The 144,179-nt window shown below is 41.1% G+C and overlaps 4 protein-coding genes across 12 annotated transcripts; 2 read left to right on the top strand and 2 right to left on the bottom strand.

The window, feature by feature from the left end:
* Positions 1–3,533: 3,533 nt before the first annotated feature.
* On the bottom strand, positions 3,534–20,426 carry SSRP1 (structure specific recognition protein 1). 2 transcript variants are annotated; one of them, XM_070957501.1, is made up of 17 exons: positions 20,339–20,426; positions 19,378–19,636; positions 16,473–16,658; positions 15,597–15,702; positions 14,374–14,564; positions 14,064–14,294; positions 13,441–13,544; positions 12,947–13,075; positions 11,667–11,888; positions 11,220–11,292; positions 10,476–10,617; positions 10,272–10,317; positions 8,879–8,999; positions 7,225–7,395; positions 5,955–6,046; positions 5,678–5,852; positions 3,534–4,075 (listed from the first exon to the last, which is right to left on the bottom strand). In XM_070957501.1, exons 2-17 carry the CDS (start codon positions 19,429–19,431, stop codon positions 4,007–4,009), a joined length of 2,112 nt encoding a protein of 703 aa, XP_070813602.1. In that variant the 5' UTR covers positions 19,432–19,636; positions 20,339–20,426; the 3' UTR covers positions 3,534–4,006. The 2 variants fall into 2 exon arrangements, with proteins under 2 accessions (XP_070813602.1, XP_070813595.1); XM_070957494.1 differs by having other exon boundaries at positions 20,263–20,339.
* Positions 20,427–33,401: 12,975 nt separating this feature from the next.
* On the top strand, positions 33,402–72,312 carry P2RX3 (purinergic receptor P2X 3). The gene is made up of 12 exons (XM_070934767.1): positions 33,402–33,520; positions 53,521–53,656; positions 57,846–57,917; positions 58,425–58,491; positions 61,776–61,869; positions 62,795–62,872; positions 63,798–63,939; positions 64,558–64,694; positions 65,932–66,025; positions 68,742–68,807; positions 69,326–69,403; positions 72,187–72,312. The coding sequence occupies exons 1-12, from the start codon at positions 33,402–33,404 to the stop codon at positions 72,310–72,312; spliced, it is 1,209 nt and encodes a 402-aa protein (XP_070790868.1).
* Positions 72,313–77,579: 5,267 nt separating this feature from the next.
* SLC43A3 (solute carrier family 43 member 3) lies at positions 77,580–116,691 on the bottom strand. 8 transcript variants are annotated; one of them, XM_070957245.1, is made up of 13 exons: positions 116,351–116,691; positions 98,986–99,207; positions 98,042–98,171; positions 90,153–90,199; positions 88,392–88,468; positions 87,381–87,473; positions 84,862–85,001; positions 83,178–83,326; positions 81,372–81,554; positions 80,140–80,259; positions 79,849–80,035; positions 78,905–79,028; positions 77,580–78,704 (listed from the first exon to the last, which is right to left on the bottom strand). In XM_070957245.1, the coding sequence occupies exons 2-13, from the start codon at positions 99,167–99,169 to the stop codon at positions 78,579–78,581; spliced, it is 1,560 nt and encodes a 519-aa protein (XP_070813346.1). In that variant the 5' UTR covers positions 99,170–99,207; positions 116,351–116,691; the 3' UTR covers positions 77,580–78,578. The 8 variants fall into 8 exon arrangements, with proteins under 8 accessions (XP_070813346.1, XP_070813339.1, XP_070813344.1 ...); XM_070957238.1 differs by having other exon boundaries at positions 98,986–99,212; XM_070957243.1 differs by lacking the exon at positions 116,351–116,691 and adding an exon at positions 113,939–113,945 and having other exon boundaries at positions 98,986–99,212.
* Positions 116,692–130,215: 13,524 nt separating this feature from the next.
* On the top strand, positions 130,216–137,772 carry RTN4RL2 (reticulon 4 receptor like 2). Its single transcript, XM_070957246.1, has 3 exons — positions 130,216–130,246; positions 135,459–135,934; positions 136,945–137,772. Exons 1-3 carry the CDS (start codon positions 130,216–130,218, stop codon positions 137,770–137,772), a joined length of 1,335 nt encoding a protein of 444 aa, XP_070813347.1.
* The last annotated feature ends 6,407 nt before the right edge of the window (positions 137,773–144,179 follow it).

The following is a 144,179-nucleotide window of genomic DNA, read 5'->3' on the forward strand; positions in this document are numbered from 1 at the left end:
TTTCAATCGACAAACTCAGCATCTTAGCCACTGAGCCACCGCATCCCATTAAGCAACCTTACGTATGTTGAAATCAAGAATATTTAAGGTTGTCCTCCAATAGAATCATGGCTAGCTCAGGAAAGCAGACAGCCAACAGGAAGTTGATACACCAACAGAATATTCTAAAAGCTGTGAAATTGTGATAGACTTGGTAAACCACTGTCATTCCACTTCCCCATTCTTTTAAGATCTTCCTGCTGACAATGCCACATCAAAAAAGTTGGAAGCGAAGTCACCACGATACAAAGCAGATCTTTCCAAAGGTGCTGTTTTCAAGAGGCAACTGGACTTTCTTGTTTTTCTTTGAAGATGTTTCGCTTCCACATCCAAGAAGCTTCTTCAGCTCTGACTGGATGGTGGGGGAATTGGAAGGATTTATATTCCTTGCAGACAGCTGGTCAAATCCTTCCATTCCCCACCATCCAGTCAGAGCTGAAGAAGCTTCTTGGATGTGGAAGCGAAACATCTTCAAAGAAAAACAAGAAAGTCCAGTTGCCTCCTGAAAAAAGCACCTTTGGGACAACTATGACCTGGATGACTGAGAATCTCCATAGATATAAAGCAGACCTTCATGTTTATTTCAATATATTGGCTGTTCAACTCCAGTGGACTTTTTTTCTGTTGAAGACATGATCCCAGGCAGCTGTTTATACACATATGGGCTTAGTATTTGGTAGTAGCATGACTTCTGCCTGTTGGAAAATAAGTTTAGAGAGCCATGAAGATGGCATGACGGGTATATTCAGAAGTCACAAAAAGGGGCAGCAGCATTCCTTGAGCTCTGGGGGAGGAGATGGATTTAGGAAGAGATTCAGTTGGATACTCCCTGACCCAGATAGTATAGGAGGAAGATATAACACAAGCAGCGTTGCAAGATTATCTTCCTAGATAAATAAATAAATAGGTATAGATTTATTTATCTACTTATAAATTCCCAGATAAATAAAATATAGGTATAGCTTTCCTGTGGAGTTGGTTTCTTGATGTGACTGCATCCTAGAGCTGATAGTATAGTATATTATTTTTTAACTGGGAGACATTGCTAAGGATAAAGAATTATTAGAAAAGTCATGCAGTTATTCATGGGGCAGGAGAAGAAAAAATCCAGGTAGGAGAATCCATTAAACCTCTCAGAATGTTGAAAGGTAATGAGGCATAAGGCTTTTTTTTAGCTTTGATAAATTGAAACCCTTTCAGCAGAAAAATTAGAATAACACAAAGGCTGTATCCTACTTAATTCCTCTCATCCTGCTCCTAAATGTTTTTTATCCTTTTGGAATTAGAGGAAAACCGACACTACATCTGTGTACAAACTCATAGAAGACATCTGTTATGCTGTATCTCCTTTATTTGATCATTGGAGAGAAAAATCTAAAAAATCCTGATGTGCCAAGAAATTATATCACACCTTCACTTTTGACATGTTGTTTAAATGTCTTGTAATCCTATGACAATCATGTTTCTCTTTTATGTTTTATCTGCAGAATAATTAAGAATCAAGAGAAGCGTGACACATTTTATGCAGAACATTCTCTTATGTGTACATAAATACAGCTTTGATCATAATCACTGAAGGAAGATAGCTATGAACCAGAGAACTACAACTTATTTGACATTATTAGTAAAAAAATAAAACCTTCACAGCATCTAACTGCAGGGGCAAACTATCTTTTTTAGCCAGTGGGTATATATATATATATTTAAAGATGAAAAGGTACTTTCAGAAAACAGCTACCAAAACCAGTTAAAACATTCCAATTTTCCAGAAGCCAATCAAAGAGCATCAAAGAGTGTTCTCTTGTTTTGTCTTTTTTCCTGGGTAGATGAGGATTCTTACAAATGGAGCGTGTGGACTATGGCTATGCTACAGGGCCAAGGTGGGAAATAATTTGTAAATAATGAAACTCGATTCTGGCTCTTCACAGTACATAGCCTCTCATTTATTCATTAAAAGAGCAAAGAATGTAAAATAAAACCCCATGAATTCAGGTTGTGCAAGAAGGGAAGAATTAACCAAGGGGTCTGTCTAGGATTCTACATAATCCATCTCTGCAGAATACCATAGATAGCCAATGTATGAATGCAGAAATGTATTTTTGTCAGTTCAAACATCCCCCCACCCACCCAAAGGGGGTCAACTGCAGATAACCTGACCATAACAACCAATAAGGGCACCTCCTGCTCCCATCACAAATGTGCACACATCCTGTTCCAGAGGGATTATAGAAAAGAGTCAGGAATACAAGAGGGAACATCTTGTTTTGCCCAAGCAGATAGGATTCAAAGCATGTTTGTGTTATTAATTACAACTCTTTCTGGTCTTTTCACAAAGAAATTAGTAAAAGAAAATGGTCAGCATTAATTGTGAGTGTTATTTTATGACAATGAAAAAACACAATAAGCAGTTGACTGGTACGTGCAACTATAGTAATATGGGGAAATGAAATCTGGAAAACCAGCCATTCATTTCTAATGTCTAAACAACCAGGTTGGAACATATAAATTATTCAAAGCAGTGCCTAATATGTATGACCCAACTCTCTAATGATGTTGTGACGGCCGGTAGCATGCACTGGTTTTCCTTTTTCAGATTTTAGCCAAGAGAAAATCCTGTAACAATGCAATATGCCGATTGGGATAAATGATTTCATTGCCATATTCTGCTTCCATATCTCCCTAATGATCTTTCTTTCATATCCAGGGGACAGAATACTGATTAAGCTGGAACCTGTTTTATGCCAGGAGAATCCTTAATGTAGAGGCTAGTGAACTCCGTGGCCTGAATCGGGAATTTCAACTGCTTTTATGTCTATTCATGAATCTTTAGCCAGATTTGAGGAATAACCTCCTTATCAAATGAAGAGCCACTATCATGCAACCAGAGACCAGTCTCAATCCACCATTAACCCTTCCAGAGTTGATGAGTGCCTTCATATCGGTTGTTATGGACAGTTAAGTCTGAGAGAGAGAGAGAGAGAAAAAATCACCATTCACTGTGTTCCCTTCTGGCCTCTGCTAGAAGGCAAGAGCACAACAGCATCTCTCTCCCCACCCTGCCTTACGCAGCACTTGTAGGAGAAACCAGGAATGTCCCAAGTGTTAATGCCAAAGATGCTCAAAGCTATTACCGCTGATGGGGGCCTCCTGTACTGCCAGACCCCCACACTATTGACTATTCCTTGCATTAGCCAAGTCCCAGCAGCACACAATGGCTCTTTAAATACAATTAGTGCTGTTGCTAATGGAAGGCAGTAGAGTTAAGACCCTTGGCCCAAGGCAGAGGAAGATACAGCTGCTACACAACTGCCTCCAGGGAAATCACTGGCTCAGGTCAAGAGAGGTGGCGGTAGGGGAAGTCTTTCCCCACATTTGCTGCTGCAGAAACCTATGGCTACTTTTTTTTTTCTTTCCCCTCCTTGCAGTTCTCCAGATTGAAAGATACTTGCTCTGGTCTGGCTGTTACCTTGGATTATATTACAACAAACCCCATCTATAGTCACTTTATTTTTTATTAATTCAGTTAGCCATGTTAAAACAGAAATGCAAAGCGAACTTTTAAAAAAACAGAAAGGGAAAGATGAAATACCAACTGAACTTGACTCTGGAGACCGTACAGTGTCCCAGCTTCCAGCTGTATGCCATTCAGCTTGCCATCTGAAAGGATACAGTGCGCCTACAACAACATGGAGGCAGAACACAAGGGATTGCTGGCTTTCTCGATTCTCTTTAGGTGGCATCCTTTCTCCCCAAAAGCAGTAATTGGCTCTGACTAATTACTGTGGTATTGGAAAGGGAACAAGCTGAGGAGGCCAGTGAAACAAGAAAAGTATCCCTATGCCTTGCCAGGTCTTCAGCCTATTGGCCTGGATGAAAATGTCCAATCGGTCTCCCCTCGACAGTATAGCTACCATGCCATCTGCAGGAGGGCTAGGGGAAACCAGTGTGATGGCTTGAATATTCCTGGCTAATCAGAGCCAGAGGCAGATTCTGCTGAACTAGGTGGCGTGCTGGCGATCTCCTCCTCATCAGAGTCCTGGAAGAGAACAAGCGTTGTTAGGAATATGGAAGACAAATAGGATTAGATGCATGTTTTACAGGTTCTAAATTAGAAGAATCGTATCCGGAAAGAAAAGCTAGCATTTCCTGCTCTCATCCTGTTTTAATGCTCTTGCATTGGGGTTGGCAAATGGTGACAGATGGTGACAACTGGGAAGATGATGTTTGAACAATCATCTCATCCAGTCCGATGGTGTGCAGGCAGGTGAAGTAGTGATGTATTCCACACATGCTTTCAGCACAGGGAAGCCCAGGCACAGGGCCACTCCACACACCAAATTGCAAGAGACTAACTTTAAAGAGTAAAATGTTCTGAAGTCAATAAACCCCAAGTAAATAAATATTCACTGCTAAATGCAAACAATGTATTGTCTCAGATCAACAAAGCAATCAGGATTAATTCTGAGCGCGACAATCTACAATTTTTAGAAGGATGGTGGTGTAGGTTTTTCTGTAGCAAGCCTAAGCATTAAAAAAGAACCTGGATAAAACTGAACAGTGCCTTTTTCCATTTTTTTTTTTTTAGTTTACAGCCAACATCAAGCAATATCATTTGCTTGATCACTCTGCTCCAACTGGCGCAGAGTGTGGCCGCGCGGGTGGTGACGGGAGCGACGTGGCGCTCCCATGTAACGCCTCTCCTGCGCGAGCTGCACTGGCTCCCGGTGGTCTTCCAGGAGGTCTTCTGAGTGCGCTTGAAGGTTTTGGTTATCACCTTTAGAGCGCTCCATGGCTTAGGACCTGGTTATTTACGGGACCGCCTGCTACCACCAATAGCCAATAGCCTCCCACCGACCAGTATGCTCCCATAGAGAGGGGTTCCTCCGGGTGCCGTCGGCCAAACAATGTCGACTGGCAGCCCCCAGGGGGAGAGCCTTCTCTGTGGGGGCACCTACTATCTGGAACGAGCTCCCCCCAGAGATACGGAGGATCCCGGATCTGCGAACCTTCTGTCGCGCGCTCAAGACTTTTTTATTTCATCAAGCTGGCCTGACCTAAGTTTTTCCCCTTTTTAAATGGAAATTTTAAATTTGGTTTTAAATTATTGGGGTTTTAAATTTGTTCAGCCAAATTATTTAATTCGTTTTATTCTATTTTAAATTTTGTATTTATATGTTTTATTCTATGGCTGTTCACAGCCCTGAGTCCTTCGGGAGTAGGGCGGTATACAAATTCAATAAATAAATACATAAATACATAAATACATAAATACATAAATACATAAATAAATAAATAAATAAATAAATAAATAAATAAATAAATAAATAAATAAATAAATAAAATAAAATAAAATAAAATAAAATAAAATAAAATAAAATAAAATAAAATCATTTAAGACCGATATACCGCTTCATAGTGCTTTTTACAGCTCTCTCTTAAGCGGTGTACAGAGTCAGTATATTGCCCCCAACAATCTGGGTCCTCATTTTACCCACCTCGGAAGGATGGAAGGCTGAGTCAACCTTGAGTTGGTGAGAATTGAATTGCCGGCAGTCAGCAGAATTAGCCTGCAATACAGCATTCCAACCACTGTGTCACCACGGCTCAGCAGCCACCTCCACTATATTTTAAAACTCACCTCCTTCTTGTCTTCGCCTGAGGAACTCTCATCGCTGGACACAAATTCCTTGCTCTTGAAGCTCTCGCCTAACTGTTTAAGAGGAGTCTTGCTAGCAGATTTTACAGGTGTCGCTACCTTCTTCTCTGTTCTTCCTTTTCCTGGTTTATCTGGCTTTTTCTTTTTGGCTTTTTCTCTGTACACGTAAAAACACAGACAAGTTTCCGCAATAGCAGAGTCCTTTTGGTTTAGGAGAGATGGGGTGGGGGGAGGGGAAACCTCTTATATAATTGCTCACCTCTTAGAACTGTCCACTTTGCCTCCCTCACTGTAGTCTTTCATAGCCTTCTCATAATCCCTCTTGGCCTCTTCTGCTTTGCGCTCCCATTCCTACAAACCAAACAGCCAGTTCTACACATCTTGTTTAAACTGCATAATCCCCATTCATATAGTACATGTTAATGTATATAATATTCCTACTAAATCCTGAATGTACCCTATCCAAATGTCATGGAAACAGAAAGTTACATTTCAAAATCCCAACTTCGTTAAATCAATAGTGTTTTCCCCTTAGGCTGATTTGCTAAGGTTTTGAAGGTCAGTTTTAGACACAAAAGCCCGTAAGAGATTTAGTACTCCTGTGGGAATGCCTAATGATCAGGATAGGATTACTCTGCCCTAGAAAGTAAAGATATGCAAAATGTTCCAAGGCAAAAGATTCCAATCTTGGGGCAGACTCTTCTTACCAGAAATGGACTATCACGAATTAAACACTCAAATGTATCTGGGGAGGTAGGCAAAGTGCATTAGGAAGTTGAAGCATTTTGTTCTTGAAATGGTTGTTTATCTCTAGTGAATAGCAGAACAGCGCAAAAGTAGCAGCCCAGTACAGACTTTCATTGGAGTTCAGGAAGCTATTTCCACAAATCCCCAGCAATACCAATGTAGATCATTCATTTATTTGATTTAAATCATGCCTTATACTCAGGAAAGTGACACAGTACTTCCCTCTCCAATTTCTCCCCAAATCAATCTTGACATAATTTGGAATGAGAGGGCAACTGGCCTAAAGTCATCCAATGAGCTTCTGGTCAGAAAGTAGATTGGAACTGGGTCTCCCCACCCAAGCCTAAGAGTTTCAGTATATAAACTCCCCAGATTTGTAGACAGAAGTCTCTGCCGCTCTTACTGGTTGCTAATGGGAATTGAGTTTAGTGTACTCTGTATGCAAGGCATATCCTCTCCCACTATGTTTAAAGTCCCCATCAGTTGTACAATTTCAGAAGTGCCTATTGTGCCTCATAACTCCCTAGTCTTTGGTTCTATTTTTAAATACTCAAGCATTCGATTTTAGGAATTATGTTTCTTTCATCTTAAGTGGTACCCAAAAGTCCGTATGAAATTTAGTATTCCTGTGGGAATACCTGATGATAAGAATAGGATTACTGTGCGCTAGAAAGTTAATAATTTGGGATTTATTATAACACACTTTTTCAGCAAAAATAAAAACTCTACTCATTGTCATCCCCCAAAAATAGGATTCCGGTCAGCACCAAATCTTGACTCACCTCTTTCTTCTCTTTTGACATTCCTTTCCACAGTTCCCCAGCTTTCTTAGACACATCAGTGACACTCATGCCAGGACTGTCTGATCTTATCTTGTCACGATTAGCATTGAGCCAGAGCATATATGCAGATAAAGGCCTCTTTGGGGCATTGGGGTCTTTCCCTTTTTTACCCTAGGAGGTGGTACAAGAGAAGAGAATCAGGGGAAAAGCACAAATACATAGGAAAAAGAAGCCTTCTCCCCGGTCTATCCTACAGATATCGTAAAAGATGTTTCCCTTCTGAACTGCAGAACCTTTTAGGCCTCTGCTTTCAAATAAATGGGATAGCCAACTTGTTTCTGATTGTACTCCAGCAGCCCTCTGCTATGTGGGTTTGTTCATGGTCAAGACTCTTCTTGAGCTCTCTCCACCGCTGAATGGAAAAAGCCTCTCTACAACCATGGGAGAGCAAACATTACTGAGACACTGAACATGCTGGGAATTTTCAGTACCTATTATGGATCGTCTCAAGAGAGGCTCCATTGGCAAAATGATTGTCAGTGAAAGTGGTCAATCCCAAAACATCCATTTAGAAATATCATTTATAAATTTATTTTATAAACGATATTTATTTTATAAATTTATAAATGTATTTCTGTTATATAAACAGCATTTGTAAGGAGCCCCAAACTATTTTTAGCAATTTAATTCATGCTCTAGGGCAGGGGTGTCAAACTGGATTTCTTCGAGGGCCGTATCAGCATTGTAGTTCTCCTCTGTGGACAGGCAGGGGGAGGGGGGGTGAGATGGGACAGATGCCTCCTGCAGCACCTTGCTGGCCAAAACAGGGTGTGGGGGTGCCCCTCTCCGCGCCCTGTTTTGGCTGACAGAGGCATTGCAGGCCGGTCCTTTGCTATTTCCAGGTGGCCCCGGAGGCCAAATTTAAGCACCCTGTGGGCTGGATCCGGCCTGCGGCCTTGAGTTTGACACCCCTGCTCTAGGGCACGAGTGTCAAACTCGATCACGTCACAGGCCAGATTGTGACATATCGCGACTTTTTTGCCTTTGCGGAGCCACGGCAGGTGTGGCCTCCATGTGATGTATCTGGCCCACGGGTCACCAATTTGACAGGCCTGCTCTAGTCTAGGGGATCCTGCCCTGAATAGGCAGTTGCACTAGGTGACCTCAAGGATCACTTCTGATTCTGTAATCCTGAAGTCTTTCTCGGACATAGAATCCACTTCTTTATGCCTTCTAAAACTTTGGTTATGATACTGAAGCCTCAAGAGAATCTATTTCAAAGGTCAATTTCCTCAATGAAAAAAAGTAAGGCCTATACTAAATTCATTTTTACATTAATTCAGATATAATTTGCGAAACTGATTTTGATTTGAGAGTTTTGCTCCATTTACTTAGTTTTGCTGATAGTGTCCATTCTCTGTAGACACAGAGGGGCGTTACTCAATTAAGTCATATGTGAAGGTTCTCTAACCACCAAAACCTCCAAATTAAGATGGAGGTCAGCTACTCTAAATAAGATTGAGTCTCCAGTGATCTCTGAGCAACAGAAGAGAGTACTCAGCAGGATACGAGATTGGTTCTAATTATACTGAATGCAATCATTATCTTGTCGGACAGACACCGTTCAGCATGTTAAGTTGAACTCAGTTTTCACCTCAGACTGTTTCTTGCGGGGCTTCCGTTCTTTAACAATTTTGGCTTTTTTGGCAGGTTTCTTCTTCTCGTCACTATCCCCTTCATTACTAGAAGAACTAGCAGAGGCATTGCTATCAAACCTGTCTCAAGAAAAAGTCAAGAGGGGTGGGTCAAAAATGATTAGCAAAATAAGTGTGCATGTCTACAGGTATTCCTTCTCCTAATAAAACCTCAATTCTAATCTACAATTCCTGATACTTCACACCACAGGATCATTATGTCAAAAACAAATCTTACAAAGAATTCTATACAATCAATCTCGAAGAAATCAGGTACTAGGAGTTTTTTAAGAGTTTACATTTCTATAAATTATTTCTTACACATACATACATAGCAAACGACACATGGCCATTTACAGAAATATTTTTTATAACGTACAAACAGGTTCCATTATATGAAAGAATCATCAGGAAAAATGATTTTTAGAGTGAGTCTTCTATTTCTGCAAGTATGTTTTTCTTTTCAGAAACCCATCAAAAAAGCTTCCTAAATAAGTAAGCAAAACCACTCATAAATATTCCATTCAGGCAGATTCTCTTTCCTGACATCATTTCCTTCAATAAATTATCCACCAGCTTCAAGGAAAGTATCCATATTTCTGATGCTTGTGATTTTCCTGAAGATATAACATTTTCTATACCATATGACTCTGTTGTAAATGCTATTTATCTTCCAGAGATTACCTCTACATTCTTGCTTCACTGCAAGATTAATTTACAATTACACAGTCAGTTGCCTTAAAATTGGAGTTGCCTAAGGGGATTCATTAAATAAATTTATTAAATAAACTCCAACTTCAGTCTTACCTTATTCCTACAATCCTTATGGTATTTTACAGTCAAACTTAACTAACCTTTATTTATATTTTTGTAGTCATTCTTAGCACATATATTTCATATTTTTGACTTGGAACTATTTTAATCTTGAGATTTTCCTGTTTCTGCATTCTTAGGTTATCTCAATCATTTTCTAAGACACAAGCAGGCAATTTAGACTTGCAAATGCCGGTACTTTGAACTACAATTTTCCAAAGGCCCAGACTTCAGGATTAACATTCAGAGGTTATGAAGATAATATCTGGAGGGCAACAGGTTGCATATTTTGGTTCTAGCCTGGTCATAGTGACCTCATGTTCACTTCTAGGAAAAGCAGCACCAGCCCTTCTAAAAGTAGTTATTTTGTAAGATTTGTAGCCTGCCTGTTATTCAAGAACTCAAAATATGACATGAATCTAACATCACTAGGTAATACTATTATTAAACAATACTAATGTGTACCACAATTTCATTCATATACCACAGACATTTAAACAAGAGCATCTAACTAAATAGGTATCTTTTTTTTTAACTTACTCTTCTGCCACATCTTCCTCTTCCTCCACTGGATTGAATGACTCGTCTGGAAAAAAAAAACAAAAAAAACTCTTATTTCTAATCCAAAGAGATTAACAGGAAATGCGAGGCATTTGCACCTCTGTAGAAGAAGAGACAAAAAGATCCCAACTGCAAGTGAAATCAATTTGGAGAAATCAGGCCAGCCACTGAAAGAAAGCTCACCCGTCTCCTCTCCGGAGTCCTCACTGCTGTCATTTGCATGTTCCTCACGAATCTTGCCCTCTTCTTTCATCCGCTCCAAGTAGGCATCATGGGAGTCTTCATCAGAACCGTCATATTCATCGTAGGTCACATTCTTCATGCCCTAGTAACACACACAATGGGCTCCATGGTTATGAGCGCAAGGGTTTCACTTGCCGCAAGCAAATAAAAATTCTTCAATCGTCTTGACGCCTAAAGCATGCAGAGATTCTACACCTGTAGCTGTCCTCCCGCGCCCCCTGCCTCCATGCTCCTAGGCACACAAACTGCAGAGAAAAAGTTTCTGGTACCACAAATTCCGCAGATGCCTCAACAACATGCTGCTTCCCAGAAACCTGCTAAAATACACTCTCCCTCCCCAGGGAAAGGAAGGAATCATGCTGGTGACTTTAACAATGGATTAGGTAGAAGCCACTCCTGGAGCAAAGCAGGCTACTGCCCCATCCCTGTGGTTCATGCAAAGTTATACTATGGTGATTAGAAATTTTCACCACAGCCATGCAGAGGAGACCTGAACCAAGAGGAGGAAGAGGAGGGGATAATCGCACAGACCTTTTTCTTCTACAAGGAGAGAACAGAAATTGAGAAGGAAGAAAGCTCTGGAGAGAGAGAGAAACCCCCATCCCACCCCAAGCAGATCAGGAACAGGACTAGACAGCAATTGCCTTTCCTTGTTCTCTCTAGCCCACCCCCTGAAACAAGTACCTCCTTAAGTCCCCGATTCTTGATGTTCAGTTTCTTCGCATTCACAAAGTCAAAGAGTTTGCCATATTCTTCTCTGCAGGGAATAGAAATCACAGGTATGTATGTAGATCTAGCATAGGACCAATATTCACCTGCTTATGGCAGAAACTGATTAAATAGGAGCAGTACAATTTTTTGTTGCTACTGCAGGGAACTGAGGGCAGGGAGAGAAGGGTGGTAGTTGTGGTGGAGGAGGAGGAAAAGGATCAAGGAAGATGAAGATCAAATGAAAAAAAAACACATTTGAAATCATGGGTCATGGTAGCAGACAAGCAATACAAACAGAATTTTTGAATCATAAAGGTTCTGCTAGCATCTTCTGAAATGGGAGACAGCCTATACATTACAAAGCAGCAACTGAGATGGGTGGCATCCCCCAACAGCTCTGCTGGATTTGCATTCACTTACCTCTCTATGCTGCTGAAAGTATACTGTGTCCCTTGCTTGGTTTCTATCTCAAAGTCAAAGGAACGTGTTGTTGTGGTCCCACGAGCAAAGTTGACAAAAGCAATCTCATCAAAGCGGATGTGAACAGGTGGCTTGTGCACATAGATGAAGCCACGTTCCAAAGGATACAAGAGGCCCGAACTAGCCTTGTAGGAACACGTGATGCACTGGGCTCCAGAATGTCTAGCAAAGGAAAAGAAACATCAATATAAATTTCATTGAGCCAGATGAAGGCATTTATTAAAAAATACCAAGACAGCTTATCAAACGGGGGAGCCCAAGCATCCATAGAATAGAATAGAATAGAATAGAATAGAATAGAATAGAATAGAATAGAATAGAATAGAATAGAATAGAATTCTTTATTGGCCAAGTGTGATTGGACACACAAGGAATTTGTCTTGGTGCATACGTTCTCGGTGTATATAAAAGAAAAGATACATTCGTCAAGAATCATAAGGTACAACACTTAACGATAGTCAAAGGGAAACAGTCAATATAAATCTTAAGGATACCAGCAACAAGGTTACAGTCATAAGCGGGAGGAAATGGGTGATAGGAACGATGAGAAGATTAATAGTAATGCAGACTTAGTAACTAGCTTGATAGTGTTGAGGGAATTATTTGTTTAGCAGAGTGATGGCGTTCCGGAAAAAACTGTTTATCACCAATTGGCTTAACCTTAGTACAGTAATTAAGAGGAAAAAGTACTTAGTACAACAGGTAGACCTTGACTTACAAAGTTCATTTAGTGACCATTTAAAGTTACAACAGCACTGAAAAAAAGTGACTCATGACCATTTTTCATGCTTACGATCATTGCAGCATCCCTACGGTCACATGATCAAAATCCAGATGCTTGGTAACCGAATCATATTTATGACGGTTGCATGTGATCCCCTTTTGTGACCTTCTGACAAGCAGTCAATGGGGAAACCAGATTCACTTAACAACCGTGTTACTAACTTAACAATTGCAGTGATTCGCTTAACAACTGTGGCAAGAAAGGTTATAAAATGGGGCAAAGTTCATTTAACAAATGCTCTGCTTAGCAACTGAAATTTTGGGCTCAATTGTGGTCGTACGGCCGAGGACTACCTGTAGAGACTCAATGTAGTTATTACTGTGTAATTCATTATACCTATCACTCAGGTCTTAATGCCTTTCTTTGTCACTCCCCTTCCGAACACTGAAAGGTTACTACTCACAGTTCATCTGTTCCTACAATCTACATTCCTTACCCCTGAAAATTGCCTGGTACAGTTATCTTGCGGTTCACAAGGGCTTTCATGACGCGGCTGACCATCTCATACAGAGACCCAGACATATTTTTGGTGAGCCGTCCTTCAAAGCGCTTCTCGACTTCATCCCTAAGCAGAGAGAATACAAATCAAGATAGAGACAGACCCCCTGTGCAATATTAGGACATCAGGTGAGCCTGGGAGTTGAGAGCAGTAACAGAACAGATAGGACACAAACCCTGTCCTAAAACAGTTGGATATGCTGCTACCATAAATGACATTATTTTATATAAATTGTCCATTTTCACAATTATCTTACACATGTGTACATCCCTTATGAACAAATGCAAGACCAAATACAAAGACTTTCAGGTTGCTTAACTATGGTTTAAACAATCTGTGAATCCAGCCATTGTGACTTACTTAACAAACCAGGGCCAAAGCAACCATGGCTTCCTGAGATGTATGAATCTTAACCATGTAAGGGAACTTACTCATTCATGTTGAGGGTCAAGGAGATATCCTCATCCTTTGAGAACAGTAGTATAAGGAAGTGATAGCGGGTTTGGCCTTGCTTTATAGGAGGGTCTAAGCTGATCTGGAAAGAACAGAGACACCAGTAACTATACATATGAGTGCCAGACCAAAAAAAGCCATTTTGTTATGGGCCAAGTGCATTAAATATGTAGCAAGGACAATTCCTTAAGGAGATTGGTCTTATCTCCCAGTATGATAAAAAGAGAATATAGAAACTGAGGAAAAAGCTGCCTCTTCCCACCCCTACTATTGTCCAAAAATACAAAACAGATGCAAGTCCCACCAGCCAAATGTTATACTGAAAATAGGTAAGTTCCTTCTGTTTTATAATAACCAAGAAGATGGACATCCACCTGGAATAATTAGAAACTGTGAAATCTAGGAGAAAGAGGCTATTTCTGGATTCTTCCTTTCACCATGAATAAGTTTACTTTTGGGTTTAAATTAGATATACAGAATTTAAGCAGCTAGTTTCGCTCACAAAACACCAAAGGTTTTTGAAGGAAACCTATTCTGAGAAGCAAACACAGCAATTACTTCTCGTAAGAAATATTTTGACAATGATTCCAAAATTCCTCACCACAAAAAACATCTGGCGCTGATCTTTATGGGGAAGCAAGAAAAGTCGCAGAACAGTAGTATATGGGATTTTGTAATCAAACGTTTTGCCATGGAGGTGCAGGAAGGTAGGATAGATACGGATATCATAGCGTCCACGAGGAGTCAAGCACTGCAGTTCTCGGAAGATACAGATAGCATCTCCAGTAGCCTGGATGACATCTGCCTTTGATAACACATTCTGGGCAAATGCCTGGAACAGCAAGGAGAGTTTCATGAACAAGTGTTTCTTCCTCTACTCTGCCACCTCTTCAACTTCAAGTTCAACCTACCTCCACAGGATCCACACCATCCTCCTGAGTGGGTGGCACATAAAAGCGGACCTCCATTAGGGACACCTCAGCATCGTCATTCTGATGGAACTCCAGAGTCACTTCATTCTTGCCAGTAGTGCACTGGGACACGTTGCTGAGCGGGATTTCAAAAACTGGTTGCTCCCCAATATCAAAAGAGAGAAGTTGCCCTTGCAAAAAAAAAAAAAAAAAAAAAAAAAGTGTTTACCCCCATCAAAGTACATTATCTTCTTTCTCACAGCCTGCTAAGCCATAATGTGCTAACTGCAAAATGCTTGGTGATCTGCATACTAAGGTTTCTATAGAAGGGTTGGGCAACCTTTTGACTACTGGGAACCACATTTAACATGCAAGAGCAAGGCTACACCAAGCAGGAAAATGATATAAAGTGTATAGGATATTATCTGGACTGAAATAGTATTCTCCTACAGCAGGGGTGTCAAACTCAAGGCCTGCAGGCCAGATCCAGCAAGCGGGGTGCTTAGATCTGGCCAGCGGGGCCGTCCTGGAAACAGCGAAGGACTGGCCCATGGTGCCTCTGCCAGTAAAAATGGAGCTCGGAAGGGCTGCTCCTGCCCCCCTGAGCTCCATTTTCGGCTGTGACGGCCTCCTGCAACCCTCTGCCAGTGAAAATGGAGCGCAGGAGGGCCACACATTTTTGCCGGCAGAACGCTCGGGCTGCCACAGGCACCCCCAACACAAGTGACGTTGAGCTGGCCATGCCCACCCGGCCCACCGAGGTCAAACACAACTCTGATGTGGCCCTCAATGAAATCAAGTTTGATACCCCTGTCCTACAGTTTTGTTGGAGGGAGAAAGGGGGAATGGTAATTTTGCTTTTTAAAAGTCTATTTTACAGCATAATTTGCCTCAAAAACAATGTTGTTAGCATTGAGGATCATAGGTTTGGGGCAGCTGTTGCAAAAAAAGACTGAAAATCAATTGTCCTGGTCTACAGGTTTTAGCGTAATACAATATGAAAACTTAGCCAATTGTTGCTTGTTTAATAAGTGATGATTACAATAGATGTTACTTAGTCCTATATGTAAGTTCAACTACCGTACTACCTCACAGCCAACAACCAATCCACCCCCACCCCCCCAAAATAACTACAACAAACCCATCTATCATTTTCAATTAGCTATGACTTTTTGAATTGTTTCCAATTACCAATTTCCATGGAGGTATAGTGTAAAACTCACCTCCAAATTTGACTGTCCCCCAGTTCCAGCCCTTTACACATAGATCTTTCTCAGCAAGATCTACATGAAAGTGTGTTTTGAAGAAATCTGAAAGTTTGTCGAACTCCTAAGAATAAAAACAGTCAATATACACACCAGCAAGCTAAAGACATGTACAACAGTAATTTGAAGCTAGTCCCTTTGTTTACACTACAGAAATTTACATTATACCCCAGATACGAAATCATACTTACAGTACAAGCCCTAAACTATAATATTAAGAAACGTTATGTGGGTGTTGAGCCATTAAAAAAAAAGAATCAAAAAATCTGTGTATTTTATCACTAACACTTCCTACAATAATGCAAACTTATTTTTAAAAACCCAACCAAAACAAAATACCCTTGCTTTGATTTAAACTGGGGTATAAAATTTCCCTGGCTTGATGGAAAAGTGGTTTGCCATTCTTTCTGTCTGGGTCTTTAAAAAAATATTTTCATTGAATGAATTCAAAAGACAGACAGACGAACAAATAAATAAATAATTTTAGAATGTCTAGGTTGTCTCCCACATACAATTACAAAATGGGGCCAACTCTATTTAGCTAGTCAAGGTGTTGTCACCAGCTGATGCAAGTATTTCCAGTTACAGTTAAATAGGAAACAAGCATTGCTGCTACAAGTGCCATTCATATTACAAACAGTATTGTAAGATCCAAGGTTGAAAAAAAAACACTGATGTAATCAGATTAGATATCCAACTGAAAAATCTCTTGCTGCAGTGAACACTCCAATAGTTTTTAAAATAACGTATCTTCAGCTGCCTATCTGATTAAAGCTCTGCAGTTCTTCTCTAATGCATCATTTCAAAAACAAACCTGCATTAAAAGCGTCTTACCGTCTCTCTGAACCCATCATACTTGTAGACATGGCCACTTTTAGTAAGCAGCTTGAGGCCGTGGCCCAATGCTACTCGCCTCCAGATACCCTCTGCCAAATCTGAGGCCTGGATGTTGTCAACTTTCCCAGTTTTGCTGTTCTTAAAAATCACACCTTGACGGTTTAGCCGCAGACGGCCATCATTCTAGTGCAAAACAGAAAATGTCAGTAAGAAAACAATAGTTGAATAGCAGCTGAAAGCAAAGGATGGTACCTAATCTTTTACACAAAGGAGAACCAAATTTCTATTTAAAGGAGGAATAGACTATTTTCTCATCTAAATTAAAAAAATAAAACTTATGCCCTAAGTAACTTCATTCTTTCAAGAGTCTCTAAGATCCTCTTTAAAATTTAGAATCATTGGCAGCAAGGATACATCCATATAGATAAGCAATTGAAGGACTATGCACACATAATACAAAAACCTAATTCTCTGGAGAAGTTCATAATGCTAAGAAAGGTGAAAAGAGAGGGAAGAGGACAACCAACAGCAAGGTGGATGGATTCAATTACAATGGTGATGAGTGCACCACTGAAAGACCTGAACTCAATTAATTCAATACCACATAATTTATCAATCAATCAAGTTATAAAAATTTCTTCTAACATTGTGCCCAAATAATGATGATGCATCAGACTACATTTTTTTATATACAGGTATTCCTTGACTTAGAACCATTCATTTAGTGACCATTCGAAATTACAACATTGAAAAAAAATGACTTAGGACTATTTTTCACAGGACTGTTGCAACATTCCCACATGATCAAAATTCGGATACTTGGCAACAGGCTCATATTTATGATGGTTGCAGTGTCCTGAGGTCATGTGATCATCTTCTGCAACCTTCTGATAAGCAAAATCAGTGGGGAAGCCAGATTCACTTAACAACCATGTTTCTAACTTAAAACTGCATTGATTCACTTAACAACTGTAGCAAGAAAGGTTGTAAAATGAGACAAAAATCATTTACAATTATCTCACTTAGCAACAGAAATTTGGTGGTTCAAATGTGGTTGTAAATTGAGACCTGTATGCTAGATCCCACCTAGATTGGCCATGAAGAATTCAATACCATTGGCACCTAGGCTACAGACAGTGGCTTTCTTGTCAGTTAAAATATGTAAATGTTTTTGCAGAACAAAAGAAATGTTCTTCCAGACCTAATACAGTGTACCATTGTTCAAAAAAGAAATGTAGCAATAAAACATGACAATTGTTCTTGTTTGGTATCCGGGGCACGTTCATTATGTGTATACTACTATTTGAAAAAAAAATTTTCATGATATTATACACGTCAATAGTATGTTTATTCAATTAGAACTATCTTCCATGCATCATACAATTTAAAGTTGTAACTATAAAGCCATGTAGATAGCCTTCCTTTCATGTACATGAAAAAATAATAGTTTTTAAACAAATGATTCAGTGAAATGGAGAACATATATTATCAATGACAAGTGACAACAACGGTCAAGCAATGTCGGCTGGCGGCCCCCAGGGGGAGAGCCTTCTCTGTGGGAGCACCCGCCCTCTGGAACGAGCTACCTCCTGGAATACGGCTGATCCCGGATCTCCGCACTTTCCGTAAGGCCCTGAAGACGTTTTTATTTCAGCAAGCTGGCCTGGCCTGAATAGGTTTTATGGGTTAGTTTTTTAATTGTATAGCTTGGGGTTTTAAATTGGGAGGCCGATTAATTTAATTTATTTTTAGTTATCTTAACTTTTATATTGTATGTTATTTTAATTTTTGGCTGTTCACCGCCCTGAGTCCCTTCGGGGAGAAGGGCGGGATATAAATTCAATAAATAATAATAATAATAATAATAATAATAATAATAATAATAATAATAATAATGCCACAAATTTATTAAAACTAAAAACCAACATTAACATACTTAGGAAGAGAGAACTATTCCTAGAAATCAAGCTAATACCAAAACAGTAGCACCGTGACTGTAGTCCTCCACTTACGACCACAATTGAGCCCAAAATGTCTGTTGCTAAGTGAGACATTTAAGTGAGTTTTGCTCCATTTTACAACCTTTCTTGCCACAGTTGTTAAGTGAATCACTGCAGTTATTAATTTAGTAACATGGTTGGTAAGTGAAACTGGCTTCCCCATTGACTTTCGTTGTCAGAAGATCGCAAAAGGTGATCACATGACCCTAGGACATTGCAACCATCATAAATATGAGTCAAGCTGCCAAGCATCTGAATTTTGATTACGTGACCATCAGGATGCTGCAACGTTCAGTTAACAACCATGTTACTAACTTAAAACTGCAGTGATTCACTTAACAACTGTGGCAAGAAAGGCCATAAAATGGGGCCATTTTATGTGTGAAAAATGGTCATAAGTCACTTTTTTCAGTACTATTGTAACTTCAAATGGTCTCTAAATGAACCGCTGTAAGTCGAGGACTACCTGTACTATAACACAAATCATTCAGGATTTTTTAGAAGTTTGGGCTATTTATTTTTAAATTAAGCTACACTAAATTAAACTGGTTCCCTGTGCATTTTTACAGTGATAATATCCAGATATACCATTACTCTACCCAGCTAGACACTAAATGGCACTAGCTACATTAAATAATTAAAAAGACGTTAAGATAAATGTGATTACCATCAGCAATTTCCAGATAAATTTTAGTAATTAAGCTACTGCAGCATCATGGATTTCACGATGCCTAAATCAGAATTCTTGAGAGGCAAGGTCTGTTCTCTTACATAAAATGATGTTACCTGCAAGCCTAATTTTTATCCAGACGTATAAATGTGCCTCTTTTAGCCCAGTTTCCATGCCCCAAATGCAAATCATCAAGATCTATCCATTCAGAAATGTTTACCAAATCACTCACCATAGATCCCTTCACTTCTTGGTATATTTCATTGAACTCCAATGTATCTGCCATTTTGACAGCTCCCTGCCCACTATGGCAGGGGCTGGTCTGAGATCCCTAAAAGTATCCCGTTTGGAAGGTGCTTTGCCAGGAACCCCGCAAAGACATCAAGCAGAAGTCTTAGTGACTGGCATATTCTACCCTGAGAGAAGCAAAGGAAGCCCTGAGAAACCAAGAACACCGGATCGCTTCTTCTTCTTCTTCTTTTTTCAGAAATCTGGAAAGTAGATAGAATACACACACGCATTTACTACTTCCAAAAGAAAAACAAGTTTGCACTCTCTTCCTGTCAAACCGGCTCTTAATGTAACAGCATCCCAGCACAGTTTCAAATAACAAATACATAAATAACAGCAACAGAGTTGGGGAGGGTCCTTTGGAGGTCATCTAGTCCAACCCCCTGTCAGGCAGGAGACCTATACTAGGGATTCGAACCGCCGTACTTTCTGATCGACGAGCTCAGCGTCTTGAGCCACCCTGGGATCTTTTATTATAAAGTTTTCCCAGTGTCAGCCCAAATTTACCGGCCTTCCGAGGCAAACCTTTACCGCCCCTGGCCAGTTCAGAAGCGAGTCAGGAAAACTTTATTTGCCCTTTTGCCCCACTTGGGAATGGCAGGCGCCACCACCACCACCACCCCGCCCCATAACAAGAGTGAACGGGCGCCAGTTAAGGGGAGGCGGATGTCAGAGACCGCTGCTCTACGTAGCCGGCGCGCTCAAGAGACGAAGATAACAAAGGCCGCCTCCACCACCACAACACCGGCCATCGGCGGCCATCGGTTCCATGCCCACCCGTGTTACAGCCTCCGCGATTCCCGGCCCAAAGCCCCGCATCGCTCACCTTCCCCCTCGCCCACTTTCCCGCCTGCGCAACACGAGACCCAAAGCAACCCCTTCGGTTGCCACCGGAAACCAACCTCACTTCCGCCTTCCGAAGCTACAGACCGACCGTCGCTGCTGCGAGGCTTCGGGCGGGCGTTTCTTCCTGCGATGCTTAAGCTTCCGATGGAAAAGGACGGCTGTTCTACGCCACGTTTCTCTATGAAGGCGGAGCGATGCCACTCTAGCCCTTCACGTCTCTATGGCCAAAGCCACCGGAGAACGGTTGCGTTTTGATTTAAAAGCGCCCGAGTGGGAGGGGGGGGTTTCGGGGGATGGGGAGTGGGGACGTTAAATCTTTGTTTTCCTACGATCTGAGGGGCTGGTGGTGAGAAGCGTGGCGATTTTCTATAGGCGCCGAGGAAAAGGTACCTTGCCTTTATTGCAAGGACCGCAGCCTCCCGTCCTAGGCTCAAAACCGTTCTTCAATGAAAGCATTTTCCAGCTTTCTCTGCCTTGGAAAGTTGGATAGGTGATTTGCCTGGAGGCTGTGGGCTACTGAAACAAAAAAATTTGCCTAAAGAAAGTTAACAGGCGAATAAGTTAATATTGCAAAAATGAATGCGTAAGCCATCGAGCCCTTTCAGGGTGTAGAGAAGGAATAAGAAATAGCTGAAGAAATTAAAAAGTTTAAGAAAATAAAGCAGAGAATAGAATAGGATAGAGTAGAGTAGAGTAGAATAGAACTTTATTGTCATTTTAAATGTACACTAATCTGCATACATTAAAATGAAATTTTGTTGCATTCAGCTCTCAAAGGATAATTCTGATAATTCAAAAAATATTTACAGACCCCTCGCATCCTGGACATAAACTGTTTCAACTCCTACCCTCAAAACGACACTATAGAGCACTGCACACCAGAACAACTAAACACAAGAACAGTTTTTTTTCTGAACGCCATCACTCGGCCAAACAAATAATTCCCTCAACACTGTCAAACTAGTTACTAAGTCTGCACTACTATTCATCTTCTCGTCATTCCCATCTCCCATCTCCTCCCACTTATGACTGTATGACTGTAACCTTGTTCCTGGTATCCTTACGATTTATATTGATATTGTTTCCTGATTGCTTATTTGTAACCTATGACTATAATTAAGTGTTATACCTTACGATTCTTGATAAGCGTATCTTTTATTTTACGTACACTGAGAGCACCAAGACAAATTCCTTGTGTGTTCAATCACACTTGGCCAATAAAAAAATCTATTCTATTCTATTCTATTCTATTCTATTCTATTCTATTCTATTCTATCCTATCCTATCCTATCCTATCCTATCCTATCCTATCCTATCCTATCCTATCCTATCCTATCCTATCCTATTACCATTATGCACATACCCACATACACATATATGGCACAGTGTAACATCACAGTCTAGTTCGAATGTATACATATACATAGCGGGGGAGGGGGGGAGAGAATCCTGTGTGTTTACAAGATGATGGCATTAGGAACAAAGCTGTTACAGAATCTAGTAATTCTGCTATAGATACTTTGAAACATCCCAGAGGAGAGCAGCAGAAACAGATCATGAAATGGGTATGTGCGGTCTCTAACAATGCTTCGAGCTCTAAGCACATAGCAGTATCCTGAATAATGAGAGATGAGCTTCCCATAATTTTCTTGGTTGTCCTTACCACTCTGTATGGACCTTCTATCTGAAACTCTGCTACACCAAACCAAACTGTGATGTTGTGACCCCAACTCCCGAGCCTGTCCTAACAGAGGAAGAGGACTCAGAAGGTGAAGGGGAGGAACTGACAAGGCCTCCCTCTCCAGGACCCTCCTTTCTGGCAATGCCTCAGGTTCCATCCAAAGGCCAGGAGGAACAGCCTGGGATGTGCCAGGAGGAAGGCATATTGGAGCACCAATTGATAGGAAGCGAGGATGATGAATCCTGGCTTGATCTCAGGCAGTGTCGGAGGGAGAAGTGTGTGCAGCAACAGAAGAGGCATGGGAGGGCCAGAGATTGAGCTGAGTCACGGAGCCACGCCCCACCAGGAATAGTGGGTGGGATTGCTCTTCAGGCTTTGTGACGTACAAAGTTAAACCCTGAAAGTCACATCGTGATCTCTGAAATTCGGCTTGGATATATTTTGGACTGAACATTGACTAAACTCTTGTCTTGTGAATAATTTGTTGCTCCTGGAACGGACTGAAGATAAGTCCTCTTCTGCTTTATGGGAGTGAAACTGGTCTTGGCAGGCATTCAGCAGTTTGCTGCCAAAACCTTGGTCTGCCAACAATTCTAATCTGTTTACCTAATAAAATATTGGCAGGCCTGCTTGGTATTATATTTACCTGTGTGAGGAAGGGGGACAGAACATGTGATGCAGTTTGTTAAAACGCTCTCAATCGTGCCTCTGTAAAAAGTGGCCAGGACAGAAGGAGAAAGATGTGCTCTCCTCATCCAATGCAAAGATAATGTATGAAGAGACCAAGTCAGATTGTTATCTGCACCCACAGATACTTAATACTCCAAAACTGCAGCCTTGATACAAAGTGGGGTATGATTATGCCGGCCCTTTCTAAAATCTTTCTAAGATCTCCTTTGTTTTATCATTCAAAACCAGGTTGTTTTTATTGCACCAGTCCACCAAAGCCTTCATCTCCTCCCTATAAGAATCTTCACTGTCATCCTGGATAAGACCCACCACTGCCATGTTATCCTCATACTTCACAATTTGATTCATAGCAGACTTGGGACAGTAGTCATGGGTCATCAAGGTGAAGAGTAGCAGACTCAAGACACAGCCCTCTGGGGAACCCTTACTCAAGGAGATGGAGTTGGAGACTTCTTCCAACTTGCACAATCTGGGACAATAAGGAATAGCAATAGCACTTAGACTTATATACCGCTTCATTGTGCTTTTAAAGCCCTCTCTATGCAGTTTACAGAGTCAGTATATTGCCCCCAACAATCTGGGTCCTCATTTTACCCACCTTGGAAGGATTGAAGGCTGAGTCAACCTTGAGCCGGTGAGATTTGAACTGCAGAACTGCAGCTAGCAGTCAGCTGAAGTAGCCTGCAGTACTGCAGTCTCACCACTACGCCACCTCGGCTCATATCAATTATCAAGTATCAGTATCCAATTATCAGAAATCAAGTATCCAGTTACATAAAGAAGTATTAAAACAAATACCGTATTTTTCGGAATATAAGACATACCTTAGTTTTTGGGGAGGAAAATAAGAAAAAAGCTGTTTGGTGGGTGGATTGGCCTCCCGGAATACCCCCAACCAGCTGTTTCCAGATCTGAATTTTAGCAACAGATTGGTTGGTTGTGAGCTCTGTGCCTTACTTTTTTCTCTGAAACTTCTAAAACTCTGTTTCAGAAAAAAAAATATTTCTGCTTCTGAAAGCCTCCAAAACAGCTTCAGAAAAAAAGCCTTTTTTTTCTGAAGCTTCTTTCAGAGGCTTTTATTCTGAAGGACTATCTGTACTCTGTTCAATCTCCTTTATTTGGTATTGGTATGTAGATTAACCTCTTCCGATCTGTTGGTTATTGTGTCATTCTCCAGATTTGTTAACATAGTTTGGTTAGAACCTTTTCTGATTCTTCTTTTGTTGCTTGCCATATTATTTTAGATAAAAACCTTTCTGAAGCTTTTTTTCTGAAGCTACTTTTAGAGGCAGCTTTCAGCCTCTGAAATCTCCGTTTGCGCGGCTGGGCGGGGCTACATTCAGAGTATAAGACGCACCCAGATTTTCCCCTTCTTTTTTGAGGGAAAAAGGTGTGTTTTATACTCCAAAAAATATGGTAGTTTGTTCACCAAATGCTGAGGAATTATTGTGTTAAAAGCCGAACTAAAATCAACAAACAGCATTTGCACATGAGTAGAATAGAGGTAGATATAGTTTGCATCAACATCTTTTGCTGTAGCTCTTTATTACAAATCGGCATGCTGACATCACACCCATACATCACTACTCACTACAATGCTTGCTTTGTCTTTCAATGTCTTGTTTCTAATTTTCAGTATTTTACTAACTCCACCCATCTATAACTTTCTTGTCAATTTTCCACTTCTTGCCCCTTTTCTCTTTCCCTTTATATATTTTTCTGTCAGTTCTGATTCAGTCTCTGTATGACTAAATTACTTTAAGATATTTCTTCCGTACTGGTTTTTCACTTTCTCATTCAGTTCATATTCATTCATCACCTATTCCTTCATTCATTCTTGACCCACTCTTCATAAGTATCCCATTGTATTTAATTCAATTTTTCTTTTTTTCCTAATGTGCTAGACTTTCATTTCTATAAAGAAAGTGGAAGAGACACATTTTTACTTTTTTAAGAAACAATTCTTCACAATAGAGCATATACAATCCATTACTTTTTACCAAGATTTGCACATTTTAGAATCTTTATATTCAGTTTTCCATTTTTAGAAAACATTCAACCAAGGTACTCAAATTCAAGCATTTGTTCAAGTCTTTTTGCCATTTATGTAACACTTGCAATCAGTCACAGATTTTCTTGTTAAATACAAATAGTAAAGGTGAGATAATGTACATGTACATATACACGTCTATATTCTAGTAATTGATCTGTCAAGTTTCAGATTCATACTCCTTGTTGCATCAGACAGTCTACTTAATGTTGGCTACTACCATACAGTTTCAGCCAACAATAGAAAATTGCCTGCATACAAAGGTACATTACAGTACAATTTATATTTTCAACCAACACACTTTTAACATCAATATAAATATATATATATATATATAAATATATATCCATCAGTACATTAAACAGGCTAAGACTCTAGGAGACATCACACAGAATAAATCCATTCACTGAAGTATTCCATTTATTCTCATACATTATATATTTCCAACATATGCTGCTCTTATCACATTCAGCTAATCTTCAACTCCATTTTGGCAAAAATTCAAGTCTTTATAATACTTTTTCTCTAAAGCAACAATCATTCATCATACCAGTGGTGGGTTGTCCCCGGTTCGAACCGGTTCTCAAGAATCGGTAGTAAAACCGGCATGAGGCTCCGCCCACTGACCCGGATGTCATCAAAGTTGATCTGCGCATGCGCAGAAGAGCGTGCGCGGCACAATGCGAACTGATAGTAAAGGTAAGTAGAACCCATCCCTGCATCATACCTATCACTATTAGTGCTATCTTTGTTTTCGTTTGCCACAGCCATCTTACATATATTTGTAGGTCTTTGTATTTGGTGACTTCCTACAATTTTTGTTGTTGTTGTTGTTTTAGTCTGTTTTCTTTACCTACTGCAACATCCACTATCCAGACTTTTTTTGCCTGTTTTATCAACAGCTGTTAAATCTTGAGTCTTAATGTGGCAGATGCTTGTCTGTTTGAATTTTAATGTCCCAGAGCACTTTAGCTTCTACATTTCCTATTAGTTTGTTTATTTTGTGGTCCCACCAGTTCTTGCTTGCAGGCAAATGGTATTTCTGCAGATATTGCTTTCTGTTGCTGTCTTTTCAGTTCTGACTTTGTATGCATTTGTTCTTAAGGCTTAGTCTCATGCAGCTAGAAGAGCTCCTCTGTCTCTTTCTTCAGCTCATCTGCTCTTAGCCATTGAGAGTTCTTGCTGTTATCTGCTATGCTTGTTATTTTTTTATGTATTGAAAATATATTAAAATATAATATATTTTATTACATTAAATATTATTGTCATAGGTTCCCATAAAGGTTCCCCTCACACATATGTGCTCGTCGTTCCTGACTTTAGGGGACGATGCTCATCTCCGTTTCAAAGCCGAAGAGCCAGCGCTGTCCGAAGACATCACTGTGGTCATGTGGCCGGCATGACTAAATGCCAAAGGCACACAAAACGCTGTTACCTTCCCACCAAAGATGGTCCCTATTTTTCTACTTGCATTTTTTATGTGCTTTTGAACTGCTAGGTTGACAGAAGCTGGGACAAGTAACGGGAGCTATTACACGGCACTAGGGATTCAAACAGCTGAACTTTGATTGAAAGTTTGATTTATTTAACGACCTTTCAATTGACAAGCTCAGCGTCTTAGCCACTGAGCCACCGCGTCCCTTATATATAATTTGTCTGACACTACTGAATAAAAGGTATTTATTACTTTCTTTTTAGCCATTTTTTCTTGGACAGTAACATATTGTATTTTAATGTTTGTAGTTTATGCTTTTACTTGGCTGTTCACCGCCCTGAGTCCTCAGGGAGAAGGGCGGTATATAAATTTAAAAATAAATAAATAAATAAATATTTCACCCCAAATTATTTCACTATTTTTGTTGTTTATTCTACAGTATTGACTTTAATACAAACGCTCTGTTATTCCTCATTTTCAAAACAGTTTTAAAATTTCCATCAAAATCACTTTATAATGTCTCTGCCTCTTTGAATTTAAATTTTCTCTTGCTCTCTGGCTACAACAACTAGTAGTGTTTTTGACAAAAATAATTTCATCTAAGGTCTAAAACAAATTGATCTCAAAGGCACCTTTCAAGAATTTATATTAGAGTCAGAATATGTTCAGCATAATTAGAAAACAATGTCTGGTTCCATTACTTTTTAAAAATCAATGGTTTATTGATGTTATTGATGGTCTGAAAAGAGCAATTACTTAAGCAGATCTATTTATTCATTTATTTAATGTATACCCACATTAAACATTTGATGTTTAAGGTTCTACCAGGTTACATCCACAGCCATTCATTCTTGGTAGGATGGTTCCTCCCTACCCAAATCCCCACAGTCTCCAGGCACAGAGACAAAACTTGAACAGCCTCACCTACCCACTCTGGAGGTCAAAAGATATAATTGGATACCATCAACATACTATGATACCAAATCACAAACCAGTAAATAGTTTTACCCAATGATCTCATATAGATATTGAATAGGACAGGAAAGTGCCAAGCCCTATGATCTCCCTCAAAGGAGGGCCTTAGGGAGCAACTTCTCCACTGTAAGAAAGAGAATAAGAAAACCACATAAAACAGTCCCCCCTCCATCTTTTGACCCTCCATGCAAAGTTTGTACAGGTTTGCTGCACTTCCTGGCAATGTTCAGAAGACAAGCTCATCCCAAAGATTCTTGCCTTCCCTGATGGGTCTTCCACTCTTTACCAAGGGTCCATCTCATACAACAATATGGTTTCTTTTTGTTAGATCGGGTGATGGAAGAGACAGGACGCGGCTTGCAATAACAGAATAGCTCTTTATTGAGTAGATCTGTGCAACTCAGCAGCCGGCTCATCTGACAGCTTTATAGGGAGCTGTCAGACGGCTCGGCCAGTGGGGTTTGAGTATTTTCCTGCTGTTCTGATGGACCTAAGTGGAGCCTATGTTCACTCCTAATTTAGTATTCAACACTTTTGTTTTCCCCTATTGTATTATTGTAAGCTTTATGCTTACAATATTGTGTGCTTTATGATTGGACAGTGTATCAAACCCAGTGTGGTTTATTTAATAATCCAAGATCAATTAAATCATCAATTGGGCCTAATTCATGGAGTTCAGAAACTGTGCTTTCCTTACATCTCCATCTCCATAGGGAAGCCTGGAAAAAAGTGGGGCTTCCTATTGAATTGGCAAGTGCTGTGCACTGTGCATCTGTGCTGGCACCAAGTCCAAATTTTTCAAACATGCATAGCCCTTTTATTCAGGGCTTCTTCAAAATACAGTTCCATATAAAGTCATTTGGGGTCTTTATTTTTCCCAGACTCAATCTTTGTCTGAACTTGCAACAAAAAAAATGCATTGTTTGTTTTCTTTCCACACATACTATTTATTTGTCCCAGGGGCAGTAATTCTCAAGCTGACAAAAGAGATCTGGAGCATAAATGTTTTACCAGCTTAAAGTAACTTTCCAGAGGGGAGATTCACTGCAGTTACTCTCCATGGAATTGCTCTCAACTTCCCTCTTTTAGATCAGGATAGAAATATATTACAGAGGAAGTACCACTGCTTAATTTTTGCTCGCTCGAACAGTAAATCTCAACTGCGATAGATAAATAATTGCTGAGCTGTGAAAACATTGGGAAATATTTCTCCTGAGTGACAATACGTGAAAAAAAATCATATACCTTTAATCATTCAGGTTGGATTTTTGTTAGTTATTAAAGAGACAAGGTTGTTCTTTGAATTTGATTTAAAATGTTTGGTTTAAAACACTTTTCCCTCATGTTTTTCCTTAGCTTTAAAAAATCATTCATATAAAAACATAAAAGAGTGGTAGTGCCACTGGTTCAGTCACTTTTTCTTCTTCAACCTTGTGGTGTCTCAATTGTTGACAGTCACAAATGTTTAATTTACATCCAATATTACTGAAAAAGAAGCTGGTCAACATAAGGCCTAAAAAGTTTCTGTATTTTTCAGAGTATAAGAATCACTCCCCCCCAAAAAAAAGTGGGTGGAAATGTCTGTGCGGCTTATACAGCAAATGTTGCTGAAGCCCCACCCACCTACTGGCCCCCACCCTTTGGCTGTTTTCAGTCTCCGCGCATCACGTTTTTGGCCTCTACATCCTCTGTTTAGACTCGTTCCAGGCTGCGGGGATCACCACAGCACATTGGCGCCGATCGTCGCCTCCATGCGTCACATTTTTGGCCAGTTCCAGGCAGCAGGGAGCAGTGGCAGCAGCAATCCCCGCCACCTCTAACGGGCCAAAAACATGATGCACAGAGGCCAAAAATGGGGTGTGCAGAGGCCGAAAATGTGATGCGCGGAGATGGTGATTGATGGCGATCGGTGGCGATGTGCTGTGGTGATCCCAGCAGTCTGAAATAGATCTAAAATGGAGCATGCGGAGGCCCAAAACACAATGTGTAGAGTCCAAAAATGCGAGACGTGGAGGCCAAATGCGTGACACACAGAGGAGGCAATTGGCTGTGGTGATCACCACAGCCTGGAACAGCTGATTGGTGATATTCCGGGAGGCCAATCCAGCTGCTAATCAGCTGCTCGTGCTGAATCAGGCTGCGATAATGTGCTGAAGCTGATCGGGCTCTTTGCTGTTTGCTGCAAGGATGCTAGCTAGGTGAATACCGATGGATGCTGGTAGGCAGAGGCAGATTTTTTTTTCTTGTTTTCCTCCCCAAAAACTAATCCGGAGCGTCTTATACTCTGAAAAATATGGTATATATGCTAATTAATATAAATATTAATTTATGTAATATTTTTAATCAATTGGTTCAACCATTTCAGCTTAAACCTTAATTTGGCTTTTCATATTTCTTGTTGTCAGTTATACGTAATTGACACTTTATTACACTCATGCAACAAATTAGGCAAACACAGCCGCTAAGTTGCCAATACTGCAGTTTTTGACAGAAATGATGTGTTAAATCACTGTACAAATGACTCAATCTCTCTTAGTCGTTTCACATCTTTCTCTGTCATTCTCTACATATTTCTCCTTAGAGTGAATCTGTTTGCTAGGATTCTTCAGCAAATATATATGGAAGTGTTTGAAAGAGCTGCCCTTAAAGTTATATTGTATGAATAAGATCCCTTTCACTTGATTCTGTTACAACTCCTCAATCTGCATTTCTTCCTAGGGAGAGTCTTTAACAACAGTTCCACATTTACACATATTTGAAATAGCCATGAAAAGCATGTCTTACATTTCCCTTACACTGCTTAGTATTTCTTAAGTTTGCTGATACCTAGAACTATCTAGCAGAGTCCTAAATCTGCTATAAAAACCATTGAGTTGATCAGATTATAGAAACTGAAGATCTAGAGACATGAAGGTGATAGAACAGCGTAGAAAAATAAATCCTGATTTGGTATATATTAATACTCTGACATTTGTTTCAGCAGTTATAGAACATTTTTAGACTGCAATATAATTGCTATAGCAAAAAACATTTTCTAAAAAAAATGGGGAGCTAGATCAAAACCCTTCACCTGGCATATGGAAATTAAAATCTTTCCAAAAAAAAAAAAACAACACTTGTTCACCTGCCATACAGTTCTACTTATTAATTAAAGATTGCTCTGTAATTCCCACGTCCTGAGGTGATGAATTATCCAAATAATATAGGTATTATTAATTCTAGAGAACCAGTTTGGCCTAGTTGTTAAGCACATGGGACTAGAAAGCAAGAAACCATGAGTTCTGATCCTCCCTTAGGCAGAGAACCAACTGAATGATCTTTGGCCAGTCACTCACTCTCAGCCCAAAGGCAAACCACTTCTGAAATCTTGCCAAGAAAACTGCAGGAACAAGCAATTGCCACAGCTAATAAAACACAACTACAGGATACAAGGCACTTTCTTTATACAAAAAAAGTCATTGGTACAATATTTCTGAAATCTTTTCTCTTGGGGAATACAACAGAATCAATATCCCAGTATTAGATTTCATCTTCGATATCATAGTAATAGAAGGAAGAGAAGTCGCTTTTCTGAAATGTGTCTCTTTCATGTGCTGATTCAGCACTGTATGTTGGGCAGTATTCAATGCTATAACCAGGAAATTTGGGCATGATTCTTGACACTATACACTTTTTTCTGTCCTTTCTGGGCTTGATGGAATAGCATCGTGTGTGTGGGGGGGGAGGGGGCATGTATTTTTGGATCATGTGAAATATGTCATTTTTTTAAGGTGCTCAACACCTCCCCTTCTTGTCACACCTGTTTAACCAGTATTCAAACTTTGTGTGGGGGAATCAAACTTGGATGTTGGTGGATGATCTCATGTAAAGCATTTCACGCACATGTTATAATTGTTGTATTGTTATGTTTCCATGCATAAGAACTCATAATTATCTTTCAAGCCCTGAATAACTGAGGTTCCTCTTGCTAAACCTATGGGAGATGAGCTCCCTTCCATGTCCCAGAGGTTTAAATGCTTTTGAAATACCTTCCAATCATTTGTTAGGAGTAATCTATAAAATTAATCCTGTAATTTCTGTATAAATTCAAAGGGAGGAAATGTACAAAAGCCACCAAATTATGAAAACAGAGCCTGCCTAATGTAATTTTAATCTTGTGTCCCACACTGCTATTGCATGTTATTCTTCAAGTACTCGTCTGCAGTGAATGCAGAAAAGTTTTCCTGCACTGAGACTTTCACAGTCCTGCTATTGCTTTTATAAGTGTCTTGATCCTTGCTTTGCAATCCTGAAAATAGAGACATTTTCCTACTTAGGGTTGAAGGTGAACATAATGCCCAGAATGTCTGCGTGTAAACTGAGTCTGTAAAACTAGGGAGCTTGATTACCCAAATGTGAGTGGAATGAAAATAGAACCTGGGCTGTTTAAAGCTGGGAACAAACTGGGTCTGTTGGCAGCAAGAGAATCCGAAGAGAGACAGAGAGATTGCCAATAGCTCTCTTGCCCATTTCTCTTGCTAACCCATAGATGGCATCAGAAGTAAGAAGACAAAAAGCAGGTCCTTCAACACCAGTTCTGTCAGCAGAAGAGAGAACCAGAGAAGCAGGCTTTCTGTTGTCAGTGATAATAATGTGGAATTAAAAACATGCAGTGAAGGGTTGGTAGGAGAAGCAGGAGAGGTTGGCTTTTTAGTACTGGTTCTCATGGAATCAAAAAGAGCCACTACCAGCAAATTGCCTTTCCAGTGGCGGTGCAAAGGGAGATGGATACAGTTCTTCAATCAGTATTCCACAGTCAAGACAGTGCCCAGAGTGTGGGTTTGTTTTATTGTAGGGGTGCTATCTGCAGAGGCATCTCCTACTAGAGTAAATCTTTCTGCTGCCCCCTTCATTTTGGTGCTACAGTGCCACAGCCTCGGGGTATTTTTTTCCCCCTCATGTCCAGTGGTCTTCACATACACAAAAAAGTGTATGGCTAGCAGAACTGGCACCTTTAAGATTTTTTTTTTTTTTTTGGCTAGCAGAACTGGCACCTCTAAGATTCACTTCTCCTTTTTCCTCACTTTTGCTACTCCTACCATAGAAAGGGTGATTAAAAGGAAGGGAGCAAAGACCCCTTGGTTGCCAATTCTCTGATTCCATGGAATGATCACTCCATTTGGATAAGAGAATTAAGAGCAGAAAACTGATGGGCCATCTGCTGTCAGTTATTTGCCGCATCCCATCCTACCTCTCTTTTCTTCCTGCTTCTCATGCAGATCTCACTCCTATTCTACTTTGGCATCAAGACAAAACAAGGACTATAAGTACAATCAGCAATCTCTGAAATCAGCATTTTTTTCACAAGATCATCCGCTGAATGTTAGCACTTTGCTGCTGCCTCTCAATTGCGAGGATGAGTTAAGTGTCCCTGTCCCAACATTTATACACTCGTGATTTATAGCATCACCAAGCCATTGTGATGGCAATACGAAACTGCTTTCATTACAGATATATCACCAAAGTGACGACCATAGAAATCGCTTTTGTGGAAATGGTGAACATTAATATTTAAAAAGCACATGTACATACACTCTCATCCCCAGTAGGATAAGTCTGAACCCACTACTGCTCTTTAGAAAGAGCTCCACATGCTGCTGCCTTCGGAAAGGAGTCTGAAAGATGTACCTGGAGACAGATATTCTCACCGGATATCCAGTTACTTAGCTCTTCTCGCTATCATTGATCTGAGACTCTTGGGAGGGTAGTGGAGACAGGATTGTGTTAGGACCCCTCCCATTTTTCAATTTGGTCTCCAAGGAAAACTGTTCTTCAGTCTTCCTCTTCTCTTTGTGATCCCTTCCCCCATTTTCCGACTGTGTGAAGTTCCCAGCACTCACAGAAGCAGCGTCTGTAGGGCTGGAACACCACTCAAGAAAATGCAGCACTTGCGGATTCATTATTTAATGCTAAGATGTCTTCCATCTACATACTTGCTAGAATCCAATTTGTAACTGATGAGCTGGGAAGCCCCACCTTTCTCTGACAGCATCATTATAGTGTTCAGTGGAGATGGGAGTAAGATCTTATTAAAGGGGTCCCTGCACTTCAGATTGGCCCAGAGTTGCAGCAGAGAAGAGCTGGAAGGAGCCAACTTGATATCTCTTGGAAGCGTCTTCTGTGCATTCTGCCAGCACTGCTTGCACCACTGGTGTCTGTTCCTGCCCTCATCATTGCAACCCTTGGCCTTCTCCTCTGGCTTGCAGGGAATCTTGGAGTTGCTCCTCAGTATCCATGCTTTCCTCCAGCATGACGTGCGTAGCAAACTTCTTCACCTATGAAACCACCAAATCAGTGGTGGTAAAGAGCTGGACCATCGGCGTGATCAACCGGGCTGTCCAGCTGCTCATCATTTCGTACTTCATTGGGTGAGGGAAGGCAGATGCAACTGGGGGTGATATCTCCTAACCTAGAAGGGGGGGAGGATGTAAATATCAGGTAGGAGTCTAGCCCTCAGATATCACTTTTCAAAAAAGATTTCTTTATTGGAGAAAGTTTAATAGAGGGGGTGGGAAGAATGCAGTGAAGGGAAAAAATATCTAAATACTGACTCTGAAAATGTGAAAAATAAGGCAGGGTAGGCTGCTTGACCGACCATGTGGAGTCCTTAGTGCAGCTTCAAGTGCATGGGGTCATAAGCATGGAGAAGATTTGAGAGAGGTAAGAATTTGCATCCTAATTATCTTTAAGCTTTCAGAAATCCATATTTCTATGACTGCCAGGTATGAAAAAGGAGTGTATGGAAGGAAGCTCATGTCTCATGAGATTGCTTGCCAATGTCTCCTCCTACAGGTAGGGACTTAGGTAACAAGCTGCAAATTGCTCCATTCTGCGGTGATGAAGACAGGGTATTTTTTGAAGAAGTAGAAGAATGGATTCAGATCCCTTTTTATCTGAAAGATCTAGATTCCTCAGCTAGTCATCATCTAAGTGAAAGCTACACGAATCTGGGATTTCTGTTTATTGTTAATTTAGAGGCAATTACTTTGAGAAGTAAAGAAGGACTGTCAGTATTTGTTTTCGCTTTCCTGTGCAAATATTTTGCTTTTTTGTTGTTGTTGTTATGCATCATGTAGAGTCAGTTAGAACTTTTGGACATTCGAAGGCAAAGGAACTAATGAAATGAAGTTATGAGTGAAAATGAGTGAACAATTATTTCACCATTATCTCAGATTTGAACTTCCCAATTTGATATCAAGAACGATAGTAGCAACCTTATAATCTGCCACAGACCAAGGTTTACTTTACCATGCTCCCATATATCAGTTTGTGGTGCTGTGATAACATTCATATCACCTTATGGCCAGATGTTACCAATAATTGTGTGAATCCATGCTGCATGTACTTTATCGACTTTAGCGGAGAGGCAGACAACAGGCAAAGAAATTGGTGGCAGTTTATCATTTCATATGGTAACTGGTGCCTATTCTGAATAAGGGAGAAGTTTTGAGGGGGAATGGAAGAATAGTACAATTACTTCAATCACAGCTCAGTGATAAAAAAAAACCTTGCTTTGTATATGGGAGGTTTTTTGGTTCAAACTTGGGTATCTCTGGTGTAAATGGTCCAGCAGTAAACCATATGAAAATGCTCTGGAAGTCTCAACCCAAATATTGGGTAGATGAACAAGCAGACTGTCCCTGGTTTATGATAGTTTTTCAATGCTTCATGGAAGACTATGTAGGCAGGAAGGAGCAAAGTTTTTTCTGATGGGATGATATTTTGCCTCAGTCTGTATGTATTGGAGGAATTCCCTAAATCCTAAGGATACTTCCAGACTAAAGTCTTCTGGCTCAGTGCCAATGAAAAAGAATTGTGAAGCCATTCTTCCCCTCTCTCATTAATTTTTTAAAAAATGTGAATGGTAAGGAAAAGATGAAAGAAATGGTGGGAAAGTTTGGATGGCCACCAATACAAAAAAATTAAACAAGGAGGCACAATGGCATAATTCAAAGCCTTACCTATAAGCACCTCTGGAGGATTCTTTGAAATAAAATTGGAGTATTGTAGCATTCCACAGAAAATGTTACTTATAGTTATGTGTGAGGGAGAAAAAGGCACATGGGACTACTATATGAGATGAGAATTATGTTGGAAGGCATGTTAGGAAATTGGAAGCTATTTAATCCATTTTAAGATGACATAAGCAGAAGGGTTATGAGGAAAAGAAGCTATTAATGTGATTATCAGCTACAGGGACATAAGTGATGAGGATACTGGTGAAAGCCTGCAACTAACCGGAAGAGGAAGCAGTAGTTACAAAGCCACTTCTACTAAAACCTTGTGTTAACATACTGTAGTTGCAGGAAGATCCCAGTTAAGTATGCTGGAATAGTTACCGCAGCTGTGGTGGTGCAGTGGTTAGAATTCAATATTGGAGGCTGAGTCTGCTCACTGCCAGGAGTTCAATCTTGACCAACTCAAGATTGATCAGTCTTCCATCCTTCCAAGGTTGGTAAAATGAGGACCCAGATTATTGGGGGCAACATGCTGACTCTGTAAACAGCTCAGATAGTGCTGTAAAGCACTATGGAGCAGTATATAAGTCTAAGTTCTATTGCTATTGCTATTATTATTGTGAATAGGGTAACATCATATTGAATCTATCTCACAACAGGGATGGGCAAATTACTGGCTTACTGTATCTACTCAGACTTTTACTAAATTCTAAAATCCACTAGTTGGCTCCCAAGGCAAAAATTACATGCTTGGATCAATTCTGTGTCTCAGCATTTATTGTGAGCACCACGATTGAACAAAGCTCAGAATCTTTCTTCACACGCACAAAAAATGCCCTTGTACTTTGGATTTTCTGTACTCTCAATATATTTGAGTGAATTTCTGTATGTGCTATTTTGTTGTTGCTTTTTTATTTTTTAAAGGGGAATCTGAAACACTTGGTATTCTATGGTAAATCACTCAGATGGGTGTCTGAATTATTTCTGCTATGGATCAATTCAGACATCCTTCAGTTTCATAGTAAAGTCTGATTAGAATCTGAAAGTTAACAAAAGAATGTTCCATTACGACTACAAATAGATTATAGATGGTAACTCTGCCTGCAGCTGCTGAATACCAGGATGAAGAAAACTCCTAAGGCAATGCATTGTAGATAATGTAGTCATCTAAAATATGAATATCTGTGATTTCAATTTCCTGTAGAGCCGTGGTTCTCAACCTGTGGGTCGCGACCCCTTTGGGGATCAAACAACCCTTTCACAGGGGTCGCCTAAGACCATCGGAAAACACATATTTTCAATAGTCTTAGGAATAATTTTATGGTTGGGGGTCACCACAACATGAGGAACTGTATTAAAGGGTCGCGGCATTAGGAAGGTTGAGAACCACTGCTGTAGAGGGTTTGTTGAACCCCATAGAATAATATTCAGGGTTCAGATGCTACTTGCATCTGAAGAGTCCCAGTAAAAATGAAACCAGTAATGTGATACCTCCTAGTGATCCCTGTAACTCTTCTGTAAAAATAAAAAATCTTAATGTTGTAGATATTTTCTGGAGTATTTGGAACATGTAAGTCATCAAAGTTTGGAAAAGGTGATATACTACAACACCCCTTCCAACAATAAGAAGGATGTACTGTATATGAGAGGGAGACCTTGCCTTCACTTCCTCTTTACAATGGTACAATTTTACTCAGACTATAATAATGTGCTCCATGGGTTGTATCATGTTTTCATTTCATCACCGAATAAGGAACAAAATATCTTTAAATGATCATTAGCTTGCCAGTTTTAAAATAATAGTCTCCCTCACCCTGCAAGCCAGTGCTATATTCCATCACAGTTTGAAGCTCATCCCTTATTTTGGAGGTGAGGTCAATCAACCTATGTGTTTGCAGATAAATTTTGGGAATGTCAGGAGGTGAGGCTATAATCCCTTCTACTCTGGCCACTTAGTCAAATTCCATCACAGCTCTTTCTTTCCCAGTGTTCCCCCTCTCCATTCCCACTTTATTTTCTGAGTTCCTTTAACATCCATTATCTTCTCCTTCCAGTGCACTTGAAACCAAGTTCCCTCCAGGCTTTTAAAAAGGGGAATGGAAACTATGCTAATGCCATGCCATGCCATCTATGTTATGCTATGCTATGCTGTGCTGTGCTAGGAAGATGGGGGCTCTCCTGTTTTAACAATGTAGTGGTTGGAGGTGTATCTTTATTTTAAAGTGCAGCAACCTCATTTTAATTTTTTGCTGTGCCCAGAAAATAAGGAGAGATGCTGAAGTGGGTTTTTGTGGCATATCCCTGTATTTTTCAATATCAATCACTTTCCCCTCCCATGAAGTAAGAGAGGTGGGCTAGACAATTTCATTTCTCCTGCTTTACAAAATCTATTTAATTAGGCAAACATCACAGGCAATCTACTTCCTCCCTCTCTGGGGTGATTTCTACATTTATTAATATTATTATTCCATATTACTTAAACTTGAGAGATGGCCAAATAGGATGTGAGAAGAGAGACAGATAATGAACCTACAGAAGCCCAGGCAGAGTCTTGAAGTGAGTTCTCCTCCATTCCTGCTGCAGTGCATTGATTGGTGGACATTTTCCCCATTCACCAGTGATGTGTGGCAAGGGGGATGGCAGCAAGGTCAGGCAGGGGTGGTGGTGGAAACAAACCCTAATCACCGTCCAGTTATGAGTGGAGCAGTCACCAATCTGGACAGCACTCTCTGCAGTGACCCAGAACAGATAAAATTGAAGAATGATAGAGATTGGCAGCTGGGACAGCTATGGTTATTTCTGGAGCGTTTTGCAGCCACTCCAACATGGGTGGACAGGAAAGCTGGAGAGATCATAGCAGGCAGAGCAATTCTGAAATATGATATAAGGAAGCAGATCTGCTGATTTTTCCTATTTATTTGCTTATACATTTGTGAACAAAACAAGAAGTAACGTCATCTTTGAAACAAATTCATTTCTTGGTGACTTACTGTATATGGAAATATCCATGCAGTTTTCTTGGCATGATGGGGATTAGCGCCTCCCTCTTCCTTTTTTTCCCCCCAACCTCCAGTCTCACCTACAAAACAAATATTGCAAAAATTCTGTAAATCTCCATGTTGTCTGCTCTGAACAAAGCTTTAGGTGAGGTTGACCTGTTGGAGAACTGGGAACAATTTAACAGCATGTCTTTAATGCTTCCCATTTTATGATAAGCCTTATTATTTTAATCTTTTTGAACTGACTAAATAATCAAGATAGCGGTTGTAAAGGATGAGAGAGAGAGAGAGAGAGAGAGAGAGAGAGAGAGAGAGAGAGAGAGAGAGGGAATGCAACAGCTCAGTGACCTATAGGGTAGAATACGAATTCAAAACAAATGGAAGCATTGATCTGGAAAACACATCACAGAAGGGAAAATATGATATTTCTGATAAAGACAGTATTCTTCAAAATATCTTGCAAATCCATCTGCAGAAGTTTAACTTAACTTATAGTTAAAGTTAAAATAAAAATTTTGACCCAGTAATTAGAGAGACTGGCTATAGGTTTGCAGCCTTTCTGATCTGTAAAGTGGGCTGAAAAACCCTGGCAGCTACAGGAGTATGACATAAAGCAAAACAAAAAGCCACTTTCTGCATTGTAAAAGGGGTGATACAGTCAGTAGCTGTAGAACTTATGCAATATGTGGAAACTGCATTCATATCAGAGGAATGATGAGTCTGTCTCCTTTACCTGGTGTAAACTTCCTTGCTAGGCATTAGTCCAGATGAATATGGATGGGTAAAGGGGTTCATGGCAGGAAATAACTCCCATCATCCACTCCCCGCAAAGCTCTGTTTGAGTGCCACAGTCGTTTTCCTCTCCCCTTCGGACGTTTTTTTTTTTATTGAAAAAGTTTTTCAAATACAAATTTTTCCCCCTTTTTTCTCCCCCCCTCCTCCCTAACCCCCCCTCACCACCCGTCCCCCTGTGACTTCTTCAAAGTAAAATCCAAGTTCATAACAGATTATATAATATTTTACCATCCCCTTACTCCATCCCCCAAATACTGACCCTTTCTTTCTAATAATATTATTACATCCCCCTTTTACCATACATTTCAGAATAACATTCTACTATAACATTGTATAATAACTTCTGATTTAGCATAATAATATTATTATGACTCCCAATTTAGCAATAATCTGCCCTTTTTCTCCTCCCCCATACATATATCTATATATTAATATAACATTTCAAAACAACCTTCCACTTTAAGACTATATAATAAATCCTAATTTAACATTTAATCTGTTGTGTATATTAATATAGCATTTCGAAGCAGCCTTCCCCTATAAAGCTATATAATAAATCCTAATTTAACATTTATTCAACTCTATCCATTTCCTCCACTCCCATAAATGTATCTCTTAAACATCCCTTTTCTTAAACTAAACAATCAATAAACTAGCCTGTCTCCACCCACTTTCCTACAAAATTACCATACATAACAATTCTTAATATCTTTATTCTTCTGCCCACCCTACTAAAAAAAATATTCCCTTATATAGATAAAATCAATGACTTTAAATTTATAATCCATATAATATCTTCTTTGATGTCTCTCCACTGGATTGTTAACTCCATCACCCATATTAGGGTAACATAACATCCTGATTGCAACAGAATGTTCAAAGTCCTCAGTTATCATCTGCCCCCATCAATAATAAATATCTTCATGTATATAAAAAAAGAAAACAACCACCCAAGTGACATTATAATTGTATTCCATATAATATCTGTAATAGTGGATTTCTTCAGGATTATTAATTCCCACCATCATAATGGGGTAACAACCAGATCTTCTGCATGCCCCAGCATAGCTCTCTTGCCATGTAGCTCAGCATAAACATGATATATTTATCAAAAAAAGTCCAAAATAGATAATTCCAATCCAACAATTTAAGGCCCTTTTCACTTTAAGGCCCAAAATTACAGCATTGCAGAGGTCTGTCACTCTCCTCAGGATAATATTAACCAATACTTCGCCTCAACTATCTTTTCATGTATTCAGTCATCTTTTAAATAACTGGCTTCACTGTTGCCTAATTTAGAAATTTTTGTTTTTGCGAGATCTATTTCTTTTTTTCTTGACTTGTTGTGGGTTTGATCTCCATCCTAATCTCCTTTCTACGAGTTGTATATCGACTGATCGGTTTTCATTCTGATTTATAACTTGATCTTGTTGGTTTTGCTTTTGTGACTCATATTTCTTTTCTATAAGTTGTGTATCAACTAATTGATTTCCATGCTTGTCTGTGACTTGATGAATCATCACGTTAGAATCCAATGCCACATCTCTCTTATTTATGGATAATCCAGCTGAGGTATCTAAAGAATCCAAAGGCGATTCATCTACAGAGGCCTCTGTAACTCGATATTTTTCCTTTATTTCCAACTCCTTCTGCTTATCTTGTGTTGTGCCTAAAGATGTTGAGCTCATTTTCAACATTTTTTGGTAAAATTCTTCCGCTTTTTCAACAGTATTTAATTGGTATCTTGCTCCTTGATATCTCAATATTATACCAACTGGAGCATCCCACCTAAATAGAATATTTCGTTTTTTAAGCTCAGTCACCAGAAAACCAAATTTCTTTCTTTCCAATAACATCTTAGGTGGTAGCTCTTTGTATATCCAAATCTTTCTTCCAAACAAATGCAGAGTAGAATTAAAAGATTTTTGCACAATATTATTTCTTATTTCTTTGTCTGTAAAATAAATCACCACATCTCTAGGCAATTGCCTTTGCTTTGCAATCCAGGAGTTTATTCTATAAACTCTGTCAATCCTACAAAATACTTCCTCAGGATGAACCTTTAAGATCCCAGCCAGAATTTCAGAAGATATTTTCTTTAAGTCATCTCTGTTGTTTTCCTGTAATCCTCTCAGTCTAATCGCATATTCTGTGAGATTATATTGCATCATTAAAACTTCTTTTTCAATCCGTTGTTTTATATTTTCTGCATTACAAGTCTTTTGATCAACTTCCATTTTAGGTTTTTCTTTTAAGCTATTGTCTTGAGTGTTTATCAAATCATTTTCAATTCTTTGTATTTTATTATCCAAATTATCCTCAATTTCGTCCATTTTAGACTCTAATAAATTAATATTTGTGTCCAACTTCATAATAATTTCTGAAAAACCATTAGTCACTTTTGCAATCTTTCGTTGCAAAGTATCAAACTTTAATTGCACCAATTCTTTAATTTCCTGCTTAAATTTTTCAAAGTTCTGATTCACAATCTCATCCCTTCTTACAATCTCCTCCAAGAGAAATTCAATTATATTAAAATCAGTTTTCTGAGTCTGTAGGTTTAGAACTTGTTCATATAGTTTGTAAATGGGGGGAGTCCCCCCCCCACTGCTTGTTTGTCCGGCTTTGTAAGTCTAAACGCCATATTTCCACACAGACAAACTCTTTTAAGAAAGAAAAAAGAAGCAAAGAAAGAGAAAAAAAAAAAGCTTCTTTCCAAACAAGATCAATATCAAATCTCCAGGAAAGAGAAAACACAAAAGTGGAGCTTTTTCTTCAATTGTAGCCAAGAATATTTATTCCGCTACTTTGTGGCTTAATAAGAAATGGAAGGACTTTCCCTTTCGGCTTTCCCTGCTCAAACTTCGGCAGTCGCCATTTTAAAAGTTCTTTTTTACTTTCTTCAATATCTTTTACAAAATAAGTAAGTCGCCATTTTAAAAGTTCTTTTTTACTTTCTTCAATATCTTTTACAAAATAAGTAAAAATACTTGCAATTTAGGGTCATAGGTCCAGATCTCATCCTCTTTACTTAGTCTGTTAGTTTTCTTGAAAGACTTGTTCTCGTCGCCTTGCTCTGCAAAAAAGCAGAGGTCTCCCAATGCCCGGAGCAGCGGCGAGTGAAATAGGGAGCCTCATCCGCTTCGCCCCCAGGAGTAAAAAAAAACTCTGGGGGCTTCGTGGAAAGCTCTACCTACACTCACCTGCTCTATCTCACATTTCCTCATGGAAATGGAGTTTTTCGAGCCACCTTTCCGTTGTAAAGGCGGCTCTTTACAGGCGATGGGGCTGGTGGTCCCGAGGGACCGTCTGGCAGCGACAAGAAGCAAACCGGAAGTCCCCCTTCGGACGTTGTTAAAACAAAATTTCATTAACAACAACAGGTGCTTCAGCCTTGCCAGCACCCCCTATCAATTCCCCCTCCCCCTTGCAAAAGGGAAATTTGGTTCTGTTCAAATACAAGTTGCTGGCAAGAACCAGATTGTTAAATCTTGCTCTCTTCCCTGGAGTCTATCAAGATGATGAACAATTTTGTTCTTCTTAGGCAAATTGTTTCTTACTGCCGGAAATGCATTTGACTCAATTCTAGCTAAAGATATTTGTAGCCAAGACTCTGAGCCACAGCATACTTATTAGAGAGTACAGTTACTTCCTTGACTTACAATCGTATTTTAACCCATAATTAGGATCATGAGTCGTGACCAGTGGTGGGTTGTCCCTGGTTCAGACTGGTTCGCAAGAACCGGTAGTAAAACTGGCGGGAGGCTCTGCACCCTGATCCGGACATCATCATAAGTGATCTGTGCATGCACAGAAGCTTCTGAGCATGCACAGAAGAGTGTGCATAGGTGCGATATGAACCGGTAGTAAAGATAAGTAGAACCCACCCCTCGTCGTGATGGCCATGAAGCAGGTCATCACATGGTTGTACCTGATTTTATGACATTTTTGTGGCAGTTGTAAAGCAAATGCAGTGGTCATAAAGTGAAAATGGTGGTTTTTAAACAAACCTATTCTTCACTATGGGGTGGTGGGTTTTTTTGTTTTTTTTTGCCAGAAACTAGAACTAAATACTGATTTCTAACAAACATGTCATAAACTGTGCTCATGTGATCATGGGATGCTGCAAATGACCATAAATGCAAACCAGTAGCTGAGCACCAAAATGCAGCCATATGACCGTGGAAAAGGGCAACCGTCAGAACTTGAATCCAGATCACAAGAACTTGTGGGGGTGTATATTAACCTTAAATAGTCATTAAATGACCAGTTGTAAACCAAGGGCTACCCGTAAAACTCATTAACCATAGGGTGAATCACTTCTGAGTCAAGAGGCATCCTTATCCTGCATCTCCCATTGAAAGCAACAGGGCTTCAATTATTAATAGTTTCTTCCATTGATTTCAGTGTGATTTAGGAGACATTGCTACCTATGTGTGTCGAGTTTACTTGAATGCATTAGCATTTGCTCAGGATACAAACAATGAGGCTGCTCGTCATAACTAATTTCAGCTGGATAAAATTGTCTTTCTATGTGTGGAATTTTTAAGTGCGGTTTTCAAATGCTTTAATTGCAATAATCGGTCATGAATAAAAAGAGACTTTTCTCTCTCTCACGCACACACACAAACCCATATATATCCATAGAAAAGTCCTGGTTAAAATGAGTTTGTTTGGGTTTTTTTTTTTTTTGTCAGCGTTGTATAGTCAACCGGAGACTGTTCAAAAGTTGAAACCACTCAAGTGACAAGCAGCACAATCATCTTGCTTCATTACTGTGACAGAGTTTTGGATTAGCAACAGATCTCTCTTTTTCCAGCCTGGTGCCCTCTGTATAATGATGGGTTATAACACCAGCTCCCCAGTTATAACTCATGCCATCTCCAGCGACATGAAGAGGATTGCTGCTGCAATATGACATTCTCTCTGCTCTTATATCTAGAAAGTGATGTGTGCTGGAGCTTTGTTTTGCTATGCTGCTTATTCTGTCTTGGCATTTTCATTCAGTTGGCCTACTTTCCCGCTCCCCATCCCCTTGGAGACTTCTCACTCCTTCTTAGCTTTGCCTAGGCTTTTATATTGGAATTCAGTTACCCATATCATTCTGCTTTTCAGCACCAAAAGGCTTAAATGCATCCATTATATTTTGCAAGAGGAGCATAACAGCAGCCCAAATCCAGCAACTGCTATATTAGTCAACTGATCTGGAGAATGAATATAAATGCACCCAAAATCACCTCCACTAGTTCAGATAATTCACTGATTTTATTCTATTGTGTACTTTATTTATGGGAGGGATGGATGGATAGATTTTCTATCTTTCCACCCTGGTGCGTATTAAAAGCAATTCACAAAAGCTAACACACAAAAATATCACAAGCTAAAAATACTGTTCAAAACTGACACTAAAATAGGCACTAAAATAATTCCGCTATTAAAAGCCTAGTGAAAGAGAAGCGTCTTTACAGATTTTCTGAGCGCAGAGAGAGAGGAAGCCAAATGCAGGCCCTGAGGGAACGCATTCCATATCTGGGGAATAGCAACACAGGAAAGGCTCTTTACCACTTGCTGGAAGAAAAAAAAAAAAACCCAGCCTCTGACAGCAGAGGCATCTTCAGAAGGTCCTCTTCTGCAGCGCTAAAGAACTTTTGTAATAGGAAAGCTGCCCCTTCTCAACCTCAGCAATTTTAAGATGTGGGCATTTGCTGACTGGGGAATTCTGGATGTTGAAGCCCACGCATTAAAGTTGCCATGATTGAGAAACACTGCCTTGGAGAATCAGACCATTTGGATCTTTAAAGGTCAGTCCTAATACCTTAGATAGATGTTGGTAAGCAATTAGCTACCAGTGCTGATTATCTCACTGTAGGCATCATATGATCCCTATACTTAGTTATGGTTAGCAATCCAGCTGTTGTGTTTTGCAACAGGTACAGTTTCAGGGCAACTTTCAAGAGTAGCCTCAGGGAAAGTGCATGATTGTGAGAAATTGAGAAGATGTGGTAAACAGTCACTAAATACAGCTTAGGAAGGGTAGCACTTGTATTAATAAAATAGAGCTAGAAGGGATTGATTGATTGATTGATTGATTGATTGATTGATTGATTGATTGATTATATTTCTATAGCGCCTTTCTCCCGTAGAACTCAAGGCGGTGTACAGTCAAGAAAAATATAGATACACAAACATCATAAAATTGCTAATTAAAATTATTATTATAACATAGTTTGGCCCAATTAAATAGAACCTAAAATTAGATAACATTTTAAAAACATTCACATGTTCATATGTTTAGCCCCACTTGTTGAAACATCAGGGTTTTGAGGGCACAGTGGAAAGCACGGAGATCAGGGATATTTGGCATAGGACCCGGGTACCTTCGAGACCGACTTCTGCCACCAATAGCCTCCCACCGACCAGTCCGCTCCCACAGAGAGGGTCTCCTCAGGGTGCCATTGGCCAAGTTATGTTGGCTGGCGACACCCAGGGGGAGGGCCTTCTCTGTGGGAGCCCCAGCCCTGTGGAATGAACTGCCCCCGGAAATACGTAAGATCTCCGACCTCCGGGTGTTTCGCTGCGCACTGAAGACCCTGTTGTTCCGCCAGGCCGGGCTATTAACATAACGATTTTAAATTGGGGTATTTTAAATTTCTGGGATTTTAATTGGAGCCTAATTATTTAATGATTTTAAATTTTAATTGTTGTTTTGTTCTGTGTTTTTAAATAGGCTGTACACTGCCCTGAGTCCTTCGGGAGAAGGGCGGTATAGAAATAAAATAATAATAATAATAATAATAATAATAATAATAATAATAATTATTATTATTATTATTATTATTATTATTATTATTATTATTATTATTATTATTATTATTATATTTTGTATCTCAGGAGGCAGTTCATTCCAAAGGGTTGGAGCCCTCACAGAGAATAATTTGACTGACGGTACCCTGAGTAGTACCTCCCTGTGAGAACGAACTGGTCGGTGGGAGGCTATTGGTGGCAAAAGATGGTCTCGTAGGTATGTTGGTGGTTTCTAGTCCAACCCCCTGCTCAAGCAGGAGACCCTATACTATTCAGACAAATGGCTGTCCAATCTCTTCTTTAAAAACTTCCAGTGTTGGAGCGCCCACAACTTCCGAAGGCAAGTTGTTCCACTGGTCGATTATTCTTACTGTCAGGAAGTTTCCCCTTAGTTCTAGGTTGCTTCTTTCTTCGTTCAGTTTCCATCTATTGCTTCTTGTCTTGTTTCTGGTGCTTTGGAAAATAGGTTGACTTCCTATTTTATAGTTTATTTTATAGTTTATTTTACAGTTGGCATAAGAGTTGTAATTGTACACTGGTACTCCTTGCCCTAGCTGCTACTTGTAAATCCAACAATAGTGGAATATCATGCAACATTGCTGCCCAATCCGGAAAAGTCATCCTGGTTTGCTCCATACCAGAAGTAATGAAAGCAGAGAAGTACACACTTATGTCTAACTGAAAACCTTGCAAAGGGGATGTACTGTGTTGGAAACATGTCTCTGTCTGTGGGCCAGGAAATATACTTTTTCAGAATTTTGAATTGCATGGAGAAAACAATACTATGTTATTATTCAGTAAAGCACAGGAGAATTGGCTCCAGCTCAAAGAAATGTATAACCTAACTTGTAGCTATAAAAGAGGACAGCACTTTTCTTCAGCTGGAGGGGAACTCTTTTTTCTTTCTTTCTTATTATATGCAGTTTCTGAGGAATGGGTAATGCTTATCTGGGGGTCCCTCTGCACTCTTAGAAATATTAGAGTGTTTATAGAAGCCAGGTACATCGAGTCTCCCAAGGCTAAATACACCTATTTTGTAATTTAAATGGCTTTGTTTTGCTTGTAAATAAAAATTTTAAAAAACTGCACTGCTGAAAAATTGTCATTTTGCTGCTAACTTTCAGCAGCACAGTTCTGGGGACTGCAAAAATAAGATTGGGATTGGATTTGTAGCCCAAAGTTGTTATCAACCCATATTGAAAAACATAATTACAGATTCTATGCAGACCCCTGTAATCCTACTCATGTGGAGTTGGGATAGTATCTGCCACCACAACCCATCATTCATATAGTAAGCCAGACTGAAAAGTCTCTTGATTCAGAAGGAGCTAATCTTGATACAGTTAGGGAGGGACTAGAAAAAACTCAGTTTCAATTTCATTGTGAGATGAATCTACTGTTGACCAAACAAAATCATGAACCTGCGTGAAATCCCAATATATGTATGTTATTTTTGAGAACAAGGATCTTTAATTTCAAAGCAGTTGCTCTTTTTTTGAAATCAGCTAACCACACAAGAACAACCACAAATAGCCTGGGACTTAGCGTGACATGTTCATTCCCAATCAACCAGGTTTTCTCCCCAGATGTCTCAGAACAGACTATTTCCGATTACTGTCTATTGCTAATTAGGTCTCGTGAGTTTCTAGTCAATTTCCCTCTGCTCACTTCGCCTGGTTAATAGATTCACAAACAATCAAACTCCCCTGGATCAATCCCAGGCATTTCTGTGTTGGGATGCTGTGAGATGGAAAGGTGGGTCATCTGGAAATGCTCGTTCAGTTCAAGCCTCAGAGAATATTTGCGTCTGAGATCTGGTGCTTGACACTGACTGGACTGCAGAACATTAAAAGGAACCAGATCATTTGGTTTTTCAGGGGGGCCAGTTGTTCAGCTTCCATTTTTTTATATAGAATCAATATGATAACTGTCATGGTGGGTAAACCAACACCAGGTATTAATATGAGCTAAATATTAAAAACAAACAAAAACAAGAGGATTGAGGAATGATGTAAGGCAGGGGTGTCAAACTCAAGGCTGCGGGCCAGATCCAGCCTGCAGGGTGCTTAGATCTGGCTCACAGAGCTGCCCTGGAAACAGTGAAGGACCAGCCTGCAGTGCCTCTGCCAGTGAAAATGGAGCTCAGGAGGGTGCGCACAGCCTCCTGAGCTCCATTTTCACTGGCAGAGGGTTGCAGAAGGCCCTCGCAACTGAAAATGGAGCTTGGGAGCCCATTTTCTCTGGCAGAGTGCTCAGGCCACCACAGTGACATTGAGCTGGCCACACCCAATCCAGCCCCCCGCTCCCCCCGAGGTCAAACACAACCCTGAGGTGGCCCTCAATGAAATCGAGTTTGACACCCGATGTAAAGAATGAGACATCTGATGACCCAGATGCCCAGCCCTCTCTGTCTCATGGCTCTATATCCAGAGAAACCAGTTTCCTCCCAAGAAAAACAAATCTATATCTTTGTCCCTGTGCCAAAGCTTTAAATCAAGATAACCTAATGTGAGAGTTTAGAACATGTCTTGGGATGAATTTTAAGTCCCATCGTCCCTAATAAATCTGCTAATTGAGAGATATGAGTCATAGTTGAGTTCTTCTGGAGGACCCCAGGTTGTTGAGAAAAAGCCAAAAAGGTTACCATGCTTGTGCCTTGAATGCTCAGTAATGTATCATATGATTAACCTGTAATAATAGTAACAACAATAGCATGCCAATAAATCATTCAGATTCTCAGTAGTTTACAACGAAATAAATGCCACATGACATTTTCTAGTAGAGAAACTCAAAACAAGCCTCTTGTGTAGGACCTGATGGGATAGGTAGATGTCATTGGGGAAAGGTGACCTCTCAAATAACCCAGCCCAAAAGGGCTTTATAGGTTACCACCAGAATCTTGGACTCAGAAGCAAATTGGTAACCTAGGCAGATCGTGGAGCAGGGGTGTAACATACACACATCTAGGTGCTGGCATAACTGCCCATCAAGGGTGGGTTCTACTTACCTTTACTACCGGTTCGCAATGGGGCTGTGCGTGCGCTCTCACTTTGCTCATGTGCACGCACGCCTTCTGTGCATGCACAGAAGCTTCTGTGTATGCGCAGAAGCATTTTGATGACATGGGTTGGTGGGCGGAGCCTCCCGCCGGTTTTATTACCAGTTCTATAGAACTGGTGCGAACCGGGGGCAACCCACCACTGCTGCCCGTGTTGCTGCATTTTGCACCAATGGAAGCTTCCGGATATTTTTCAAAGGCAGGTCCTATTATATCAATGCAGTCTGGATTGATATGCTCTAGGCTTCTCCCCATATTCTTCTACCGCACGAAGATATTTCACTGATTGAGCTAAATGTCATGCCTCAATCCTTGCTCACTAGAAAAGAAAAGCAGTTTATGCTTATCTTTAGCTGTTCCAGTTGAAAAGTAGTGTTTTCCCTCTTCTGACAAAAGAAGACTTGCAAACCTGCCTCTGCTGGTTGTCCTGGGGACTAAAAGGGCGAGTTCCACACTGGAGGTGGCTGCTGGATTGATGGCAGACTCCACTTCTCTCCCCTCTCTGCTCTCTGCTTTCCACCCATCCATCTTTTTGCTTATCGTATTGATGTATTCTCCTGGTGTTCCTTTTTCATTGCTTATTTTATGGTTCTATTATTTTACCTCTGTTCTGTTTGCACTCCTTTCATTTCCTTCCTTTTTATTATTGTGAGCCACCTAGAGTAGCCCCACAGCGAGACAGGCAACAAATACATTTAACAAATAAATGTATATTATACCTACTAAAAAATTAAAGTCTTAACACAATCTAGAATGCTTCATTGACAATGCTAGTCATAATGTGTTCAGGAGCTGAGATTTTGAGAAAATGGTAAAGCCATTTTTTTAAAAAAATAAACAAAAGGAAAACAAGACATTGTATGCTTATGAATTTGTCAAGTGGAATAACTGACCAGAGCAATCATTAGTACTGCAACATCTTGGCTGGTAAACAAGGGAATGCTGTTCCCAGCCAACTTTATTCTCTTGAGCATTTACTCTAATCAATTAAAAAACTCTCTAAAATTCTTCCCCTCCCTGATTAAAATCCATTACTGTAGGGAACTCCTCCCCACTCCATCACTGTTGGTTCCAAAGGGGAAAGGAAGAACCAATTTACATTTAAATGTAAAACACACACGCACACAAACACTAGTACACCCAAGCCATCTTGATGTGAATTGCCATTATGATATCTCAACCTTGGTTCCTCTCCTCATCTTTTTTTTTTTAAAAAAAACAGTCTGCATTGCTTTGCCATTGCAATTTACCATCCAGCCCTTCCTCATCCCACCCAATAATCCTCCCCACTACACCTCTCAACAATAGTGCCAATTAGCCAGTTTGGGCTGTTTAAAAACTCAGATGTAATGCTGGTCAAGAATGGTGCTGCTCCAGAATTTGTGATAGAGCACTATTCCACAATAGTGCTACAACCAAAATCCCCAAAGGAACCTAACAAACTCCTTTGGGAAGCACATTCACAAAGGCCTGGCACAAAACCAGAGCAAAACTCACTTCCTTACGACCCCAATCCCACATCAAGGGCAGCAGTTAGTTGACACTTCTTCTGCCTGCTGGTGATACTTGCTGGGAGAATTTCACTGCAGGGACACAACCATTTCCTGACTAGTCACTGAATAGGCTTCAGTGATGCGACAAGGCAAAGTAGATTGGCAGAGTTTCCTGCCACTTCAAGGGCTGGAGGGAAGTACTTTCACACAGCTATGAAAAAAAAAAGCCCTATATAAATCATTAGCTAGAAAATGGCATAGTGCAATGGAGGGATTCAAAATTTTTTACTACCGGTTCTGTGGGTGTAGCTTGGTGGGTGTGGCATGGCTTGGTGGGCATGGTAAGGGAAAGATACTGCACAGTCACTCAGGCGCTCGTCACTTCCCGCCTGGACTACTGCAATGCTCTCTACATGGGGCTCCCCTTGAGGAGCACCCGGAGGCTCCAACTGGTGCAGAATGCGGTCGCGTGGGGGATTATGGGAGCGAGGGGCCACTCCCATGTGACACCTCTCCTGCGTGAGCTGCATTGGCTTCCAGTAGTCTTCCGGGTGCGCTTCAAGGTGTTGGTCACCACCTTTAAAGCGCTCCATGGCATGGGACCTGGGTATTTGCGGGACCGCCTTCTGCCGCCGATAGCCTCCCACAGACCAGTGCGCTCCCACAGAGAGGGATTCCTCAGGGTGCCGTCAGCCAGGCAATGTCGGCTGGCAACCCCCAGGGGGAGGGTCTTCTCTGTGGCAGCTCCTGCCCTCTGGAATGATTTGCCCCTGGAGATACGAAGGATATCGGATCTCCGGGTCTTTCGCCATGCCCTAAAAACTTTTCTTTTCCTTTTTAGTTTTTAGCTTTTTAAATTGTCAAAGGGGTTTTAGTTTCAATGTTTTAAATTTTGGGGCCACAGTTATTTAATTCTTTTAATAATTTTAAATTTTGTATCAATATGTGTTTTAGTCTGGCTGTACACTGCCCTGAGTCCACTTGGAGAAGGGCGGGATATAAATTGAATAAAATAAATAAATAAAAATAAAATGTCCATTCCCACCCCACTCCAGGGGAAGGATACTGTAAAATCTCCATTCCCTCTCCACTGCAGGGGAAGGTTACTGCAAAATCCCCATTTCCTCCCAATTAGCTGGGACTCAAGAGGCAGAGAATAGATCGGGGTGGGGCCAGTCAGAGGTAGTATTTACCAGTTCTCCGAATTACTCAAAATTTCCGCTACCGGTTCTTCAGAACTGGTCAGAACCTGCTGAAACCCACCTCTGGCATAGTGTAGATAAAACTCAAATTATTTTCATGGTTTTCATCTCTTTCTTTTTTTTTCTTGGCATTTAACTACCTTTCCCATGAAGACAAAAATTAGAATATCAGCAACTAAATGATAAACATTAATTGGAATAAAAAAGGTATGGCCTATATGGATTATGTTCTTCCATGATGACCAAAGAGAGAAGTAAACGCAGGAACATTTAGCTGAAAGGGTAGCTTGATTTCAAGATAATTGTGGTTAATGGTGTTTAGCATTTTACCAAGTTCTCGGTGGATCTGGAGGTTGGAAGAGAAAAAAGGCTGTAATTGAATTGGTTCCATTAGTGGCCTTCCAGTCTTGAATGTGTGGTATCTGATACTTTGTGGGGATTTTGTGCCCTCTTATGATGCTCAAAAATTCTTCCAATGCAAACTGGATAGCATCAACTACATTTGCTCACAAGTTCTGCAAGATGTCTCATAGTTTCTTTTTTAAAAAAAAAAAAAATCTAGACAGGCAGAGTGAAATCCAGCAGTGAGAATGAAGCATTTGAATTAGGAGTTTGGTATAAATATTTCATAGAAGAAATAATTGGCAATCGAAATACTTTGCCAGGGAAGTGACGGAATCAGAATTAGGCATCTCACATTCCATTAAAAAAACACATCTTAAATGCTTATACATTATCAGCACAATACACCCTGTTGCCTGTGAGAAATCAGACTAATTATCAGAGGGCTGCTTCTATAATCGGCAATTTGGTTAATCACGTTACACTTTCCATTCCTAAAGTGCCTGTTCTTAGTCGGAAGTAAGCTTAATTAAAACCAGGGGAGCTTACTCTTCAGTACCTGAGTTCAAGAGATAATTTTATCAATGCCGACAATCTGCATGTGCTTGTTCTTGTGGAAATCAGTGCTGAGTTTTTTAATTGAGCCCAATGAATTGTGGTAATAAACTAAGTTATTTCTGTACACTAGAGGGCAGTGCACATCAAGAAGTAAGATGAATGTGCCAAATGGCCTGATTAGGTTAACAAAAGTGTGGTTTTAACATCCTTTAATGGCCAATTCTAGGTGATAGTCTATCAGTCTAATGGTCTGTAGAATCAATTTACTTATATTACAACAAAACAAGATTTTGTATAGGTTTGCTTGGTGGCTGAACCAGGATGAATCTAGTTCACTCTTGGATGTTAATTTCCTGAAGTTAGACAAGAGTGGGCTTACAGCAGTCAGGTCATAGATGTCTAAAACATCTTAGCAGGTAAAAATTGAAAACAAAAGGCATTTCATCATTATTAATGCTGTATGAAGGGTTGGGAGACACAATACCTTAATGAAACCTAGGGTATGCTTCATCCAAATGATATTTCTAGATCAGTGTTCCTTTGGAAGTTGAAGTTTAAGTTCAACTTAAAGTTCTTAAAGTTGGCAAGGTTGAGAAACACTGCATTAGATCAGAGGTGTCAAACTCTCGGCGTCACGTTGTTATGACGTATCACAACTTTTTCCCCCTTCGCTAAACTGGAGGTGGGCATAACTGGCACGTGACACATCCGGCCCGCAAGCTGCAATTTTGACACCCCTACATTAGATAAACGGGTTGGCCACAAATAAAATAGGCCCAAATAAGCCATGATGGAAGTTAGTGAGCAGAGGATGCCATCAAGACACTATTAATTGAGAACGGCTACAGTGGTCAATCAAAGCCAAGGAGAAAGGTGAGGAGCTACAGCTCTAGTTTGTCTAAGGAGCCATTTCATGAAGGCTGCTCATAATAATTAGAGGAGGGTTTTTGCCATGTTGCATTGTCCTATAATGCAGCAGGTGGAGATCTGTGGACTTCCAAATGCAGCTGAACTAAAGTGCCCAACAAATTAGTTTCAGGCAAGGGTGAGGGTATGGATTTGGATGCCCTGTAATTCAACAACATTGGGAACAGGAGAGACGTTGTACCTTCCATTACCCGTAGAAGAGTTACTGTATTGAAAGATCTCTTTTTCACAGGTGGGTGTTCCTGCATGAGAAGGCCTACCAGATAAGGGACACCTCCATCGAATCCTCTGTCGTGACAAAAGTGAAGGGGTTTGGCAACTACAGCAACCGCATTATGGATACAGCAGATTACGTCACACCTCCACAGGTAATGCTGTCCAAGAGGGTAGGGATAGCAAAGAGACTCACAAGATTATGTTTGCTGCAAAAAAAAAAATGAGCAAGGCTATGCTTGGAGAATGTGCACCAGCCCCTTCAAACAGCCGCCTTGGTTATCTCCTCAGCTAAGCCATGCAATTTTAGTATAGGCCACAGGCAGCCTTAGCCCCATTTGGGGGTTCATAGAACTCCCCCAGGATCATGCCACCAAATATCAGCTGCAGAACGATTTTCCAGTGGGAAACAAAGGGAAATCAGCATGCAAAGCCTCTGATCAGCTTAACACATCTATAAAAGTAAAATCCCACCTCCCACACAAACGCATACATGCTGCCAAAATGGGAGAAAACCAAGTGAAAATTCTTCCCTGCCCCGTCTGTTAATTTTATTACATTACTTCATTATTTCCATGGCTATTAAAAACAATAATATAAGTGTCTCCTTGATGCAGGAATGTAACCTGTCCTTGAAAAATAGGACAAAAAGCAGAGCAATTTCAGTGAGATAGAACGATAGATATACCCTGCATGCGTATCCACCCAATTCACAACACATTGAGACAATAAAAAACAATATTTAGCAAAGAATTAAAACTTGGAAACCACGATTTCCCATGTCTGAGTTCATACATTGAGTTAAACCCAAATTAAACTACATTATAGCTTGGTGTGGTGTCTAAGCATCATAAGATGTTTTGTTCAGTGATGTATTAGGCAGATTGACATCCTTCAAAATCAGTTTTCAAATAAGTCTGAAAGCACGTAGTAAAACACATCATATTCCCAAATAACTCCACTATCAAGGCATAGTCCATTAGATGACTACTGATGACCCAGGATCTGGTTCTTCTGCTTCACTCAGTTGGGTAACTCCTACTTTTTCTTTGCTCCATGTGGGAAGATGTGTTGGTGGCTAAAGTTTTCTGGGATAGGAGATTCCATAACCAACTGCTAATAACAGTAGCCAACTGGTTTCATACATTGTCAAATAAGCCATGAGAAAGGCAGAATAAAGGAGAGGTGAGCTTAACAGCAGACGGTGTAAAAATGAATGGGACCCTCATTTGGGCCAAGGGCAATCAGCTAACCACACTGGCTTCAGTCTGGTGTGCAATGCATCACAAGCGTGCTTGTGCCCCATTAATAGCTCAAGTGATTTCTGCAGAGTATACAGCAGCCAAAAGAGGAAGCCCAACACAGTGATGGTGTCCGCTGCTCTTTCTATCACTTTAATGCCCTTAAAAATCTCTGCCATATTCTAGAACAGAGCTATTGCAGGGGTAGCAGGTTAGCATGATGACATCAAAATGATAATAACCACATACTTATTAATATCATGACATCTAATCCGTGTATTTCATTCATGGCATTAGCAAGGTGATAAGGTTGCAAATGTGTGGCTTTTCATTTGTTTCTCTCCCTCTACAGGGAGAAGCATTATGTGAGAATTTCAAGGGAGGGAATCTAGGACTGCTGCTTGACAACTAGCACAATGTTTTGCTTACACAGCTAGTCCTCGACTTACCACAGTCCATTTAGTGACAGTTCGAAGTTACAATGGCACTGAAAAAAAGTGACTTATGGCCATTTTTCACACGTACAACTGTTGCTGCATCCCCACGGTCAGCTGATCGAAATTGAGATGCTTGACAGCTGGTTCATATTTATGACGGTTGCAGTGTCCCAGGGTCATGTCATCACCTTTTGCAAAATTCTGACAAGCAGAGTTAATGGGGAAACTCAATTCACTTAGCAACCGTGTTAACAACTTAACAACTGCAGCAACTAACTTAACAACTGTGGCAAGAAATGTTGTAAAATGGGGCAAAATTCACTTAACAAATGCTCTGCTTAGCAACCAAAATTTTGGGCTCCATTGTGGTCGTAAGTCGAGGACTACCTGTACAACCATCACAACAAAGAACTAAAAACACATGCTCCTTGGGCTGCACCTATCAACCATCAAAATAAGGAAAAATGCAATATAATACCAAGCAAATTGAAAAGGCATTTTATTTTACCATTTTCGGTATTCATGATGTGAATGGTATGTTTATACTGTAAAGCCAGAAATGGTCCTTCTGCATTTATATAGGAAGTTAGGGAATTACTAGGGAATAAATACTCCAATAAGGAATGTGGAATGCCAATTTACTAACAAAGTTCTTATATTGAACTGACTCATAATGGGATCTCTCGAGGCTCGGTTTAGCTATTGGGACTTCTAAACCATGTTTTATGGCTTAGCATGCTGTTGCAACCTAATTACAGTTTATTGAATTAGCCATAGGTAAACAAACAATTTTGTACAATGCACAAAACTAGTCCCTATTCAAAAGAAAAGGGGTGGGTGAGTGGGTTGGGGAGAGAACAAGAATAGAGAATGCCTAACAAATTTTTCATGCTGCATGGGGTTGCAAATCCCACTTGTTTTTCTAAAAGTTAGAGAACATATCTTCATTTATTCATTTTGATTGCTGAAAACTGCAAAAGGGGAACATACTCAGAAAGAACACTGACAGTCTTGCTTAACTACAAAGAGGGAAAGATATATTCAAAAATCATGGCATAATTAGAACGACTGCTAACTGAAAACAAGAACAAACTCTCAACTCATTATTTTTCCAGTCCAATCCTGAATCACATCTATAGTAATGAATTCTGAGGCTGGTTCCACATAACCACTGGCTTCATCCTTTTCCCAGGGGTGTTTGCAAGGGAGAGGGGTATTTCCAAAGAGTCAAGGTGTCTTTTACATTTCTTGTGCATAAAAATGAATGGGGTTTCAATTGTGTGATTGTAGTCACCATCTGGCTTTTTTTCACCCTACCCTTTCCCTCTGCACTGCATCCCCAACTGCTGGGAGCTGGGCCTAATATCCTCTTTGAGCTAGTCAATCCTCCCACAAGTTGACCAATCCAGGAACACTGTCTAGTATCTAAGTGGCACACAAACCCTTCCTTGTTCTTCTTTCAATACATTTGTTGCAGATTTGGGGGAAAGAGCTGGTATTGTACTTCTTTCCTGAAGTCACAGAAATTTGTGTTAATTCAGCTATTGTATGTGAAACCAATGTCAGATCTCTTATTAGGAAAGACACTGTTCCCTGGACGAATATTTATGCATTTAGAGAATAGAATAAGAAGAAAATGGCAAATGAAGTAGCAGTTGAGGGTAAACTGCAGAACCAACTGAATAATTTAAGAGACTGAAAATAAAATAATTGCTAATTTTTATTCATAAAGGACCCAGTGAACAATTCTGGATGCCTTCTTTCCTGAAAGGTAATTCTCACTGTAGACCAATCACAACTTCCTAATTACCTGGGAATAAATCCCATTTAATTCAGTAGGATAGGCATAAGATTAGCTACTGTAGTAATCAACCACAAAGACAGCCAAAAGTTTCCTAAATAGTGGAATTAAAAAATGGATTCCTCTAAAGATTAGAATCCATTGATAGCCATAATCCAGCATTCTGACTCCTAGACATCCTGATGGCAGCTGTTCTTCCAACTCCTCTTCTTCCTTTGGCTAGTTCATTGCCAGGAACTATAATAGGTCTCAGCTTCTGGAGCATATGAAATACGTATTAGGAAATCTGAAGTTTTTCTTTGCGCACACTTGTAGGTTGTGAAACATTTTGCAGGCGTGCAATAAAGAAATGCAAAGCTGCCTGTTGCAATATGGAAATGACTCAAGCAAGGTTAGGAACATACTGTACCTTAGAAATGGTCCTGCTTACCCTTCAGTGTTGAAAAATATTGGGGGGATAATATGGACATTGGTGGAGATAGAATCACAGAATCCCATGTAGGCCACATTGAGTCCAAGCTTCTCTTCAGTGAAAGAATCCAAACTTCAGTATCTCAAGAGAAATAATTCTCAAGCAGTAGTCTTTCTAGAGAACATCCAGTAAAGGAGAGCTCATATCTCAATTGATAATCCTGTTCACTGTTGAACTTTTTATTGTTAGTACTTTTTGCTTCCCCCCGCCGCCCCAAAAAATACTAATCCTAAATTTTAGTTATGACGTTTGTGGCCTATTATCTCCAGATGATCAGGCAGAAAGAATTAACCAGGAGTTGACGTGCTTTCTCTATGTTCTTACATTCAAGATATTTGACATCATATTTTCCCCCCCTTCTGCCTACATCTTTTGGATCCATCCACCTGGCAGGGGACATCAGTCTTTGTCATCATTACCAAACTCATTGTGACGGAGAACCAGGTGCAAGGCTTCTGCCCTGAGGTATGTTACTAAACCGAAAGGGTAGGAAGTGAGATTAAACTAGAGATTGGGGGATAGGGATGGTTGTAGCAAAGTCTTCTGCTTTGCACAGACTTTGAGCTGTTTCCTAATAACAGGTAGGAGACTCAAAACTTTGGTGTTTTGCTTCATGCTGGCAACGAATTGTTTATAGAAAGCTGCAGAGGGCCATGAACTTGAGTGAAGCTGGATTATAGCAAACTGCTTTATTTTTAATAATAAGGCAGCAGCTTTTTGGCATTCCAGATGGAGGTCTCTAACAGCCATACCTGAAGAAGTGAAAGTCTCACCCGGGAACAATTTGCATGCGCTGGGTATGTTTCCCACTGAGCTAAAATTAAGTGGTGGACTTTTGACTTTCAAAACAGCGTGCTTCTCCCTTCCCTCCTCATAATATATACATTAATTGTGGTGCTGGGGAACTTGGAAGCAGACCAGTAATTTCTGCTTCTCGTGCTTTCTTCCCTTCCCTTTGTCTTCCCCTTTTAGAATAATCTTCGTTACCAGTGTACCTCAGATAGTGAGTGCAAGAAGCCTGTCTCCATCACCGGAGGTGGTAAGCCAGATATCTCAAAAGGGTCGGGGGGAGGAATGCTCATCATAGACAATCTGCCTATCTGTTAATTGCCAGCATGATTATGGAGGGGCTTATGGGGACTAAGAGACTTGTTTAACATGCGGGTGAAGACCGCATGCCTGACTATCTCTAGAATGTTTCCTGATAGAAACTGGATGGTAGCAAAAGCGCATGCAAAAATTGCAGGAGGATTGGTTTAAGTGTGCCTGGGAAAAAGCTTGGCAGAATTCTGACTGAAAGAGGACAAGAGGTGACAGTAAAAGCTGGGAAGAGCAGTGCAGCTTTATGCTAGGCAAAGGGTATGCAGACCAGACTTTTGCACTTCAGCAAATTAGTAAGAAATCTAAAAATGTGAGAAAGTTTATTGTGTGTTTATTCATTTAGGGAAAGCACAATAGGCTTGAATTATGGAATTGTTTTGCATAAATATACAGATGGAGGTTGGCTGTTAAGTGTGATAAGCACAGTATATTATGGAAGAAAGTATGCATGACAATAAATACTTAACAAATGGTACACCACAAAGCCGAGAACATGACAATGATGTATTTATGAGTAAACGTGCAAGGAATCCTTCTGGTGATGATAGAAGCAAGTTGTTGGTAACAATATGCATGTATTGTACTTTTGTATGCAGACAGTACCATGTTATTGTTGTGGCCCGCCAGCTGCCAGCAGAGCTGGCGGCAGACTCGGACGAAGAGGAGGTTGGGGAGGAACATGGGCAGTTCTCGAGTCTGGGGAAGGCTTTGATGGATGCTCCGCATCAGACACAGAGATAGAGCCAGGGCCGTGCGACATTTCCCAGCCACCGGAGAGGCAGCTGCCTTTGGAGGCTGATATGAGTGAAAAGGAAGAACAGCTGGGGACTGTTCCAGATGCACGTATGCGCAGAGCAGTTAGGAGAGGTGAACAATGGAGGACAAGGAGTTGACTCCGGAAGCAAAACACACGTGGACACTGAATGGCCCCTCCCTGGCTGGGGAATAAATAGAAGGAAAGGGGAGTGGTTGTCGTAGGAGACAACAGATCGTATTTCTGAAGATTTTGCTCATGGTGTTTCATGCCACAAAGACTGCTTGCCAGAACTAAATTTGCAGCCTTTCAGCTTGGAGCTCGTGGCCTTGCAATTATTGTAAGGAACTGATAAGGTCTGTTACTGCAGTTAACTCCTTGAAGGACTCTTGCCTGGACTTTTCGGTGGGTGAATTCAATTAATTCACAAGAGGTAAATAAAGAGGGGGGTTTTGTGACAAGGATCTGTTTCTTGCTTCTGCTAAGGCTGGGTCAGAACAGTTATTGTCTGAGGACCCAAATGATTTGCAGTGAATGTTTGGTGGCCTGTATAATGCAATGAGAAGCATGCATCTGAAAATTAATGTACTGTGTTGAACATCAAGGAGGTTATGTTTGACAGGGAAAAATTATTTTTTAAAAAAATTATTTATCTACAGAGGTTATGCAATCACTGATATACCAATTTGGTTTTAAACTAAATTTAAATAAATTTACTTTAATAAACCCCCATGATGGTATACCACGGGCAATGGTCTGTCTTAACAGAGTGCCTAAAAATCTGTACACACAATGACCGAACTGGATATTGCATCCTTCACGGTCAAAAAATACAGAGGCAGCTATTAGACTACAGGAAAAATTGAATGGTTATTCATATATAAAAGGCAAAAAGACTTGAGCAAATAGATAAATTTGTGTTCCTCAGCAGAATGTTTACTAAAGAGGTTGGAATGAATGAAGAAAATTTAAGAAATTCAAATGATGGCATGTAGTCTGTTAGCACGAAACAAATATTTGTTGAAAGAATGAAAAAAATAGCTATGTATAAGATTGTTGTATGGAAGCATGAAGCAGAAATATAAAAGTAAGTTGAATCTAGTAGGAATGTGGTACTTACATATGGTCATCCTATGGTAAATCAGGAAGAAATAGAGTCAAGAATGAATGGGTACCGAATATATATGGATCAAGTATAAAACTTAGTAGCCAGTATGAAAAAAGAAGTACTTTGTGGTAGTCTAATCCTATCGAGAGAATAAATGAGTATTGAATCACAAAAGATATAACAGTGAATGGGTAGAGAGGGAGAAGAAAATTGTGAAAATTGTAGCTGGCTGGAACTAATGAAATTCTCAAAAGTGAGAGAGAGGTAAAAAGTTGAAAGAACAAAAAATAACACACGGACATGGAATAAATGTCCATGATTAGTTTGCAAGGATACAAAACTATAGAGAAATACAGTGAATGATTATATGTGAATGTAAATCAAATTAACTATATTGCTTTTTCTTTTTATTATTATTACGGGTCTTTAATTTACTTGGCTTCCTATTTCTTACAACTTTTCTCTGCTTTATATAATATTGATGAGTAGGTTGTATTGGTATATTATATTAAGAGACTAAAGCCAACAGAGCTATAAGATGGTTGCATTGGTATGAGATCATGTCAATTTTCAGCCAGCAAAAGAAAATGATGACCATTAGGGGTATCCAGGGACTTTCAGAGGTGTGTGGCCCATTCTTTACTCTCTGATCCCTAGGCGCTGCAGACTATATTCTCTCTATGCATCCCGAAGGAACCTGAGCCACAAAAGGCTACTGTACAGAATTCTCTTCCAATCCAATTCTATTTCTGTTTCAGATTGTCCCCTCCATTTTCTCCCTCTCTGGTACAATTTATTTTCCAAAACTTGGGTGATGCTATCATTATATTGGTGAGACTTTGTATCTCTTGAAAGATAAATCTGATAGAAATATAAATTAAATTGTGCAGAAAAAATATGGCTTCTAGGTACCACTATTGATGAGTATATGGATATATGAGAGCCATGGTGGAGCAGTGGTTAGAATGTGTATTGCAGGCTAATTCTGCTGACTGCCAGCGGTTTGATCCCAATTGGTTCAAGGTTGACTCAGCCTTCCATCTTTCTGAGGTCAGTAAAATGAGACCAAGATTGTTGGGGGCAATATACTGACTCTGTAAACTGCTCAGAGAGTGCCGTAAAGCACTGTGAAGTGGTATGTAAGCCTTAAGTGCTAATGCTATTGGTATATTATTGCCCTTTTGCTGGGGTGCATTTTCTAGAAAAAAAGGGCATAAAAATTATAAGTCTTTTCACTTCTACTGATGAGGCAGACAGAAGCAGAATTGCCCCCAGATAACCTGTCAAAATGAACCCCAAGAGTTGGGGTGAATTGGGCTTCTAGTGATTGAAATGATGGGGTTTTTTATTTCTTCTGCAGGAATATTAACAGGCCAATGTGTCAATTTCAATGCTACTTTTCGGACCTGTCAGATCCAGGGCTGGTGCCCAGCAGAAATGGACAATGTGGATGTGTAAGCACTTACCTATAGCATGTTATTTATGTTATCTATGTTATTTCACAGGAAGGGAACATAGGCCATGCTGTAGTTGGGAACATAGTCCCAGAATGTAAAACTAGTTGACTGGAAACCTAGAGTTCCTTCTGCGAGGGTTGACTTATATGTTTTTATTAGCTTTTATTTTTTTTAATGGGACTTGGGTGATAATGGCCTATGCACATGAAAAACTATGGATTGGACATTAGCTTCGCTATCACTAAGGGAATTTTCTTGGTATGTGACCTGGACAAATAGTGGAATGCAATAGCTAGTTGTATTAATAGCGTTACCATTTGTCAATACTTGGGCAAAAATGATGATTTTGCTTAAAGATTTTTTTTTTTTAATTTAGAAGGCTCAAGTATCAGTGTTGAGTTTTATGTAGGCCATAACACAGACTATAGATCCTCATTCAATGTACCAGGTTCTCTTCTGAAGAAAACTAAAGGTTTGAAATTTGGAGCAGGAATCAAGTTCAATATTGCCAAAGGTCCTCCCTCCTATTCTGTTGTTGAATTTGTATGCCTGTCTACTGTCCCTCTTACTTGTCAGTAAGGACCATGGACCTCTACAATGACATCTCTGTATGCTCCTCACAAATGATTGATGCTAAGTTAGAAGAAGACAGGACAATAGACGTTCAGAAAGTGGGGAAGTTCAAAGATCTGAGCCTTGGTAAAAGGAGGATGGAAATTCCCTCCCCAAAAGGAGTTTTAACTCTATGCTTTCAATCCACATATTTTATCAAAAAGAGAAATTAAGGTTTTCCTGTTTATGGTTTCTCCAGTTTGATACAGATTTCCAGAAAATAGCAAATGATTCTTTAATTGTTTTTCTTCCTTTCTTTAATTCACTCCTGATTTCAATCTGATTTCAGTTAGTATTTTTCTCTCTGCAGACCTGTAATGCTAGAAGCTGAAAACTTCACTCTCTTCATTAAGAATAGTATTCGCTTTCCACTGTTCAATTTTGAAAAGTGAGTAAGGTAACACCAACCCAGACCAATGTTGCACCTTGGAATTTACTTCTCAATACATATTAGGTGGACTTGAACTGAGAATTACTTTTCTAATGCAAAGGTTTTGCCTGATCTTGTGAGTTTCAGGAGGTCCCTTGAAAAGCAGCATGGATAGAGACTGACTTCCACAAGTCCACCTGGACAATAAAATCAGTATATAGCATACATCAGCATACCTAATCAGTTGTTGGATAATGGGCATGTGTGTATATATTTATATGTCCGTGTGTAAAGAGCCTGGTGGCGCAGCAGACTAATAGCCTGATATTAACATTCAGCTGCCTGCAATTACTGCAGGTTCGAATCTCCCCTGGTTCAAGGTTGACTCAGCCTTCCATCCTTTCTAAGGTAGGTAAATTGAGGACCCAGTTTGTGGGGGCAATAAGCTGACTTTGTATAAATATACAAATGTATGAAGGCTATTGCTTAACACATTGTAAGCCGCCCTGAGTCTCCGGAGAAGGGCGGCATATAAATCAAATTAAAAAAAAGAGAGAGAGATGGAAAGCAGCCACAAATTCACTCTGATGTAGAACCCTAATTGTTTACACCAGTCTTTCTTGACCTGCTTCTCCCCAAATGAGGTGATCTACTCTTCCAATACTTCTCACCAACATGTTATTTATGAGGGAACCAGAAAACAGTTTATGTATCCTGCTAGCAAATATCAGGCAGCTGCTGGTACTTTTTAATAGCTATGGCTCTTAACTTTTGCATTATCTCTAATTGAGGCTAGATAAGGAGGTAGCTTTGAAAATTCCATACCCAAAATGTGTTGTGCCAAGTTCAGAATTGTCATTCTCTACCCTACCTTCTGACCCCATCCACCTCTTTGGAGATGGATGGTTTGCTCTTGGGATAGTTTTCTTTGCTTCCTTCACAGGGGAAACCTGCTACCCAACATCACAGCAGAAGATATCCAGAAATGCCACTTCCATCCTTTAAAGCAACCCTTCTGTCCAATCCTGCGCCTTGGGGACATTGTAAAATTTGCAGGGCAAAACTTTACATCACTGGCAAGGACGGTGAGAATGCCAGTTGCACAGTGATCATACTGGAACAGCAATCAATATTTGGGTTTTGTTTATTTGCCTGGAAATTTGTTTTCAAATCCCCTATTATCTATAGAGATTGCTCAGGGTTCTTGAAAAGTCATTGTCAGGCTGAAATTACAGGATGGCTGAAATTCTAAAATACTAGTCTCTAATATCTATGGTAATTTAGTAGTATAAATGTAATTATCAATTAGATAAATAGTGAAACAGGAAAGCCATCGACCAAAATGAGGCCAAGAGAATAGCATTGCAATTAGAGATGGCAGACAAAACCGGATTGTACGGGAAGCCATAGATAATTCTTTTAATATACAGTAGAAGTGTATGTTGCATTAATTGGTGTGGAATAACTACCCCTCATTCTTAACCAGTTATTAATAAGAAGTATAACCCCACATCTTAGAGGTATGCAGAGGAAATGTACCCTTTTCTATTTGCCAGTGACCTGGATTGTTTGATCAAACAGTCAGTGGATTAGAAAGTGATTAATGAGTAAATTGTACCTTTAGAAGCAGCTCTGATTTCTTTCTTTGGCTTAATTGCTAGGATCTCCTGAGATTTCTCCTAAAGCTGTGCTTTTCTATGCAGGGTGGGATAATAGGAATCAAGATTGGATGGGTGTGTGATCTGGATCATTCTTGGGAGCACTGCATTCCCAGTTATTCTTTCAGTCGGCTTGACAGCGTCTCCGAAAAGAGCAAAGTTTCTAGCGGATACAATTTCAGGCAAGTCCTATAGAGAAGCAATAGACAGAAATCCCCCTTTCCAGTATTGATGAACTAAGATTTCTCTCTGCCATTGGAACTAGTTTTTGATTTTTAAATATACTAGCCTTCAGATTCCATCTACCAAGAAAATTTTCTTCTGTGTAGACACTCCAGAGACATTTCTTACAAGGAGGCAATTTTTCATCACAGGCAAAGCATAAAATAAGCTGCACAACATACAAGCCCTCACTCTTCTATCCAGAAACAGAGAATGTATGGGACGGTGGGTTATTCAGGCCTGGACTGTTTGTTTTTCCCATTCAGTCTTGGGACACTTCCACTGAGGGGGAAAAAAACCTTGTAGGTGATCAAGGAAATTTTTCCAGCCTGAAGGTCCAAAGGTCTTTGATAAGCAGACTATTCCTCATTATGGACTAATGGGTTGATTTAGTGTAATTTGGACTAATGGGTTGATTTAGTGTAATTTGGGCCTGAGAACTTTTCATTAATTTCTTTCTGATATACTAGTGGTTTTCTTGCTGCACACTAAGATATTCAAGTATCCAGTCAGCCCAGAGGTGGGCTTCAAAAATTTTAGCAAGGGGTTCTCTGCCCTGTTGCTGGGTGGGCATGGCCATGGTGGACGTGGCCTAGTTGGCCTCCTGCACCACAGTGGGGGGGGGCATGCTTTTGCCCTCCCTGGGCTCCGGAGGCTTTACTTGAACCTCCGGGAGGACGAAAACGGCCTCCCCAGGCTCTGGAGGCCCTCTGGAGGCTGGAAATGGACCCATTTCCAGCCTTCCCGAACTTCCGGTAGGCCTGTTTTTCGCCCTCCCTGAGCCTCCATGCACGCCATGCACTTACCTGCATCCAAAACAGGCCATGTGGGGACTCCTGGGAGGAGTGGGGTGGGTGGGGCCAGCCAGGAATGGGTTTTGGGGGTTCTCCGAACTACACAGAATCTTAGCTAGAGGTTCTCCTGAACTCCTGCAAACCCCCAGCAGCCCACCCCTGAGTCAGCCCAATTGTCACAGAGCTAACATGACAGAAAACTCCATCTTTCCTCCCAAATATTATACCAAAACTAGATATGTGTACCTTCCCAAACCAAAGTCACTTGTAAAATTTCTTCACTGCCATTCTGTTGCATGGCAAATGTGCCCATGTTTGTTCTCAGGATACCTAGGTCATATCTTTCTGTATATTTCTGTTTGTACATATATATGTGCACACACACCCTTTTCCTTGTCCACAGATATGCTAAATATTACAAGCAAGAGAATGGCACAGAGTTCCGCACCCTGATGAAGGCATATGGCATTCGCTTTGATGTTCTAGTATATGGAAATGTAAGTGAGGCAGGGCAAACCTGCCCATCTTGGAGCACAGGGCTGCTGAAATCTAGTGGGGGAGGAATTCAAACATAAAAGAGGGAATTAGGAAATATCTGGAGGAGGAAGAAGTCCTGGTTCTTTGGCTTTTGGAAAGGTGTTTGTCCTTGGCTGCCCTAGACTGCAAAGCATTAGAACCACGTATATAAAATGTAGAACCATCCTCACTGGGCCTGCCTCCTTCATCATCCATGACACATTAGTTGGTTCTGACCCAGAGGTGGTATTCAGCAGGTTCTGACCAGTTCTGGAGAATTGGTAGCGGAAATTTTGAGTAATTCAGAGAACCGGTAAATACCACCTCTGACTGGCCCCGCCCCCATCTATTCTCTGCCTCCCGAGTCCCAGCTGGTTGGGAGGAAATGGAGATTTTACAGTATCCTTCCCCTGCCATGGCCATCTAGCCATGGCCACCTAGCCATGCCATGCCCACCAAGCCACACCCACAGAACCGGTAGTAAAAAAATTTGAATCCCACCACTGTTCTGACCTCCTCCTCCTCCTCCTCTTCCTCTTCCTCCTCCTCCTCCTTCTCTTGGATGAGAAGTGAAATGCTTTCAAGAAAGTCCAGTTGCCTTTTAAACAGCACCTTTGGGATAACCATGACCTGGATGACTGAGATCTCCATAGACATTCTCCCATCAAAGGTTTTCCATAAAGCACTATGTTCGCTTTTAAGCCATGGAATATGGCAGAGCTTATTTTCACAGGTGCTATTTCCATTGTAAACCCTATTAAGTAAGTTCATCCTCCCTACTTCTAACAGGTAGAATGAGCATCTCCTTCTGCAAGAGCCTTTTGCTTCATCAAACCAAGTGATGCACCTTAGCAAGGCAAAATATCTCAATGAGATAAATCAATTTAATATCCATAAGTTTCATCATTAAGAATTTTGCCTGGGCAATCCAGATTCTAGACTGACATTCTCCCCTGCAGAATTCACCTTTAAGTGGGCATGCAGGGCCAGGGATCTCATCTACAATCTCCCCTTATCATAGATGGCCTAATTCTTCATCAGCGGAACACTTGAAGAATTTGATTTACAGGTTTACAGTTTACATCTAGACCTAAAGTCCTATAGAAATTAATAGGCCACAACTTCTAATTTCCAGTTCCACGGATTTTATAAGAAATAAGTGCAGCTGAATTACTGTGAATCCAGACTTACTTTCTGAAAACAGTCATTTGTGTTGCCATAACTCTGTTCCAGTTATGTTCCAAATCCATCATGATTTCATCCTTGCAGAAAGGGCTCCATTGCAATCGTGGTAAACAGTTTCATGACAAAAATCAGCCATCGAGGCTAATACTCTAAATCATTGTCTTGCTAAAGAAAAATTACCTGGGGGTTTCTGAAGCAAAGGAAAAAAAACTGATTTTTTTTTTTTTTTTTTTTGCAAATAGTCAGACACTGGGCTTGTTTGTATTTTGAAATATAACAGCACCTTACAAGCACCAGGACCATGTCACCTGCATACGGGAGTTATCATCTTGCAGTGGGACTCACTGACAATCTTTGTAAGAAGATAGGCTTTCCGGTCTCCCAATCTGATTAACTGCAGGTTCAGAAGGAAGTGAACTGTTCCCTCACGCCACAAAACAATTCTGCTATTTACAAAGGATAAATTATTGAGAAGTAATAGGAAATGAGCGCCCACAGAATAAAAAATGGCAATCCGGAATACAGGTTGTCCTCATCTTATTATCACAAATGAGGCCAGAATTTCCATTGCTAAGCAAGGTGATTGTTAAATGAGCGGTGCCCGATTTTATGACCTTTCCTGTCATGATTGTTAAGCAAATCACATGGTTGTTAAGCAAATCCATCGTAGCCCATTGACTTTGCTTATCAGAAGCTACCTGGGAAGATTGCAATGGCAGCCCCATGACCTTGGCATGTAAATAGATGCCGGTTGCCAAGTACCCAAATTTTCATCATATAAATGTGGGGATGCCGTAACTGTAAGGATCAGTCATAAATCACGTTTTTCAGTCCTTTTGTAACTAAACATTACTAAATGAATGGTTATAAGTCGAGGACTATCTATAATTTTAAGATCGGTATGTGAGAGATTGTGGCTAATTCATGAGAGGATATAAAAGGAAGTGATACATGTAGTTCTCAATTTATGACCGCAATTGAGCCCCAAATTTCTATTGTTAAGCAAGGCAGTGGTGAAGTGAGTTTCTCCCCATTTTACAACCCTTTTTGCCAGAGTGGTTAAGCGAATCACCACCATTATTAAGTGCCTCATGCGACCATTAAGCAAATCTGCCTTCCCTCCCTTGACTTCGCTTGTTGGAAGCTGGCTGGGAAGGTTACAAATGGTGCTCCCTGGGACAGTGCAACTCTCATAAATACATGCCCATTGCTAAGCAACCAGATTTTGATCATGTGACCATGGGGATGCTGCAATGGTCGTTAAGGGTGAAAACTGGTCCTAAGTCACTTTTTTCAGTGCTGTTATAACTTTGAACAGTCACTAAACAAATGGTTGTAAGCCGAGGACTACTTGTATTCCATGAATGGACAGAAAAGCCATTTCACAAAAGACAGAACAAGAGGTAATATCCGGTCACAGCTGCTTATCAACTCCCTTATCCCCCACTCCCATCCCCCATTCACTTAAGCGAACCTGTTTCTATTTGCTTACTCTGCCTTATCTTCCCTCAGGCTGGAAAATTTAATATCATACCAACACTAATCAACTGTGTGGCTGCTTTCACATCTGTCGGAGTGGTAAGTGTTTTGGTCTAACTCAGCTTTTTCTCTCCGTTCCATTCACTTTCCCGCCCCCCTCCTTCCATTGTTTATTCCATAAGTTTGGATCAGAAAAACCTCACTGTTAAACCGAGTCTGATTTTCAAAGCTAAGCATGTATCTCCAAGAAAGTTTCCTTAAACCTTGAGAAAACACAACTTTTTAACGAATATCTCACTTAGCAATATAAATGTTGGGCTCATTTGTGGTCATACCTCTATCTGCATCCACTGATACCTCGAAGTTAAACATGTGATATAATATATTAGATGTTAAGAAATACTGTACCAGTGAGATGGGCAGCATCAAAGTTTAATAAATAAACAGATAGATAAAAATTAACCGCAAATTTTGCAACCAACTTTTAAAAATAGTTTATTGCAGCTCTTTAACATTTTACAATGTGTAAAATTCTATAATATCAGCATGCATATCAGAGTTATACCTTCCACTATAGCTGTTAGGCTAACCATATCACCTGTTTTCTTCTCACCCAGGGGACAGTCCTATGTGACATCATTCTCCTCAATTTCCTGAAAGGTGCCGATCAGTATAAGGCCAAGAAATTTGAAGAGGTAAATCTATGCAAAATATACCATTAGGCTTGCTGGGGTCTCTCTGCAAACAAGAGGCGGCATGTGGCACAACATAGCCAGTTCAGACTTGGGGGAAAAAAACCCTTTAAACTGAAATGTGCACTTGGGGCTATTATTATAATTTATTCTGCTATTATAGAAGAAAGCAATTTGGCATATTTTAGACACTTGGAACTATAATCCTCTTGATGAACAGCCATTATCCAAGCTCCCACTTGGATTTTTGGCAGTCTCATAAAAAAGTTTCAAGGATATCCAATAAAGGAGTCCAGCCAAGCAACTGAAGACCAAATATGCTGCCTTTATTTATTTAACAAAAAATTCTTCTGTTCCTGTCTTCCCTTATGCAAGAGTCTCTTCTCTAGAATTATTCTCCATGAAGGACAAAATATATATTTTCTTTTCCAATTAATTAATTAATTTCCCACCATTTCCTACTTTGGCTATTTCCCCTCTCTTCCTCCTAGATTTAGCTGTGATTAGGCATTTATGTATTGTATGCATGTCTGCTTCTTACCATAATGGCTTTCAAAGCTTAAGAATGAGAATAGCAATGAAAATGCTGTTAGAAATAACAATTAAAACATTTGAACATTGTGCCAGGAATACTGTAAATGTGGACAGGGTGAAAACTACTAGGCCCACTCTTTCATTTAACAGACATTTAGCTCTAATTAAAATTAAATTACAAAGGATTGTTATACTTATAATTGTTCCCCCTGTGTGAAATGATCTCTTCTTTAGTCAGGCCAGAAATTTCAGTTTGGCAGCCCCTTCTGAGGGATCAGAGTTGGAGTTTTGCACCAGCTTCTAAGAGTCGCTCGTTTGCATTCCATTGTGTTCCACAAAGCAACCTAATTTATGTAGAACACCTGCAGTTCTATCCTTAATTCCAGTTTCTATAATAGTGACGAAAAACAGATCTGGATGCTCTAAAAAGGTCTGCTGTCATAAGTAGTCAAATGTAGAAAACCAAGAGGTGATGAGCTACTTTATGCTTGGAAGCCTAGTACCGTATGTCATTTTTCTTAATCTAGAGTAGGGATCCTCCGTGTTTGTGATTTAATGGGGTCCTGTTCTGGGCAGGGATGCTGCAAGGCTTGGCCCATTCATGTATTATTCCTTCTGGGGGATAGAGCCCCTTAGAAAGGACCAGTTTAACAGAATGCTACTCAGAGGTGGTATTCAGCAGGTTCTGACCAGTTCTGGAGAACCGGTAGCAGAAATTTTGAGTAGTTCAGAGAACTGGGAAATACCATCTTTGACTGGCCCCACCCCCATCTATTCTCTGCCTCCCGAGTCCCAGCTGATCAGGAGGAAATGGGGATTTTGCAGTAACCTTCCCCTGGAGTGGGGTGGGAATGGAGATTTTACAGTATCCTTCCCCTGCCAACCCCACCAAGCCATGCCATGCCATGCCCACCAAGCCATACCCACAGAACCGGTAGTAAAAAAATTTGAATCCCACCACTGAAATTGCTACTATTGCTTCTCCCTGTTGTCTGTGTTTGACTTTGCCCTTGCTTAACTTTACAAAAATATTACTGAAGACTGGTACTTTTCCTATAACAGTTCCTAAGCTTTGAAATTAAACATTTAATAAAATTTAAAAAAGTCACATGAGGGAGGAAATGGGCAGGGGCCAGGGGAACTTTCAAATTCAGGCAAGCAAAAATGCCTTCAAAATATAACTTATCAGAAAACTTCCCATCAGACACACTTTCAGAAATATTTACCGAATCTTTATGCTGAATTATTCAATAGCTGAATTCTTATGGAATTAGAAATCAGAGAGAAACAGATTCAAGGGGAAAATTACAGTTTTATACTCATTTATCAGAGAGCAAGTGCTACTTAAGTAAGCAAATCTCACATCTGATTAGACATGCAGGATTATATTGAATATATTAACAGAACATGTTATTTTTTAGAGGAATCACATAGAGGGAATCTTTCTTTTATTGATTGGTTCAGTTTAATAATACTTCTTTTAAAACAGAAATAAATATCTTTAAATGAGGAGATTTAGTTAGGATAAGAAAAAACAGATACATAAAGCATTCCACATTATTATTCTACTTCCTCCAAAGAATTTCAGATGACACAAGAAGACAGCTTAGTTTATCATAATCTATTTAAAGCAATGCTTCCCCTTCCCAAAGAATTTCCAAAACTGCTAAATCATTGAATTTGTTGAGAATTATGTAAAATTATTCTGGCGTAAGATGAAGCAAAGAATCTGCATAAGAACTTAAATAAAAAGTGAGTAAAAAAAGTAAAAAAAAAAAAGCCTCCCTTTCCTTATTACAAGATTTGTGTGACCTTGGCTTCTTAAATCAGTTTTCCACTTTATTAAATTTCAAACAAAATATATGAAATACAAAATAAAAAGGGAAAACTTTCCATAGTGGTTAGGGTAGTCTTCCATCCTTGATTTGTCCGTCTTTCAAAATTCCTTGCAACATAGAGTTGAAAAAAAATAAAAGTAGAAACTGAGAGAACCAGGTTAAAATCCTTGTTTTGCCCTATGGAGGCAAGTGTCCCTGATCCCAAACCAACTCAAAAGGTACTTGGGAAAGGGGAAAAAAAAGAATTGTGGGAAAAGCACATGTACTGTCCTGAGCATTTTGGAGGATGAGCTATGAAGGTCAGATACATCCAAATGCCAGGAATTTATGGGGTGTATAGTTCAAGTAAAATAAGGAGGATACAAATGCTTAGACTGGATCAGCATTAACAGGTCTCAATGTCCTTCTTACTAGGTATCAGAGACGGTTCTGCGTCCCAATGTTCCTAGCAGCTCTATGTATCGAAGTGACCAGACTTTGGGAGGCCGTTGTGAGGAGAAGCAATCAACTGATTCAGGGGCCTACTCAATTGGGCTCTAATAAATAGGAACTTTGAAGCAGACACGAATAATTTTTTTGTGCTGGTCACCTGCATGGACATTGCCTTACGATGTAGCCTTCACTTTGAATCTTCTTTTCAAACCTGTGGTTCTGGATATGGCTTACATTTTTTTTACCCTTTTATCAAGTGCTTGTTATTCTTCCCACTTTGTCTTTTTCCTCATCTTAACCAAATACCTGTCATGTCTTATAAAGCCAGAAGAGCCCATTGCTTCTTCAGACATCTGGAAAGCAGTGGGAAATACCAAAACCTGTTACTAACCCATTTACTAAAATGAGAATATTCTAAAATCTGAACAAAATATTAATACACTCTTATGTATTAATTGAAGAAATCATAATCCAGGAAAGTTCTAGGCAGCAGCTAATAAACTAAAACGAATTGTATGTAAAATGTGTAACTTGCACTCCTAAGAAGAATCAATGAGGCAACTGGGATGAACTGCTGCCATTTGTAATCACAGACAGATAAACACACACACACACACACACCTATATTAGGGGGCAAATGGTCATTTTCAGTTATACCAGATGACACACTGTCCAGTAGAGGAGGAAAACAAGCCATATGAGGAAAAGAGCTTTGAATTTTCCATTGCGTTGCAAACTGGCAGGCTCTAGGGAAAAATGGCTAATATTTCTTGTAAATATTCAGACATTTGCCTTTGTTCCCAGGCTCTGTTGTTACAGACTCCCTAATTCCATACAGGCTTCTGTGTTTGATTTACAAAGATAAAAGCAGAAGAAAGCAGAGTCCTGCATCTAAGTCTCACATATTCAAAAGGAATTCAGAAAGCTGCTTTCTAACTTGTTCAATCATATTGCATACTGACTAGCAGTAACTTTCCAATGTTTTCAGACATGGGTCTTTCCCTGGGAAAAAATCCTACCATTGAATTTAATAATAATAATAATAATAATAATAATAATAATAATAATAATAATAATAATAATAATAATAATAATTATAATTTTATTTCTATACCGCCCTTCTCCCGAAGGACTCAGGGCGGTGTGCAGCCAATTTAAAAACACAGGACCCAACAATAATTAAAAATTAAAATAATTAAATAGATTTGGCCGATTTAAAACCCCAAAAATTTAAAATACCCCAATTTAAAATTATTATGTTGATAGCCCTGCCTGGCGGAACAACAGGGTCTTCAGTGCGCAGCGAAACACCCGGAGGTCGGAGATCTTACGCACTTCCGGGGGCAGTTCATTCCACAGGGCTGGGGCTCCCACAGAGAAGGCCCTCCCCCTGGGTGTCGCCAGCCGACATAATTTGGCTGATGGCACCCTGAGGAGACCCTCTCTGTGGGAGCGAACTGGCCGGTGGGAGGCTATTGGTGGCAGAAGACGGTCTCGAAGGTACCCGGGTCCTATGCCATGGAGTGCTTTGAAGGTGGTAACCAACACCTTGAATTTGACACTCTGTTGCTTGCAAACATGGAGAAACTGGTTCTTCTCCAGAATACCAGTATAGATTCCTGCAACCCTCAGTACTGCTTCTGGTCCAGCTTTTCTAGCTTTCCCCCTAAGAGTTTCTTTTGTTCTTTGGTCTCCCATATGGCCACAGACTCCTCACTGTACAGAAGAGGTATGGATTCTCCCATTGACCATGTCCACTGTGGATTTGAAACTGTCCTTTCAGCAGACTGAGCCATGACACCAAATGTTTGTTTTCAGAGAAGCAGAAATATAGAGCAGTAGCAGTACACAGTGGATTCAATTATTTCCAGAACTGGATGAGGATGATTCAGAGAGATTCAGAAGATGTTTAAACTGAAGCAGAAGTTCTCTAAAAAAGACAGGATTCTCACAAAGCTTTATTAGTGATTTGAATTTCAAAAAGTTATATTCATGCGTCATCTGCAAAAATCAATCCAAATTCCAGAATGTGGAAGGGAGGGGAGGAAAAAAGGATGTAATTTTTACAGCTGATGGAAAGAGCTTCTAATCAAAGTAAATAGTTTACTAGGGTTTTGCAGCCATGATGCTTTGTGGGAGAAGTGTCAAAATAATGTGTCTCGAGGCTATTCCAGACACTGTGCTCTTCACTAGCCTCTTTCAAAAACAGAAAAAGATAAACTAAAGCTTTTTAGTTTGGATTTTGTGGAATTTGGCCAGAAAATGCTGGATATTATTGCCTGTTTCTACTCCTGTTTGCATCACATGTATCATTTACTTGCCTTTTATTGCATTTTTTCTTTCTATTGCTTCAAAGCATCATTTGTTAATTCCATTATGAGTTAATGGGTTACGTATAGGGTTGATCCACATGATCAGTTTGCCCCAGCATCTAATAATAATCCCAATATTCTCCTGGGGTCAGGAACACAGGATGTTGTCTTCTTTTTTATTTATCAAGTTTGTTTGCTGCAGTTCAGGCGACTCTGAGCACCCCAACAATCAGGAAGACAACCTCCAGCCATCTTTCTCTGCTATGCATCAAATGTAACTTTTATTTTTTTTATTTGGGGTAGTTCAAGGAGGGCTCTCTGGTTCACCTGTTGTGTTTTATTTCATGGTATGAAAGACTTGTACTCTAATTGGCTTTTGTGAACTGTGGCAAGAATCCTTATCAGGTTAAATTGATTTTTAACAGAGTTCAGATGAAAGTCCATCATAGAAATTTCTCAGTTTAACTGGGAAGGGTAAAGAATCAACCAGTTGTGGGGCATAGTAAGCATGCTCTAGAGAAGCCGCTAAATTATTGCTATGATCAAACAAATGTAGTAATTTGTTTGACAATCTGGAAGAGGAGTGCTTAGCTGGAATATTATTCAAAGGTTTTGCAGATTGTCGTTAACTCCTAAAAGAACATGTATTTTTTTATATATTGAAAAATATACACATCTAGGCTGTATTAGAATACATGAATCTGCTTTCAGTTTGCATATTAAAATTATATTAGGCAGAAAACAAATTAATTCAGAGAACTAATTAATACCATATTAAGTAGCATAGACATAAACAGGCACACCCATTGTGTTAGCCAAACTGTCTTTAAATTAAAACCAAAATGCCCAAACTGACAAAATCGTATTTCATAATAGTCCCAAATTAATTCTATAGAAACAATTAGATATAGTTTGAACTGCCTGTATTGCTGAAGCTGTTACTTCATTAGTTTCTACTCTGAAAAGAAGCTCTTGTAATAAGGGTTTACAGTACTGTATATATTATCAATTCCACAGAAGATAATAGACAGACAACATGAGAACCTCAGTTTAAATAAATTTTGAATGTGCAATAGGGAATGGGTTTTTCCCTGAAGCAACCAGCATTTGAAAGCCTTATAAACATGATTAACTAAAAAAAAAGAAACCCACAGGCTTGGGGTCACAGAGAGGTTATCTAAATAAGGGGAAGATATAAAATTTTAACATCAAAAGCAGTATGCACTCTGATCTAGAATCCTTCACTTTCTTTTATTCCTCTCTTCCCTTCCACGCCAAACCTGGATTGTTTTGAACTTCAGCTCCTGATGCACGATCTGTCCAGACAAGCAGATGGCCAGTTTAGATTCAAAGTAGGTTAAGAATTACAATGCATACACTTTATTTTGAAAGAGATTGAAAGCAGCTGCTGTACAATGAAGCCAATTCAAATTAATGTCCAACATTTAAGAAAACACACATAATGGGCACACAGGTAAAACACCCAAACATCTCAATCTTACGTTTACTCAGAATGAAGTTGCACATCACAATAAAACATCTGGAAAGATACAGATCCATTGTATCCAGCCTCATCTACCCTGTTTCCCCCCAAATAAGACATCCCCTGATAATAAGCCCAATTGGGCTTTTGAGTGCATGGCAATAAGGCCAAGCGCTTATTTCAGGGTTCAAAAAAAAATATAAGACAGGGTCTTATTTTGGGGGAAACAGGGTAAACATTTAGAAGATCTAACTAGCTGTATGATTGGTTTGATCTATCGGATTAAGGCAACATGTAGTTTCATTGATTTTGGCTTAGCATATTACATATACCCAGCTGTTGCGATTTACAACTTAGTGCCAATTACAGCTTTTTCAACAACTCTTGATTAAATAAACCTTGGCACTGTGCAATGAATAAACTCTGCTGAAGAGAAGAACTTGGTTATTTAGAGGTATAACGGGTAAATGAAGAGATGCTTCTGGAAAATATGCAAGGGTCTCCTAGATGAGGTTTTCACGATGCAATTACTCTGCCTCATTCACAGAATGTTTACTCAGCATTATGAATATAACCTCTTCTAATGCTCTATGTTTCCCCCTTCTTCCAGTTTACTAGAAGTGGAAAAACTGGACTCGCTGCATTGTGCCTTTGTTTGCTTGTATAAGGATCAATCTATCTGAAAACAGTCCACTAGGTCAGCAGGGGATTTTTCTGAGTCAGATATGTCTCAGAGAAGGTTCCTAACTCATTTTCTACTTCTGAGAGTTAAGACGTGGAGAAAGAGTCAAAACAATTTTTCTCAGCTGCCATTCCTGTGAAAGAACTACAAGATACCCCAATGCAATCACACTCCATTGCATCCATCTCTCTTTCTTGGCCATAAATAATTGTGGAAACATTTCTAAGCCTTTATGTCTTGGAATGGAGTGTTTGGTTATCTCTCACCTCCTTCCAAAATGAAGGATGCGAGCAAAGCACCAAAGAAACAATGGCCACTATTTTACCAAGTATTGGTTTCCAGCTTTTTTTTTTTTTAAACAACTGATAGAACTTTGGATTCTATCTTTGTCTACCAGAAGACAGAGTTGGCTTAACCCCCTCAAAGGAATGAAAATGTAGGAGACAAGTATTGTAACAGAGCCTTGTTATACTGCACTCCATTGGATTAGCACTTGGGTCCCAATGGAAAGTAACACCCACTTGCTTTTGCTTCTTGACTGCCCCAAAAGTTATTTGTAAATTGCTTTCAGGGATGTTCTAAGATGTGGAGATGAGGGGTGGGGATGGCAGGGAATCAGCCTCTCCAATCTTTATCCGAAGGGTGGAAGATACACCTTTCCATACCTATTCTTCCCAATGCAGAACCCACAAAATAAAATAACTGAGTTTTCAGTAGTCGACAGACTGCAAATTGTGCTATGGGACAACTCCCACTCTGCATGAGTTTTCCAGCATGTGATAGGACTCATAGTCTAGGCCAGGGGTGGGCAATTGTGGCTCTTTTACAGCCTGTGGACGTCAACTCCCAGAATTCCTGAGACAGCTTGGCTGTCTCAGGAATTCTGGGAGTTGACATCCACAGGTTGTAAAAGAGCCACAATTGCCCACCTCTGGTCTAGGCTAACTCATTGGGAGGGGGGCAGCTTTGTGACCCAGTAACTGACTACCCCGTGTTCTTTGCAAGGAGCTTGACCGTGAAGTATAAAGCCCCATTGAGAATTCAATGTCTAGAGAGATGGAAAACAAAGTCAAGGTTGTGGGTTCCTAAGCCTCAGCAATGAGATTTTAATACTTTGCTGTTCTGACATAGAATATATAGCATTCATGTACTCTGTCTTTTCTCTAATTTTTGATATTGTTTTAACATTGGATCTTTGAGATCCACTTATTTTATTTTTTAAAAAAATCCAGTTTGTTTCCTGCCCTTATAGCTTTCATTGACTGGCACTTGATTTTATGATAGATTCTTTGTTTTTTTTTTAATAGCTGAATTTTTCCTTCTGCTGCTCCTGGGCTTTAAACTTTTTGTTGTTTTTGTTTGTTCTTCAAAGTTAACATGTAGTTTGGTTTGTAGAAACAAGCATCATGATATTTAAATAATTAAAAACTAGAGAGTAGATTTCTCAATATATTCAAAAGTTTAAAGGGAGGTTAAAATACTGTCACATTAAAAAATACAGTTTCTGGTTAATTAAACATTTTTAGTTTGAAAAAAAACATAAATTGGTTTCTATACTAAAATTTTATACAATCCACAAAAATAGATCTCTGAAAAAGAACAAAATATGTAACAGTGAAAAATATTATAAAGTGAAAAATGTTATAAATTCGCTTCAGTCCAAATTATGAATCTGGTTTTAATTTCTACAAAATGCTGTTTTGAAAACATGGAATTAGTAACCTAGCCCAAATTTAGACACAGTTAAACCCTTTTTATTTGAGGGACTTTAGAGCACCTGATCATATGGGCTTATTTTGCTGCTGCGAGATTTAGAGAGAGTGTTTAATCTCACATAGGCCTTCATAAGGGTCCCTTTTGTTAGGTGAGGTTCCCAAAGTCCTAAACTGGGATGCACTCAGTTGGAAGATTCCAAGCCGGGCTTTCTTGTAGCCTGCTCCTTCTGTCGTCGCTTACATTCCCTCCACACCGTGAAAGGATTGACCAAAGCCAGAAGCATTAACACTACGAAGGCAATGTTAACCTGGAAGGAGAGAAAGAAAAAGAATGAAAACACACAATCCTCAACCAAAATAACTCCAAGGGAATTTACTTGGTCACTTCCCCCAAACTAGTAAATGCTGCCTTTCAGGGCAACGTATCTTGGATCCTAACAACCCACTTCCGGGGTTATGGCTGACATCCCGACAGGAAAAGGGGCTGAGCTGGATACAGAATACTTACATAAAAGGAATCCCCCTTTAGTGGACCTTTGATGAGTGTAAAACAGGGATACTGTAAGAGGGACACCACAGCTGACAGTCCCATCACCAGACCATAGAGTTTCCCAAAGTGTTCAAGGGGAAAACTGTAAAATAAAATGGGAGCGGGAGGGGAATCATCTCGGCATTTTAAAGTGACTTTTCCTCGTTGTTGCCTTTATAGCAACTTTGCCCCACTTCTTGATCTTTCTGCATCCCTAGTAGGAGCACTTGTTGTTTGCACCTACATCAGTGTTTCATGACGCTCTCACACAAAAGAATGATAAAAAGGGAAGGACGTTTTGGTATTCATCATACACTATTAAAATATATATCAATAGATTTAATTAATGGATATCTCTGGGGAAAAGCCCAGGCTTTGAGATGATTGAATCAAGAAATGTACTTTCTTCCTTTCTGATTCAACTCTCATTGCAAAATACAAATAACATGAAATAATCTAGCTTCATGCCTGTTTTCACATAGGTTAGTGTAAGTACTGCTATCATGTCTCCACTTATTATTAGCATAGTTTGTCTATGTTATTAGGCATTTGAAAAAACAGAATGCTCAATAAAGTGTCCAATAAAGATCGGAGGGGTGTTTTAGCAGAACTCTGAAAAGCTAAAAAAACAAGTGTTATGGTTGTGTTATGAACTGCAGAACTTTTTTCTAAAGCAGGAAGAGGGGAGGAGAATTGGGTACGCCAACTGCAATGCACACAGGAAGAAAGCTTAACCTCCTTTAGCAATTTATGTTTGCAGCTGAAAACCTGCATATATGGCACTTCCAATAGAAAAGGACTGACTGACAACATTTTTCCTCATCAGAATCATAAACCTCTGTGATAATTCTGTGTCATGCTTAGCCGTAGGCTTCCCTTCCTTTCCCCACTCCTTCCAAGTCTTCCTTCCCAATTTCTCTTACGCAATAGCCAAGAAGGCAGCGTTGCCTCCATAGAGGAAGGAGCGGCTCAGAACCTGCAGGATAAACGTGGCATACTGCACAGGCAGTACGGGAATGGAAGCACAGATGGAGAAGGCCAGGCACTGTAAGACTGTAATGGCCAGGGACAGGATACAAGAATGGAGGTCAGCAAGAGGATCTGGTGCCCCTGCAATGAAGAGAGTGAATTCAGTTAGGGAGAACTCAAAGCACCAAACTTTTGGCAGGGCAATCTAATTTGGAAGGTAAATGGCCACAATTCAAAGGGCATACCTGAATAATCTCCTCCCTTCTTTTGCCTGTGTTTGTGCCAGTCAAGAATAAGCCCATTCCAAGGGGCACAAAGGACTCCACAGAGCTGTGTGAAGGCAAATGCATTGGTGTAGCTACTCACTGTGGATAGAAAAAAGGAAGACCAAAGATAACTGCAGTGTCATTCCAAAGGCAATTTCCCCAATGCAATTGATTTTTCCTTTCTATAACTCACGGTAGTTGTGTTTAGATGAGATTAGAATGTGTTCAGTTTTTGACTCTTTGGTCATTCAGTTCTCAGAACTGAGAAAACCTTTCCATACCTTTGGGTATGGAACAAAGCTTCTAACAAGACTAATATGAAAGGAGGCTGGTAGTTCCCTCAGCTTGCTGGTCGGTCCTATCTAGCAATCAACAGCCGAGTTCTGCCATTATTCATATCTGAGTTTTAAAATGACACAATTTAAATCTCATTTCAGCAGCTTATCTCTGCTGAAGACAGGGAAAAGCCTTCAGGGCAGGCCTCAGGCTATGTTTGATTACATCCTGACCCCATCGTCTCAGGAGAGAAGAACATCGTGGAGGAGAAAGCACCTGCCTTTTGTGCCAGGAAGGGAGAAAAGGGGCCAACATAAATAAAATAGAGCAATGGAACATCTAATATATTCTAGGAGAAAACTTTCTTTCTGGGACCTAAAAAGTTCACACATTATGCTAAGCCATGATTATATGAAAGCACCCTTTTTGGAGGAAAAATGATTGGATTCCAGAACTTATTAAGGCAAAACCAAGCGTATCATGGTTTAGTGAGATATGAGGACTCAGCAGCTGCATATTTCTTATAAGGCAAGGATATACAAGTTCCATCTGCTCAAAGACTTTGAGCAGGCAAATTAAGGACCAGACTCCAGAAAGAACTGAGATGAGTCTCTTATGGTCTTTAAAACCTCTCCCCAAATTATTTTATAAAAGTAAAAACAAAACAAAACCACAAAAAAAAATTGCTGTAAGCTGATGGGACTCTGGCTCTTCCTTCCATTGTAAAGCAATGTCTCTTAACAGTTTTTCTCCTCATATATTCCACTTTCCTGCCTCAGTCAATACTTCTTTCAACTCTTCCTATTCATTTCCATAGCCTTCTTTCTTATTGCTTGCTTCTCACTGAGCTTAAATTCATTAATATATTTCCCTATTCCCTTCTCTTCCTCAAAAACCACCTTCCCTCCCCACAATTCTTTGGGTTCCCTCAGTACCAAGGCTGTCGTCCTCATTCGCGAGTTTTCTCAGCATGGGATTGAGGGTGCCAATGAAGAGGTAATGGCGCAGCTGCATCACTGACAGCCATATCAAGTGCCAGAAAAATAACATGGAGAAAACGCATTTCCAGAAGGATTTAACAGGTGGTTGCTTGGTGTCTGTTCCAGTCTCAGCATCACCTAAAAAAAAAAAAAAAAAAGTGGATATACTCTGGAGTTATGTCCAGTCTGATTTTTATATCACAAACTCAGAATGTTTTCATACAGAAGACTAGTTGCTACGGTTTCTCTGACTGCTCTTACAGGATTAAATGATTAATTATAAGTCACACACATGTGGCTTTAAGTTTTATTAATGCCAGGAGGAAAAAAGGTTTGGTTAAATAGAGATGAGATAATTATTCTTGTTGACTTCAAACCAGACCCACCTAAAAAGTATGTGAAATAGTTTCTAGGGTATAGAGGCCATCAAAAGTCAATCAATCAATCAGAATAGAGCTGGAGGGCACTTTGGAGGTCTTCTAGTAAACCCCTGCTCAAACAGGAGACCTTATACCATTTCAGACAGGTGGCTGTCCATTTTTTTCTTAAAAGTCTCCAGTGATGAAGCACCTACAGCAGTGGTCCCCAACCTTTTTATCGCCGCGGACCAATCAGCCTTTGATAATTTTACCGTGGCCCGCTGAGCGCGCGCAGGGGTGGGAGCTTTGGGCCACACGTGCGTACCTGCGTGGGGCTCTCTTCCCTGGAGCCTTTGCGCACGGCCCAGGAGCTTTTGCGCACGGCCCAGGAGCTTTTGCGCACGGCCCAGGAGCTTTTGCGCACGGCCCAGGAGCCTTTGCGCTGCAGCGTTCATGTCCCCCGGCCGCTGCGCGGCCCGGTGCCAGGTACTCCACGGCCCGGCACCAGTCCGCGGACCGGGGGTTGGGGACCACTGACCTACAGCATCTGAAGGCAAGTTGTTCCACTGGTTAATTGTTCTCACTGTTAGGAAGTTTCTCTTTAATTCCAGGTTGTGTTGTGGCCCACCGGCGGCCAGCAGAGCTGGCAGCAGAGTCAGACAGTGAGGAGGTTGGGGAGGAACGTATGCCTTTGATACGTTTGCCTTTCATACATTGCAGTTCCTGCAATGTATGAAGTCACAAAGTGTCCTCTCACTTTTCCATCAGCCTCTGATCAAATTGCTGACAGGGTACAAAGCTGCTGTTTCTTACTAGCAATTTGCAGCAGGGTCACTGGGAGGAAAAAGGAAACAGTATTTCCTAGTAACATGACATTAAATGTGATTAATATCTTGATGGAACTTCAAGTAGTAGATCCCACATCCTGGGGAAACCATAAAAAGTGAAAAATTATGACATTTGAACTCGTTCTTCCTATCTGCTCTCCCATAAAAAATAGTTGACTGCAATAGCCTAGAAGCACATGGTGACTTGGGAGCTGATCATGTTCCGCAATGCCTAGCAGCTAAGAAAATGGGTAATTCAATCCTGACTTCGTGTATGGAACTCTAAAGAGAGAGAATGAGGCAAAAGAAGGAGAATAAAAGAAACTGGCTACAAACAGAAGAACATCTCTCAATCCTGGATGAATTGTGTAAATCCAGTGAAGGCTGTCCCTGAAATATACATGGAGGCAGACTCATATTTTACCATTACTTGCAGAGAGCCTAAAAATTACACAGAAGAATAGCCCAGGCATTCCAAATAATGTAATCCTAGCTAATATGAGATTCACAGGGGAAAATCCAAGGTGTCTTCCAATTCTGTTATTCTATTATTCTAAACCAGCCTCAGCCTCTACCTTTGTCCTTGATGATAGCTTGTTCTCCTCTGAGTGCTGACTCATCATGTAGATTATTTGAGTCTTGGGCTTCATTTGCAACTGTGATCTTGGGAGAGCCTTCTTCCTCATAAGTGCGGTATGAATGGGAAATCCCAGGACAGTTCAGTCTGCAGATACAGGAAATATGACACACATCTTATTCTCTCCTTGGCCTTGTGAACTTATTTCTACATACATCTTGTGTACAGAACGTAACCAATGTTACATATACACGGAAAGAAGGAAAAGGATTTAGCAGAAAACTTTTATTAATTCTTGAAGCCATTGAACCATAGCATGAAAATGCGAAACTGAAATGAAATTAGTCAGCGTCAATAAACATTCTACAACATTTATACACATTAAATGGGTAATCAAACATACAAAGCAAAAGGTGGAGGGAAAGCCTCAGGGACACTGAAATTTGTATTTTTCTGGTACAAACCACTTTCAGTGTCACATTTGACTTAATAATTGTTCTTTCTAGATCTTACTCCTTGCCGCTTTCCTTTACTCTTTCTTTGCATCAGTATCTCTGAAATGCAAAAAAGAATTACTAGTCTGTTTGCTGATACTGACATCTACCTTTATTTGGAAGTAAACCCATTAAACTCACTGCCCTGGTTCAGACTTAATGCAATGGCATAATGTGATTTATTTGGTTTTGGCACAGAATAATGAGTTAACTCACTTATTGCGGCTCGGCATAATGCATGAACTACACCAGCAGAGCCAGCCTATATCTGGCATGCAGATGGATCTAACTGCAACTCCTTTTTCAAGAAGCAAAGCTACTGGAGCAATCAGGAACAGAAACAAGGTGATAAGACCAAGGATACCTTTGCAAATATTATTTGATATTAGGGGAGGAAAGGCGCACTTGGAAGCACATAAGAGACACCCTTGTTTCCCTCCTGATTTTCACTCACAAGAAGTGGCTTCATCAATCCAAAGAGAATTTAGAGAACTAAGAGATGTATTTCATGAAATATGAAATCAAGTGTTCATATCTGCAAGTAAACATATAGCAGTCTGGCTTGCCAATGACACTTACCTAATCTGCAGGCATACTTAATTCATTTAAATGACATGAATCATCTCAGTGCAGGCTGCCTGCTCTATTGTTAAATTCAGATTTTCTTGCAATTTTTGTAGCACCTGAGCCAGAAATGTGACATAACAACTCAGGAACAAAAAAGCTTAGGATGAATAGGCAGGCACAAAGAAAGCTATGAATCTAAAATTGTTAACAGAACAATGCAATGGATGCATCTTTTACCTTAAATAGCAGCTGGATATTAAGAATAGACCTACTGGTGCTGCTTTTCTAGACATCAGATTACTTTTGCACACCAAACTGCTGTTAAAGGTACAGGGACAGTCAGATGAGAAGCATATCCCTAGACAAATCCAAGGACAAGCTTTCACAGTGCATGCCTAAAATAGCACTCAGAAAGAAGGATTGTCTTTATAGGATTAACTGAGAGGATCTAAAGATCCCTAAAATATGTTCTCTGGTCACTAAGATTTCAGGCATGACAATAAACAGCTAGAAAAAGGAAGAAGCAACTGGAGAAAAATGATAGGAATATAAGAGGGGACTAGGATTTTGGGAAAGTCACACAGAGGAGTTGGCTGCCAATCGGACAGAAGTGCTGCTTACCCATATGTATAGCCTGGGGGCAGTGGATAAGGAATATGGTATCGGGGCATCAGGAAAAAGGTGCGAACTAAGTGCCAGGCACTGCAGGCAGATATGAAGAAGAACATGGCTCCCAGGGAAAGGCCTTGCTCATACAGGAGCTGAGGACAAACAACGCATTCCAAGATAAGCTGGCTGTATTTTAACACTCCTACCGTGTGCACCAATCCCTGAATTCTTGCAGAAACATAGCATGGAAGATGGAAAGGCTTCAGTTCCCCCTTTCCACTTGCTCTGTTTTGACCATGAGCAGGTCCTTCTCAGTAGAGGCCGGTGGCTTCTGAAATGGTTGGGCAATTTTTTGGTACCACCATTGAACATTTCTAAAGGGCCCATTGCCACAGTAAGAGGGGCAAGGAGGCCAATAGGGCAAAGCTAAGTCATTGATGTGAGTGATGATGAGACTTCATGTGTTTTCCTGGGTGGTTTGAGAGGGTTTTTTTTTTTTTTTACATGCTTCCTAATTCAAACGGGGAGAAAATGGTTGCTGAGCCCAAGAAAAAGTACAGTTTCTTTAAGGAGATAGGTGTAGTGTATCCCACATCCACATTGGCATACAATTTTGGTTTCAAATCTGAAGTGCAGTGGTGGGATTCAGCCAATTCGCACCACTTCGGGAGAACCGGTTGTTAACTTTCTGAGCAGTTTGGTGAACTGGTTGTTGGAAGAAATCATTAGGGCAGAGAACCGGTTGTTAAATTATTTGAATCCCACCACTGACCTACACTAAATCCTAGGTGTATACCTTATAAATCCTGGGTTTATAAAATTAAAATTCACACAACATGTTATACCCAAACAAATACACAAATGGTCTTCTTTCCACAGCAGGCTAAGACAGTATCAGGGTGACTACAATAAATTGAATCCTAAACTTCCTCTAGATGCTGGATGAACCCAGCCAATTAATAGTGCCAGGAAGCTGAGGATGATGGAGGCTATAGTCAATGCAACATGCCACATAGCACAGTTAATTTCGGTCTCCCAGCCTTAGCTATTCATTCTGCTGGGAATTGCCCAGAAACTCCAGTTCTTATTCTCCTCTACAAGCAAAGTTCAGCCACAAAAGAGCTTTAGAAAGCTGAGTCATGAATTACAAGAAGCAACAGGACAAAGAGTCCTCTCTCTCACTTCTAGCGCAACTTCCTGCTGAAATCAGGCTCACTCTGCTTTCCACAGCAAGCTTCTGCTCCCTCCTGAGATCTACAGGGAGAACAAGGACCAGAATTTGTATGGCAGGCAACTGCCTCCCTCTTTTCCACCCTCCTCCATGTCTGAAATGCAAAGAACTCTTCCATAAATGGAAGGAAGGAGAGGAAGCCACCTTACACTTTTCTTCCTGATGTCCACCTACTCAACCCAAAAGGAAAATAAACATATGTTTATTTCATTTGTAACCCATCTTTCCTTCAGGAGCTCAAGGTGGTATACATAGCATTCCCTCCTCCTATTTTCCACTGCAACAACCCCATGAAGTAGGTTAATCTGAGAGTCAGTCATGGCCCAAAGCCACTTGCAGAGCTTCTGTGACTGATGATCCATCTAAACCTGGATATCTCTCTATCCCCAAACAAATGCAAAAGGGAAAGGGATGCAGAGCCTCTTTCCTGATAAGCTTTTGCTCAAAGTTAGAGTTCCATAAGATTGATTTTCATTGAAGAAGAACCAATACCAATCCTTGAAAGAAGGATGAGACAGGCAACTGTCTCATTTTGGCTGTAACCTCTGTTCTGCCTCAGGTGGACTAACTGAATGCACAGGAGTGACTTTGGTACATCATTTTGGTATATCAATTGGCTGTTAACAACATTAATGGGTGAAAATGTCCCAGATTCATGGCCAAATGCAAACGGTGACCTTTCTCTAATGCCCACTAGCAAAGGAGCTGCCTGCATGCAACTAAGGCTCTTGAGTATGCCTGGGCTAATCTTTGTAGAAATATACAGGATTTCCAAATCAGCTTGCACATGTCATTTAATGAGAAAATGAATCTGCTGTAGGCAAGAGGGAAAAGTATTACCTATAGTCTTAGTTTTAAGCATGTAAATCCAGATCAAATATTTCTGAAGGTTAAACCAATTTGATTATGTATTTATGCTAGTTTATTTTTTTCCCCTTGATCTTGCTTTTTTCCTCTCTTGTGGTCCTCCACATCGTGATTGTGCTCTCCTTATGTCTTAGCCTGCCTAAGGTTGCAGCCTTGCTTGCCTGAGAGCAGGCTGTTTCTTTGAATGTTGAAACCGGTTATCATTAGTCATTAATTCATTTAGCGCTGATAATTTAGATGGATCTAAGGTCATGCTTTAGTGCTATAGATAAGGACAATGAGGTAATTCTGTGCCTACAATTGTGGTCCGGCACCTATCAAAAGCAGCAACAAGGCAGTAAAGTCCAAACATAGAAGTGGGAGCCTTTTTAGAATTAAAGATAAATTGATATGGGAGGCAAAAAACAAACAAACAAAAAACAATCTCACCAACCTTGATGATAAGAAATATAGCTGAGGAAGAATCAAAGGCTCCATTGTAGAGGGTAATGATGATGGACCGATGTTTTCCAAACAGATTCCCAATCTGGAGAAATAAATTAAAAGGGCTAATCTCCTTTTGTGGCAGCAGGACATAGTATATGAACTCAGTTCTACTTAGGCTAGAACAGTGATGGCTAACCTTTTTTTCCTCGGGTGCCAAGAGCACACGTGTGTGTGCGACAGTGCGCGCATGCCCACACCCATAATGCAATGCCTCCCGCATGTCCCACCTCCTGCGCATGCACGTGCGCCCCCATGTTTCCCCTCCCGCTTGCGCATGCATGCATGACTCCCCCGCCCCCACCCCTGTGCTCCCCCCACCCCCCGCCACACATGCGCGCGCCCCCCTGGGCCAGTTTTTGGTCCCAAAAGGCTTCAGAGAGGCCTGCTAGGCCCAAAATGGAGCATCGGATGCGCCACATCCCCCCGCCCCCCCCGTGCATGTGTGCACAACCCTCCCACCTAGTCCCCCACACACATGCGCACGCATCTCCACAGACCAGTCAGCTGCGGGAGGCATGCGCACATGTGTGGTGGAGATGACCTAGGGCGACGGCTCGCGTGCCCGCAGAGATGGCTCCGTGTGCCACTTGTGGCACCCGTGCCATAGGTTCGCCATCACAGGGCTAGAATATAAAAAGTTAGCTGCTATGGAAGAACAAGCAAATTGTGAAATAAGATTTCTTCCATGCCTATGGCGACTTTTCTTGGGATTTCATCTCCAGACTAGCCTGATACATTCTGAACATGTAGGAAAATGACATCATGGTTCTCTTTTCCCAGCTGGATTTGAATATCCCCAAAAGAGGAAATACAGATATCTCTGGGATCTCCCCCACCACCCAAGTAAAAGTTGTTGTGGTTAGAACTTATACCTGCCCCCCCCTCCAAAGTTCTTTTTGAACAGTTTCCTTTCCCAGCATCCCTCCCCAGTAGGATGCACAAGGGAAGAAATTCAAACCTGCATATTTGTGAGAATGAGAAGGATCCCACCAACAGAGATAAATGTCAGTGCTGGATACAACATTATTGCAGTGGCTGGAAAGAAGAAAACTCGTTGTATTATCATGTTCATAACCAAGACATAAATAATCTACCATTCAAAGTACTTGTTGTCCACCTTCCATATTCATTCACAGACCAGAACTAGATAATCAGTTGTGCTAGTGCATGAAAAGCCATTCATATATTGCCCATACAACCATTCCGATGTATCAGTTCCCAATGTACATAGTATGGAGCATAGCAAACTGTAGCAACAGATATTTTATACCAATTCGGGAGACTGAGAAATTAGTAATAAAAAACATAAGTCCACGGTCTTTGCCCTGCCTTTGTCTTTTGATAAATACTAGCAAAAGGTATCGGCCAGATGTGCATGAGCAGAGGTGAGCTAGACAATGCACATGATATTTGTGGAGAGCTGGCGCCAGCTCAAGCATCTCAACAAAAATATATACACTAGAATTATTTCTCAAGAGAGGCACACATCCAGTCAGACACTTTGTAGCCTTTCAAGATAAATGTATAAATGTACATTAAGATAAATCTCAGAGAATAGCACAATGAATAGCTAGGATATGATATATCCTTCACATCTAACTACTTGTCAAGCTTTGAACAGTCAAAGGATAGCCATTACCCCTCATGTAGCCAAAAGAGGTGAGTTTAAACATTGCATCGATAACCAGTTACCAAGGCATTCTATGTATCATGCCCTACCCTTAACTCTATGGTCTACTATCAAATCAAATAAACAAATCAAATAAACTAAACTATCAATAGTTGGACCCAATAAATTGCCTTCAGCTAAGATGAATTAATACAATAAGGAGAACAAGGATCTTGGGGTTTTTTAGTAGTAGCATTAAAAAAATTAAAAAACAGTTGTTAACTTTATATGAAAGAAAACCTGGCAACACAGTATTTCCTTTTCTATATAAGTTTTAGGATATAAGGCTGTCTGTGTCTTAATTTAAACTACAGAATCAGTAAAATTTATCTGAGTTTCCCAAATTGTGTAACTACATGTAGTCCTAGACTTACAACCATTCATTTAGCAACCTTTCAAAGTTGCGACACTACTGAAAAAAATGACTTATTACCAGTTCTCGCACTTAACACCTTTCACACAGTCCCTGCATTCACATGATCAGAATTCGGGCCCTTGGCAACTGGCATGGATTTATGATGGCTACAATGTTCCAGGATCGTGTGAATGCCATTTGAGAAGCTGGATTTGCTTAATGATTGCATCCTTCACTTAACAATCACAGTAATTCACATAACCAGCATGTCAAAAAAAGGTCATAAAAATGGGTGCAACTTAATTCTCTCATTTAGCAACTTCATTTAGAAGTTCTGGACACAATTGTGATTGTAATTCAAGGACTAACTGCACTGTTGTTACATTCCTAAGTCAGAGCTTGCTATACAGAATGGGAGGAGTGTGTATATGTAAGTGTGTTTGTGTGTGTGTTCAAGCCTACCAAGCCAGTGGCAAGTTCTTTACTCATATCAAGGCACACCCATATAACCACATTTTCTTATGCTGCTAACTTGCTATGCTAGCAAAAGGAAACAAACTGCAGAGAACCTCCCCCACCTATCCAACATCTCCCAAAGATTCATCGCCAGTATTCATCTTACTTTCTTTAGTATTTTCTACATACTGACAGATGTTTAGTGAGCTCAAGTGGGCTCTTCATTCAGAAGCACTCACCTGCTGAAGAAAATGCAATGAGGAGAGTACCCGTGGTATAGGAGGATCTGGAAAACAAAAGGAGAGCCTGAGCTGTTAGTGCATATGAGGTTGTGACATATTTTCACTTCATCTCCACCAGATACCATGGCTTTCTTCTGTAGCTGCCCATCTTGAACCTAGATAGGTAGGTAGGTTAGTAGATAGGTAGGCAGTTGTGGCAATTATGGGCATCGTTAGAAGACAGGAAGTCAACTGGTCATCCAGCTGTATCAGTAAAATGAAATTTTGGATCGAGGATATTGGAAATACTCAGGGAGAATGAAAGAAAGGAGGCTGATCGAGGAAGAGAATATAAGATTGAAATTAAAATGGGAGAAGTGAGCAAGAAGGTACATTTTTGGGCAAAATTCTACTTTCAGCTAATTAGTAATGTATCATATGATCAGCACAAGCTATCATGAAGTTTCACATGAAGTAGGCTTTGAAACTATTCACAAAACAACATCCAGTCTACACTTCTGAAAGCAAAGCAGTTGCCTCCTTCACTGCTGAGGCTGCCTCTGGCAGTTTCAACAGAGCCTCTTCTGATGCTTCGAGTCAGCTTCTGGATATGCCAGCAGCAGCCTCTCTGCATGCCCAGTGCAAGAAGCCTCATCTGGCTAGTGGAACTTTAGGATGGGTGCTCTGGGGTCATGCAAAGCACAAAGCCCAGCTGGAGATGCTCTGCACCAGTAACATGTCAGCTGAAGCATGATCAGCACGGAATCAGATCTCTTCTCCTGAAAGTCCAAGCAACAGGAAGAAAAGCCAACCAGTTTACTAATCTTCTCTAAGACTGGTAGACATTTGTCCAAAAACATCCCAACCAATACATGGTTGGAGGATAAATATAGGATGGAGCTCCTGATTGAACTTCAGCTGCTTGTCAGCTGGGCCTTTTTTTCCTTCTGGATAGAGATTTTTCAGCCTTGTAAATTAAAAGACTGAAAATTGTTGGAAACAGGAAACTGGTCAAACTCTTAGTAAGTTCACTCCGTGTGCCAAATATCCCAATCAGTAAGTGTTGCAAGGCGACTCCTGTCACAAGTGATTGCAGCGCCTATGAATATCCCATAAAGAGTGCAAAATAAATAAATTACATGGGATTTGCCACAAGAGGATGACAAGTGGAGACAAGAAAGTGACAATAGCTCCTGTATAACTCACTCATCCCACTTGAACTTCTTCACATATCTAGCAATACACCAGTGCCTCACCCATGTAGGAACTGGCAGACTGGAGTTCTAAACCTGAAAAAATGTTTTCAGGTATATAAGGAATCCACGTAAACCTAAGATACACCTTGCAGGGATTTATGTAGGAAAGTTCCTTCTCGGTAGGACTAGACACCCATGAAAGGCAGGTACCAGGGATTGGAGGAGAGACAGCGTGGCTGGCTTGCAACAGTACACATTAGTCAATTGATGTGCTGGAAATTCATACCAGGAAATGTATTTGTGCTAGGAGAATTTGGAAAACACCACTTTTGCCAACAAGCAAAAAAAAAAAAAAAGACAAACAGAGGCCGTCTTTATGATGGGCAGAGACAAGGCTGAGGACAGCATTATGCATTCATGTTCTCAACAAGTGGTTCGCCAACACAAGCAGCACACAGCAACTCTTTCACACAAACTTCATCATGCAAGTTAAATATCACTTTGTATGAAGACATGATAAAAGACCAAAAGTGTCAGCCATCGAGACTGATTCATAGCACGTCTCTAGAGTGTCTGTTTTACCCTTTGCTCCCCTAATTAAGAAGAAAATCCTGTTTCTGAAACTGCTATTTGCTTTGAGTGGAGCTTGCTTATTGTTACCACTAGATGGATTTCTTCACAAAGTAATGAGTTTCTTGGGTCATAGCAGAAAAGGAAAGAGTTAAATCCTCTCCACCAGCCCCTGCTGTCATCCAAATAACTAATCTGCCATCCTGGCTCTAGCTATAAAAACTGCAGGGGAAGGTAAAAACTGCAGTCAATCATATACATTTTACCCATAACACTTTTAAAAATGGTTGAGAACCTTTTGACTGGCTAGTTCATATTCATGCCAACAGTTTAGTGCCATTCCTACCACAATACAGCTTAGTAATTAAATTTTGAGAAAAATACATATTTGAAATATAGTTATTTTCACTTAATAATATCACATCTTCAGAATAGTGAGTCACATCTGACCACTAAAAAAGACCGAGATGAATTTCAATTCTCAAATGCTTTTGGAGCAAGAAACGAAAATAACCATCTTAGCTAATTTCAGATATTCTTGGTATTACATCATTCTACAGTGTTGCCATATTGAGAACGTTTCCTGCAGTTACCCAATGAAGTCAAGTGGTTTGGGAGGAGGGGAGAAATTATTCATTTATTTCTGTAACATTTACTGAAACCACAATAAGTATGCAATAGTTTTAGACATGAGAGGAAATGCCTGGATTGAACACAATAATTTCTTATACGAACAGCAGATTCAAGGAAAATTGAGCAATCCAGTAAATGGCTGGGGAAGTGAAGAAGGATTTTACCTCTCTTTCTCTCTCCTACTTCCCCATTGGAGCTATACTATGGAGGGAAAGAGTTAAACCGTGACTTGAAAATGTGACAGTATTCTCATTGAAAAAGCCATTTGCTTGGCTCTCTGACCTTTTCTGGAGCCCCTATTTTTAGGCTGGTAATAATAATGAAAGGCACGGCTCGCCAGATCACTATGAAGATGAGTCAAAGGCATTTCATATTTCAGAATATAACTGAGAAAAGGCAGCAGCACACAGAAGCAAGCACCTCTGCATTCATCCAGGGAAGCTGGACTCAGGGGATCTATGGAATCCGATGGGCCTGATTATTGCAATTAGCAGCATCGGGTGCGTTAGCTGGGGATTAGGAAACCTCTCTCTTTTCTCACAATTTTGAGACCTCTTCCACACTGAAGCTATTTCCAAATGTTTGCTCTACAGAAAGCCTACACAATCTGCCATCCTAACCCCAATTCATTTCAACAGGCTAGTATGATGTCCCCTCCTAAACTACTGATTTTGTCTTTCTATCTATAAAAGGTGGCTACAAATATCAGTGGGCTGCTTTAGGCCTGGGGGTGCCCTGCTGACCACAGTTCTCATTGGGCTTCTACGAACTTATGTGAAAGGCAGATGCCCTGAATTCCATACTTTCTTCTTTGAGCTCTGCTATGTATCCCCTTGTTTGACTCTTCCATAGCACGTCTTTTCTCCCATAAGTAGTTCCAAAGGAAAGGTTGTCCTCTCCACTTTCTACAGACTGAGATGGATTGTTTAATCCATTTGAACATCAGCAATGGAGTCAACAGTACCAAAAGATTTCTTCACCCACCTTCCTTTTCTAAAAAGCTTTTAGCACAATCTTTACATCCCCAATTGTCTACCGTAATGAAGTGCCTGTATTCAGACTGTATGCATTTGATGGAACTCGGCGTCTTCTGCCTCCACCCCTTAGGCCTCTCTCCCAGCCTTGATTCTGTTGGCTGAGAGGCAACATTTTCTTTAATTCTACCCAGTGGGAAATCTGCAGAGAGCTTTGCCTACCAGTGACTGAGCACCTTCCTCAGCCTGGCCAGTCCAAACTTGGTGTTTGGACCCATTCCATTCTTCATGGGAGGACTTCTAAAGGGCATTAAAGGGTAATTTTTAAAAGGGTAATAATACTGGAGAGTTTCCACTTTTAAAGTATCGGTCTCATGTCTCTAACATGAGTTTTGCTAATTTTGGCACCATAAAAGGATCCACTGTAACCTTTTCCATTTCGTAAGCTGCTCCCGCCCCCAGCTGCTTTCTGCATCTTTCATTCACTGGCAGTGAAGCAGTTTGACTTGACTCAGAGATGCTTTGCTAATGCTGGATGGCTACAAAGGCTGCCTCTTTCATAGCAAAACTAAACTTCTCTCACCTAACTCTGCTACCATACCTCTTTTGAGCTTTTGGCACAAGCTCCCGGAAGGGAAAATAAAACATACTATTTACATTCTCATGGGTGATTTTTTTCTTCCTGACCAGCATTAATTGTGTTTGCCTTTCTATAGTTAAAAGAAGCCTGGCCTACAGTTCTATAAAAGTGAGCCACTCAAAGCAAGTCACTTCTCAACCATGCTTATTTTTAATAGAAAATGCACCGCAGCATATATTAGATGCTCCCGTTGAAATCAAAGAGGCTAACATTTGGCTGACAGAGCTACTTGTGGGAACAAATAGCAGCCTACAAACAGCTATTTTTGGCAGGAAAGAATTGCTGGTCCAAAATTCACACTGTTTCCTCATTTGCGTTGTTTCTTGGCCATAGGCATGAAATGCCCTCCCTTGGCAAGACTGGATTAGCGTCTTTTACCTTTGAAACAATTCTTATTCTGAAAGGCTTTTAGTGATACTTTGAATGTGAGGCAAATGTTTGTATTGTTTTGTTCAGGTCTCACCCACCACCGGAATGCAGACCCATGAACTGGGTCATGAAATGGTGTGGACCTTGAAAGAGTCTTCCTCACCATGCTTTGCATGTGCAGCTGAGTATTTCAAGGAGACTTTGCCAGCTCCAGGAAATTGGCTACGTGCCCTGCTACAGCCGGGAAGAAAGTTGGGGGAGGGGGGGGAATAGCCTCTTCAGCTTTGCCTTCCTGCATGTGGTTAATCAGTCCAACCACATGAGGTGCATAACTTTGCCCACTCCATTAATACTTGCAGTCAATTAAGGAACTTAAAGTGCAGCCACAGCAAATATCAGCTTCCTGGATTGTAGTCACGCAGGAACCCTTGGACTTCCAGCTGCATAAGCTGAGATGAGGTTTGGCATCACTGAAAGCCTCTCAGAGACACTTTGTAGATACAAATCAACATGGCTCAAAGATCTCGACTCTTATCACCACACAATGGAAACAGTCCTCTACACTACAACTCCTAATTGATCATAAATACACTTTGTTAACAGACAACAGGATCAGGTTCCCAGCTACTGACCTCCTCTCCCAGTCAGTCCTGCCATCAACACTCTTTATTTAATGCATACTAACACTGGCTGAGAAAATGGGGAATTTTTGTGGCAGTGAATTTCCGTTTGGTTTGATACTAATAGATAGAGAGGAATTAGCTGAAGAAATGGAATTAGTACGTAGGTGCATGGGGAAATTTTGTACTCTTGGGAGTTCTTGACTTTTGAAGTAAATTTAACTGTTGAATCAAACCTCTATTTGAATTTCAAAAAAGATTGATTTGAATAAACTCAAAGCCATAAGAAATAGGATGCCACGGTATGACAACTATTTAAAAAGTTGTTCAGGATGAATAGAAATTCCTAAGAGATAACTAAAAATAAATAATTGTAATGAGGGGGGGAAATGATATATACCAGAAGAAATCAGGGTAGCTACCCAACACGGTTTAGTGAAAATCTAAACATAAAAAGAATTGACATAGAAAATGGAAAGAGGATAGGTCACATAGGCAGGAGCCAGGAACAGCAGAGCTGATATCATGAAAGAAATAATAATAATAATTAAGGTTAATAAAAGAAGCTAAACATATTAAAATGTTTCTTTAAATATATTCACAGTAAAAGGAAAAGGTAATCAGTCCATATACCAGCTGCTCAGTAAACATCAAAACAACACTAATAGCTAGCAAAATAAAGGCAGACATGCAATTCCTATTTTGGTTCAATCTTCTCTCCTCAAAAGTTGAAATCTTCACAGGAAGCAAAAAAAAGTCCAACAAAAATAAAAAAGGCTAGGACCAAAGACTAAAATAGAATATAAGCATCATAAGGATATTTCATAGTTCCATGAGGATCAATCAGTCCTGGAGTTCTCCATTCTTCAATCTTTTTCCTAATAATTTCTATACAACTGTTTCACATTTCTATGTTTTCCTTTTCCTACACGAGTTTTTATCAAACAATTAAAAGTTGCCAAATGTACTAACAAAAGCAAAAACATTTATCTTTGAATATCCAATTCCATTTTGTAGATGGATATGATGAATACAGAACCTATACTTTAGACACATCACCGGGGAGAAAGGGGATAGTGTAATTCCTATTCTACTTCCTTAGGGTGCAGCTCTCCCCTTCCTTCACCCAAAGGGTGGAAAACTATGCATTAAAGTATATGGAGATGAGTATTATGTCAAGAAAAAACAGTTATCTGGTCTTATGGAAGCTGCCTGGGTTGTCAGAGATAATAGGCATTTATCATTTCAGCTGTCTGGCAGTTCTGATAGACTGGAAAGGCAAGAGAGAGAGAGAAGAAGGGAGGGGGAGGGGGAGAGGGAGGGAGGGAGGGAGGGAGGGAGAGAGAGAGAGAGAGAGAGAGAGAGAGAGAGAGAGAGAGAGAGGAAGGGAGAGAGAACACATATTTTTATATATGTATAACAGAGAATTTCTGATCATCATAGTTCCCTTCTGTTACCATATGCTGAGCGGAAGGAACTTTATCTCTTCCATCACCGAAGCCTGCTCCATGCATACAGCAAGCATAGATTAACTGTTTCAGACTGTGGGGCAATTTTAATGTGTCTTGCATTAACAAATGCTTCCCATTTTAATATGAAAAGAAGTGGGCTAGAGCATCTCTCCACAATGTTCCACTTCACTATTTGCAGAGTGGTCTTTTGCAAAGAAGCCATGCACAAAAATGATGCCCTCCATGCACAAACTGAAGGGTGCAATCCACATGGATACCTCAGCCCTCCCCCAGGTCATTTGCTACAACTACAGATCCAGCTCAAATGTCCTTGGAGAGGAGGCCCTGATTCTCATGGGAAAATGTGCCAGCATTCAATACTTTCCAGCCCATTTGCATTGCTGAATCAGGCTGCAGAGACTGAAGATTTTTTTTTTTGAGGCACTTTTGATGGGCAACATATTGGAAGCAAAAAGGAATGTTCCCAAAATTTTATATGGGGTAGGGGAGGAAACCATAATCATGGGGTGATAATACAAGAAGCCACATTACACATGCAGAGAAGGCTAGAAGTTTCGTAGATTTAGAAATCAAGTTTACACTGTTAAGCATGCTGTATAATTGATGCTGTAATTGGCAATAGCACTTAAACTTATGGTATATACTGCTTCACAGTGCTTTACAGCTCTCTCTAAGCGTAAAGTCAGCTTATTGCCCTCAACAATCTGGGTCCTCATTTTACCGATCTTGGAAGGATGAGTCAACCTTGAGCTGGGTGAGACTCGAACTGACAAACTGCTGGCAGCCAACAGTCAGCAGAAGTAGCCTGCAATACTGCATTCTAACCACTGTCCCACCACGACTCATGCACTTTCAGCGTTTCCCACTATTTATTATTTATTTATTTATTTATTTATTTATTTATTTATTTATTTATTTATTTATTTATTTATTTATTTATTTATTATATTTCTATGCCGCCCACTCTCCAAGTACTCTGGGCAGCTTACAACAATCGAGAGTATACTAAATAGCATATTGCCCCCAACAATCTGGGTCCTTCATGCACTTGAAAATGCATGAGCCTGAAAATGGTGGAAACCTTTATTTTTTATTATTATTATTATCACTATCAGCAAATTGAGAGAAGGAAACTGGGACTGCTCCAAGAACCACACACTTGCTAGCATATGACTATTGTTGACAGTCTCAGAACTGTGTTTCTCTGGCCTAAACTCTCCTTATCAAAAGAAAAGCTTTCAGACATGGGGATTAAGTGTTGCATGACAGGAAGGAATTCAGCAGGTTCTCATCTGATCAAAGAATCTGCCAAGTTCTTATTATGCAATTATTAAAGACAAAAGTGCTCCTGAAATTCCACTTTGGTTCTCCAGCATCAGGTATCTCTGAGAAAAAAAGGCAGAGAATAAGTGAGTTGTGTATCCAACACTTACATGGCAAGCAGACGGGCTGCGGTGGTGCCAAAATGGTCAAAGATGTAGCCAGTAGGGAAGGTCATGAAGTTGTTCATGAAGGAGCCAATGGTGAAGATGAGAGAGAACTGTTCATCCTGAGCAGTACAGTCTGTAAATTAGTGAGGAAATTTAAGTGTAATCCCTAATGCCACATAAAACCACAAGCAGATGTTTACTACGTCTTATGTTCCATACTGATACATTTGGCTTTTCGTTCTCCAGGTTTCCCTGTTCAGCCCCATCAACTCTGTACTTTTAATAGCCAGCAGTTCTCTTCTGGAATAAGAGATGCAAGGAGACTTGAAAGTTTCATATTCAAAACCCTTTTACCTTTCATGATGGCACCACTAAGGCAACTGTTGCTGTTATTAAATTCAGTGAGAAGACTTTTGTTTTTAATTTAATTTATATGCTGCCCTTCTTCGGAGACTCAGGGCAGCTTACAATGCGTTAAGCAATAGCCTTCATACTTTTGCATATTTATCCAAAGTCATCTTATTGCCCCCATAATCTGGGTCCTCATTTTACCTACCTTAGAAAGGATGGAAGGCTGAGTCAACCTTGAGCCTGGTGAGATTTGAACTTGCAGTAATTGCAGGCAGCAGATGTAAGTGGATGTTAATTAGTCTGCTGAGCCACCAGAGCTCCTGGTTTAGTAAGCATCAAGCAGAATTTAAGACCACAGGGCACAAATTGGGATGGACTAAAGGGTTGATAGCCATCTTCGGTTTTTGCATTGGTGCAATGTTTTTGAAAGGTTCAAGCAATTGACAGGGCCTAGTTCAGGGTGATGAAATTGGTTTGAGAGAGTTACAAGTAGCATGTTCCTACCATATGGCTAAATGAAACTAGTTGCTAGTGTAACCTTTGTAAATTCAACAAAGAATAAAATACCTTCCCCCTCCTGTCTTCTCAGATCATACCTTGAGTTTGATTGATGGTTGCATTGGCAGCTGGCTTGCAAAGGTTCTCGAAGTACTTCAGATGTTTGAGGACATAGACCAGCGATGTCCACCCAAAAATGACGCCCGCAAAGCACATGCACTCCACCAGGCCTGTGATTAACGTAGCCAGACGTTTGGCTGTTTCCGACTTCCGAGACTCCATGGCATCAGGAGCACTTTCCTTCTGTTTCTCTGCCTTTTCTAATCTGGCAGATAAAGGAGAAAAAAAGAATGATTGGTCCCCTACTTCATTCTAAACTATTATTTCATTACATAGCCAGAGTTTCATTCATTAACCAGGGTTTTTTGAATAAACTGCAAATGCTTAGGTCATTTAACTCTGAGGCAGAAATAATAGCAGACAGGCCACGGCACTGAATATACCTCACCAGTGGTTCTGTGGGCGTGGCTTGGTGGGCGTGGTGTGGTGTGGCTTGGTGGGCATGGCAGGGGAAGGATACTGCAAAATCTCCATTCCCACCCCACTCCTGGGGGAAGAATATTGCAAAATCTCCATTCCAATGGACTCTGGGGCCAGCCAGAGATGGTATTTGCCAGTTCTCTAAACTACTCAAAATTTCCGCTACCGGTTCTCTAGAACCTGTCAGAACCTGCTGGATTTCACCCCTGTACCTCACCCTAAACAAAAGTTAGTAAGTAACATTATGGTTTAGTGCAATGGATGAACTAGTCAAACATAAATCCCTGGAACTAAAACAAAGATGCTCAACAATTCATACATTTCCAAGTTAATTATGGTAACCATTGAAAGCTTTCATCCAACACTGAGATGACTCAATTGCCTCTGCACTGGAATGTATAATTGCTTTTTGACAGCAACATTGGTAGAGTTGCTAGGCATCTCTTGACAGCCTCCCAAGAATGCTGACCATATTTCTTATATCTTTGTTTTAAGTGAAGTCCAGGCAATAACAGAATGATAGCAGTAGCTACTCTTTGGACAGGCACTCCCTAAACAATATCTGACTGGCTAGCAATCGCTCCCAGGACGAGACTGGGGCATGCAGGAAAGCTCTCGCCATTTCAACTGAAATTTCACAAGATTGATCAAACTACTACAAAGCCTTTAAATTCAGAAAAAAAGTATCCCTGTTGCCAATGAAAGCCCTGATCTAAACTTAAATGCTGCAGGAGATAAAGGTTGGAGAAGTTTTACTTAGGAATGGAAGAGTGCATTCCCCAAAGTTTTTAACATCCTTCCCTATTGGTTCAAGCAAGGAAAGAGGTAATTGTAACCTTGTCTATTTATCACTTGCTCTTTCCACCCCAGTATTGCCCCGAGGAACATATCACTTACATTTATATTAACCCAGAAAAGGGAGGAAGAATGAAAGCAAGAAGCCATGCCAGTGTAGTTTCATCATTTATATTATACAGATGATCATTGCTAAATAGGAAAACATTGTCTCCAGCATCTTGCAAGATTCAGAGCCACATCCTGCCATCTGCTCAAGTTAAGGCAACCAACGTTCTGTCAATCACCTACCCACCCACTTGTCATGTGCCAGAGCCTCCAGGTACCCCCCTCACTTTCTATGCTTCTAGCATTTTCCTGTCTTTTATGGCAAGCTCATCACTACACATTTCTTCAACCCTGTATGCAATAAGATGGAAGCCATTTTGCCTGCAGTTATTGTGATAGGTTGTATATGGATAGCTTCATACATGCCCATGTGCATGTAATTCTTTGTGTGTATCCCCCAAAATATACAAATATGTTGTATTGCGTAACTAATAGCTACATCATTGCCTGTGAATCATTAATCACACATTCTTTTTAATAAAAACCTGTTCCCTCTAAACTGTGGGTGGTGGTAAATGTTAAAAATAATGTTCTGCCGTTTCTGCTCAATTTGCAGCCCTATCAAAATGTTAACCACTCATACTGAGTCTTTGTTGCTAGTAAACAAACATCCCAACGCCCTCATTCATTTGGAAGGGGACTGAAGTCTAGTTTCATCCCTCCGGATCGGCTCCATTCCACAAATTCAGAGTCAAATTTTCTTTGCTATGAAAATCTGTGAGCACACACTAGGTGGTGTTGCAGAAACATAACAACAAGGAAACCAGTCACCTATACTCTCGCGAACTGGCCTTCTTATAGAGTAGAGTAGCCCTTCTCTAGCAAACTGGCCTTTTTGCATTGTGTTGAAGGTCAGCTTGAGAAAGAAAGAAAGAAAGCACTAAGAAAGCAAAGTTAAAATGCAGAAAGCCAACTCTCTACAGGCTAAAAAGAGACTCAAAAGTATAGGTTATTTTTCTTTGCAACTTCATTGTCCATTATAAACTATGATCTATTGCAAACATCTTGTCTCCTCTCCTCCTCCATCATCCAAAATGCAAAGTAATGTGTGTGCATGCCTTTACGTTATTGTTGACTCCTGGAGACTACATGGACAAGTCCCCACCCTTTTCTTAGCAAGATTTTCAGGATTAGCTTGTTCTTGCCTGGTCATCCAGCTATCTCTGTGCCTAAGGCAGGATTAGAACTCATACTGTCTCAGTTTCTAGCCTGGTGCTTTGAACCACTGCACCATAGTAGCTCACAATAGCTTTATTCAGGGTAGTTAAAATGTTACAAAATAGCGAACAAGTTCTTGAAGCTTCCTGGGTTATTTTTCCCAGCTGATTTGAATAGCTCCCTTTTTGAGAGAAGTTTGAGAAGAGCTGGAAACAACAAAGCTGCAGTCCAATGTGTCTGGAGGTCACCCTATTAGGCAGCCTGTTCCTGACTCTTACTCTTCATCTGCCTCCCAGCAGAGCTCCATCGTCTTCACTCTAGTCAGATATGCCTCCATAATATCATCCCCTCTACCCATCGAGTCTTCAATCACTTTAACTCACATTTAAGTTATTTTCAACCTCACAGAACCCCTGATCCCCCACAGCCTCTGGTCTTCCTTATTTTCACTACATTCATTTTCAGAATTAGATAATTTTCCAAAACATGTACCTATGTCAAGCTTATTTTAGGCTGTGCAACAACCAAAAATGAAGAGAAGGGCATACCGATCTCTGACCTACCTAGTCTTCTCAGCACCAGGATCAGTTTTGTTCTCCATAAAATGCTCTTGGAAAGAATATGGGAGGCAGATGGATTTCTCAAGAGAGAAACCTCTTCCAAATGAAGACCGTATGGCTCAGAAGAATCATTTGTAGGAGAAAGCAGAAACTGATCCTTGACCACATGTAGCTCTCATGTGCAACAGAGTGAACGATTTATGCCTCCTCCCTTGAGTCTCCTCCCTTCCCACAGGAAGGAAATGGATGGAGCAACATAAGAAACCGAATTGTGGAAATCTATATCAATTCTGCAGACATCATGGTTTACTGACATTTCATATTTTCACACATTAATGCCTAGGCATCTGTACCAGCTCACTGTACTAAGTTATATCACATGCCATTCTCATTAATATCCTTGGGAGCAGACTCACAAACATTCATTTTGCTACAGGTAAATATGACAGAGTGTATACGGTGTACGCGAGGATTACAAGCATTTCTCCTCCTATGTGTGGAAAGACTCACTGGAGTACTGTTGGTTTCCTTAGCTATGATTTAGAATATGGTGTTCAGACGTGGGAAAGGGGATGAAAACTGGCGGATGCATCATCTACCTAGAATGTTGTGAAGCAGGGTCTTATTTTGAAAATGCCTTCCCTCTGCATTGATTTCCACAGTAGAGGGCAAGGGTGATCACATGCGTCATGGAATCGTCATGCAGGTGAAAGAACTTTTTTGCTTCATGTGTATATAATGAAATCGTGATGCATTTGAGGTTATCATGGCTTGGACCAGACACCCACTGCTGTTTGGGTCAGAAATATGAAAACTTGGATGTTTAGCTTCAAACAACGAAGAGCTTGCAGCCTCACAACTGTTGTCAGCACTAGAGTTTAGCCAGGAGTGAAATCCAGCAGGTTCTGGAGAACCAGTAGCGGAAATTTTGAGGAGTTCAGAGAACCGGCAATACCACCTCTGGTTGGCCCCAGAGTGGGGTGGGAATGGAGATTTTGCAATATCCTTCTCCCAGGAATGGGGAGGGAATGGGGATTCTGCAATATCCTTCCCCTGGAGTGGGGTGGGAATGGAGATTTTGCAGTATCCTTCCCCTGCCACACCCACCAAGCCATGCCCACCAAGCCACACCAAGCCCACCAAGCCACGCCTACAGAACCGGTAGTAAAAAAATTTGGATTTCACCACTGGTTTAGCTGCAAAGTGCTATAGATGCTCTTTAGAAAGAGGTATCCACTAACCTTTCTCAAATAGGACTAAGGACAGGGTCTCCACACCTCTGTTCTCACATCAAAAGATCACTGCCATAAATGCACACGTAGAGCTATATACTACATGAAAATTTTACTCCTAAGACATTTTACGGTTTTGCTATGCAAGGGCCACTTCTTCACAGATTAAAAAGTGCATAGGTACCTACATGTTTCCTTTTCCTTTTCCCCAGCCAGCTTCTCTAATATTTGCACCATACAAAGTTCTTCTCCCTGCCCCTATCAAGCAAGAAGGAAAGGCTGGCGCCTCGCTGTCCCTTATCACAGCCTCCAGGCTAAGCAAAGTAAAAAAAAAAAAGAGGAGGGCAACCCACAATCCAATGGGAGGTGATCAGAAATTATCTAGAGGCAGAAGAGAACGTCCTCCAGAGTTCAACCTTTTGTAGTATTTTATCATAGGTTAAATAATGAATAATTGCTTAATTATTGGTGAATGACTATTTGCAGTTTACAGTTTAAAGGTAGGTATTGTTAAAAATACCTAGAATGGCTTAGAGGACTAAACGTTCTACTTCATACAGCTGCAAGTAAGGACAAAGACAGCTACAATCATCCTTTTGACATGTATTATTTCTACCTGAACTTGAAAATAGAACACCATACATTGGAAGGGAGCATAAAGTTCTCCCTTTTCCCTTCCATTCACCCATGTCCAATTCTCAGATATTATCTAGACAAGTCCCTGCAGGTATTTTTGTCAAGGTTTTCCAGAAGTGATTTGCCATTTCCTGCTTCCTAAGGTTGAGAAAAAGTGACTGGCCCAAGGTCGTTCATCTGGATTTGTGTCTAACAAAACTAGATCTTACACTCTAAACCTGATGCCTTAACTCAAATTTCTGCTTACTATAATGACAAATCTGTTTTCTAAAAGTCTATTGTCTCTGCATTATAATCTTACCCATAGGCCTTTGCTTTCTTGCTATACCCTCATAGTGGCCAGTCTGCAGTAGTGGGAGTATCCACACAGAAGGTACATACAAAAACTAAAGGCAAGGTCAAATGCTAGGTTTGCCCATCTTCCATTAAAAGTCAAGAACAAGACTTTTAATAGGAGGAATAATTGACTATGTGTTGTTGTTGTTAGTTGCAAAGTTATGTCTGACCCATCGCGACCCCATGGACAATCTTCCTCCAGGCCTTCCTGTCCTCTATTATCCTCTGGAGTCCATTAAGCTCACTTCTACTGTTTCAGGGACTCCATCCAGCCACCTCATTCTCTGACTATGTAGGCAGGCCTATACCCACAGACTGTGACTGGCTACATATATCATACCAAGCCACTGTATGTTTGACATAGCAGAATCTGTAAATCATGGCACTGTTTAGTAAAAGGCAACTAATTGTAGTTTATGCAAAGCATGCCAAACAAATCTTATTACAGGTAGTCTTCAACTTACAACAGTTTGTTTAATGACTGTTCAAAGTTATAACGGCACTGAAACATGGCACTTATGACAGTTTTTCACAGTTACGACCTTTGTAGCATGCCCATGATCATCTGATCAACATTCAGATGCTTGGCAATTGGTTCATATTTAGGACTGTTGCTGTGTCCCAAGGTTATATGATCCCCTTTCACAACCTTTTGACAAGCAAATACAATGGGGAAGCCAGATTCACTTAACAACCATGTGTTAAGGAATTCACAGAGTAACCCTTGAATAGCAAGGGTATGCACATGAAAGCAATTGAGAGTAGTTATGAATAAACACAGCCAACACAGAGATACACTGAGTTGTATTTACTTTCAATAAATAGTAAGGCACAGTCCAATAAACAGTCCAGGTCATACACATATAAAGCAGGAGATAGCAAAACGACAGTCCAGGGATAATCCAATAACAAAGTCTTCTTACCAGTCGTTGTAGTCATTCACAATAAACAGTTCTTCTGGATTTGCAAACAGTAGCATACAGAGATATCAGAGAGCAAGAACAGCAAAGAGAAACAAACCTTGTTTCTAGCTCCCTCTTAAGGACATTGGCTACAGAGCTAACCAATCAGGACACAGTATGATGCAATTCAGCAGTCTTAAAGCTACATTGATAGTTTATATATTGCCAACCCAACAAGTTAGGCAATAATCATTTCCTAACACCATGTATCAACTGCAGTGATTCACTTAACAACTGTGGCAAGAAAGGTCATAAAATGGGGAAAATTAACAAATGTTTACCATTTGTGATAGGAGGTATTACATAGCATAGTTATTTTACTATGAGATGGTTTACGGCACGGGTGTCAAATTCACCGTGTCACGTTGCCGTGCACAGAAATGTTGGGCTCAATTGTGGTAAGTCGAGAACTACCTGTAAGAGTTACTCTATTTATGGGGGAAAGGTTGTTTTAAAAAAATATCTATCTATTCTAAAGAAACTCACAAAGTTTCAGTTGTTTACTTCCTCTGAAACTAAGCTGTATTTTAACAGAGATTTCGTACAATTAACATTGCAGTTCAGAATTTTGTTTTGTGACATCAGTCCCTATCATCCTTCCATGCCACACAATCTGGGAAAATTTTAGAGGTTTTATACCAAAGCAGTATTAAGTATAAAAAATTGGGGACAGAATGCTTTATGATTCAAATGATAACCTGGTCATGTTATTGAGACTGACATCTTGAAAAATGTAGTTGAGACAAATAAATGTTCAACCCCATATGGGTAATAAACTATATATCCAGAAATGCTTTATATGGTCAACCCATCTTGCTGAATATAGCTTTGTGGTTAAAGAGAAATTGAACTAGCCTGGGAAAAGAGGAAGAAGGACCTACTTTTTAGTCTATAGGGAAATGACTACCACTTAATTTTTCATGCCTTGATGTCAAAACAACAAAACCTGTAATGTTCAAATGCTGCTATAAATTGTCACAGAACAACTTAACTTAACAACTTTTAAAAGATAGACAGTCTTGTAATTCTACAGAGTATGAAAACAGTGCAAAAATCATGGACACACACACTGTACATTCTAGAAAAAAGAACAGAGAAAAGCTAATCAGATCCTATAGTACTACTTATACTGAATTTTAAACAGAAGAATAAACTAAAATAGAGCAAAAAAGAACAAAAGAAAAAAATGAAAGAGAGACTAAAAATGCATTAAGGAAAAGAAGAAAAATAGAGAAGAAAGAAAAAAGAAGTGGCTTTCAATCTTCTTTACAGCAGTTACAATTATAAATTGACCTTTCTCCCTAATGTTACATCACGACTCTTTTTTCAATAATGCCTTCTATCTGGTCATCAAAACCATAAATCCTGATCCCATAATATTCTTCTAGTAAAGAAAGTTACCTCTTGCAACATGTCTAAAGTGACCTAAAATCAGAAGAAACTCAAGTTTTATTAAAAAATTAATCACCAGCACTATATGTATATAGATATGTATGCATGCATGCATGCACCTGTGTTTCCCCGAAAATAAGACTGATCTTATTTTCTTTTCTGCCCCAAAATAAACACTAGGGCTTATTTTTTGGGGGTATCTTTTTTCCCCATGTACAGGAGGCCCACTTCTGCTTGCTTGCAGTGGAGCAGGACACGCAGCTTGCTAGCACCGCCGCTGTGAGGTAGAGGGAGATGGAGCTGCCCCACACACCCTGCATTGGCTTACCTCAGGTCCCCTGCAGCCAGGCCACCCATGCCCTGATACCTGCCTCACCTCGCATAGGCAGGTCCAGCAGCCCCATCCACCAGGACTCTGTGTGGCCCATTTCTTCTGCTTGCTCGCAGCCGCAATGGAGCAGGAGGCAGAGCGATGTGCCAATGCCACAGCCACGAGGCAAGGCAGGGGTGGAGCTGTCCCATGCACCCCGCACTGGCTTACCTCAGGGCCCCAGCAGCCAAGCCACCCACACCTGCCTCGTCTCGCGGCCACGGCCACGGCCCCAGCACACAGCTCAGCCTCCTCCTCCATTGCAAGCAGAAGTAGTAGGCTGGTGGCCACATAGTCTCCTGCTGCACATGGCTGCTGGTGCTGCCATCACAAGGCAGGTGTTGGGGCATGGATGGCTTGGCTACGGGGGCCCTGAGGTAAGCTGGTGCAGAGCGTGTGGGGCAGTTCCACACCCCCGCCTCACCTTGTGGCCATGGCACCGTGAGCAACCAGATGGTATGGGTGGGTGGCTGTGCAGGCTTATTTTGGGGGGTAGGATTTATATTAGGTGCAAGTGTAAAAACATGCTAGGTCTTATTTTCTGGATAGGTCTTATTTTTGGGGAAGGAAAGTATGTATGTATGTATGTATGTATGTATGTATGTATGTATACAATTATTTGTTGACCACCCACTCTGACAAGGACTCAGTAATAATCAAAGCTCCATAACATCTGACTGTCCCAGAAAAAGCCTAGTATAATCTATTCTCTGTAGAACAAGTCTTTCTTTAGAGGCATTACTTACTGCAAGTCACCGGGTTTTCCAAAGAGCATGGTCTGCTACTAAGAAACTGCATCTTCAGCTGCTCTCCACAATCTTTGGAATGGCAGAGATCCCCCGTTACTCCTCTAAAAAATTGCAGGGATTAGTCCAGATCTGAGTGGATAAGATTCTCAGAGACTCAACAGAATTCATGCTGTATTTCCATCAAGATGAGGTTGCAGGACTGTCATTTAGGAATCTCCAGGTAAAATATCTTAAACCAAGAAACTCCATGTCCAGAACTCAGTTAGCACTGTTCGATTTCCAGGCTAGAGACTTCTATTATTCTAAACTATAAGCAACTTCTTCCTTACTTTGTTATTTTGTTTAACTTTGTTGATTGATTGTTTATGTGCCATCAAGTCAGTGTTGAGTCTTAGCGATCACATTTTACAAAGATGATTTGTTCCTAAAATGGTCCTTTAGGTCTTCCAACTGTTCACCCGTCACTGCTGTAATTGAACACATCTATTTTTCTGCTGGTTATCCTGTTTTTCTCTTTCCTTGCACCTTTGTTTGTATTATAATCTTCTCCAGGGAGCTAGGTGTCCAAAATATGATAATTTGAATGTGGTAATTTTTGCCTCAAATGAGAACTCTGGGTTGATGATCCATTTGTTCATTCTCTTGGTTATTCATGGTATTCTCAGGAATCTTCTCCTTCATCAGAGTTCAAAAGTGTTAATATTCTTTCTATCCTGCTTCTTCAAAGTCCAACTTTTGCTTCCATAGAGCGTCACAGGGAAAACCACTGCCTGCATGATTCTGAACTTAGCTACAGTACTTACAGTTTAAAAGCGCTTTTAATCCCTGACTTTGCCCCTTTCATCTGTTTATTCAACACCCTTAATGGACTCTTAATAGAGGCATATTACTACAAAGGCTTGTGAAAAGTCCACTTAATTATCCCAAATAGATGCATTTCCCCACTAAAGATTACCTATGACCTAGCATTGACATTCTTTCAGGATAACTGACTTCCTTCACTGTAAGGAAACTGTTCCTTGACTGCAACACTAAATCCACTTTGGCAATGTATTTGGGACAATCCTTTGTCAATTTCCTCAAGAAAGTCTACCTTTCTACTGTATTCTTCAGTTCAGGGAGAGGTTTCTTTCCCTGCTCAAAGAGTCAGTCTAAATTATAACTACTCAGGTTTACACCTGAATTTCTATTACTTATAATTTGTTAAAGCTAGAAATAGGTGGTCTTTCATATCTAGAAAGACACAACTATCGTCTTGCATATAACATACACTCAGTTTTCTGTCTAATCAGCCCCTTTGGGATCTATGCATTCAACAGGGTTAATTTGTTCAGCAGCAAATACAACATCAAAAAAGCCTCGCTGACAGTTGTTTAGGCATACTATTTGTTATTATATTTATCTTCTATCTTTCTTCCAAGAGGTACAAGATAAATCGACTCCCAAATGTGATCATTATACACCTCTGCAAGGTTAGTTAGACAGAGCCATGCCGACTACAACAGAGATTTGTATATAAAGCTTCTAGCCCTGTGGGTGATGTTTTGGTTAGAGAGAGTGGGCTTGTTTAGTCACAGGATTTTGCCTTTTTTTTCTTTATTATTTCTTTATTATTAGTAAGTCACTCAGAGTTATTTTGGAGTTGGACAGCTTCTAAATCTCTGAAATAATTTTTTTTTTAAAATCATAATTTCTCTTATCATTGACCAATAGTGGGACTTAAAAGACTTGTTAATAAATTGCCAGGTAAGATTAAATATACTACTCACAATGTGTGTTTCAGGTTTTTTTTATCACCAAAATCCTGACAGCAAAAGACTTCATGTAACATCCCTTATATTAGAACTCCAGACCAACTGTCAACTCTCAGACCTCTTAGCAATGGCCAAGCTGGGGAATTCAAAAAGCTGAAGTTCATACATCTGGATTTGGAGAAATTGGGGAAGGCTGTCTTGTATGAATTGTTCATCCATTGTAAAGATAAACTTCTAGAAGTTTATCTGGGTCCCCAAAACAAGAACAGGACTGTTTTGAAGGTAACACCCATTCTCAGGAAGACACACCCTGTTAGGCAGTAGAAAACTAGTATTTCCTCCAGAAATATTTCAAACATTGGAGGACCTTACTCTTTTACATTACTATATTTAGATTCTTATTTTGTTGTGTTATTCAACTGAAGGTCACAAAAATCTAACATTTTACTTTTTTCTTAGATTATATTATAGTTATAATTCTATAAATATGAGAACTGTGGGAAAAATAGGTCTATTTCTGATCAAGAATAATTATTTGCTGTCTTTAATTTGTAAAATCAATTTTAATTAACATTTTGTATACATGAATAAGGTACAGGTAGTTCTTGCTTAATTATGCTAATTTGGGCCAGGGTTTCCATCAAAAAATGATATGGTTGTAAAAGGCAATATCACATGACGGTGTCATTTATCATTGGCAATTCTGGCATTCCGGTTGCTTTCATTAAATGAGGACTATGCAGGTCCTTAAGCAAGACCCTCATGTGTCTGCAACTTGAGACTTCTTGCCAACCTCCCCACTGACTCTGTGGGAAATCTTCAGGGAAGGTCACAAATTATGATCACATGACTATAGGACACTGCAACAGTTAGGCTAAAATCTAGGCTGGTTGCTGAGTACCTGGATCGCAATTGTGTGACTTCAAATGTGCTGTGATGACTGAAAATTCTAGGATCTGTCATAAGTACCTTTTGTTCATATTTTTAAAGTGCCTGAAATTCTCAGCTATTCCTACTGAAAAGGTGTACAAGAATGATGCTGGTACCAAACTCCCAAAGGAAAATGAGGAAGAAAAGTAGCTTTCCAATATATTTCCCATGCATTCACAATTGTTCTACCTTTAAAAGTAATAAGATAAAGCTTTTATCTCTTGGCTTTAAATGACACACAGGATAAGTCTCTGAAGGAATAAATGAATAATATCATAATAAGCTACGGCAGGCCCAGTGGGCATGATGGAGAGGCAGTCCAACAGCAATCTGTCACATCAGGAAAGAGGATTAAGATTGAAAGCATCTTTTCCCAAGTCCTAGAACCAGTATAAACGTTTAAAGGAAACCCTAGCTGATGAATACACTTGCTTTTTGCTTCATGTGCATGAAGTTAATCATTCACAAACTAAAAGCAGCAAAAATGTAGCACACGAATGCCATGGACATATGTATATTGAACCAAATACCCTTGATCAACAGTCTAATTGCTAAACAGTTGTTAGAGGCTCTGATTTGACAAAGCAGGTAGTTCAAGCCCAGGAAAGTGAATGAAATCCAAACATTCTTAATGAAGAACAAAAACTGACAGCCCTAAAACTTAAATCACATTGTTAAACTGTTAGCCAGTTTTATGCATTTAATTTAAATCCCATAGATTTCAGTTGGCCTTGAATCAGAGGCAGCAGTAAGGAAATTAAATACCAAGAATGACAAGAATCACAAGTCACACTTAGATATGGATTATTGAATAAACTACAATTGGTTGTTTCTACACAAGCACTATTTTATACCATATTATTTGGATCTGACAATACATGATATTAAAATGGCTCAAATTTCCTCTTCTATGCAATTATACAATTCTTATACAATGGTTAAGATGCCCTAATGGGTTTTACTGTCCATCAGGTCACCTTAGACAGATCTAGGATTTAAGTTTATCTAGGATTTAAACCTTCATTGCAAGCTTAGATGGGGTTTCTATTAACTTCACTGGCTTGTCTAATGTGGCCTAGGGGTTTGTATCTTGACAACAGTCCTAAGGGGGGAGAATCCCTTGCCCTCTTACATAATAGGGATACAGGGATACAACTGGAAATCTTTGATATGACACCTGGGAGGAAATGAAGTTTTGTGGGTGCTCCAACACTGGAGGTTTTTAAGAAGAGATTGGGCAACCATTTGTCATGGCCTAAGATACCTGGGAAGTGCCAAAGATATTCTCTTGAAGCCACTTTGCTAGATGGACTAGATAGACTTCTAATTCTCCCCACTTTGTCCTTTCCCATCCAAAAGCATTCCTGCTATAAAGTACCTGTAGGAAGTGGGAATTATCTCATTGAGCTCACATTCACATTACCCAAGGAAGAATTATTTTGTCCTCCTGGCATTATTTTTTTTCTAAACCATGAGACAATTGACAGGGCTACCTATTCTAAGCTTACTGCTATTAATTATGTTCTCCTTTGTCCAACTGGATCCTGGCCATTTCTCCACAAACTGAAAGCATGCAAATGCAAGTAGATAAATAGGTACCACTTTGGTGGGAAGGCAACAGCATTCTACGTGCCTTGGCATATAGTCATTTTTTTAAAAAAAATTGATTTATATGCCGCCCTTCTCGGGAGACTCAGGGTGGCTTACAGTGCGTTAAGCAATAACCTTCATACTTTTGTATATTTATACAAAGTCAGCTTATTGCCCCCACAAACTGGGTCCTCAATTTACCTACCTTAGAAAGGATGGAAGGCTGAGTCAACCTTGAGCCTGGTGAGATTCAAACTTACAATAATTGCAGACAGCTGGTGTTAATCACAATGCTATCAGTCTGCTGAGCCACCAGGCCGTTTACCACCAGGCCCTTTTAGTCATGCCGATCACATGCCCACAGAAATGTCTTTGGACAATACTGGCTCCACTGGCGAAGAAATGGAGATGAGCACTGCCCTACAGAGTTGGAAATGACTAGATAGGGGAAAAACTTTACCTTTATCTTTTGAAGCAATACATCACAGACCGAACAGAAATTATGAGCACAGTGTTCTTACTACATAGATTATCCACCTAGGCTTCTGTTTGAAGCATTATACCGGTAGCAGATTATACAATAGAGAGTTTCCACTCTCTGAGAGTCTGGGTATTCTCAAATGAGTCTTCTCAAAGTGCCCCTAAGCCAAATGATGTGATTTGGAATGAAATATATTTGCAGTGGGAATGGATCCGAGTAGAAGTGTACTGAGTTGAGCTATGAGCTTCAGTCATATGTAGCTGTCATGGAATATTTTTTGCAAATCTCTTTATAATTTTGCACCATCCTATTCAAATACTATAACAAGGACCTAAATGCAAATGTATTCCTATTCAATAAGGTCAGGGCTCAAATCCATATGATAAATAAGCATTAATCCTCCTTAGAAAAAAATCTGCTTCTTGAACCAGCTCAGGTTGAAGTTTATTTTTGTTTCTATCTACAGTAAAGACCTTGAAAAAGTGAAAAAAAATACATTTTCTAAACATGAGACCCCTGCATTTTCCAAACAATACCAAAATGTTGCATAGAAGCTGTACTTTCACAACATACAGCAAAGTCAACCTTTTTATTCCGAATAGAAAGAGGAAATCAAAGGCATACATTTTGTTCTCCCTCCACATTAAGCTGTACTTACTGGAATTTCCCCTTCTTCAAAAATCCTGTTTTCTTTTTCTTTTTTTGCATGCATTCTTCTATGAAGCAAATAAGAGTCCCATTATGAATACATAGAGAATGGCCAGGTGAAACAATGGAAAGGTGATCAAATAATGGCCAGGAGAAACAATGGAATGAGGCCTTCCAGTAGGATCACTGTGAGCGCTCTACAGGTACATATCTTCATTGTACACATTGAATGTGTACCAGTTCACTGGTACACATTGTGTACCTGTGAACTGATTTTCCTAAGGTGGCTGTATAGTCAAAATGGCACAATCTGTGGATGAATTCCAAGGGTTGAACAACAGGGGGAAAAAGGGTCCTGAAGGGAGAAGATGCAGCAAAGCTCAGGGAAGACTGAAGATGCTCAAGAGAATATGGGATGCTAGCTGGCTGAGGTAAGAATAAAATCAATAAAAGCCAAATGGATACATTTAGTCAGTGTTCTATTGATTAAATAATATAGTCCATTCTCTTGTATCACTCTTTCTAACAATGGCTAATTTGTTCCTACCAAAAAAAGTGAAGGGAAGAAGCAATTATCATTTATAGCTACTCTCTCACCCCAATTCACCTCACAGGGTTGTTGTTGTTGTAGGGAAGAGGATGAAAGATTATTAGATATGTTTGCTACCGTGAGTTATTTGAAAAAGTAATAAAAAGGAGGGATATAAATAAATAAAACAGTGTCTCAACCTGAAAGTATTTTTAAAGACATATAAAGTCATTGTGGATAGAATGTCTTAAGGGTACAAGCACAGCCTATATGAAGAATACCTGTGGCTCCACCAATATCTTAGTGAATCCTTAAGTGTGTGTGGTGGTGGTGGGGGGTTCCCTTTGCAAAGGAAAAGTTGGTTTGGACCCTGAAATGCATGCCTCTTTCACAGTTGTCTGGCACCTGAAGCAAAAGAAATATAGAGGAATAGGAATGGGTGCAACAATCATTCTAATACCGGTATTCATAGACCAGAACCAATTCCAGCTTGGTGAAAGGATTACTGTGGGGGAAAAAATATTTACCCAAGCTGTGGTCTCACTTACATAAAATATTTATTTACATTAGCTTGGAACCTGATCCTGAGCATTTGGCTGAAAGAATAAAAACCCATTCGGTTGCTATAGCCACATCTATAACTCCCTGGAATGGATAATGGCAATAAAGACCCTATTCAAGAAGATGTTTTCTGAATTGAGCAAAACAACAGAGTTTTTATGAAACCTTCAGTGATGACTGAAGTAGTCAAAGAGAAGCAGATGATTGTGCGAGAGGAACCCTTGAACCAGCCCTCAAAATGCAGTAAGGTAAGAAGCACATTATAGGTTTCAACTGGCTTTGCCCCATTATCTCTGCCTGCCATTTCAGAACCACAAACAGTGGACAGGACTTCAGAGAGAAAAGGACAAGCAGCACTTTTCAAAGACAATGTAATGCTGAACACAAACTTCATTATCCACAAACTTAGAAGGGGGTCCACAATCCTTGAAGCAAAGCCCAAGGAAACCAGCTAAGCTGAACCATTTAACAGCTTTTATTTCTCAGATAGTGTAGTCAAAAAATATCAAACCAGATCATTAGCAAGCTCAGTGTGTACAAATCTCCTTTTATAGAGAAACTGCATTCTGTCCTAGACTGCGAAGGGGCAATGTGAAATAATTTCCATGCTGTTGCCAAAAAAATTATGTGAACATATTCAAGGAGTTATCCGTCTGAGTTTGACTGAAAGGGGTCTTCACCATTAAAAAAAAGTATTCTGTTCCTAAATGTATGCATAACTTTCATATCATTTTAGTTGTTTTCTGCACCCGACTCTACTATGGTAAGGCTTTCTTGACTGTTCCCTTTGCAGCATTGCTCCTTCCCAAATTCTCATCCAGCAATTTGGTCTCCCAACCCTGCCCCATTCCACCCAGTCCCAGTGCAAAACACAGGTCACTTCATATGCTTGCAAGTCACAGCAAAATCAAGCAGTCAACACCAAAAAAGACTGTCCAGTTAAAAGAGCTGTAGAGATGTTTTACTTCCTGTGATCTACTCTACACTGTAACTTTTTTTCTTCCTTTCTTGCTTCTCTCAGATAGGGAAACAATGCAAAATACTTGCCTTTAGCAGTAATGCTCACTGAGAACATTTCACCTCTTCAAAAACAAATGAACTCCAATTTGTCTCCAGCTGGTGAGCTTTGCTGGGTTTACATAGATTATCAAACAAAGAATGTTTTCCCACAGTACACCATGACTTCTACTTCACAGCAAAAAAACCTCTGTGTGTCTCAGGAAAAGGCAGCAGTGGAAGAAATCCACTAGTAATTTCTCAATATTAAGGCATATACATTTGTTCCGACAACATTCCAGAAATTCAATTTCCACATTTACGCTTACATAAACTGCTACTAGAGTTTAAGTATCAACTTCTCCAGACTTCAGAGTTCAATATTTCCCAGCTTTATTGGAAAGCACAATTTCTCAACTTTTCTTTCAGAGGATCAAAGAAATGGGAAGTGGGGCAAACTATTTTAATTTTGTACATATTGATACTTGGCTATATGTCAATATTAATACCTCCCAAAACAGCCAGGTATGGAAAACCTAATCAAATAATCTCTCCGTTTGAAGGAAACAAATGTCCAGTCAGTGATCAATTTGGGCTGGATTATCTACTTGGTTAGGCTTCTTCTATCTATACTATTTCTCTCTCCTTTTGCCTATCTTTTTTGGCATTACCGCTTCAGGTCTTAAAACACCTTCCATAATTTTGGGGGAAACATTTTCTCTCTCTCTCAAAATACACACGCCAAAGTTCTCCTGTGAAATTAGGAACAAGAGTTGCAAGCCAGCACACAAATTCTAGCGACCCTGGACTTATGCCTCACGGTATATGTATGTCCCACTCAAAAACTGCTCTCCAAAGCCACTGGGTATAACCCAAAGGTTGAGTTCAGAGGGATTCAGTTTCAACTTCCTTGCATCCCCAAGACTCTTAAAAAGAGTAACTGTTTAATGGCATATATCCTTTTGCGGCTGGTAGCTTGTGGAATAAGAAGCACCTAAACCCTTTAAAGTAAAAGCACTAAACTCTTCGCCGGTGTTGCGGCAAAAGATGGACAGGGCTGGCTTGTGAAACTTAGGCTCCCCTATACTTCACCCACTTTTTTTTTTAAGGAGCGCCATCACCTCCTAGAGACTTACCTCCTTACTAAAAGTCAAGGGTCCACTGCCATTCCGTCGTCCTCCAAAGTGGAGCGCAAGTCGCCGGCAAGAGAGGGGAAAAAAAACAAACCGGACCAGGAGGAAAAGGGGCAGGACGGTCGGAGACGCGGAACCCCCTGCAGGTTGTTTTTTCCTTTTGACAGGCAGCGAAGAAAGGAAGCCTGTGCGCCGCAGCGCCGCCCCTCGGCTCCCACGGGGGGGACTCTTTTCCGATTGGGCGCCCATCTCCGCCTTCCCGCCTCGACGCCACCGCCCTTCCAGGCGACGCTAGGGGAGCTTCACGCCCTTCGAAGGAAGCCCGGCAAGCGCAGCGTAGCTATACGTTTAGTTTCGGGGAGAGTCGTTCTTCCTACCTCCGGGGTCGTCGCAGAGGCGGAGGGATTTGCAGCCTTTTCCCGCGCGCCCCTCCGAGGGTCCTTTCGATGCCTCTTAAGGGCGAAGTGGCGCCCTTAAAGGGTCTCTCGTGACGTCACGGCTGACACGCCCGGGCTCCTGCCGTCGAGCTCCTTGGAGCGGGACTGCCGCGGTTTTGCCCTGGTCCATTAGACGCCTTTTGAAAATATTTACAGACCCCTCGCACCCTGGACATAAACTGTTTCAACTCCTACCCTCAAAACGACGCTATAGAGCACTGCACGCCAGAACAACTAGACACAAGAACAGTTTTTTCCCGAATGCCGTCACTCTGCTAAACAAATAATTCCCTCAACTATTTACTCAGTTTGACTATTTACTGTCAAACAAATTACTAAGTCTGCACTACTATTAATCTTCTCATCGTTCCCATCGCCCATCTCCTTACACTTGTGACTGTATGACTGTAACCTTGTTGCTGGTATCCTTACGATTTATATTGATATTGTTTCCCAATGACTATCATTAAGTGTTGTACTTTATGATTCTTGACAAGTATCTTTTCTTTTATGTACAGTGAGAGCGTATGCACCAAGACAAATTCCTTGTGGTCCAATCACACTTGGCCAATAAAGAATTCTATTCTATTCTATTCTATTCTATTCTATTCTATTCTATTCTATTCTATTCTATTCTATTCTAGTCACTTTTTTTAATAGAGGACACATCTAAAAACTCTACGTTTAGGCCAAAGTGTATGAAGCGGAATTAAATCCCCAAGTTTTCTCGCGGAATGCAGACAAGTCAAAACTTACCTATTCTTTCAATCCTGTTTATTTGAGGCATAATTTGACTAATGTTTCCAGGAACAGCCATTTTCAACCCTTGCTCTTCAGGATAACACATCCCTCCTCAAAGACTCTTTAAAAGGATGCAAATGACCAGCTGCCTGCAAAGAGTATCAACCCTTCCATTCCCCACCATCCAGCCAGAACAGAAGAAGCTTTTTGCATGAGAAGTGAAACGTCTTCAGAGAAAAACCAGAAAGTCCAGTTGCCTCTTGAAAATAAGAGGGCTTCCCCTTCCTCCTTTCCCCTGCTTTGACTGCCACCCATGGCAAGCCAAGCAGAGAAGGGTGGGTCTGAAGCGGCAGGGGCTGGCTCCTTTACTGCCAATGAGCAGCAGAAGGTCCTTGGCACCCAAGGGGGCCACCTCTCTCCTATTTTAGTGGAGACCGCATCCTTGTTCTGATGTCAGAATAGCAGTCCAAATTGTGGTCCCCCTGTTTTGAGCTGTCCTACTTTGTGCCATCTCCTGTCCTGGATTACAACACTTTAGTGCTGCCTGGTGCACCAAACAATCCCTTATATAGACTAATTTTTTTTAGCATGCTAAGCACTCACTGAACAGGTTACCTCTGGATAATTTTTTAAATATACTGACATGCTGTCCTAGCTTTTGTCCTTGTGGATCAAGACATTTTTATTTGTTCCCAGGTTTCTGTATGTATGAATATTTTGACAGTGCTGATTAGCTGATGAATAGTCAATACTTCCCACCTTCCTTCCTTACATACAAATACGCCCCTCAGGAATCTAGCAATGAGTGAGTAAAATTGGATATCTATTATTTAGCCTGTCAGTCATCAATTTCTGGGCTATCCAAGTCTAGAATTATTTTGAATGGTTTCACAAAGAAAAACTAGTGAGAACAACATCATATGAAAAAGAACATCAGCCATCCAGAAAGAGAGTCAGTCCAGAAAAATACTTGCCCCATCCCCCAGCTTAAAAGTGTATGACTGCGTACTAACGCACTAAATCCTAATGGAAGAATTGAATTTTTAAGTTCTGTTTAAAGGCAGTCCTTAGGAGGTCTGTGCAAGTTGGTGAGGGGGGAAGTGGGGGCAGACAGGTATTGTTTCAGTGGGCAGATGCAACAAACAGATTTGTGTCGTGAATACGCCTCACCAAAATATGGGGCAAGGGATATGCAATAGTATGAATTGTGTTAATTCTCCCTGGGTCTCTAGTGGCTTAAACAGGAACACATGCACATTTTTCAGAATGGGAAGAATAGGAATAAAACTACTTAGAATATGAGATATGGGAACAAGGTAAAATGAAGTTTTCAAGGCATTCTGTACAGTTGTAAATATGGGGAAGGACTTCTGCTCTGAACCAGAGATGGTTTCCCAGGGATTCCCTCTAGCATTTTGCTGCTCCTTCTGAGCTTAGCATTTCTCTTGCTATTTTGTCAAGATTTTGTCCGAAAACTGGCCGCCAAAGGCACAAGTCACCAGTGTGCATTCCTTGCTTACAAAGTTGTTTGGAGTTGATAGATCATCAGCATCAAATTATCAGCATTAAAATTTATTTTTCTATTTTCAGGAAAAAAAATTTTCATGAGGTAGCATTTCTGACCATCCAGGAAATGTCTTCACAAGGGATGATGAGAATTCAGAAGCTTTATCACTTTGGATGCAGTTATAAGCTTGGTCCATATGGCATGCTAAGGTTAATCCGCAGTGCGGTTGCCTTAGTTGTGGCTTAGCACATATTGTTTATGTGATCCTAGCCAAATTTGGCTTATTAAACAAATCACAGCTAAGCAAACTGTAGCTTAGTGCAATATGAGATCCTTATCAAAGTGAATAAGGATAAGCAAATTGCAGAAATAGAAATAGCCCTATTTTTTTTACCTCTCTGTATATTCCTATACTCATTGCCTTTCTTTGGGATCATCAAAATGTGCAACACTCAGTGCCTGTCCTATTTATAGTTATTTTTGACTTGATGAGAATAATGGTTAGCCAGGGTCTTCATAACTTGCTACAAGTGCTACGTTGCAAAACCGTTCATTAAATTATTTACTTAAAAGTGTGTCTAATTTCAATAGGAGTTGGGTAAGGGCTAGAAATACTAGAAAAAAATCCTTGGGGAAGGATGGACATTATGATATCTATGACATCTCTTTCAATAAAAGCCATTCTCCCAACATCAGAAAGGTACGTTCTCACCACCTTAATGTCACGTGTCATTCTTTACATTCTGAAAAAATAACAGGCATTCAGAAGAAAAAACAGTTTCCATTAAAAGTCTATGGAGATTCTCAGTCGTCCAGGTCATAGTTGTCCCAAAGGTGCTTTTTTCAAGAGGCAACCGGACTTTCTGGTTTTTCTTTGAAGATGTTTTGCTTCTCATTCAAGAAGCTTCTTCAGCTCCAAAAAAGCACCTTTGGGATTTCTGTTAAGAGGAAACTGAAGCTCCTTCCTGCTTCTGCTATTCTGCCACCAAGAAACAAATCTTGTGGTATCCTCACTTTCTTGTCCTTGACAATGGAACCATGCACAAGAAGTAGCTGATGTGCCTTTAAATTCTACACAAGAAGATATCTTGTCTTACAAGGATGGCCTCTAACTGCAGAAGGGAGGGTAAGCCGAAAGATTTGACTAGTCAAATGTGGAGTGTGTGTCTTTCTACACTGGGAAAATGGCAAAGGGCTTTTACCATTTCACACCTGCTGGGTGAATATAGTGCAGGAGTCTTGGAGTCAGTCTTTCTTCACTGGGTGGGCCAAGTAAGTGTGACTAATGATGGCTGCAAGTGTCTGTCTAAGCAGGAAGTGGAGATTTAATTAAGATATGGAATTTGGGAAGCTTTAGCTTCCACTGAAGTAAAGATAAGACAGTGTAAATATTTGATTTGGAGAGTCAGTTCAAGAGTGATCTGTACCAGCCAGCAATTTGCTTTGTATTTCTGAATCATATCACCAAAGCAGTTTGAAGCAATGAAAAAGATACTCTCGATCAATGCAGAAAATTCAGATCCAATTTGGAAATATGACAGGTTTTTTACTCAAGCACATTTTTTTCTGAATTAATCTCACTGTCCAAATCAAATCAATTCCATTTTCAGAGTTAATTAAAAAGTCCCACTTGGATTGGATAGATTTCTAAATTGATCTGAAGGTCTAAATTAATCAAATTTGACTTTTTAACTTTGTTCAAAAGTTTGAATGGGATCAAAACTGATTCATCTATCAATCTCCCACCCTCAAATTGAGTTCCAGGATCAGATACAATCCGATCTGTGCCTGAAGCAATTGGACAAAAAAGGAAGATATAACAACAGAGTTTTATTCCTTTTTCCGATAGACATTTTGACATAGAATTCAGAAAGATTCACCTAGTGTCAAGATGGGCAGCAACCAAATGTAATACAGTTAATAATAATAACAATAACAATAATAATATTCAGAATCCAGCTATTGGGTATGAATAGCAAAAATGGTTCCCCTGTAATGTCTAGTTCAGTCCTCCAAATAACATAAGGAGGAGGAGGAGGAGGAGGAGGAGGAGGAGGAGGAGGAGGAGGAGGAGGAGGAGGAGGAGGAGAAGAAAAGAAGAAGAGGAGGAGGAGGAGGAGGAGGAGGAGGAGGAAGAAGAAGAAGAAGAAGAGGAAGAAGAAGAAGAGGAAGCTAGTAGAAACAGGCCTTTTTCCTTCCTGATGTTAATGGCTCGGGCCACTACAGCTTTAGAATATAAAGACATAGTTCAGACCTCTTGGTTATTTCCATTTTTTGAAAGTGATCTACGGTGCAAGTTGCTAAGTTAGACTCATGAGCTGCTTAGTCACTTTCTCTCGATATAGAGAGTACCACAGGGAAAAGCCTTAGTTGCACAAGTAAGTCTAGAAGTAAGTAGCCTTTAGTGGTTGTGTTCTTTTGCTCAAGTACCTGTGCCAACATTTGCTTGAGTAGGCTCTAAGTATCCCCCTGGTGGAATGGGCAAGGCATTGCAGGGAAGTTTTAGAAAACCAAGCTTTGTCCGCTACTCAGCACAACCCCAACCAGTCTATGGCCCCCGAGTGCAATGGAGAATGCTGTCAAGTTGCCAATTCTGAAGTAAGAGGATTTCTGTCAGGACACTTTTTCCCAATTTGGAAGGGGCTCATAACCTGCCCCACCTCACCGTGTGAGCTATATTTTTTTTTTTTTTTTTTTTTTTTATTTGATTTATATGCCGCCCTTCTCCGGAGACTCAGGGCGGCTTACAGTGCATTAAGCAATAGCCTTCATACTTTTGTATATTTTATACAAAGTCAGCTTATTGCCCCCACAAACTGGGTCCTCATTTAACCTACCTTAGAAAGGATGGAAGGCTGAGTCAACCTTGAGCCTTGGAGAGATTCGAACCAGCAGTAAATTGCAGGCAGCTGTGTTAATAACAGGGTGCTTTAAACCACTGTAGTACCAAGGCTCTATTTAGGAACTAAGTTCAGGGCAATCTGTTTAATGTTGGTTTTTGGGTGGCGTATCACTGATGAAAACATTGGCCTCACACTCCATCTGATTCCTCCGTCTTCCTTCCCCCATAAAGTTTCAGCCATCAGGGAACTATTGTCTACAAGTTAAGGCCGGCAAAAGGAAAAGCAACCCCAGGCTAGATTGAAACTGCTTTTGTGGGGTTCAAGGGGTAGTTCCACAGTTACATTAATTTGGTTCTGGATATGGTATACTGGGGGAAGCTCTCTATTTAGGAGGCAATATACTTTGCTCCACACATGAGCTATTTATGAAATTACCATAATAAAAACAACCCATAATTAAAGCACATGGTCAATGGTTTAGATAATATAAGAAATTTTTAAATCTGATTTGAGAGAGAGAGAGAGAGCTCTCTCCTGTATTGTGACAACACAGGCTTTCCACATACTTATAATCTCCACCGAAGGAAAACAGTATAAACCAATTTGTGTGGAAGAGGAACATGCATAATTTTATACATATCTTTGTAACTAGCTATGTGTAGTAAGAACCTTGGGTTGACTGTGGTTGAAAGGTTGCATTCATATGCATTCATTATCTTGGCAGGTTTGTGTGGATTTCATATGCATCAGCATATACCCAAATGTTTAGGAAAAGTGTGAATCATTCTTGCAACTTTTCATATTACATATTTGGGAAGGAAATAATTTAGGAAGCAGCACTTGAGTAAAATGGATGGATGAGATGGAGAGCAGATATTAAAAGTAGCAGTTGTGTGCGCCTAAAAAATAGTAGATGGATTATTAAAAGGTTGTTTTGGCCCAAATAAAGTTCATAATATCTGTTAGCCTTCAAAGTGCTACAACTTTGGAGTTTTACCAGCAGATGAGATAAAATCGTTTTAATTATATTTGAATGGAACCATTCTGGAAGTGGTTACTGGATACTAAAATCTTACCAGCAGCCACTAGAGGGAGACTTAGGCCCACATATATATGTCACAACACTTTTGACAAGCTCCTTATCTAGTCTTTTTGATTATCCATCATTCAGCTGCCAACTAAAGGGGCACAAACATTTGTTTGAAATTTGAATCATTCAAAATTATTTCCATCTGAGAAGTGATACCAACAAATTCCGTGGCATAATTCTGCCACTGCAATCGATGGCATGAATCAAATATTGAAATATATCTTGCTTATTGGATTTCTCTCCCAAAATGGAGTAAAGGCATCTAATGGCATTAAAAAAAACTTTTAAAATGTCTGAAAAGACCATGGGCATTCAGTGAAAATAAGTTCCATTTAATATAGAAGGAGATCCTTCCGAGAATTACAAGAAAGATCAGCATAAAGGAATTGGAAATTTCATGGATTCTGAGACATGCTGTAAAAATGTATATTTTAATCTAGTTTGACAGAGAAAGTTGAACTTGAGCCAAACTTTGTTGTTTCAATCCCAAGATTTAATTCTAGAATAGATGAGACATCCTAAGAACACAGACACAGGGTGCTCACCACAATATTATCTATAGCAAGTCACACTTTTTAAATATCAAAATGGGTCTAGGAATCAGAAAATATAGGGTTTTATGTAGACCCTCAAACTACTTCATTGCCTTGAGAATTCTTTTGAAAATGAATAAAACTAGTAGGGTCCTTTAAGGATCTATTTGGAGATTAAATATGTAACTTATTCATAAATGACGCCAGTATCAAGAGTTAGCTAGAAAGGTGATCAAATGTGCAGAATGTAACTGAATTGCTACAGATGATGAAATTTAAACAGACTATAAAGGGTGCCAAAAAAACCCTTTCTAAATTGGGTAACTTGGCAACATATAACAAGAGGAGATACATCATAAAAGTGTTAGCTAGATATATAACTTATGGGGGGGAGGAAATCCTATCTTCTATCCAAATTGACAGTAACCACCTATGAGTAAAATACTTGGACCATGGGAGAAGCAAATAAGTTATGCCAATTATCCCATTGAACTGTCAAGACAATTCTTAAGACTGTTTGGGAAGGGTCTGCAATTAAATCAGCAAGTATCATAGTGTAATTCTTTAACATTCCCATATTTCAAACACTAGAGAAAATTCTGGGTAAAATGAAGAGCTGGAGAAAGTATTTAAAAGGAGGCGTTAATGAAAGCAAGCCCTCCCCTTAATGAAAATCTCTCAAGAAACCAAAGGGGGTCATTTGGAAAGTAATTTGGGTGGCGTGGGGGTGCATGCTGAGATTCATTAAACTGACAGCACTTAAAAAAGTGAAATAGCCCACCACCACCTCCAACATATGTTCTCATACTATATAGCTCAGGGTCCTCCGCTGAAAATGATTGACAGGGAAGTTCTTGGCAAACAAAGAGAAACAAATGCTTTCTCTTAACTTGGAGCTGATCTAAAGAATTAATTGATGCAAGATCTGCTCGGTTTGCCATCCTGGAGGCTGTTTTTAAAAAGAGTAACACCTTCCTAGGGGTTATCAATCAGTGACGACCCCATCCCTTTCCCCTCCCCCCCAAAAAATCACAAAATCCGGCTGAGTAAAACTAACAGGCTTGTGTTTGACAAACACGGAAGCTGGGAGAAACCACAAGGGTTAGAATCCCAGCCTACTAATCTTGTTTGACGACTTCTAGTGCGGAATGGCCTGCTCTTTAACAGGCAAGGCGAGACTGCTGACCCGGGACGGATTGCAAAGTGTCTTTCGAAGTGGGAATCGTAGGGTTAGACTCCCACTCCTAGCAATCTCAGCACTGTTATTAACATTCAGCTGCCTGCAATTACTGCAAGTTCGAATCTCACCGGGCTCAAGGTTGACTCAGCCTTCCATCCTTTCTAAGGTAGGTAAAATGAGGACCCGAATTGTGAGGGCAATAAGCTGACTTTGTATGAATATACGAAAGTATGAAGGCTATTGCTTAACGCATTGTAAACCGCCCTGAGTCTCCGGAGAAGGGCGGCATATAAATCAAATAAAAAAAAAAAAACCCTGGGCCACGAAGGTGAGTTCTGGGTGTTGGAATTCCGGCACACCTGGAGTGCTACTATCGCCTCCCCGTAGAATAAGCATCCGAGAGCGCCTGGCCCACAACCGCCTTTGGGGATAGAAGCGAGAGAGGGCTGTGGAATAGGGGATGGCGGTGAGGGAAGGGGTGTGTGTGTGTGTGTGTGTGAGTGTGTGTGTGTGTGTGGCAAGAGCCGAGGGCTGCCCCACTTCGGAGGGCCCAGCTTGGTTTGCCGGCCCACTGCAGGCTGGGAGCATCCTCCCTCCTCCAGCGAGCCGCACATGGCCAGCCAAGCGGATGACGGCCCCCCTGAGTCAGCCTGAGCTACCGCCCGCCACCGCCCACCCGCACCCCTCGCCGTCTGTCTCTCCATCTTGTGATATTTCACTCCGGAGGCAGCGAGGCAAACAAACGCGGCGCCAGATTGTGCAGAAGAGCCCTTCCCAGCCCTCCTCGAGGCTCTCGAGAGTTCCTCAACCGGCGCTGGTTGGCGGGGTCGCGAATTCGCGGCCTCCCCAGTCGAGAGGCGCGCGCGCGGGTGTGCGCCTGCGTTCCGGGCGCCCCCCCCCCTCCAAAGACTTGCCCCCCCTCCTCCGTTTAGCCCTGTCAATCAGAGAGACGCGTTCCCTATAAATGACAGTCGCGGCCCACTCCGCTGTATTGGGAAGATGAGGTCATTTTACACCCCGAGTTCTTCGTCTACCCCCCCCCTTTCCCACCCCTCCGTTACTTAATGCAGATTCTGAGGCTCCTGCGTGTACATTCTGTCACCCGAATTGGAAGAAAGAAAAAGAAAGAAAACAAAAAAAGAAAAAAGAAAGAAAGCCGGCGCGTTCCAAGTTAGAATAACTAAAGCTGTTCGTCGTGGGCTGGTTTTTGGTCAGAGAAGCGAACGCTTTTGTAAAGCCTAAAATGTGGGTTTTGCCCGGATCTCAAGTGCATGGAAATTCTGACGGGCGGTGGTGGGCTGGTTAGCTTTTGTGTGGGTGTTACCACCCAAACTGACCAGATCCGCAAATCCTTCGTCCTCTGAAGCAACGTAAAATATATGGGAAGTGTCCGTCACTTCCAGTCAGGTCGCTGCTTTTTCTTTTTTTTTTTTTACTTTTAGGCTACGCTTACAGTTCTCGCCCTTGACCAGACCTGCATGTCCCATTGAAGTTAGCGAGATTTACCACTGAGTAAACAAGCGTTACCAGTCAGCAATCCTAAATCTAGGGCTACGCAGGAATAAATCGGAGTTCAACGGACCCTAATCCCAGGTTGTCACATTAATAATAGGCAACACACAGAGAGGGACATCGGTTCGAGTTGTTGATCTTGGCAACTAAGTGGAGATGGGAAGGAAGAGAATGGGAATTGGAGTAGCTTGCTGGATCTGTGTCCTCTGGAGGTGGGTGACTCCCATCACCCCAGCCTAAAAGCCAGGTGTCAGAGTTCCACCTGGGGCCGTGATAAGCCATTTTAGCGTCTGAAGAGCGCCTCTTCTCCCTGCGAGGTCAATTCAGATGTTCCCCTTTCCTCTAATAGAGGAGACTGATCTAAGATGGCTCAAGGCTCAAGGCAGCCCAAAGAGAGTGGGGGATCCTGCTGATATTGTTGGATTGCCCATTCTTCTCCTCAAAAGGGGGTAGGGGATTTGGAATAACTGCATTCAAACCCTCAAAGTGGAGAGCACCAGGTTGTCTACCTCTCACTCAAGTTCAGCTCCAGTTTAAACAACCCAAGGACCCACTCTTTTCTCGGCCCTTCGTGCACTTCCACCGACCTCACGGACTCCAAGGAGATTGGCTGTCGGCTCGAGTCCCGAAGATCGCAGCCCTAAACCTTTACGTCCCTCCAGCTTTCCTTTGGGACGGGCAAGGTTCCCCTCCCATCTTCACCCCCACTCACGCCCCTCCCCCCAGTAGAACTTGGCAAGTGAATTGGCCCGGAGCGATCGCACTAAACGATGGAGGAGGAGAGGAGGAGGAGGAGGAGGAGGAGGCGGTGGGTGCGCGCTATTTCCTTTCCTGGGAGAGCAGAGATTATTGGCAGGGGAGTCGTTGGCAGAATTTTCCACCAGCTGGCGCCTATTCCAGGTTATCGTTTACCCGGGATGCTGCTTCTCCTTCTCCACTTCCTTCTTTCTGAGGCTTCTTCTAAAGCTTGGGTGTTTTATTTAATTAATTAATTAATTAATTAATTAAATTTTTTGAGTAACTGGGTTTCTCTAGATAATAGCTTTCAGATCCTCTTTGCCAGTGCCGGCATTTCTCAGGGAGTCGTGAAACCTGGCTAATTTGTAGTTTAGCATATTGTGTGGATCCATCTATTGTGGATAGTGTAGCTATGGTTAATTAAATCATACATTATGTCTACATAGTAGTATGTCAGGGACTTCTCCTAGAGATACACTATATTTTAGCCCAGCATATTATGCCAATATCTTCCTAGTTTAACCCAGAAAGTGAGATAAGTCAGTAACCCATGCTTGACTAACCAGGGCTAAAAGTGTCCCATAAACTCAGGCTTCCTCTTTTTCTGTGGCCTTTCATAAAGAAACTCAACTCTTCTTGTCTCAATTGTCAAAAGGGGATAATGCAGGACTTTTCCATTAATAATTCGCTTCATCCTGGATCAAGGAAGAGGGAGTAAGCCAAATGAATTCCACCCTTTTCCCCCCCCCCCAACTGGGACTCATCCCCCTCTCACATGGGCTTCTTTCTATTTGGCTAAAAGACGGTCCCTTATGTTAGGGCTAAGTGTGGCAGATAAGCACACACCCTTTGCTTACCCCATTCCCATCCTGCTCCAAAGTGGACATGCAGGTCCCTAGGAAAATAGATTAAACTGAGAAATAATGTCTCCATGGAATATCGCTGCTGAGTACCGATTAGAATTCAGGTCCTAGTTTGTCATTGCAAACCCCGCACTGCACTGGCTTTGGGCCATGCATGGGTTTCATGGGTTTTCTTAGAGGTTCACGGATGGGTCCCTTGATCCTTGCGTGATAACAGACTCCAGGATGTGGTTTTGGTGTAAGAACCAGCTAAACTCTCACGGCCTGTTTATACTGTAATTGCCTGAAGCAGCGAACCTGCCATTCGGCTAGAATCCCGCAGGAGGAAGCGCTGCACTGCAACCCAGCGCTCGCTCCATGAAAAAGTTATGCCTGAGCATTGACGTTGTCCATCGGAAGGACGAGCCTTTGCTTTCTGGAGAGGCAGGACTTTGACAGCTGATGCCAGGATAAGCCCCTCCCTCCTTCCCTCCCTCCTTCTTCCTTCATAAACCAAACGCTATAGGAATTTCTAAAAGAGAAGCAGAGAAACACGTCCTGAAGAGATACACGCGTAATCTCGGCATGAATCCCACTGGGATTTTTTTCCCCCCCGATTAGAAAGCGAGGATTGCACGCTGCATGTGACTATTACCGGATATGGAACTTCAGTGCGAAAAGTTGCAAATAACCAACTGCTGACAGAAAGCGAATTTTCAGGAGGTCCCGGGTTTCACATTAGAGGAGAACAGGCAGCTCTCCCGAAGCTATAGATCGACAACTCCAAGCAGTCTCCATCAAAATGGCCAATGCGAAGGCGGCCTTCCTCGGGAGCTGTCCTTCAGCACCATCCGGAGGGCCCAGGTTCCACATCACCGCATGAAATGTTCTTCTGCTCCTCGCTGTAAACCGACCACACACAGTTGTTAATTCTGCTCTAATTACTCTAGAATTTCAGCTACAATCCTTCATCCCTTCGGGTCTTCGGGTCATGAAAGTGGGGAGGACTAGGAGGAGGCGCTCTGCAAATAGCCCTCCTCGGGAAAGCGGGACCTTTCATTTCTTCCCATTTATCTAATTACATCGCTAGCCCCGGTTGCTCCAACTCCAACAAAAATCCGATGCCAGTGTTCCCAAAGATATCATCTTTAATTTAGGTGGGACAAGCGGGAATCTGTGGGATGGAGGTGTATTCACACTTATGCACTTGCCTGATTTTCCCAGCAGAGATTTCTCACCACATTGGGCGCCCCCCCCGCCCCGCCCCGCCCAGCCCCGCCCAAAGACCCTTCCTCCTCATTTTCACTTGACCTTTGCCAGGAAAAGTTTCCGGCCCCACCCCCTTCCTAAGAGCCTGGCTAGAACTTAGATTCAGAGCACACCCACTTCAAGTCTTCGCTTCTCCCAATCGACGGAGCCCCGCTTTTGGAGCAGTGAAACAGGTGTGCTTGAGGCGCATGCTCAGATTTCCTACTGCATCCCAAGGATCCCTTAACTTTAGTTAACCAGCCCATTCAGCAACAACATTAAGTCCCACTGAGTCGCGAGGCAATGACTCCCGGCTCGCAGGATTGCAGTGTCTGAAATCGATCGGGCTTATTTCTAGCCAAGACTGAAAAGACAGACCGAGATGCCAGCGCGTGAATGGAAATGTGAATTAATCCGGATTAATAAATACCCAACGCCAAAAGGTTATGTATAGGCGGCGCTGCGTCTCCCGCCGTTCCCTTTCTTGCTTTGGGCAAAAGGGCACGGAATTCAATCCACCCGGGGACCAGACGCGATGACGCCTGAAAGGAGGGGCGAGGCGGGCGGGCTGGAGGAGCGCTCACTGCAGGGCGGGCGGACCGGCGGGCGAGAGAGAGCGAGCGCTGGTGGCTTGTTCGGGAGTGGGCGAGGAGGGCCCTCCCGTTCTGGAAAGGGTTAAAGCAGCAGCGGAGAGGGCGGAGCCCGGGCCGGCCCCGAGAATAAGGCGCTGCCGCCTGCCTCCCTTCCCTCCCTTTCGCGGTGTGGTCGGCTGAGCCGCGGAGGTGCGCCTAGCCAAGCCGAGCCAATGTTCCCCGTCGGCTCCCCCGAGATGGAACCTCCGTCCGGCAGTTCTCGCCGGAGAAACGGAGGCTAACGGGACTCATGGTCGTCCCGGCCGGCCATGAGTTCCCCGCGGGTGGCGCTGAGATTGTGAAGAACTGATCCGACGACCAGCGGTCGGTCTGCGCTCCGTCCGGCAGGAGCCTCGCTTAGGGATACTCGGAACGATTCCGCCCGGAATTCGACCGACCACGAGCTCCCCCGCCGCGCCCCTCCCTGTCCCCGCCTCCTCCTCCTCCTCTCCTCCTCCTCCTCCTCCTCCTGCTCCTTCCTCTTCATTCTTCTCCGGAGCTTCTGCTGCCCCTCTTTTGGACTCTTCTGCTGCCACTCCGTCGTCCGCTAGATCTGCTTGGCACCATGCTGCTCCGTCTAGGATCCACTCTGTACGGTAAGGGAGAGCCGGGTCCGCTCCGGCTACCACGTCCGGTGCAGATGGCTTCTTTTTTTTTTTTCTTCAGGGCGAGGAGTTGGATCGCCTCGATTTGCTGAAGAGGGAGAGGAAAGCGCGGAGCTGGGGAAACGGCGGGACCTCGCGTGGAAAGGGGCTGTTTAGCGCCGCGAAAGAGCTGACGGGGAAAACCTGGGGAAGGGATCGACTTGGGGCAGGAACCCGGGAACCCTTTCCAGCTCCTTTCAGAGCCCCTGGGAGGAGGCGGGCGCCTCTCGAGGGAAGATCCTGCCTGCCCCATCAGAGCCTGCCTAGCTTCCTACTCAGTTGCGCTCAGTTGGAAACCTCCGGGCGCTGTTTTCAGACGAGAGCTGCGGGCCTCGGGCGGAAGGGCCGTTCTGAAAGCACGGCGGAGCCCGGATTCCGGTCTCTGCCGTTACGGCAGGCGCTCGACCGCAGCGGGAGCAAAAGGGGGGGGGCAGGGCCGCAGGTTCTCCTTTCTCCGCCTAAGCTGCGTAGACCCCGAGGCGGAGGGAGAACTCGCCCATCGCCTTGGATCGCATCTAAAGCCTTCTCGAGCCCCCCCCCCCGCCCCCGAGGGTGGCTCTCTCGCCGAGAAAGTGAAGTGTGCATTCCTAAAGTAATATTGGAGGATGGGGAAGGGGTGGGGTGGAGGTCACTTCTTAGCAGCATTGAGAGAGCCGGTGGGGATCACAGGCTCTCATTTATGTGGGAAACCTTCCCTGGAGTGGGTTTCCTGGTTCAGAAAGATGCTCCGCCGTCACTTAATTCATTTTAAAAAAAGGCCAAAGAGCATAGAGTAAGGCAGAAGCCAAGGCAAGTGTTCCGAATGCATTGACCAGCCACTGTCTGGGTAGGCAGTGTGTAGCTCATAAGGTGCCACGGGAAGGACCAGAGTTTAAGATACAATATGTGTGGTGACAGCGGTGCCCTCCTGGAAGAAAGATGCGGCTTTGTGCTCAGCTCTGTTTCTTGCCTTTTATAGCCTGGTCTTCAATGGGTTACTCAACAACAGGCAGCTGCTTTATTTGAGGGGTGATAAATTATGGACGCAAAAAGAGTTTGGCTTCATTCACGTCACCAGCCATGTCAGACTCGTCACTCCTGCTTCTGCCAGCCTCTCTCAAAAAACACCACCTTTATCCCCCACGCCTGAGTTATGGGGGGGGGGGTGTTTTGCTTCCACACCAGTCAGATGAAGAGCAGAGGTCAGCCGTTGCCTATCTTGACCCATTTGGTGCCAGAGTCCTCTGCCACAGGCTGAACTGAAACCAGTAGACCCCACAGCTACTTATGTTGATCTTTTCAGGATGGACTTTATTGGTTCACTGGGCCTAGTGTGGTTTCTAAAGGGATTTTGCTAAAGTTGAGCAGAACTGTTTGGGTTGTCCATTCGAGGATCCATTTGGATATTGAGAAACCATTCACAACTTCAGGAAATATTAAAAGCAACACTCCAGAAAATGGATTTTTAAAGTCCTGACAACTGTTAAGTTTTCTTCAGAGACCTGAGAGACATGAAGTTTCCCTTGAAAATGGAATCATGAGAGATAGCCAAAATCTTTCTTTGCACTTTTTCAAGTGACCCATTGCCCACCTTGGTGCATCGCTCTTTCCTATAGAGAGTAGCAACTGGAGAATTAGATGATGCTTCCCGAAGAGACTTGATCTGGCCCAACAGCCTCCAGCTGCTGATGTTGTCACTGTAAAAAGGTTGTAGACGATGAATTATGGCAAAGAATAGAAGTGCGGTGGTGAGAATGAAAATTCTTCATTGTTAAAGAAGGTTCTAGTGTTAAGATGGGAGAACGTCTCATTATCACATGCAGCCACTGGCACATATTGAATTCTGATCTGGCATCAATTGAAGGGGGGAAAAAACCCTACAGGATGAAGGAAATGTTGCCGGGAAGAATAACAGGGATAAGTTCAAAGCCAGGGTTTAGGAATGCAAGGAAAGCAATAAAAATATTTAAAGACCCTTTAAGTATAGTCAGGATTTTCAGAATGAAACCTGCAGATACCAGAAGGAATTCCTTCAGGAAGATGAATTCAAAACCAACTGTGGCAGGTAAAGAACGGTCTCATTTCATCACTGAATATTAAAATAGGGGAGAGAGAAAAAGGAGGAGGAGGTGATACCTTCTTTCTCCTACTCTATATATGAATCTGATCTTTGGGGAAACACTGTTTGCAGGGGGCAAACATGGATACATTGATTCTTTTCCTCTCCTCTCCATTAAGCAGTGCTATTTTCCACAATAAGTCCAGCCAGATGATGGTTACTTTTAAGTAGTTGGGGAGTCCTTTTGTAGAATTTGAACCTTTGCCAATCTTCTCCTTCCTCCTTGGGTTAGCAAACGCATCTGCTAGCGGTTATTTTATACATCTACATCTCAGGATATAAATGGAGCTGGTGGAAGTATGTACAGTTATCACCTACACGTGTCGATGGACCTCTGTGGTACTAATTTCTTAACTCCTTCTACTTTGATAAGCACCTAGCCCCAATTCCCACCAATGGAGTGTTGCACTGTTTCAAAGATGTCTACATAAGATACAGAACTACACACCTGATTCCAGTTAGCAACTCAGACAGTTTTGCTCCAGACTCTTCTCCCTTTCATTCAATTGCCCTGAAGGCCTGGTTTGTTTGCCAGGATGTACCATCGCGCCTTCCTGAAGGATAAACTTCCTGAAGGATAAACAATTGTGTGTGGAATTCCCTGCATTTTGGACACCTGGAGTTGGGGGAGGGGAGGATTCCTCTGTCAGAAGCTGCTGCTTCCTCTCCATGACAGAGTGAGTTTGTTCCTGCGCCTTTTGCACGGAGTGGTAATTCATCATAGCAAGGTGGCTAAAAGCTGGAAGATGCTGAAGGGCTTGTTTTAACACGACTTGCAAACTCTAATCATCTTACAAGGTTAATGAATGTTCAGTGAAGTTTTTCTACTGAGAATCAAGGATTTTAATCTCTGCAAAAGCCATTTCTGAGCAACTGCCTAATGCACACATTAAGGCCCATCTTGGCTTGTACTGTTTAAGGATTACAGGACACCCGTGAGAATTACCATTGAGAGCAGGGCCATCCCTTATATTGTGTGTTAGGAACGGCCTAATATCATCACTTTCCAATCCAACACACTCTGCTTGAACTGGTCTGATGATCTTGATGTTTGTTTTGTGTTGATGAAACTCCAGGAAGGCATTTTTGGGTGACCATTAATAACAGCAACGGGGTGGAGGCTGCAAAATGAATATGGATGGGTCACCTCAGAGGCCTATAAAAGGAATGTTATAGGAAATTGAAATAATGTGGGTCTGTTTGGGTTACAAGGAAGCAGGAAGGGTCATCAGCCCCTGCCCCAATAGATCTATAAATTCCTTTCATCCAGATGACGAAGATAGGCCGGAGAGCTTTTATGGGGAGAAAGGAGAAGCTTCCAATTTCTTCCCCTCCTCTTTTTCTGCCCAAGCTCCAGCGAAAGCCACAGGCCTGAATTATGGATGAGACTCCTTGGGTTACAGCCGTTGCTTGCATCGCACCAGAGAAGAGTCCAGAGACAGTCAACATTAGCTGTGCAGCTTCCCTTCCCCAGGCTCAAGAGAAAGGCTTTGTTTCTCTCCCAGGCTCTCTTTTCCCTGGAGGGAAAATCGGCCTGCGTTATTAGAGGAAATGGCTATCATCCACACGATGCCTGTGAAGGTTTTTTTTCCCCACTCGGTTAACATATGAGACGGAAGGTGGTTTTGCCAGGGTGGGGTGAGGTGGGGGGGTGGGAGAGATGGAGAACCAGATTCTCTTCCCTTATTACAGTGCTGGGGCAGCAGCAACATCTTACCTTGGTGGCAGTCAGCAGCTGGCAGGAGAGCTCCCTTTGGCCTAGTGTTCGTACTGCCTGGCTCCTCTGGCATGTTGCTTCTAACTGGGTCATTATAAAACCTGAGCTTACAGTTTTGCAGCACAATAAAGGGGCAGACGGATAGATGCAGAATAGACGGAGCCCTTTTCAGAGTCAGGACCGGGTTGGGATGTGGGGTCTGCCAGCTTGTACTTTATCAGGTAACAATTCCCTTTTTCAGGCCTCCCATTTCAGGTGAATTCTGCCAGCAGAAAGGGGAGAGAGTTGCAATATCCATTTCAAGGAAAATAGCCTAAAATGAAGTAGAGGAAATGCTTCAGCCCTCCCTCCCCCACCCCCACCCTCCCCACTGAATCTCTACTCCTGGAGTAGCTGCGAGTCATCGCACTCCATCAATTGGAGCTTTTTCTCCAATTTGCACTTTGTGTAGAAGGATTAAAAATGAAAGGGAATGTAATACATGTCTTGCTGAAGGAACTTTCTTGCAGTTTGAAGCTTAGGGTGCTGATCAGAATAGGGTTGAGTTCAGATCTCCAGTTCTGGAGGAGGTAGCTTGAAAAGCTCCTGCTTTTGTGTGGTGCTTGTCAGAAAGAGATGGGAGGCTGGAGGGAAGAGTGGGAAGAGAAGAGGACTTGAGTGGAGGTGGTGTGAACTACTGAAACAGCATTGGCAGCTTGTGTTACTCGTTCATCACGTCACACCGCCCACACGCATGCATACAGAGGTAGGAAACCATGCACACGTGCAGGAGGAGTGCTCATGTGAGACCATCTGTGAAGAGACACGCATGGCCAAACCTTTGCTTGTCTTGCCTAGTGAAGTGCATACACAGGCATGCTTACGTCTCACGTGGGATTGTGCCTTGCATGCTTGCCAACTTTGTGCCTTCGTAAATCTCACAATTGAGGATGTTTCTCTCTGCAGCCAAGCTCTTAGAAAATGGGGGGGAGGGAGCTTTGGCTCCCTTGTAATTCAATTAAAACAGCAGTCAGTACTCAAGAGACCAAAGGTAAGAGATGGAATATGTAAATGGCAAAAGGTTTTTCAAAATATCTACGGAAAGGAAGTTGTCTAGAGTAGAATGTTGCCAATCTATTCTGATCGTTTACAATTTCACTGAAAACTTAATAACTGAGCCTACTGGTTTGTACTTAATGAAGGTACTATAATGAGGTAATACAATGTACCATTTAGGTTAGGGTAGTAGAAAGCTTTCTTAGAATAGTTCATATGATCAGTGGACAAAGGGGAATGAGCACTACCAAACGATTCCACCTTCACAGATTCCTGGGAAGCAAAGAGCCTTAACCCATGTTCTTCTCTTGCAGGCTTGACTCCTACCTTCCTCCTGCTGTTGACCTTGCCCTTTGGATCTTCAATGTGTCCTATGCTTTGCACCTGCTACTTTTCCCCACCCACAGTGAGCTGCCAGGCCAATAACTTCTCCTCTGTGCCACGGATACTACCGCCCAATGCCCAGCGCCTCTTTCTACAAAACAACCTGATTGGGACCCTGAGACCTGGAATGTTTGGGCCCAGCCTCATCACCCTCTGGCTCTACTCCAACAATATCTCCTCCATCCAACCTGCCACTTTCCGCCATCTCCAGGTTCTCGAGGAGCTGGATCTGGGGGACAACCGCAATTTGCACACACTTGAACCAGATACTTTCCGTGGACTTGAACGGCTGCAGTCTTTGCACCTTTATCGCTGTCAGCTGAGCAGCCTCCCAAACACGATCTTCCGCAATCTTTACAGCCTCCAATACCTCTACCTTCAGGAAAACAACCTGCTTTGCCTACAGGTGAGCAATCTGCTGAATCTGGCCTAGCATGAGCGAGGTTGGGAAATCTTTTCCCAGGCAGAAGGCCAAGCTCCAAAATATATGCATGACTGATTAAAAGTCATGGGCAGGATCAGGGCAGAAAGTCATGAAGTGAACACGATGAAAGGAACAGTACGCAGCCTTTGAGCCATAAATTATCCTGCTCTACTCTAGAAGGCTGGTGGGGCAGAGAGAGAGGTGATCCTCCTTTCCTTATGGTTGTCTTTCCCCACCTAGAAGATGCTGGGTTCTTCCAAAAATGAGCTTGGCTTTGCCCAAAAAGTTTCTGAAACTATATATATAGCTGGGAAGTAGGGGAAAAAAACTGAATCAGAAGAAAATGTGGCTTCTGGGTTTTGAGTAAAATAGGTGGGAAAGAGCTAATTTGGCAGAACAGGGATGTGACATGAGGGATTTACTTCTTAAGAATAATATGAAAATAGATAGTTTAATCTTTGAAATATCTCCCAAGAGAGAAATACCCCCTCCCAATTTTTTTCTGAAAACTGGCAAAGAACTGGTGTGGCTCTCAACCTTCATCTTCATGCTGGATCATCCCGAAAGGCACAACGCCCTGCCAGCAACTCACTCTAAAACCACACACCTATCCAGCTGCAGGCGCTGTGGCTTAAGAGTGGAGAAACTGCAGTCTGGCCCTGCAGCAGTAAAAATGCATTTACAGATTATGCCTCACTGCCTCCAGCCACATCCTTAGTTGGAGGAGACAATGTTGGTTGCACACGGAGGCAGAATGCTTCTCTCTTGCTCTGCAGGACATTAAAGAACAGGGGTCGATATAATAAAAACATGTTAGGCTCCCATGCAACAGCAGACCGAAGCAGGGAGAAGCAGGGGAAGGTTGACTGAAGAGTCTGGGATGTGGGGCAATGAATTGAGTTTGCAGCGTTTCAAGGGTAGGGGAGGCTACTCGGGTGAGCCATTTCACAAAAGCCGAATTTCACAGCTTTCATTCTTCCTCTGTCTCCCAGGATGACCTTTTTGTGGACTTAGCTAACCTGAGCCATCTTTTCCTGCATGGGAACAAAATCTGGAAGCTCTCAGAGAATGTCTTCCGTGGCCTGTCTGGATTAGACCGCCTGTTGCTGCACCGGAATCACCTGCACACCATTCCTACGTGGGCTTTTCATGATTTGGGAAAGCTTACCATTCTATATTTGTTCAACAATAGCCTGACAACTCTGTCCGGAGAAACACTCTCAGATTTGCCCTCCCTGGAGTTTCTGCGCCTCAACAACAATCCCTGGGCCTGTGACTGCCGTGCCTACTCCCTTTGGTCCTGGTTCCAGCGCACGCATGTCTCCATCTCAGACGTCATATGCACCTCTCCTGCAGAACGCAAGGGGCATGACATGCGATATCTGAATGAAGCAGTCTTTCAAGGCTGCCCTCCGACCAACCATCATCCTATTGAGTTTGACTGGAGCTGTAGGCCTGAATGGGAAAATGGACCGGCTCACCCCCATCCTCGCCCCCACCCTCACCCTCACCCCCATCCACACCCTCACCCTCACCCGCACCCCAATGGCTCATCTAATCATCTCTATGGCCTTGGAGGATCCCCTCCTGCTGATCCTTCCTCCTTCTATAGGGATGTCCCGGCCAATGACATCCAGAGCCCCAAGTATGATCCACCTACAGAAGATGACTACTGGGGGAGTTATGGTAATGGAGAAGGAAGCCAACTGAAAAAGGGATGCCTAGGAACTTCTTGCTCTTCTCTGGACTCTGGAGCAATCAGGATCAGCTGCTGGTTATTTATCCTTTCCTGTCTATTCATTCTGTTGGAACTTTCATAGTTTTGACAATGGAGGGTGGTTACTCTACTGATTGCTAATAGAGTCTGGGAACTTTGAGACTGTGGGAAGGCTGGATCCCTACCCAGCACTTAGCTGAGGCCAAAGTGATTCACCTTCACCCTCACCCAGGGGTAAAGGAAGACTGACTAGGTCTGTTACTGCTGCTGCTGCTTTCTGGCCAATTGTGAGACTTGAAGCCACTTTCTATGTGGCACCTGTTATATTTCATGAACATATGGCAAGGGCAATCCATTTTTTTTTTATTTCTAGAGTGTTGCGAAACTCTCTTGTTAGAGATCTTCCTTAAATCCTACTGCTTCTTGAGTGTGTAAGGAGCCTTCTGTAGTCTCCATATCCTCTACAGGGCAAGGATCTCTTCTGTGCATGAGAAGGAACTATGGATGAGGACCTCTTTTTTCAGAGCCTCCATTCTTTTAACAATATCCTTTCACGCATATAAGTGCCTGCTCTGTCTCATAGGATAGGACCCCTCGACTAAAGGATACCATGTCCTCTTCCAGAACTAAAGAAAAAATAATAATAATCCAAATTTGGGGCTGTGATCACTTTTGACTTCTTATTATCTGGTGTTTTTTTTAATTAATTGAAGGGACCCCAGGGGAGCAATTCACACACTTAATTGTAATGTTGGTCATCTTAATTGATAGTGGTGTGATGGTGGAAGTTTGCTCCATGGGCTATTGAAACCAGAAATTGTTGGATGACTCTTGAGTAGATAGGGGACCATTCAGTTTCTCAGTAATCCATATCAAATATTCTTAACAATGAGTTTTCTGCACTGACAAGCAGTTAGTTCGAATCTGCCTTCCCCAATTCAGTGACATCCAGACAACTTGAACTAAAACTCCCAACACCTTCAGCCATCATGGGTATATCTACTTGGTTTGACTGGAAGTCTGATCTAACGTAAGAGGGCACCAGGCTGTGGAAAGCTGGATTTAATGATTTTTGCAGTCCCTTCACTTCTGTAATTAAATCTTTAGAGAAAGGTTGCAATCATATGATAAATTCATGTGAATTGATCTTTATTCATAAAAAAATGGTCTTAATTTTGATGGGTGTGACTTTCCTCTGATGCCTCCATGTCTCCCCTTTTACCACAATGGACAGTTAGAGAAATATTGAAGTATTTTGATATGGCTGGAACAACTTAGTCACTCAACCAAATGAACAATGTAATACACAACAATTCAGTGTATTGTGAACTAAGCTGCTTAAACATTCCACTTAATAACCTAGAAAGCAGCTTGAAAGGGACACTTCTTTCCTATCCACATTTTCCCCACTACTTATTCTTGTATTGGGACCAGTTGAAATACCTTCCCATCCAGTCCAATGCCCTTGGACTGCTGAAAAAGATCACACTGAAATTATCTGGGCTTTTCACTTATTCAAAACACACATCAGTGTAACTGTTCTTCCTAAGATCAAGACTGTAACTGAGCTTTGCCAAAGGACACACACTCTAGAAGGAACCTGCATGAGCCTGATTCCCTGATGTACACTTCTATAATGCAAATGGTTCCTGCAGTTATGTTTTTACTTTGTCAAATGGTATGCCTAAAAATAATGTAGTCAATTGAAGAGATTCTGGAGATTTCTGACCAGACTAATTCCGAGTGTACTAGAAATTGGTCAGCAAATAGGTTAGCATAGCTGTTGTTACAGACTTAGATTGAAATTGTTTCCCCCCCCCTCTGATCAGATCAAACTACTGACTGAGTAGCCTGATTATGCTGCCTTTAAACACAAATATTTCAGTGGTTTACACAATACAGAATGCAGCAATTAAAATGCCTTAATTTTAAAGCTTTGGTCACCCTTAATCTGCCCTTTGGGGAGGAAATTGTTGGGACTGCTGGGAACACAGACATTGCTTGGCCAGGCCCACAGTAGCCATGGGGTACTGAAATAACATTCTCCTGGGAGTGTGTTGCAAAATGTTAGATCTAGTTGGAAAAGAAGAGTTTAGTGAGATCAAGTCAGAAGAAGCAGCGTGGAAGACCTCCATTCAGAGTCTCAAAAATAACACTTTCAAAACCAGCCCACTCATTATGATGTCAGGTGGAAATATTCCATCTGAGTAAGATGGAAAGCCATTGCAAGGATTCCTATGAGTGTTAAGAAAGAATCAGAGTTGTAAGTGGCGCTAGTGTTCATTTTTCAGGTCCATTCAGTTATTCTTTCAATCATAGAAGAGAACATTCTCCAGGACCAATGCAGAGCCTTGCTAGCATAGGACTGATCATAAAATGATGTTCAGAACACAGTGGTACCTTGGTACCCAACTGCTTTGAATTTGGTATTCAAAGCATTTTGACGTAAAAATTTTGTCCCAGTACTCATCGCTTGTTTGGTACTGAACGCACAAGCTAAAACCTGTCAGTGTCAACTGCCTTCTGACTGACTAATTATTCCTTATGGGAAACGTTTGTTTGGGACTCATCATTTTTGATACTCATAGCACCTCCCAGAACCAATTAACAATGAGTACCAAGTACCACTGTAATTCCCCACCCCCCAGACCCCTGATCTCTTGTTTTCTGGTTATGCAGAATTCTTTCTGGGTCCCATATATTAAAAAAAAAAATACACAGGTATATTGTTCTCATTCTAAAGAAGAAAATCTGTCACCAATAATTCAAATGAAACAGAAATTGTCCTTTAAGTGACTTGTTACTTTGAAAATGTTCTGTGTTGGCACTTCTCATACAGTTTTCCTTTTGTTTTAAGATTTGTTTTGCTTGATTTCTTTTGTTTATTTGCCAAAACCTTTACTTTTTGGCAACTCAATATATTAAAAACATTTTTTTCTACTTCTTTCCTTCCCTGTGTTTGCCAACAGGAAGACAGTCTAAATCCAACACTCCTATCTGCTCTATTAGATTTGTTCTGAGTTTTCAAAATATGCCACAGCTTAGTCTGTTTTGCAGCAACACGCGAGATCCAGTGCGTTCTGAAATAAATAGAGCCCTGACCTATGTATCTAGAGGGATCTGGGGGTTTTATGGCTGGCACCAGGGTTTCTCGTGCTTAATAATCTTCTGGAGACTGCAAATTGTGGCAGAGTGGTAGGGTTAGAGAGGGTCTTTCTCAGCATGTGAAAGGGATAGAGTTGTTGGCACTTGGGCTGAAATGGCAGGAAGAGCATGTATCCTCCTAGTCTAAGGGCAGCTTTCTTAATTTAACTTCACATAAGGGAGAGAGAGGAGAGCTGGAAGAGAGAGCTATTTTTAGCCTTTGTCTGCTAGTAGTCAGAGTTAAATGTGAGCATACAGGTGTAGGGTGTCTCTGTGCACGCTCCCGGACATATCTACATGTATGCTTCATGCTGGGGGCAAGAGTTAAGCAGAGAGCAGATTATTATCAGGATTTCAGAAATAGGGAGATGGAGGAGAACTGGGGATGGGATGGGGGGAAGTGTAGGCAGGATGATCTGAAGAATTACTCCACAATGTTGGGGAGAGGGTTATGCCAGGAGTGAGTGGGTCAACTGAAGTTAGGGTTAATTGGCAGGGGGGTGCACACACTAAGGCCGAGGCTGTAGTAAGGGTCATGCTGAGCAGTGAATCGGGAGGAAAGTGCCATTAAATCTGCCAGCAAGACTCCAGCAGGCTGAGTCTTTCCAGGTCAGGTAATTATCCTTGTGAAATATTCATGACCCCTTATCCCAGATGCTATTTCAGAGCAGCAGGGGGAGAGAGATTGGGATGTGAGAATGAAAGCTCCAGAAGATATACAGGCACACACCTACCTCACAGCACGAACCTTTACAAATTACACACATCCCAGGGCTTCCAGCCCACCCTTTCTCTTCAATGCACACAAACACCCGCAACTTGTGCCATACATGGTTTCATGTTCCCAGAGACGTTTAAGGTTGTGGATTTGAAACCTGGGTATATCTCCTAATTAATCTTCGCCCTTTCTCCCTCTCCTAGAGCATCTGCTTGTGTGATCAGCTGCTACATAAATTGGAATAGTCAAGCTCAGCATTTCCAAAACCACAACGACAACAACAAAATGTTTTCCTAGGAATCTGTCCATTTTCCCCCCAGCCTGGCACAGCTGAGCTGAGAGTGGCATGGGCTGAGACTGCCGGGCGGGCAATGTTTGGTTGGGCAAGGCCAATCTAAGTCAACAACGGTCTATGCAAAAGTTATTGGGAATTTGCCCTCTCCTGTAACCATAGCCATCAATTTTCTTTTCCTCCATTTGTTTTGGCTGTAAGCTTTTATTGGTTCGATTTATTATTTTATTGGTTCAATTTATATGCCACCCTTCTCCGGAGACTCAGGGCGGCTTACAATGCATTAAGCAATAGCCTTCATACTTTTGTATATACCTGCTTAGTAGGGTTTTCGGGCCCCCTAAGCGGTGTTCTTTTTTATACAAAGTCAGCTTATTGCCCCCACAATCCGAGTCCTCATTTTACCTACCTCGAAAGGATGGAAGGTTGAGTCAACCTTGAGCCTGGTGAGATTTGAACTTGCAGTAATTGCAGGCAGCTGGTGCTACTTAACAGCACTTTAGTCTGCTGCACCACCAAGGCTTTTAATTCTCTGTTAAGTGAGTAGCAAATCAGCAGTAAGGCAAATCACACATGGATTAGAACTGCTGAGATACTAATTCAGAATAACTGAATAACAGAGTTGGAAGGGACTTTGGATGTCTTCTAGTCCAACCTCCTGATCAAGCAGGAAATCTATACCTTTTCAAACAAATGACACTCCAATCTATTTTTAAAAGCTTCCAATGATGGAGCACCCACAACTTTGAAGGGAAGCCATCCCACTGTTTTTTTGTTCTCACTGTCAGGAATTGTCTCCTTAGACATTCATTGTGGCCCGAATAGTCTTAGAACAGCGTAAGGCACAAGGGAACTCAGTACTTCTCTATCCCATCCCTCACCCCCATGGAATATCTATGCAAATCCATTCCTGATGGTTTACTTTCCATCTCCCTGTGTATCTCATCCTCATATCTTCGTTCCAGGGATGTAGAGGTAAGAGAGATATTGATAAACTTCAATAGTTACTCTATGTGTGAATTTCTGATCTCTCTCTTTCTGGGTAGTTTCCCACTCCTACATTACTTGAAGGTCATGTTTCCTCGTTCATTTCATATTAATATGCATGTGTGAGATGCATAGGAAAATATCGCTTATATCCTCTGTATATTGTATATATGCTGCTTGGGCCAGGAAAAGTTGAATCTTTGGTGTACAAAGGAGGGTGCATTTTTCTAAGTGCCCCTTTTGCACCATCCCACATCAGGTTTACAAAATCTTCGCAACTAACCCTGGATTATATTTAGTTTCTGGTGAAGTTGTGATGTCTCCCTTTGACAGATGGGATATGAGAGATGACATTTGAAGGGACTGCCTGGTGCTGTTTCTGTACAGTAAACCTACATCTTCTGAAATAATCTGTATTCCCTTCCAACCAGGACTTTTATACAGAGAGCTAAACCCATATCTTGTAGGTCTGCTTATTCATGAGTTTGTACAGATTTCTGAACATCAGAGCCATTCATGTAGCACTTCTTTCTTCTCAACGGAACTACACTGAAGCCTCCCATCCATGAATTCAAGGCATCCTTAATTCTAATACCTAAAGACAGAATGTATATGGACGTCAGCTTCTTTAAAAACTCAAGATTTCTTTTAATGGAAACCTTTGGTAGTGCAACCTTTAAAAACCATATTGGAAGCCTGTGCAAGCCCGGAGAAAGCCAGAGGCACAGAGTGAACATATTCTGATCCAGCGTTATGGCTACTACTAGAGTTCAAACAGTGCCAAAGAAGCAATCAGTCAGATTTACTAACATCAAATAACTTACTCAAAGAACAAGCTGTATTATCTTGGTATTCAATGTAATCTTGGGGATATGCGATGTACCCATGATCTTACTGACTGCCTAGTGTCTATGCCCCTTCTATAAAAGAGACCAGCTTCAAACACTTCAAAGGAAAACACTGAACATGGAAAGGATTATAGGACAGAGATCAGTTCTTACCCATTGTGTTTGTGTTTGGATGTCAGAAGAAAGAGGGAAGAAAAAAAGCACAGGGTAGAAGGTGATGTTTGCTCTGTGGCCCACTGAAAAAGCATTAACAGTTCATGAATTAACTAGCCTCTCCTTCTCTGAAGACTGGGGCAATGTCCCTAAGCAATGTTGATAAACAAAGAAAATTGAAACTACTGATTATTCCTAATGTTTCTAAATGAATGTGCATGAATACGATGAAATGCAGATCCCAACTCTGGAGCCAACCTTTTGGCTCCAGAGAGAAGGCTATGGGCGGGCATCCTTTACCTACAAGGGCAACTGGAAAAAGCCAGGAGTTGTTTGCCATCTTATGCATTCATCACCTTAACTCTGGC

The sequence above is a fragment of the Pituophis catenifer genome, unplaced genomic scaffold (assembly GCF_029215685.1).
Source record: "Pituophis catenifer annectens isolate HBS135680 unplaced genomic scaffold, rPitCat1.0.hap2 SCAF_1, whole genome shotgun sequence".
NCBI lineage: Eukaryota > Metazoa > Chordata > Lepidosauria > Squamata > Colubridae > Pituophis > Pituophis catenifer.

Bases quoted from the DNA above. Each gene is read 5' to 3' on its own strand.
- SLC43A3 (XM_070957237.1), bottom strand. From the start codon at position 102,089: ATGGAGAACAAAACTGATCCTGGTGCTGAGAAGACTAG. The intron at 99,213-102,051 runs GTAGGTCAGAGA...TTTATCTGCCAG, and splicing joins CCTGGTGCTGAGAAGACTAG to ATTAGAAAAGGCAGAGAAAC. The intron at 78,705-78,904 runs GTAAGTATTCTG...CTCTCCTTCCAG, and splicing joins TAAAGGGGGATTCCTTTTAT to GTTAACATTGCCTTCGTAGT.
- SSRP1 (XM_070957501.1), bottom strand. From the start codon at position 19,431: ATGGCAGATACATTGGAGTTCAATGAAATATACCAAGAAGTGAAGGGA. The intron at 16,659-19,377 runs GTGAGTGATTTG...GTTTTGCACTAG, and splicing joins AAGAAGTGAAGGGATCTATG to AATGATGGCCGTCTGCGGCT. The intron at 15,703-16,472 runs GTAAGACGCTTT...TTTTATTCTTAG, and splicing joins ATGATGGGTTCAGAGAGACG to GAGTTCGACAAACTTTCAGA.
- RTN4RL2 (XM_070957246.1), top strand. From the start codon at position 130,216: ATGCTGCTCCGTCTAGGATCCACTCTGTACG. The intron at 130,247-135,458 runs GTAAGGGAGAGC...CTTCTCTTGCAG, and splicing joins TCTAGGATCCACTCTGTACG to GCTTGACTCCTACCTTCCTC. The intron at 135,935-136,944 runs GTGAGCAATCTG...TCTGTCTCCCAG, and splicing joins ACAACCTGCTTTGCCTACAG to GATGACCTTTTTGTGGACTT.
- P2RX3 (XM_070934767.1), top strand. From the start codon at position 33,402: ATGACGTGCGTAGCAAACTTCTTCACCTATGAAACCACCAAATCAGTG. The intron at 62,873-63,797 runs GTGAGTAAGGTA...CTTCCTTCACAG, and splicing joins CCACTGTTCAATTTTGAAAA to GGGAAACCTGCTACCCAACA. The intron at 64,695-65,931 runs GCAAGTCCTATA...CCTTGTCCACAG, and splicing joins TCTAGCGGATACAATTTCAG to ATATGCTAAATATTACAAGC.